This window comes from Schistosoma haematobium, chromosome 2 (genome assembly GCF_000699445.3).
Source record: "Schistosoma haematobium chromosome 2, whole genome shotgun sequence".
Lineage (NCBI taxonomy): Eukaryota > Metazoa > Platyhelminthes > Trematoda > Strigeidida > Schistosomatidae > Schistosoma > Schistosoma haematobium.
In genome coordinates, this window is record NC_067197.1 from 38,189,664 (window position 1) to 38,312,473 (window position 122,810).

Genomic DNA, 122,810 nt, shown 5'->3' on the forward strand with positions numbered 1-122,810 from the left:
GCCCAGTCCATGGCATACGATTAACTGATGCGCGTTGGTCGTCCTTTACCTTGACGAGGATCGATGGTTTGCTCGATATTCAATGACCCAACTGCCAGATGATTTGGCTAGAGCTTAGTGACATTTCGCTGGCCCTACAACTTCATAATTCAATAGACAACCGCTTAAATTTCTGATCTATTTCGTTAGATAATATGATCCTTTTTCATTGTCATTGATCGGTGATTAATTAACACTTTAATTTGATTGATATTATGGCTTCTCAACAAAAATAAAATGAAATTATTCTTCAATGCTTTCCAATTCTAGATAGTTCAGCACCTTAGTGAAAATTTATAACTATCTACCCTCTAAAACTATATTGATCTAATAGAAAAGGGTTAAAACAAGAGACAGGAAGTGAAATAAAGCGTTCTAATCATATGGATTAATCCCTTATATGATAAAATAGTTTTATTATAACCAAAAAATAAGGTATATACTTCATTAAAAATGACTAGTTATGGTTAACAACCAAAAATGTTCAATTTTCATTTGTGTCTTCATATTACTATCGCTGGAATAAACATTAAAATTCTAAAGTTGTAAAATACTACTAATATTAATAATAATAATTATTATTATTTGTAAGTTATTATGCATTTGTCTGCCACAAAACTTTCGTTTCAATCCCCACCCCACCCACCCCCAAGAAAAAACAGACTGTATTGAACATTGAACACACACTTTAAACGCATAAATCTAATTCATTGTTCTTGTACAATGGGGTTTTTTTGGTAAATAGAAATAGTACCGCAAGAAAAAAAATATGAAAAGTTAATTTAACAATAATAGAAGTAGTACGAATAAATCGAGAGAAACAAAAAACAACTAATTATTTAACCATATACAATTTTATTTTGTCTCAGTTACTGTTCAATTCGAATAGGATCTTATAGAAATACAAATATACTTCATTACTATCATTATTCCCATCATTATTACCGTGATATTGTCATTAGATCTAATTTGTAAAATTCTCATCAAAAGACAAGGTGATAATCATTTGAATAGTAATAAAAACTACTAACAAATCATAGATACCATGGTAATATAATTAATGATAATTATTAATTCGTCAATAAACTATTTTGCTTAGTATTATAAAGTGTGAATCGAATATTGATAATTATATAAAATGTATTCGGTGTATGTATGTATGTATGTGTGTGTATATGTATGTATGTTTGTTTGTGTATATGGGTAGATATTTTTTTTATCTATTTCCCATTTATTAAAATGATCATACTGTTTTATTATTATATACATATATGTCAACACCAACGACAATTTGTTTACAGGTCAAGTTATGTTTCACTGTTATGTATTGATTAACAGACATTCAAAATGGATATTAGCAACTAAATTAAGTTTTAGAAGCACGTTTTCACGGGATATTTTACAATTATTATTATTTCTTTTTTTATAGAAGGGTGATATGGTTGATTGAGTGTTGACCTATTCGGTGGGAAAGATTACAGTGTTGTTCTTTTTTTAAAATAATTAATATGAGATATCATTTCAATCGTTGACAAATAACTACCGTAATGGAGAAAATCAATAAGCAAGTTGTCAAGTAAACAAATTATTTAACCGTACCTAAATAAATAAATGTGTTTATATGAATAAGATGATTTTTTTTCACACTTTCAGTAATTTGACTTTTCTTTCTACCTGCGGTGTGAGTCTATATGTTACCACGATGAATGATAGTAGTGTAAAAACCATTGGTTTTTCGAAAAGAAAAAAATAATAAAACTTTAAATAATGAAAGAACAAAGATCTTAGTTGAATAATATGAATTCACTGACTTCATAGATTCGCCTCAACTGTATATAATCTAGAAATAATAGTGCTAATCATAAAAAATGCGGACTGATTTTACATACATTTTATCAAAGAGGTACTGAATAGAATGTTGTTTGGGATATCGAAGTATAGAATAATAAGAAACAATAGTTGTAAATGAACTATTTAAATGTTTGCATATTCAGAGGTTAAATATATAAGAGGAAACTGAGAAGGGCATGGAAATCAAAGATCTATAATACTTATTTCAAAAAAATATATAGATTAGTTGAATAACTCTCAGAAGTAAAAAATATGGTACTAGAAATTATAATTAAGGGCATCAAAAAAATCTCACGTAACAGTCTAATGAAAACTCGGTCACCAAGACAATTATATCCATTGAATACATGAATTCAGTTTAAATCTTTGTATTTGAAGTTCTTTGATGATTGATTATTTACGAATGAATTTCAAGATATCATATTCAGTATCGGCAAAATAACGAGCAACTATAATGTTCATAAAATAAATATTGTAATTGTCAAAAATGTTTTTAATAGTTTAATTCATGAGTCAACTGAATCTAGACCACTATGGAAAACCTGGAGATAGTAATTCATTGAAGACAATGGTAGACGGTAGCTCAATTTCGTGGATTAGTTGAAGTTAGATATTATAATCATTGGATGCCAACTCAATGGTTTAGAGGTTAAGCGTTCGCATGCGAGACCGATAGGTACTGGGTTGGAATCTAGCGAGGCGGGGTCGTGGGTGCTCATTGCTGAGGAGTCTTACGACAGGACGAAACAGCCATCAAATACTTCCAGGTTTTCCATAGTAGTCTAGCTTCAATTGACTCATGGATTCAACTATTAAAAATACGTTTACTTCTTAAATAATAAAAAGGTGATTTTAAAAATTACAATAAAATATTTTTTTCTACACCTAACTTAGTTACCAAGTTGTAGTAGTCTTTTTAAAAATTTAAAATGACAACAAAACACCACTGAAAATTATATTTTATTATAATATGGAATAAGTAAACAAAATAATGATCAATTATCAAGTTGATTGCAACTTGGTTGTACATTTGGTGACCATAAGAAAAATAGACAAATCCATCGGTTCCATGCATAGATTTTTCTATTCATGTATCTATGTATTAATAGATGGAGAGAGAGATGTGTATGTATGTGTGAGGGGGGGGGAGGGTAGAGAAAAATGAATTAATTTATATTTTTATAACTGATTGTCATTTTCTTAAATTATAGGAATTAAATTGTTTTTTTTTCTTCTTCAATAGTTGTCACGAAATTCACACTTCTCCGTCTATCACTACTATTACTACCACTACTATTACTAATGATAATAATAATTTTTGTTATCGTGATTACTATTTGCCGTTTCCCTCTTCCTCTATTCCTTCTTCTTACGCTTCTTTCATTTTACAACCATAGTAACATACATAATACACATAGATTTACTTATGAACATGTATGTGTCTATTCTGTATTCTCTTCTATAAAATGTAGTAGATGATTTTTAACACAAAAATACAATTACTTTCTTATGATTCCTTGATTGGATTATTGTTTTAAACTATTGATAAAATGTAATTCGTGTCAAAATTAGGTAGTTAATGTTTCTCATAGATTATTATGGTGTATGTTTTTTTAAAGAAAGAAAGAAAAAAAAAGGAAAAAAATCCTTCTCTCTCTCCCTCTCCCTTAGTTGTTCATTTGATGGTTGTAATGGGAAATTATTCACATTTATGATAAATTACAATTTCTTATTTGGTTTCATTTTAATATTGAAATGAATAACAATCAATGATCATTACTATTTGTTATATATTTATGATATACAAACATAAACAGATACATACAAATGACAGTCATCTTATTTCTTCTTCTTTACACTTGTCATTATTATTTATACAGTGTGTAGACATGACAACAATGAATGTTGATAGTGTTGAATGTGATACTTAGATTCTATCAAACATGTTGACTAGAAGACATTTTTCAATGTTTCTTTATGAGGTAAATTCTACAAAGTATTATGTTCAATATAAGATACCTATATGAATTGACTTCAGGAAGAGAGAAGTTGACAATCAAGAACTCGAGAACTTGAGTTTTACATTTAGACTATTTGGTTATTATTCAATGATCTATACTTTTCATGTTTAATTAGTGTTTAAATTTAAATGAGCTTTAAAATGAATAACATTAGCAAATCTACTATTCTACACGCTTCAAGTTGAATTAAAAAGTTAATTCCAATCATATCGTAGTATAACAAGGTGGATATCCCCATTTCTGCTGTTACATAATGATAACTTAATATTACGACATAAATGGATATTGACGGCCTGCTTGAACATCTAGGATGCCTGTTCCTGTCACCTAATTATTTTAACAAGTTATCTAATTTTGTTTGTTTGAATACATCATTATGTCTATGAATTGCATAACCTATTCAGGTGTGTTTCTGAAAAGTGTACAATCTTTCGTTGCACAAGTTACAAAAGGCCCAATCACAGATATTGTGGTTGTTGGGAATATACATCGAAAAGAATGTACATTATTTAGATGTCGATTAACTAGACTGCTAACTTCTAACTGGCGATCATTCAATATTTATCATCAGGATCGACCAAGAAGTAAGAAATGGAAACTCGTTAGAATAATTTGTGCTAAGAATTTCATATTGTACCGAAAATGTATTATTGAATAAAGCTAATAACAATGAAATAAACAAATATAATCTGTTACTATGCTCTTTAAATATTATCATGATAGAGGAAATACTTGAATGTTCTGAATTGAATTTCATACAATGTTGTGAATGAATACTGATTGTAAATCAGATGGAGACAGCATTCCAGTGTTTAATGACTTTTAATGAATTTCGTTGAGGTTAGACATTAACACCATTAGATGCCGGCTCAGTGGTCCACTAGGTTAAGCGTTCGTGCGTGAGACTGAATGCCCTGGATTCGAATCCCGCTAGTAGGATCATGGATGCGTGCTGCTGAGGAGTCCCACAATAGGACGAGATGGCCGTCCAGTGCTTCCAGGTTTTCAATGGTGGTCTAATATCAATCGGTTCATGATCTCAATCAAAAATTTCATATTTATTCATTCATTCACTCAGTGAACGTAATACCTTTTATAAGAATAAGATGATTTATTAGCGGAGTAGTTCTAAAATGTATATATATATATATATATATATATATATATATATATATATATATATATATATATATATATATATATATATATATAATCAAATCATTTATAATTCACCTTTTTTATAAATCAAAATGATGTATTAAACAGTTTGATTTATTTCACTGTTATTCTTCAGAAATTGAAAACACCGTTTCATATACACATACGCATACACACGCACATACATGTAGATATAGTTAGAAACAACTATCAGGACATATTCATGTCATCATCAACATTAATTAGTGACAAGTATGCTAAGAAGAAGAAAACTATTCACACATTCATATAAACGTTAGAGATAAATCAGAATGAGATAGTTAAAAAACAAAAACTGATATTAGAAGCAAAGATGAATAGTGGCAAGCAGTTGAATTCAGGATGCACGTTTCATCCTATTTAGGACTCGTCAGTTGGATGTACCTACATCTCAGAGTTGATGTCCACTCCGGGAATCGAACCCACTACCGTTCATTTCGAACACCATCACGTTATCCACTTAGCTACTGAGTCCTGATAGTCACTTGCTTGCGCAATGGGGTGAAGTATAAGTCTACTTGGTACTGTTTACTTGAATCTCCCAATTAATGTTTAAGACTGCAATTGATCAGTTTTTTATGAGCATATATGCATACCGTGCGTATTGCCTCGATATTCGTTAATTCACAAACATTATAACCAAAGATGGATGGTAACTAGCAATGGAATCCAGGATATACGTTTCATCCTATTTTGAACTCGTCAGTTAAATGTACTTGTATCCCAGAGTTGATGTTTACCCTGGGGACTTGAACCCAATACTGTTCATTTCAAATACCATCACGTTATCGATTTAGCACATTATACACATATTCCAACAAGAGATTGATCAGTTGCAAATGGAAAGATACAAGCAAATAATATCAAGTAAATTAAAGAAAAAAAACATTTTCTACATTTAGACAATCATAAACTAATTAATACTTATCTTGTTAATAATTTTCCCCAAAAATATCTAGCTTCTATATTGTAATGTTTATGCATGTTATATTTCATTGTAAATATCATACATAATCAGCTGTCATTTAAACAACTTTTATAAACACCTTTCAATATTCAATCAATTTAATTCTTTTCTCTATAATTATGATTATTGTGTAAAGATGCTTCGAAAAGGAAAGTTTTTCTCTTTTTCTTTTCTTTTTTCTTTTTTTTGATTCTTCATTTTTAACCTTTTTGTAAAATGTTAATGACAGACAATGACACCTTTTTTTTGTTCTGTCTAACCATAAAACAAATCATTATTGAAATGATTAGGTGTGTAGGATTTTTTCGTTGCTTTTCTTTTTCTTTTATAGAAAGACACCCTTTTACTTAAAGTTATCCTGTTGATATGGGAAAGAATTTCATTTTGAAAATGTTCAATTTATGATAGATTTTCAATTGTTGACACATTACTTTATTGTGTATGTCAAACAAATAATTAATTAGCGTCAGAAGGGATTTTTCTGTGTGTAGATATTATAGTAATTTTTAACAGGTGAGATCATGAGTTAATTGAAATTAGACTACCATAGAAAACCTGAAAACATTCAATGGTCGTTTCGTCCTAGGATGGAATTCATCAACAATGCGCATCCATGATCCTGCCTCGCTAGATTCGAAGCCAGGATCTATCGGTTTCGTGAGCGAACTCTTAACCTCTAGACCATTGAGTGGGCATTACTGAGGAGTCCCAAAATAGGACGAAACAGCTGTCCAGCAGTTTCAGGTTTTCCGTGATTATTTAGTTTTAATGCACTCATGATCTGAACTATTAAAAAGTTAATTGTTCAATTGTGAAAAATGTGAAGAGTACTTTGAACTGTACATTTTCATTAACCAGTTTAGTTATAATATTGTTTTCAAGTATGCATAGATGTTGTTTAAAGCAAATAAATCTGTGTTATGGTAATTCAATTGTATTATACTGAACAAGAATACAAGTGGGGACAATCGGATGTAATTCAACGCAAAATCACAGATTTTCTTAGTAAAATTTGAGAACCATACAATAAATTCTTTATTTGCAAAATACCAGTCAATTGTCTCGAACTTGACTGTTCCTTCTGCAAAATGTCAATCAATTGCCTCAGACTTCGCTGGTTATTCTTTCCCACATTAATCGCTCTCTCTGTTCTCGTTCTATTCTTTTCGATCTTCTTAATCTTCTGCCTCCAGGCATCTCACTATTGATTGACGATATATACTACTTATATTTGTCGACATCAGTAGCATACACCACAATATTAGATAACTAATCTACATTAACTATAAAATAACGAAAAGTTGTTTCTATTCTAATTTAAAGCTGATAGTTACAGGTTGTACCCATTACGCATATATTGTATGTTATAATGAATTCGGTAAAATCGAATAACTGAATTAGGCATTGAGTAATATATAGTCGGTTCTTATGTAATTGTATAAGTGTTGACTGATTTCTCATAGCAAAATCATTTGTTTTCACAAGTTATGACTTTTATCTAGATCTTTCGGAACTTCTTCTTGAAAGTCGTCACAGGTAAATATATATTGACTAGTTCTTGGACATTTCTCCAACTGATGCTAGTCAGAATATAAAGAAAATTGTATTTAAACTATTCGCTACTATATAAATCTTGGATATTTCAATTATCTAAGTAATTACTTTCATTGGATATGTTTACTTAGCACTTAGTTTGATCTGGTCACAAGCTAACCTGGTTAATTTCGGCTAAAGTGTAAATTATCAAAGAGAAGCAAAGTATATATTGTTAATCATGAATACTTTATATACATCCTACTAACATCAAAACTTGTTTTTGAAAACAAGATTCTAATCAATTTCTACCAAGAAAATCTATTGTTTACTCTGATTCCAGTTATTTCAGTAACGTTTTGGTTACTATTCCTGGTCTCTTTATACATCACTGCATTCATTGACCTGTATATATTCTACTTCTAATCATTGAGCAGGCTCAAATTCTTAGAAACTGTTATTAGGTTTATAAATATTTTACTGGTTTTGCTTTTTGTAAATTTAAATTTCTGTTTTTTTTGTCTCGGCGAAACAATTTCCGGTGAGACTATAATTTATGGACGACCTTTGAGTGACGCCGAAGTGACCTTGGGAGTAGACACCTACTGATTAGGATTAAATGGAGATTATAAACCAGTTAGAATTTTTATTTACAGTTGATGGTTAGGGTTAAAAATTAGATTTGGGGTTTTCATCACGAACTAACACCAGCTATCATACCAAAATTCTATTTAACCGGATGTATGGATGAAGTTCGCGCGAAAATTCACGACTCGTTATTTTATACCTGATTGGTTCGTTCATAAATTATAGTCTCGCTCGGTTCTCTGCAAAAAGCATCTTTTTTATTACCACAAAGAATCGATACCTTTATTCAGTCTTCGGTTGTTTTTTTATACTACTGTCAGATCTATTGTAAGTGTATATGAGCATGAGTATAGCTTTTTCTAGATCATTCCTTCTTGATTTATTCCAGTAAATCTTCAAATAAAAATTTGTGTTTTGAATGAATAGGGATTAGAAAGAATGAAAAGGGTCTGTTATATATGGTATATATGAATCGTAACTAGAAATTTCTTAGAGAATGAAAACTGTACAAGTCAGGATTTGTCATTTGGATGTGCTTGAATCGCCGTGTTGATGCTCACTCTGAAATTTGGACCAAGTAGCTGTTGTTTTAAACAACTACCACGTTATCTACTGAGCTACTGAATTTCGGTGTGAATAAAAACACAAAGATGTGTTAGGTTCATCAAAATGACAAGTTCTAAGTAGGACAAAACGAATGTCCTGGCTTTTACTACTATCTACTTATCAAATCTATTAAAAACTTGTGACATAACGATATATCAAGGCAATCCGTTGAAGCTATACATATAGTAATAGAGACTGACCAGTTATAGTTCTGAATATCAACAACGAGATAATTCAAGGCCTTATTGAAAAAATATTTATTTTAACATTGAGTATGTGAACTTGTATCTGACTTTATCAAGAGACATTCATAGCTGTTAAATAACTTTTCTAGAAGCCGTAAACTAACCTCTGAAAGAAATCTAGAAAGAGTTATTTTGATCTTCTTCAATCTGACGAGTTATAAGTATCAAGTACTTATTTTTAAATTTAGTATCTGTCCTAAAAGTTTCTACAGATCCAGCATCAATGTTCTTTTAGTATATGAACCAAGTTGAAAAATCCGTTTATACTCTCACTTTCTAATTTCATTCAATAGATTTCTAATGAAATTCATAAGTAAACTAGAAAAGTCAATATATGAAATGTTTAATGTATCGAATTGAAGAGGTCAGATCATTCTTTAATTAAAGAAATCTTAGATTGAAGTTTTATATTGGTTAATACTTGTCAGTAAGAAGAGACAGTATCTGTAAACTAGATTAATAGACTAAACTGTGAATGTGAATTAAAAAGCTTCTTGACAAGTAGCTGTAATACTACTACTACTACTACTACTACTACTACTACTACTACTACTACTACTAATAATAATAATAATAATAATAATAATAATAATAACAATATTCATAGTAGTATGGGAACCAGGCCATTATTTATCATGTTACTTACTATTGTTTTGATTATGGTAATTGTTAGATTTAAATGTAACAATAATAATAATAATGATAATAATAATAGTCGTATAGTCAGTTATTCATTTCCTAGCAACATAAAGTACCTTTCATATACCTTAACTTTTCCATTGAGGATGGTTTTCTCACGTACTGACCGTAATCATATAATAATAATAATAATAATAATAATAATAATAATAATAATAATAATAATAATAATGGTTTGTACCCGATGATTGATTTACACATACATTTACGCATATTATTCATTGAACATACCCATTTGTTTTTCTTTATATTTTCTGCATAAAGATTAATTATTACTCTGTTATTAATGTGGTATAAAATGTAAACAGATTTTAAGTAAACAAAATGTCAAATATCCATAAAATTGACATCAATATTAGTTCTAATAATTAGTCAACAACAAAGAAGAATTAATGACAGTGATGAAGGAATGATTGAAAATTCCGCTTTGAAAAAAATTTTCAAACCAAACAAAAAAAACACAACACAATTTATTCTGTCTAATAGTTGAATTCATGAGTCAATTAAAGCTAGACCATTATAGAAAACCTGAAAGCACTGGACGGCCTTTACGTCCTAGTACAGGACTCCTCAGCAGTGTTCATTCAAGATCCCGCCTAATGAGATTCGAACCCAGGACCTATCGTTCTTGCACAAGAACGTTTCACGGAAAAGTTAACGATAAAGTATTTCAAACTCATTAAGTTGACAAGAAATTTAGGATTAAAAAAAGGGTGATTATGATTCGAGCTGGAAACAGAAATGTTTTAGTCTGAATTTTTCAGAACCGAATTCAACAAAAGTAAAAGCCTGTGTTCATAAGAAATACGTAAAGTCATTTCGTTACGTGGATAGAGTTTCAAATAATCTATTATTTCACCTTCACCTTTTTCCCTAAATTGCACTTAGGTGATTATTGATATGTCCCTATAGTTTACACTATGGACTGAACATAGTCAGAAAACCGTTAAATACCAGGGTTCGTTGAACAGCAGTTTGAGGATTCTTTGGAGGTCTGTATTTATAACCCCATACAAGACTGATCTCCATACTCTTTGGTTTTGCAGCGAGCAGTCAACCTTCAAACCATTCGGTTGGTACCAAGTGGTTGGTTGAAGTTAGTTGTGTACATTTCTAGATGGTCTTAAAATTAAGCGCCGACTGTGAAACTCAAGGGTTCGGGTATAATTCCTGATGGAGTTGTTGATGAACATTCTTAATGAGCACCATACTAAAACGATGCAACTGTCCAGTGATTCATGGTTTCCAACAATTGTATAATCAAGTTTACTTCATGATACGAATAATGAAATCAATTATCGATTAATATCACTGTTATCATTCTAATTAATTTCATCCTATAATGATTTCGTTAGGCACTTAATATTATTTTTACAGCTTCATTGTAATTCACAGCGTCGTTATTTATCACAATAACAAATGACTGAGGTTGAATCCGGTTACGAACTGATCTTAGCTAGACCACCATTAAAAACCTGGAAGGATTGAACGGCCGTTTCGTCTTAATATGGGACTGTTTAACATTGGGCGCCTACGACATCGCATAGTTTAAGACATAAATTAATATATAGGGTCATAACAAAAGTTGTAAAAAAATGTTTCTCCTCTCTACTGACCCCCTTTATTAAAGATTGTACAGTAGATAACCAATAAACAACTATTAGACGGTGACAATTCCGCCTAGTACTGAACATTTTCTTACTTACCACTTGTTTTTCAACTATACTACTTATTAACATGCAGTAGCTGATCACTAACAACAATTTTGACTCGTAAAGTTTGATGGTTCTCTGGTGTAATGTTCCGTTAACACTAAATATTTCGATTTTTATCCAATGTCTCAAACTATTTTCACTTTTATGCACGTTAGTTATTTAAAATTTGTTCATTCTGAGCAGCTTGCTTATTTTAAAGGGGTGGCGCTTAATTTAGTACGTTAATTGTTGGTATCTATTTGATACAGCCATATTGTTCCCTATTTTATGGCGTGTTGTAATCCAATTCCTATTCATGTATTTCAAAGATTCACTTCCCTGTTGACTGTGGCTTTAATGTAGTTACCGATGTCTGGACACCTCACGACTTTATGTTTGTAAACTTTATTACTCATGTCTTTGTCTCTAATAGTATTGTATCCCAGATTAATAGCGTCTTTTGATTTCGAAAATTCAGATGTACCTCAGTCGTAAGCTTAAAATTCCCTAAAACATTCTTTGGATGGAACTATTTTCCTAAGATAACTTATGAATTAGTGATTTTCGTTCAAACTATATCAAAGCATAAAATCAGAGATAGAGACATGTTGATCAAGTGAATTGATTTCTTTCCTTACAAATAATAAACATGAGTTTTCGAGAAGTTTAAAGAAACTGTGGTTTTTAAGCAAAATTTATTCTTCATCTATTAAACCGAATGAACAGTTTGAAATGAAATCTAAGTATTGAATACGAGGGTCAACTGTTTTGGTTGAACTTCGGCATCAGGCATTTTTGGTTGTACAAAATCAGTTTTGTTATAAATCATTTTTTGAGAACTAATGTTGTAATACCTTTAGAGAATTAAGCTAGTTTATTGTACAAGACCTAGACCCAGAGTTTATTATCGACTACCTCCAGCCATCGAATATAAGAAAATAGTGCACGTTATGTCGCGAGTCACTTAGAATAGTATCGTCATCGTAACTTGATCGATGGAGTTTCATCAGCAGTAAACAACTATAGGAACGTAACATCGGTCGGTACTCGTGGTCATATCGACTGTAAATATTCCTTAGAGAACAACTAAATCCAGTGTGTACTAGATGACAATGATCGACTCAATCAACTAAGTATGTGGTAAAATGGTAACTGATATACTCCATTATCTGAAGCTAATGACTTGTGAGCTGGAAAATATAGACAATTTCATTTTAGCTTGAAAAATATTTAAAGGTATCATTTCCATTCTGAGACATAAACCCCCTCAGACTTGATCTCATATTCAGGCTACTGTGCCAAAATTATAAACAAACTTACAAACGCATAAATATATCTGCACCTCTGAAATCAATAAATTGAACAAATTATCATAAGTTAGTTTGAACAGTAGAAACAGAAAAAAAAACACCAAAATTAAGGGTGAAAAAATAGTCAGGATAAACTTTGTTTGCTACAGCGTAGAACAATGGTAAAAGAATTGAGTGACGCGTAAGGTATAGATAAAAAAAGAATGAAAGGGTTATGAAAGAATGATAACGAATAGCAAATATATCACGATTGTACAATAATAAGAAAAACAAAATCATGCATGAAAGCACATTTATATCATTACATGTTAAAATGATAGAAATATTGGATAATCTTTACAAATATAAAAACATACACACACAAGACGCAATACTACAAGATACAGAGGTCAAATGACCAACCGTTTTTATCATCATTTATCTAATTCGAAAATTCATATAATCCATTGATTGAATACAGATTTATAGACTAAAGTTCAAAGAATACTCAGTAGATAATGATGACTTTAGCGGTACACTATTTAACTGAATGCCTAGATATCGGATGAGATAGAGTCTGCGACAGTGAATATAAAGCAACAAATGAATAGGTCAACTATATGACTGAAGTTCTAATATTCTCTTTTGAATATATATTATCAAATCTGAAAAGGGAATTCACACATGTAATCCAATCTGAATGATTGTAAATAGAAAAATAGGTGTAATGATATTATTGTTAATTAGATTTGATAGGGAACAGTTTATATGACTTAATAATAACAATGAAAATAAGGATATAAATGATAATAAATACAACTATTATCCATTATTATATTCGTAACGACGATAATTGTGATGTAAATGAAGAATTTTGTAAAATTTGTTTAACATATGGTTTAAGATCAGTCCAAAATTGAAGGCACAAATATTGATAAGCTTCAATTAATGTAATAGATTTCAATCGTATAAGAAGAGAAGAAATTATAGAGGCTGTTGGATTTGTATTATCAACTGATTTATCTTGAGTAACAAAGGTATATTGTTTCAATTCTTTTGAACTACCCTCTTCCATATTTGTAATGTCCTCAGTTCTGGCACCGTCAGAAGATTCATTTGATGGTGTTAAACAACTTAATCTCTCTAAATTCAACAATCCAACTGAATGAGTACTAATCATCCATGCTTCAAGAATGCAACATAAGCATTCTATAAAAGTGCATAGTCTAGATAAAATAAATCAACGTAAAACATTGATAATTAAACCATGAGAATACATACTTTCGTTAAATACATTAAACTACTTTTAAATATGACAGTAGTATAAATTAATAAACAACATATTCATATGATCACACTATAATTAGTAACCGACTGACTTACTTTTTAAGTTGTACAATTTTTTCCTCAGTTAAATTTATTTTCTTCTTTTTCAATCTTACCATTATTGCATTTCTGAGTTCATTTAAAATTCCAGATAAACGTTTACAAAGAAAATCAGATGAACAAATATAATCATTATTAGGAATATCATGATGATTAGAACGTTGTGAACACCATGCTGGATGGTTGAAACAACATGATTCATTATTGAAGAAATTTATTTTTGATGTAGATATTAATTGAATAATAAAATTTAAGAATAATATCCATCCGTTAAGTTGAAATGATCGATCATCAATTCCATTCATATAGCTACATATTTTTAAAAAAAATTAGGGGAGATTAAAAATGTACAATGATCATTTGATAATAATCTGATGAAATGATTCACACATTATTGATTCTGAGAGTAATGTAACCAACTGGCCAAGTACATGATCATATATATTCCATTTTGAAAGTTCGTACTAATCAACCTATCTTACTATTGTAATAATAATTCTTTAACATTTTTAATTGTTATTCTATGTGTTTATTGTACATATGTTGAATAGCCACAAATTCCATATTCAATATTATTTAGTTCTCGTTTCAACTGGTTGCTAGCTATTACTATCAAGTTGATACAGCTAAATATTGGTATTTAGTTTAATGTCAATAGTTAGTAAATTATTGTTACATTAACTATTGTAGTAATTAGTACTTCCTCTTGGATTGTACTTAGGCATGCATAAATGCCATATACATCACATGAATTGAGAGTGATAAAATATACTGCAATAATAGTGACGAAAATAGCGTTTTATGGATGAATCTTTTGTTTTTGATTTAAGATTTTTGCGTAACTCAATCGTTTTGGTTCCAACCAATACCGCCCAGTTTCCAATCAGAGACGTTACCAATGAGTTAATAGTCAGAATATGAACGACCAATTATGTAAAAAATACACGTCAACACTAACCAACCAATGGATAGTAATCATTGTGACGTTGTTCAGCACTTACGTCTGAAAAATAAAACACTGGTTACTACTAAGCAACTGATTACGCCTAAATAAATGATAGGGAGTGAAGTAGTTGATTGCTTCGACCATAACACCTAGCTCAAAAGTCTCATAAATCCTAGATGGTTGGTTTTAGCAGGAAATAGATTGGATTAAAGCGTGTTACACATACGAGTATGTTGAAGCACACTGATGGGTCAATTCTTAGCCGCTCTAGAATCTTCTTGAGTAAAATTATAAATATACTAACATTTTCCTTACCATAAATTCACTCTCATTTAACTTAATTTACTTTGAAATATAATTACGTTTCTGTCTAAGCCGTGTTCTGATCTTGGGGACTAGCTGAGTTAGGCAGTTTCCGAAGAATACTAAATAATAAAGACAACTGGATCAGATAACCAAAGATTTAACAGTTGGTGTCTAAAAAAAACTTAGAATGAATTCAGAAAGTTAGGTTCGTTTTGGGCAACTGGCGTCACTTGTGCCAGAGGGGAGTTTACTGCTCAAAAGTCCGCTCTCATCTATTTTATAAGTATGAAGAATGGCGATTAAGAATAGAGTATATTCGTAGGTTACTAGTGTTCGATCATAAATATCTCCGAGCCACTGTTCATATATCTTGGAACTACTAAATGAGCAATCGAGAAGTTAGACACAGAATACTACGTGAAGATGGTTAATCGGTTGATGAGGTAGTAAATCATCATCTGGGATATATGTTAAGTATGCCTGACCGCTATGTACTTCGACAGCCAATGTTGACTAGTGTAAGAATTATCTGAAAGAAAGGAAGGTGTGGCCAAACCAAAATGTTGGACCAGTCTGCGAAGTCAGCCAGACTTAGACATATAGGTAGGTGTAGATAAATGGATTGGGATCCGCACGCATATCACAACTAATAGTTTGAGATACTGGATAACATGGCTCAGAATTATCCACAATGGCAAAATTGTGTTCATCCTTTAACTCCGCCTATTTCTAGAATCTTAAATTTTGCTTATAACATATTGTTTCTTTTCTTGTTACATCCAATATTTTCTGTTATTACTGATAGTCTTACTGCTTCTACTATTCCGGGAAATAACTTAATACTTTTATCTTGCTGTGCCATTGGGGATCGGTAACTTGGGGTGATGGATATGTGTCAGGTTCTACATTGCATATGACTGACTAATGATCATGGATTGGTGTAAACGGTATACAAAATTGAGAATTAAGATTTCCGTTGTTGATAACTATCAAAATAATCAAAAAGAATATGAACACAGTTTAGAAATAAATCTTTTTCAATGATCTATTTAACGCTAATATTAGCTGAGAGAGGGGATATGTAAGCAATACTAACATTTAGAAAATCACACGATTTGTATAGGTATGATCCTCAATGAAGCTGACTAACACAATCACAAAGTTATAATCATATTTTAGCTGACTGATTTCAAATAGGTTGAAGTGTACTTTCTAGGTTTTAACGCTAACCAATATGTAAAACTTTTTGACAAAAGAAAAGAAAACCCAGAAAAATAAGTAGTTCAATCGTTTCTGAAGTAAGATAAATATCCACTAATGTTACGAGTAACGATGACTAGTGATATTAGTCAACTGCTCAAAATATAAAATAGATGAATATCATGGATAGAACTCTTGACGTATCGATTGGAAGAAGAGTGCTTTTATTGCATATCTGGTAGAACGAATTGAATATCAAGTACTCTATAGTTTTCAATGATTTGCTACTTAACATTAGTTGTTGATAAATAAATTTCTTTTTAAACTGATCACATTCAATTCCAAAAAAGACACATGCATGTAATAAACAAACAATCGATAAACATGTAAACTTACTAAATTCCTATAGAATGTAGCCAATGCATACTATCAGCAATAATCATATTATGTTCTTCATGAATGATTGACAATGTACTATTATTCATCGACCGATATAAGTAATTTAATCGACATAATATGATAAATAGTAGTGGTAAATGTAAACTATTCTGCATACACATAGATATGAATAAATCAGAATGTAGGAAATCTAATTTATTTTGTAAGAAATAAATATGTGAATAAATTTCATATATACCAAAGAAACGATCTTTTGGCGAAATTTCATTAGGAGCTGTATGAATGATTATTACAAAAAAGAAAAGGTGAGAGATAAGACACACTAAAACAAACATCATCATTTAGTGAATAAAACCCAGTTAAATTAGAATAATGATGCAACGAGAAGAAGAATGAAGAAGTAGTGATCAACAATGAAAGCTATCTCTTGGAATGTTATTTCACTGAACTGGAAATATATAAGTCAATATGATAGTTTTATTAGATAAATCATAAGATTCCGACTAATTCATAGACTATTGTCGTATTCACTTACATTTCGAATTATTGTAATCTAAACGTATTTCTTGTATTTTATATTTTTTTGTACTCTACTGTCCTATTTTAGACATAATTCTAATTAGTATCAGAAGCGGTTTTTGTGGATATTATAGTAATTTCAACAGTTGAGATTATGAGTCCATTGAAGCTATACTACCATGGAAAACCTGGAAGTACTAGATGGCCGTTTCGTCCTATTGTGGAACTCCTCAGCACTGCGCATCCACGACCCCGCCTCGCGGGATTCGAACACACGACCTATCAGCCTCGCGCCAGGCGCATAACCGACTAGACCACTGAGCCGGTATCCAACGGTCTTCATGTCTAACTTCAATTAATCCACGAAATTGAGCGACACATCCACCATCCTAATTTTCTGATTCCTTGTGAGTCATGGTCCTGTTAGTTAAATATTTTTGAGCGAGTTGAATCGGATAAATTGGGGTATAGAGTTTCAGTGTAATCGTCTACTCATTCTGCATACCAACCAATCAGGTTGTAAGTCAGTGGTAGAATAGTTTCTTTTCTCTCTGAAATCATGGTAACAAGTCGAACTCATACGTTACAAGTGTCAAGGTTGGAATAGGTGACCTAACTCATAAAGACTATAAACTGGTTGAATGTCATAATTTTTTAAATCAAATATTCTTGATTCATACAAACGGCTTATTCATTGCCTAAAAAACCGGGTGAAAATTTTAAGGGCATTTTCTAGTGTCTTCTATGGTTGACAATATAGTATATAATTTTATCTATATTAGCAATGAAGACTGTAGCGTTGACAAGATGATAATTCATGTTTTCATTAATATTTAAGCTACTGTTAAGTAGTTGACCTAAGAGAACCAATAAACTAGTTGTAATGAGTTGACGGCATGTTTATCATAGACACAGTTAAATAGGTTTAGCAGATATTGGTGTCGGTCTAAGCGCTAGAGCTGAGGCAGCACTGATAGATTGGATCCCCATTAGAAGTCGGTTATATGCTGTTGGATTAGAAAGTTCCATCAAAGTAAGAAGAAATTAGTGTGAGAAACGATGTATTTCCATCATATTCGCCTACGATGGGCAGAGTTTTTCAAGAAGCAGTTCAACTGGTCTGCTGCTCCGGCAACATCGATCAGACTGTCCTACCCTCCATGGCCTGTGACGACTGATCAACCAGACGAGGCGGAATTCAAAGGAACTCTAACTCTTGAGCCGCCAAAAGTCCGTCATAGTTTGTAGATTGTTCAAAACCCGAGGAAGATTGACTCTCGAGGAGCAGACTGGTTTTCATTTTGGTCGAGGATGGACTGATCATATCTTCACCCTCCGCCAAATGTTAGAACACCGTCATACTTATCACAGGCCAACAATAGTGGAGTTCTTGACATCTGGGTCAACTTTTATTAGTTGGACAGGACTTTTCTCTGGGGTTATCTATTGAAGGTGGGTGTGCCTGAGAAGTTTATCAACATCTTGAAAGCTCTATATGGAGACACCCCAGACAGAGTGAGGGCATACAACCACCCCTTCCCATTGTTTCGCCCAAGCAGTTGGGTTAGGCAGGGTTGCCCAATCTCACCATTCCTCCCCGACTTTGCCATCGATGACATTCTGGAAACAGCTCTGATAGATATAGGTAATGGTGGTGTAGACCTGTTCCCTGGAGAAAGACTTCTCGACCTTGAGTGTGTGGATGATATTGTCTTACTATGCAATAATACCCAACTCATGAAATCCGCACTTAATCAGTTGTCAGTCAGCTTTCGTAGTTATGGCATGTGCTTTGTACCTTCGAAGTGTAAAGAACATTTCAAGACTGGCAGGAGGACCACGAACATGTGCTTACCCCTTGCAGTGAGCAGACAGAAGTAGTCGAGAAGTTCATGTATCTAGGTAGGTGCATAAGTGTTGGTGGTGGCGTGAGTGATGTGATCAATGCACGTATAGTAAAAGCTAGAGCGGCTTATACCAAGCTGGGGCATATTTGGAGCCTTCGTGATGTCAGTCTGGCTGTAAAAGGTCGGATCTACAACGCGTCGGTGAGAGCAGTTCTGCTCTATGCTTGTGAAACCTGGCCGCTCCGAGTTGAGGACGTTAGACGACTCTCTGTGTTTGATCGTCGTTGTCTCCGAAGGATTGCTGACATCCAGTGGCAACACCATGTTAGTAATGCAGGGGTTCGGCATCGTGTGTTCGGGCACAGAGACGATAATGATATCGGTGTCACGATCTTGAAACACCGACTTCGGTGGCTTGTACATGTTCTACGAATGTTGTCCCAGAGAATTCCACATCGTACATCATTTGACTGACGCCGGGACTGGTTGGAAAAAGTCGAGGGGTGATCTTTATTTGACATGGTGTCATGGTATGAAAGAAAGCTACAAAGGGCTGGCTTATGTTGTTCCTTCACAACTCCCTGCTTGGGATCTTAGATATGGTGGGACATAGTGACTTGAGACGTTAGAATAGAAACCAATGGCATTCCTCCTGTAACTTTCTTTTACTTTCTTTATAAAAAAATGAACGTAACTTCTTTAATGAAGAGGATTCTTTTTTATTGTAATTTTTCTTTAACTGAGCTGCCTCTCCCATTATTATTATTATTAGTAGTAGTAGTAGTAGTATTAGTATTGTTAGGATAGTCAGAAAAATATACCAATAATTATCGTGTTAAGTCTATGGTGGCCTTGGACCTTAAATGTACATTTCCCATTGGTCGATGTTTATTTCACTTGTTAAATATTGTGTAAATGTTGTTTTCTATTTTATGGTACGATGTGGTTTGTTTGTTTGGTATATAAATAGAGTATATCTGAAATACAATGATTCGCAACTCAGAGGCTGTGACTTGTGTTCTTGACTCAACTGGCTAGGACAGACAGCGAAGCAGGGCCAATCAGGGCGCTAGGTCGTCCTTGCGTGTTTACGTGTCCACTGTGATCGATCGATATAAACGCTGCTTATCATAACCTGCAGTCTCACACGTTACAACAATTATTATTATTATTATTATTATTATTATTATTATTATTATTTTATTCTCATACACTAATTCTTGTTCATTGTTGTTTTCATTTTTCTTATATACACTTTATATTCCCTATCTTTTCACAGCCTTATTGTTATTGTGTAATGCATATATGCTTGGTTCCCCGTCTCTACTAATATTTATATGTTCAAATAAATAAATTAATTAATTAATGAAAAGTAAATTACCATTATCAATAACAGACCAAATTGTTGCATTTAATAATTGTACAAATCGACTAGATGTTTCTTGATCTAATAATGAATTCATTGATAATAAACTATAAATTAATGGTTTTGATAAACATGCATTTATTGAATATGGCATAATAGTAGTAATAATATTTATATTACTATTCATTGATAGAATCATATTATTATTATTATTGATTTGTGTATTAATAGTTAAATTATTTAATAACCAATAAATAATTGCATGAATAAAATAATCTGGTATTTTATAGATAAGATTATGATCTTGTTTATTATTATGGTTTAAAGGATAATGATGATGAGGATGATGAAGTTTGGAATTGTCCAATTTAGATAAAAATTCTACACGTGAACATGAACGATTTATTAATAAAATAATTTCATTACATAATTCAACAATTTGTTTAAATTCTTGTGAAGTGGATTTTTCTAAAGAGAATTATTAAAGAAAATCAAAATAGAAAGAATTTAATCATAAACAGAAAAAAAACATATATGTGTGTTATAATCAGAGAATATTCTAGTAATTTAATAGTTGAATTCGTGAATCAATTGAAGCTAGACCACCGTGGAAAACCTGGAAACACTGGACAGCCGTTTTGTCCTAGGGTGGGACTCCTCAGCAGTGCGCATCCACTATTCCGCCTCGTGAGATACGAACCGAAGACCTATCAGTCTCTCGTGAGAGCGCTTAAGTTAAACATTAACACCGTTGGATGCCGGCTCAGTGGTTTAATGGTACAGAGTTTTATTCTCACGAGGCGGCATGGTATATACGCAGCGCTGAGGAGTCCCATACTAGGACGAAACGGCTGTCCAGTGTTTCCAGGTTTTCAATGGTGGTTTAGTTTAAATCGACTCATGAATTCAACTGTTAAAATACCACAATCTTCACAAGTCCTCATACTATTAGTAATAACAATAATAATAATAATCAATATTTGTGAAAATATCTTAATAAAATTTAGAAAACAATTTATTATTATGCATTTCTGGAATCTGTTTGAACAACTAAAAAAAGATATTGCTAATTATAGTATCGTTTTTAATGTTTCTAAGGCATTAGAAACTATGAATATTCTGTAGTTTTCTTTACATACATGGACTAACTTTGGAAATAAAATGTCTTGAGAATTTCTCTTTTGTGATTTTAGTTATAGTGTCAAATATCAAGTACTATGGTAGTCTAGAAATTGGCTAAGAAGTTAATATTTTAAGCTTTTGCATTATAAATCTACTTAAATACAAATATGTAATTATAAGTGAAAATTTTCAGCACAAACTTATTGATATATTGCAGAATCGATTTTGCTCATCCTTCTTGCATTCTGTTTATTTTACCAACGTCCATCTCACAAGTCATCACACATTCACTGTGTTCACCAAGAGAATATATGTGGTCGGAAAACTCGAGTTCTGTCACACTTTCAAACTGCGTCACACCGTCAATTTCGTCAACCGATTGACATATTGAAGAACTGATCACATCATATGAGAACTGAATAGTTACATTATTTCAGTATGAAAATTATCAGTTAAATAATAATAATCACATATGTAATCTATTGGCTAGTTTAGATATGGATTTAATTTTTCAAAGTTCTAATAACGAGTTGTAACTTATCAAGTTAATCAGGTCAGGAAGGAGTGAAGTCGCATAAGATAACTATTGCACTGTACAGTAAGCTAACTGAAATTGAGTGAACGAGTGATATTTTATTTTTTGCAAGTTCTAAAGGTGCTAAATTTAATCTCCTACAGATTCATAACTGTGTAATCATGTTAAACAAAGATGAACCAGTTATCCAGTGATTTTTAAAGTTGGACAGTGGAATACGGGATGCGCATCTCATTCCATTTCCAACAAATCAGCCGGATGCAACTGTCACACCTCAGTATTGATATTCACACTGAGACTCAAACCTTTCAATTCAACTACTAAGTCTACACCATAAAATGGTTACATCAAGGCAATCCGCGTACGATGCGCATGCACTAACTAAGGTTGGTCGAAATTTAGTCAAGTTTCTTAACGGAATAGTCCAAGTCCTTTCTAATAATAGTAAAAGTAACTAAATATTTTGGCGCATCGTACCACATGTTGATTCACTGCATGGAATCAACAACAATCCATGTTTTGTTAAAGTTTCTTGTTTGCTGTAATCTATCAGAAAAGTATCTTTGCAACCTCGAGGACACTAATAGGTTCCATCGAAGAAGCCTGGTAGTGAAACCTATGATAGTAAACACAAAGTGATGTAGATAACGTCTTGTACAGGAATATCAGTTATTTCTTACTTACAATAAACTTCAATGAATTATTAGGCTTTCTGATCAATTTTATTCCAGGATCTAAAATATTATTTATAAATAATGAATAAAATCAACTTACGCCATCCAATTTGACCTGATACAGATTCTAATTCAGATAACAAATTACATATACGTAACCAGGTTAAGATTTTAACAGTTTGTGAAGAATGTAGTTGGGATTTTGTTAATGAATCATTATCTGTAGAAGTTGGTGATGATAAAATTGTTGTTACCGATGAACTGGTACTAAGATTTAAATTATTAGTTAAATTAAGCATCATTGATGACATTCTATTCCAAACAACTGAGAATATTGATGAGTCAGTTCTTGATGTTGATGATAAAGGTAATGGTGATGACGACGATAGCATCTGAGTTTTGATAAATGAACTCAAAAAATTATCTAACATAAGTAAATCGTCTAATTCATTCGATGGTAAAGGATTATCACATAATATAGAATATCCTAAAAGACTGGTGATTTTACGTAAATAAGCTGAACGTTTCGAACGTAATGAAATATACACATTGGATGATTTATAATCATTTGATGATAAATTGTGAATATTTGGATAAAGTCCAGTTGTTGATGATTTGATTGTAATTGAAGAATTTTGTGTGAAAGTGAATAGATCCGAAGATTTGGAAATCATACCTCCAGCTGCCGCTAACAAACTATCGATTTATATCAATTTTTATGGAAAGAAAATGAGAAAAAAAGTTTAAATGGTGATTTTCTTTCTTGAAAAAAGAAATTTATTGCATTTGTTGCAACGGGAAACTGATAAATAGCTGAATTCAGATTACATAGATCTAGATTACTATTTTAGTAATATCTGCAACAACAAATTACGTATAATTTTAATTCAGACTACCAATTTGAAGCTCATTAAGTTGAGATGAATTACATATTTAGTTCAGGGATAATAAAGCTACGTTACAAACAAGTGAGATAGGTATGTATTCGAATGAATTTCATATGGTTAGAGAAGTCTATGAAACGAAGTAGGTGGTTATGATATTTATGTGTTTAAATTATATTACTTATAAGTAGCTAGTATTTTATTGTAAAATTTCACGTTCGCATTTTATTGGTTGATTGGTTTGTATAATTAAAAAAAAAACTTGTATTGACCATATTTAGTCATGTTTGTGCTAAGTGTTGACCGTTATTTCTAGTTTTATTACGAACAAATCAAACTTTTGGAATAAACTGGTTATTATTACTTATTGTAGGAACAACCATAAACAAATTAGTGTGCGACTATTCTAATCAAATGATGATGTAAAGCGAAAAAGAAAAGGCGAATAAATAAATAAACTTACCCAAATAAACGTCCTTCCATAGTTGTCGGTGGCATAAGTACATAGTAAGCTGGTATATGTTGTTCAGTTAAATACGATAGAATAAATACATAACACGACTCACTAACTATGGATAAATCTAATGAACTTTGAATATTTTCCATGATAATTTTCAGTTGAGTTTTTATCTATTACAAGAATTAACAGAAAATGATTTATATTGAATGAATCAAATGAAATGTTGAGGTTCACTAAACAAAAACTAGAAGGTATATATATATATTTCTCATAAGTACGTTTAGGGATTTTACATAATATTTGTAAATTATGAATAAATGTTTCATGTGGATACGTAAGTTTATTCAACCATTTTAATCGTGTTTATAACGTGATTCCTATTGAACATTACCCATTCACAGCTAAAAGTTGTAATTTACGGTAGTATAAGTTATCTCTGGACATAAACGATTTTGTTGGTTAAATACAGACACAGGATCGGATTGATGGTTTTTCCTTGCTGTGTCGAAATTATCAGTAGGACAATTTTAGATAAATAAAACTCACAACGAGCCAAATAGGTGTGATTGTTGTCCAGTAACTACTACTCATAATATCACTAGTTAATAGTATATTTTATAATAATAATAATAATAATAATAATAATAATAATAATAATAATAATAATAATGTCTTTATTCAATATTATATTTTTGGTACAATATCGAATTCTCAGCAAAAAGTATTTCAATAAGTTTGCTTTTCTTATTTCTTGATCGATCCTGACAATAAATACTGAGTGATCACCATTTAGGTGTTAACAATCCAGGAATAAACAACTGAATAATATCCATTATTTGTAATGCATATTCTCAGCCGCCAAGATGTCTCTAATTGTACTGGTTTGTAACTTGTACAGCGAAAGGTCACAAACTTTTCATAAACGCGTCTGAATGAGTTATGCGATTAATAGACATAATGGTGTGTTAAAACAAACAAAAACAGATAACTTGTTGAAATATCTAGATGGCAAGAACAGATAGCCCAGATATTCAAGAAGACTGCCGGTATGTTTTAAGGTGTTCAAATGAAAGAGTTTTTAAACTCAAATTAGCCATTACTAGATACAAATGTATTGTCTGTCTTTACTAGATTGTCGGTTTACTTTTCCTATTGTTCTATTCGCTTCTACATTCTATCAACTACTATTCTTCATATTTCCCTAAAACACAAGATAACTTCAGGTTAGACGTTAATCTATCAAACGCTGAACGTTACAATTATAAGATTCAAAAATAAATTGAATAATTACATAATAAAGTACCCGTTTATCCGTTTAAGAAAACATTAATCCATTTTTGAATATTCATGAACAGCTTTAGATAATAGGTTATGAACAATACCTTTACAGTGATAAAAGTACACAGGTACAACACGGTGAGATTTGAGAATTTTAACCACTGTTTTCACACAGTAAATAAAGTCCAGTGAGTTTGCCTAAGCTAATCTACATGCACTAGACTGACTTCATAAATTAAAGCTGTTTGTTGTATCACAGCTAACGATATCATGGGTTATTTAAGATTCAGTAGAAGGGTTCACTAGTAATTTCGAGAGGTAATTCCCAGAGCTTTATTAAGAATCGGTAACCAGTGAGGGTTCAACAATGTCGGGTGTAAGGAAGTTACCCATTGAAGACAATGTAAGATGGTTGTATAATATCGGAAATTGATTGACGTTACGCATATAAACCAATGGAATGACATTTTAGTGGTTAAAAGACTAAGCACTCGCTGAGAGACCTGAAGGCACTGGGTTCAACCTCCGATGGGGTTGTGGATGTGTTCTGCTAAGGAGTCCCAATTTAGGATGAAACAGCTATTAAGTACTTCTTGGTTATCAATGGTTATCTAACTAAGGTCAGTTAGTGGTTTAAGCTATAAAATAAGTTTTTATGAAAACATCTAATGAAAAAAGAATAATTTATTTAAATAAATTTATCAACTTGAATATAACACCTACATCTTTGTTAATATCATTTGTCTGTAAGTTAGAAGAAATTAATACAATTAAAAATGTTAATGAATTAACATATGCTTCGTCCATTTTAATCATAGAATTTTCCAAATGTAATGTATTCGATTGGCTAATGAGCCAGGGACGTTGTGCTGGTACATTAATTGATTGATTACTACTTGAGCTATTCTGATCGAACCACCACTGAACATTAGAAAGTAGGTAGACCAGAAAATTTGATGCCAATTCTTTAATTGATTGACGATTGACAAAATTATCACAGTTCAAAAGTAGCTGAGTATAAGTACAAAAGAAGGGGAGGGAGTAGGAGAATAAAGAGAAATTAATGATACGATTTAAAACATATACAGGGAGCTATTTATTAGCCTTTACAAACAGAAGGCATGCGCTTGTATATATGTGATGATTATATGACGATCAATATGCATTGATGTAATATACAGCCGAGTGAAAATTACCGATGAAAACTAAATTGACGACACGAAACTTCCAGGACAAATAGACACAAAACGGAGGAAGTATTTTTTTTCACTTCATATTATAGAATAACAAGGAAAAAAATCACATGACACTCTTGTCAAAAAGTTTAATTAAGAACCTAGTATGGATAACCAAAAGTTTATTGACACAAATACGCAATGGAATGAAATCACTTACAACATTATATATGACACATAATGAGTACAGTCTACATTCTCTTAGTAGCCAACCATAGATTAAATTACTCAGCTATATTACTTCACTAAACATAACACTTAACATAGAAACAGATACAATTAAAGATCATTAGCACAGATGTATCTATTTTCTAAAAAGTACTAAGACCTTAATGTGTGTAGTGCTTAGCAAAGAAACATTCGATGGCACATTGATTAAACATAATTTTCATTAAGAAATGATATCAGCTGATGATCTACTAGAAACCAAGGCAGGATTGAATCGTTATTCTATTCTAATCTAGAGCTATGACGCGCTCACAATGGAACACGAGATCCAATCTAGAACCTTTAGAATCTCACTGCGAGTACTATATCATTAAACTAACGAATCGAAATAAAACGATCGGCACTTTCAACTGTAATTGTAATTCAACTTATTTAGATTCAGTGGCATAAACGTATCCTACTGACCATGAAATATATTTATTTCGAACCAGTGGAATCATCGGTGTCTACACTGTTAAAGAGTTTAAAACCAGGAGTAAACAGCCACTGACAGTTTTTAATGGTTTTACAGCTAATGTTAGTTCGTTATAAGTTACCTTTAAAATATGTGAGGAAACATATAAGACCACTTCATCAAAAAAAATTACCAAATACTGGGAATGAAATGTATGAATACGAAAATTTAATATTTAGATGAAGAAAAATAGTGCATATATACAAATTGTTGGGATCAATTTCGATTTATACCACTTAGAATATTCAACCACCGACTGTCTCATTGCAAAGCTCATTTTGTTATGATGTGTAATTAATGTCCTGCAATTATTATTACCCTATCAATGAGAGATAATCCGAAATTTTGAAATCAAATACTGATCAGATCAAAAAGAAACTATATACGCAAAGTTACCATGATCATTGAATCTAAACAGTCTAAATTTGGCTTCCATATATATGAATTCAATGACAAACACCATTTAGATAGCATTAATTCCTTCTCATCATTATTTTGAATAAAATCACCACTGTCATCATCCTGTTCTTTCTGATTGATGGACAAATAAATTAGAAGAGGTAATGAAATTTTACGTATATCTTGTTTACATAAATTGGTAGTAGTAGACGATGTGGAAGTAACTGGTACCATCTTTAAATTATCGCCGAAATTATTTAATATGCATGTTGTTGAAGTGAACCATATTACAAATAAATTGATTAATTGATTTGACCAAATTGGATTATCATCAGTTGGGCAAACTATATTTAGTTATCAGAAAAAAAAGAAGCAAAACGAAAGGGAAATATCAAGATAAAATACAATTTAAAGTGAACGTATGAATAGGATGGAATGAAACCAGTGTGGATAAACCCATACACGAATTCTATAAGCAAAGATGGATGGTGGTTAACAGTGAAATCTAGGACGCGCGCTTCATCCTATTTGGATTTATCAGCATCCCAGAGTTAGTGTTCACTCCGGGACACATGCCAATAAGAGACTGATCAACTGCAGTCTTAAACATCAACGAGAAGATTCGAACAAACAATACAAAATGAATTTAAATACATAAATGAATTATTTAACAGTTTAATATTAACCAAGCGCTTAAACCAAAGCAAGTGCTCTTTTAAAGAACTTAATTCATCCGAACCCGTTAAATGAGGACAGAATTTACGATACAATGGATCATTCTGCTAATGGTCTCAAAATGGAGTATCATTAGATAACTTCTCAAGGTGGCAGGTAGTCGAAATAGAATATACTCTATATTGATGTGGATAATTTACCAAGTGCTAGCTTCTATAATAGGCTTTGAGTCACATGTTTTGTGTGAGGGCTAAGTACACTTACGACCCGGATGCTCAAACCGAAGTAGATGGGACGGAATAGGAAAATTAGACATATTATTTAGAAACCAATTGGCTTAAACACTAGGTCACTTCGTTCCTTTAGCATATTAAAGCCTAGATACACAATCTACAATTTTACCTGATGAACACTCTGTAAATGTTAATCCAATTTTAGCTTCAAGTATCAAACTTTCCCCTCTCACTTTTATGAAAGTATCCTTGTCTTGTGAAGACGATGGGTACGAATTCTGTGGAAAAGGCTATAAAAGGACGATGGTAGCAAATTATTACAAGAAAACTTCCCAGAGTTTCAGGTGTGACAGGGCGTTAGTGAATGTTTTCTTATTAAATTGATAACAAAGCACATGTCCATACACTAGACCTTCAATCATACATTTGTTTATAAGGGATAGTGAAAATGTTTGGCTGCAAAAATCTAACTGTAACAGCATTTGAGATTGCATCCAGATAGTTGAATGTCTAGTGCTTTAGAAAATGAAGGATAAGGAGAGTAAACTATGATTCCCCACGTCTACTTACCTTTAATAGCAGAATTAAGACATTCAGAGAATCCTTTCAAACAACATTTTGCATACACAATAAAAGATGATGATGGTGATGATAATTGATATGACGTTTGTATTGTTGTAGATGACGATGAAGTTGTACTTGATTCAGTGGGATTATTCACTTTGCCATTGTAATACAATGTTATACATTTTTGTAGAATACAACCAAAAACTTGTATTAACATGTCTATAATGATTGATTGACCTATTGTTTACGAGAGAAAAAGATATAAATTTCAAGATAACAATAAATATTTGGGGTTATTTGGTAAAAATATACTCGCTGTGATTCAAAGTTTTACTCTACGTTTTACCATTTGAGAGAAGATTATTGGTATTTGATCGTAAGAATCGCCAAAGTGTTTCTCACAAATGGTGGTACCATTAAGTGAGTAATGGTACTGTTGGAGATGTCTTGTATTAAGTAAAGGTGAACGACTTCGATGTACGATTTTGGTTGGTTAGTGTAGAACTAGATTGGAAAAAAGTTAAAGGCGTCAGAACCACTATGAAACATCAGTTTGTGAAGTGATCGGCTTTTGGAAGGTGTAAAATGCCATACTGTTCCATCAACTAGGCTGTATACAAAAGAAGTAATTTTTCTTCAGTGTAATTCATTATTCACTTGTAAATTGTACGAAACTATCAGAAAATTAACTTCTTCAGTTTTATTAATTGGCCAAAGAATGTTAGTAAAGAAATGAAGAAATTCATCGTAAAAACATGGTCGTCGACATATTTCATGATTATTAGGAGAAAATCGGTATTTTATTGGTAATTTGAATAAGTATTATTCAATACTGTGGTTGAAAAATATAGGTTATTACTGAGTTATCAGTATCCAATTCATCTGACTATGATAAATTAAGTAATTCACACGAGTTTGCCTACTGGTATACCTTAATGTATATATCAATTGACGGATTTTAAGCTGATAACTTATTTCCAATTGACAGTCATTCTGAAGAATCATTTTATGAAAAATGAACAATCAACTTACCATTTTGTATAGATAAATGATTATGTAATATGCAACATCCGATTTTTTCACACAATTGACAAGCTAGTATCATTAGAAAATGAATAATCATTTGTATAGTTTGAGACGAGTTATTTTGTAACATTGAACAACATTCATCGATTAAAACGTTTTGTGTATCACGTAATGGTGATAAAGATGTCACTGGTGAAGAATTAACAGTCGAGGTCAATCGCCTGTGTACATGATTGAGTAATTGAGTCAACTGTAAATAGAAGCAAAACACGAGCAAAGTGAGCGCAAACGTGTGTAACAGATACAAACAAAATGACGAAAAATAAATAGAGATAATGAATCTTATCCAGTTTCTTGTAAGCTTAAACATGTTATAAATAATTGAGCACAGACAGACCGATGACACCATTACGAGACATTTCGCATCCGATGTGTGACACTCAAAGCTAGGTGTGTGAATCTGTACTTGATAAGAGAGTCTTATTCACAGTCATGGGAATCGCAGCGGTTCCTGTTTCCCAGTGTAAGCCATAGGATTACGGATACAACAAAGGTAACACTTAAATAACAGAGACTCTACCACAGACATAACGCAAACGAACTAATGTAGATGGTACGACATTCAAGTTAGGAATAAACTAACTAAACTATAGAAATATGTATCAAAATAAGTTTGTGTAAAACTTACTTGTTCAATGGACAGACTTGTAGAGCCAGAATTAGTGCTTATATCAGCGATCAGTAAATCTTGAAACAATACCCATATGTCGAGATATTTAGGGTTACTAAGGTCTGCCAAAAGAGAACATGGAAATTAGTTTACAATTAACTAATAAGATAACTTTATTGCAACAAACAATGAGCTAAATAACAGACCGTAATACTGATAATGTTAACGCTATATTTGGTAGCCGACAAACAACTTAGTGTATGATACTATTGATCGAGATTTTAGTATGTAAACAACAACAGACCATCCAAAACAGTTATAAATAGTACATATTCTATAAAATTCCAAATGGTCTTTAGGTACATTAATATCAAACATTGACAAGAAGTGTCAAACTTTAGATTTAGATGAAATGACTAGTTGGCTATGCATACATAAGGTATGATATACCATGCTTAAGTAGTTACTTACCACTCGGAGCGGAAAGATAGGTTTGTGTGGATACAATAAAAATCAATTGTATTTTTCCTGTATTCTGAAAATCGATCAAACCCAGTTAGATATGTCAGTAACATGTGTTGAGTGACATTTTTAACAATTGAAGTGAAAGATTTTTACGTCTGATCCCAACGCTAATAAACATTACGGAGAGCGATAACTAATCGTGTTTTAATTATTTGGTTCATTTATATAGGAGATACCATAGCGAGAGAAGGATACAGATAACTGTTCCTTCATCAGACCCTTAAATTCTTGCAGGAGGGTACAACTCATTGTAACAGAATGATTCTACTTCCAAAAATGTTTGGACTGGACTAAGATCGTTGATTTTGGGTTCACCTGTGATCAGATCTAAGGATCGTAAGTTCAGTCAAGTATATAGTCGAGAATCTTAAGCTAAGATGAAAATATATTTTGCCCTCAGATCCTAGAAAATTCTTCACCTACCTCGATGTGAGATGCTGGCCGAGTAGGAATAGGTTAGAGGAAAGATAGAAGTGGTCGGAAAAAGACGTGGTATTAGTCCATGAAGTCATCGACTGTTAGAGTAAACCAAGCTGGTAATTATAGAATACCTGGTTGGGGTTTGTATGATAATCGCGATCAGAGCTTGGAGATGCTGAGTAACATGGTTCATAATTAGTCCAAATGGAGCAGATGGATTCACTCCTTTTCCACCTCTGTATTGAGTTGTAAAATTACTTAGTATTTTCTATTCCTTCAATGCATTCCTTCTTTTATAGCCATATTGTACAATGTTTGGTCTTTCTTACTACTACTGATATTATTATTTCTACTCAATTGCCATTGAGTTTGTTAATTTTATCTTGCTGTGAAAAGGTGGTATGATAACTTGGACTGACGTATATTTCTGCTGAGATTTATATTGATAAAAGTTGACTGAATACATGGTTACCCTATATCAAATCAAGGTGGAAATAAGTCCAAAATCGGTGGATCTATGAAAGTTTCAGGACTGCGTACTAGTGTCAAAAGTTATTTCAGATTCACTTACTTTGTAACAGTAATCTGAATGCTAGGTCAAACATATCCGGAAAGTGGTTTGTTAACAATGCTTTCAAATGTACAATACAAAGCTGGAGGATAAATGGGATAGATAATAAGAGAATAGTTAGATGGCATTTAAAGATTAATTTAATATCAAAAATTTGTCATGAATTTAAGTCAACCGGGAAACTATTGGAAACAAGGGAGGACTAGGAGCTATTTTATTCCCAAGACTCTGACAGAGATGCTACTTAGGACCTCCAGAATTCGAAGTGAAGGTTTTATATTTAGGCATTGTTTTGAAGTGCAGTAAGTCCTTATTCTAACGTGAATTTTTAGTGAACACAAGATTGTTGAAAATGTAGACTATCCAATTGTCTGAGAGATCTAAGGTTAAAATGCTTATTGTGAGACCTAAAGGTTGTGAAGTGCATACCATATTTGTGGGGTGGTGGTTAGATACTGCTAAGGAACCAGAAACTACAACTAAACAAATGAATAGAACTTCTTGATTGTCAATTATTCATCAGCTGACGTCAGCCTGTGACGAAAACTCTTCCAAATAACTATAGATAAAAGAAAAACAAATGATCATACATATTTATATATTGTTGTATTCTAAGCCTCATAAAATTTCACTTGATCAAACTGCCAATCAAACACCAACTTAAATGACCTTGGCACTATGCCAAACCAATGACGTGTTAACCAGCATGAGCAGCCTAGAGTCAACTCTGAGTCCATATTGGTTCTTCTTGCCTAGCCCCTTCCGTTTGAGTCCAGAACACAATCTCAGATTCTACTTTGTGAATAATGTATTTCAGACATACACAGTTTAAATACAAGCAAATCAGATAGCATCATACCATAAAGTAGAAAATAACAGTTATACAAGATCAGGCCAAAAGTGACTGTCAGTGTGAGAGACTGTAATTAATAAATTGCGAATAGTTTATGAATAGCAAATCATATAATAGTAGCCAATAGATCAAATGAAAACTCATAATAAGATAAATATAAATATATATAATCTAGTTACTTAATAGTTATATTATATATAACAGTCCATAAATAGTTCCCAGAAGTTACCCATAATTTAAGATTCCTCAGGCACAACGCGTATTTAATTTATTCAGAGAAACTAACGAATAGCTGTTTAATTCTACTACTCAGCTAAGTGTAGTAGCTTCCAAGATAATATAAATTCTTGCTAGTGTGGTGGCTAATACACCCAGTTCTCGGATGCCAAGTTCCAGGTTTTAGAAATAGATCTAGATCATTGGGTTTGGGAAACCAGGAAGTATCAAAGTTTCAGGCAAGAAGTGCCCGCAGCAAATACAACCTTAGGGCTTCTCGTGGCGTTCCCAGGGTCATGGAGGCCCAACCTCATGAATTAACTTGAGCGGTTGACTGAGGACGGAATGATCCACCACTAGGTTGTAACCTGGATTACTCGAAGACTATACTTTGAAGCTGTGGAGTCGTGAAACAGGCTGCCGTTTGTGCATGCTTATTTGTATGAAATGTATGAGTTTCGACTAGTGTACTTTGTATGTATAGGTAATGTGCAAGAGGTATGTACCGGGTTAGCCGAACTTGAATGAGTTAAGAACAGACAGTTTGTGGAGGGATGATCATCAAGCCGTGTAAGAGGGCAAAAGAGGATTCTATCTTCTTAATCTAGTCTTCCAGGAAACCGTCAAAACCACCATAGATGAGAATATTGGATCACAAGTAAATGACAAAGATAAAACAAAATGAAGACCATCATATATCGAATACGCTGATGATCTTTATTTGATCACGACAAATATCAAAGGTACCTCCAAACAAACTTAATCCCTGGACTTTGGTCTGGTATCACATGTGGTTACGATGGAGTGCATAGGTCTCTGATTTGTGTATCTAATACACGCATATTTGGAATGCTTGCATCTATGCCTATGTGTGTCATACGGGAAAGCATTAGTGTATATGTGTATGCGTCCTATACATCTATACCCTATGTAAATGTATAGATGTGTCATATGTGTGTATTCGTGTTTTACTTGTACGGTCGGTCATATATACATATAGATACGCAATTATACTACTCCATATGTTTAGTCTCAAAATCAAGTATATAAATATTTTTGATAAATAAATTAGAGTGAGATTGTCTTGTATAAACGATTTTTGAATGTTGTTAGATCTTCGAAAATTCATCAAGTAAATGCAAATACGTTAAGATGTTTTATTGACAAGGAGACAAGACTGATAAAAGTTATTAAATTTCGTACACTCCTAAACATCTAAGTTTGTACAAAGCACCGCATTTATTGCTTTACTGCAAAACTGGTCGATAGAGGTCAGTAAAGACATCAGTGGTCTGAACATGATATACATCATTGTTAAATAAACGATTAATGTTGCAGAAGGTCAACTAGTTTATTGGTAGCAGATTTGATTGAGATACTAAATGTTGCTGGTTTGATGGATTTTTGAGGTGAGAACTAGTCTTCACAAGATTGTTGATACTCCCTGATGTGCACTAACCAACATAAGAACGTAGACATTCAAAATTTCATGACGATCTTACATTAATACAAGACAAAGTTAGTGTGCTGAACAGTCAGAAATCATTAGAAAGCGATTTAAAAAAGTAAAATAAAACCTACATACCTTATGCAAGTCATCATTTTCTTCTGAACAAGTAGAATTTATGTCTGATGGATAAACATTGGTTGTCTCTTCAATACAAGTGAATAAAGCAAGTATTAACTGATTCCATTGTTTTTGGCTAAAATGTTTAATTTCAATTGAAAACCATGCTTTGAAATTAATCTACAAATAAATACATATAAAGCACCTATTTTTCATGAACACAAATTGGATACAAGTAAAGAGACTATGAAAACATTGTACTTGTCAATTAGTTATTATGACCATGAAATTCTTTGGTATGGATATGATTTTTGTGAAATTTTCTACGGAAAACATTGTAACTACTTTTTTTAAGTGGTTTTGCATATCGTTCATAAAGCTGTCGTATGTTGACATAGAACCAATGAATACAGAAGTTTTTTTTTATAAAAATTGGAAACTTTTAATTCCACACCATGAGTGCAGATCTGCTTCACAATCAAAGTGAATCTACTTCCAGAATATTATGAAAAGCATGTAAATGATTAATTAATTTGCTGTCTATGAGAATAACACTAGACATTGAGAGGGGAAGAAGACAGTGCACAAAAAGGCAGACAACACAATGTTAAGTACAAAAGAAGGTAAACGATGAAGTGAAACTAGTTGATCTGTTGAAGACTAATCAATATGAAGAAGTTCTCATATTGCCAAAATGGTTAGTAAAACTCACGTCCTACATGCAGAAATTTGATAAATCTATCCCGAAACTAATCACTATAAACAGAACAGGATTATAATTTTGACTGAGTGGAGTTGGAAATATGAACTACCGAATCACAATTCAGTTGTTTAATAATATAATATTCACCAAGAGACTCAAACGGGCGAGACTCATTTACAGACGAGTTATTATTTTATTTATTTAAACACATAAACATTGGTACAAGGAGGCACTAAATAGATCATTCGATTTGTGTAAGGGCTGGGATACTGTCCGGGTGACCAGACCGAAACAGGTGGTTTTCTTAGGGGACCACACCCGGAGCCTTTGACCTGAAGGTCCGATCCACAAGGCAATGGAGCATCGTGAGAAGATGTAGTCCCATGGTAGCTGATGACCAACGATCGGTTCATACGCCATTTGTTCCCTCAGGATCCTGGAGCCAACCCATGTGCACCATTGGTTCGGAATCACGGTTTTCCAACTCCCCTAGGTGGACTCTCCGTGTCCACCAACCCGGTCAAAGCGCCGGGCATTCGCTTTTCGTCCCCTCAATTTCGTAAACGACAATAATGCCGTAAGAATGCAGTGAGCAGGACTTCCCTGGCAGTGGTTGTATGCACGTGGCCATGTGAGAGCATTTAGAGAGGGAGACCCGACTCTCCCCACTCTCGGCCGTACCAGGGCATTTGGGGGCTATAAACGAATTAATCAGATTTAGAATAATAGGTCTTGGATCTTGGTGCGAAATTCATCCGTCTATTTGGCTGAATAACATTTTTGCATTACAGCTGATGTCAGTTCGTGATAAAAACCCAGAATCTAACTCCTAACTCTAACGTCCATCTGTGAATCATAATCCTGATTTCTCACACTAACTTATAGCCCTTTTTTAACTATCGTAGGTGGAATTCTCAAGGTCAGTGTAGTATTGCTCAAAGGTCATCCATAAATTATGGTTTTACCACTTAAAAGTTATCTTATTAGATCGTGTGTATAATCGTAGGCAGGCACCATTGAAAAGTTTTATTGATTAGTATGTAACTACTGTTTACCATCTCATCTCCAATGTATGATGAAAATTACCATTAAGCAAAGACAAAAGACTTCTCCAATAATAAAACGATCTTTAATAAGAAAAAAAAAACTTACTTTTTCCAAAATACATAAAGCAGTTTGTGCATTACATCGAAATCTTATATCCATTAAACGTTGATAAATAGGCAGTAATGGATGCTGTTGACTTTGATTATTTATATATAATGATGATAATGACGATGGATTTGGTGGTATAAATGTTGATGATAATAAATTTGATAAATGTGGCAATGCAACTAACATATCCAACAATAACTGATGCTGAGTTGATAAATTTGTTAAAAATTCACTTGCTATAAATATTATGAAAAGAATAAATAGTTAAATAAAATAAAAAAGGATAATAATCTAGGTCAATTAAATGTAGCCTAAATAATAAGCGGATGCTAATGATTGACAATGTGGTTTACTTTCTTAAAGGGAACAAAATATATACATATTTATGAATGATTTGTAAACACTCTCGATTCCTGTCTCTACCACTTTTGGTTTTCTGACTATAAGTGTGTCGAAGTATATCGATAACTGACAAAAAGATTCAACCAGTCAGTTAGCTTTTAACAGATTTAATGTCAACAAAAATAAAAATGGGACTGGTTTATATTTCGCTACGATTTTGTTTAACATTAAAATAAAAAGTAATCGAGTTTATGGTAAAGATCTGAGTAGAATAATATACATTCTATTTCGTTAACTCCTCATTAACTGCCTAAAACCTGTAATACTTAAAGAAAAAAACAAAATTACTTAGTAAGCTGTAGTATTTTAATTTTAGTTCTCCTGTATTTAGCATCGCAATTTGTAAAAGTAAGCGTTTGGTTTAGGGTTGAGGTTAAAACAAACGTCACTAATCTTCAGCCAGTTCTTGGTCGATAAGAAAGCAGCTTTTGTAAATGGATAGTTTGTGGGAAAGAAAGCAATAATATTACATAAAGTGTTGACAGATTTTACATGATTAATGAATCAATCAAAGCTCTCTACAAGTCAATCAACCTGTAAATTAAAAAAAAAGTGAGATATAAATTTGCTCATATGGGTATATATTATTCGTCTCCTCAAACCTTTATGCAGACCCAATTTGATTCCAAGTCCCCATATTGTTTTTGTTTAGGTTTAGGTATTCAAACTTAGGATTGCAAGGTTTGGGGTTAGGGTTTTCATCATGAACTGACATTATCTATAGATAAAAATGACCTGTAGCCGCATAGGTGAATGAATTTCGCGCAAAAATGCAAGAGTTGTTGTCGAGTTATTTCGCCCATAAAATATAGTGCCTTCAGGTTAAGGTTCGTTTCAGCATTATAGGATTAGGGAGTGTCGATTTTCCTATTATATATAGTCTACAGAGACAGCATTGAGCATTTGATATGTTTACTACCATTCCTTTATTCTGTGATAGCGAATATTAGTTTCTTGTTACTACTTTAAACGTTTTCAGCAGTATACAAAGGTACTTCTGTTGTTCATTACACGTAATATTTCAATTTCACACAAAAAAACTAAAAGTCGAATTGTCGATTCTGATTGGTTTGTCTTCATACTATATTTTAATAAGTTGTAAACTTTTTGTAAAAAGGCCTGAGTGTATGTATTTATTCCACATAAATCTAAACACAAGGTCGATTACAATATTGCACAGTTGGGAAATAGATGACCACCAATATCACACGTGCAACCCACGAAATAGTCTGAAATAAACCAAGTGAGTAGTATTGTAATGTATAAGAAAGAATCAAGTAACTTCTTACCAAGTTCGCCAACACACTTCGAAAGTACTTGCTTAGTTAATGGACACTGAAGTAAAGGACCAGAAAGATTTTGACAAAGTTGTTGAAAACATTGCAAACCAATATTCTGTACTACATTTAACTGATCATTGATAGAAGTAGCAGTGGTAGTCGTAGGACCGCAAGAAGGATATAATGAAGATGATGAAGAGGATTCGGATGAAACACGTGTAGCGTTTGTATTGAGATTTTTTGATTCAGAGGTAATTAAACGTGATTTATGTACCAAGTAACTGGATTCACGCAAAACAAAATACAAAAAAGGTTATGTAATAATAGTGACGATGAATACCGATACTTATGAAGCTTGGGAAAATCTTAAAGCTGCTTATACCAGCTATTTTACAACTATACAACATTACACAGAGTTTATTGTCAAGACATGTAACTTAACGGTGAACAAGTTAATCAGTCAGTCATAACCAACGTAAACTTTGGTGTAAATGTGTATCGTTCTCATTGATCAGACTACATTCGCATACAGAGAAGTAATTAGCAAGATGAAGAACAAAAGAGTGGAAGTAGTAGCAGAACTAATGATAGTATCAAAGGTTTATCATAAGAAATCCACGTATAAAAAAGTGAAACTGATGATGAACCCTAGGATACAGGTACATTCAGATGATAAGCCATGAATAGGATGAAAAAGACAATAATAGATCACACCCTTAGATGTGACCGATCTACTCTGTTATATATTGAATATTTAGTGAAAATCAACCGAAATCCTTATCACAATTAGGAAAAAAACTTATACTTTATCTGGGAGATTCAGATCACTATTACTCGTACAAAAAGATAAAGAGATCTAACTTAATTAAACAATTCAAATAACTTACTAAATTTACCCACTAAAAATAATAATCAGCTAATAATACTACTAACCTGACTGCATTCTCCAATTGAAGTACAGTACGTGCCCAATTTACTCCAAGATTTGAATGTTTACCACCTTCTGGTGAGATGGACGTTGATAGTGACGAAGAATCATTGTAGTTTAGAACATCACAGGCTGCAGTTCGTGATACATCTAGTGCCAAATTAATTAATCTATCAATATCAGATCTGTTCATTTGATATAACTCATCAATCTCTTTATTTCGTTCATCTGTTTGATATTCACATGAAATATTAGTACCACCGGAGCACGACTGATGACCAGGCATCCAAGAAGGTAGGACTAAAGTAGTAGGTAGAGAAAAAAATGAAGAATTATAGTGCATAGAAGACTCAACTCGGAAATTTGAAAACACCATTCTGAAGAAATGCTATACAGACAGGGGGAAAGTACATACTAAAGAATTCATTTCCAAAGGCTGACACTAACAATAATTGATCACTAAGTAGCAATTATTGTCATACATATCTATTCCTTCGGTGCCGAATGAATTCTACGCAAAAAGTTACAATGAAGCTGCTAATTTAAGTAACTCGATGTCGTGTGTACTATGTTTGGCGATTGTACGTATTAAACAGGAAAACCTGCACGACTTAAGTTTCGTGCTAGTTGACATCCGTTAAATCATACAGGGAATATCAATTCCCTCAAAATTACAGGTAACCATTGTTGAAGAATCCTAACTAGGATGAACCCTGGGCCCATTATTTCCTACCAACTACCTACAACTAGCTAATAACAACGGTTGAACATAATCGAGGCTTATGTGAAATAGCTGAGTAAAAAGTATAGTGATTGAAGGATATGCTACATAAAAGTACTAAAGTGAGAACTAATACCTTTACATCATTGAGTCTTATCTTAAAGATCCACGATTTCAACTTTAGCCAGAAAGATGAACATCATTCAGTGCAATGGAGGACAACATCTGACTTATTCACATCTAAAACTGTTTGCTTCTAATAAATAACTTATTGTAACACAAAGAATTCAGAAAGTTATAATATTTGAAGGTAAAAAACAGGTTTACCAGTCTTATACATTCACAACGTAACATAACAATTAAAAGAGGAGAATCTTACAAAGATAAAATAATAACGAAAGTAGTTGTCTACTGTAAATTCAAGTCAATGATAAAAACTAAAGAATACATGATAAATCTTGTTGAATAGTGGAAATGAACCTAGACTTCACATTATGTACAATATACTCACTAGAAAATTGATCTTTTCTTACATCAAATGATATACCCCCCCCCAAAAAAAAACACACAAAAACAAACTTACTTGATTGGCATTCAACATATTGCAGTAAATTGACACGTACTGGAATATATAATTTTGGGAGAATATTTGTACAAAATTCATTTTGTAACTTTTCAATACATTCAATACGATTACACATTTGTTTAGCATGTTGACGTAGTGAATCTACTGTATCCTAATAAAATTTGAAATTCATTTCAAATAAATAATCATATTATGAATATCGTAAATACAATTGTACTTGTTTTAAAAAGAATTATACAATTTTTGAACAGTTGAATTCACGAGTCAATCTAAGCTAGACCACCATTGAAAACCTGGAAGCACTGGACGGCTGTTTCGTCCTAGTATGGGACCATCCAGAATTATTAGGACTAGAATAAAGTAGACAAGAGATGTAATGCATAATCTTAACCCATATTTAGGGATGAAATAACACTTAATAATCAAAGTGTTATTAGAATTTGATTCGTATAGAGGACATATAATACAGTAAATAAGAAATTGATCTAATCAAGTAAAGGCTATTTGCTCAAATTTCACCATAATTAAGAGTTAGTTTATGCTTCAGTAATTCTCTTAGTATCAGTAGAAGACTTGTTCAGACATAAATAAATCTAATAGTTTAAGTGACAGGAACGAATCATAAATAGCTGATATGTTTATGGATCATTTTAACAAAGTAAGAGGAGAGTGGTGATATGAAACAATACTTCATTAATTTTCACCTACCAAAAAATGTTTACTTATTTCATGGTAAGTAGTACAACAAAACGATTTTATCAACCTATAATAGAAATGAAATTCAGAATTGACTAAAATGCTGTAGATGTATTTATTCTTTACCATCTCTTAGATCTTGAGCAATGATACAATGTGTTCGAGTGATAAATGTTCTTGAAACTAATTGATTAAAGTAAATTTGTAAACGAACAGATGCCGGCTCAGTGATCTCGAGTCCCGTGTACAGGATTGTGAATGTGCACTGCTGAGGAGTTCCATGCTAGGACAAAACGACTATCCGGTGCTTCCAGGTTTTCAATGGTGGTTTAGCTATTAAAATTACTACAAACGCCTCAAATCTTCATTCTGATAAGACAAAGGAAGACAACAGCTTAAAAGAACAGGTATTTTTTTTATCTGTTATGACAGGATGAAAGGTCAAAATTTGATTGATTCATTCATTATGATTTTTACTCAGCATTAATTCCGTTTAATTCAATTTGATGATCACTCAGTATAGTATTAGTTTGGTTTCCCCCTATGACATTTTATTCTGTATTATATATGATATTCTTGTATAAAGTACTTTTCATATACGTGATTTACTATGACTATTAATCAGAAATGGGTGTACAAACCAACATATAAATGGGTGTATTTCTGACTAGACTGGTCGTAGTTGCTCGTGCTTCTGGCTTTTGCGGAATATGCTTCCCCGTTTCAAACTGCAACTTCTCTCTCTAGTTAGCGAGGCTGTGACGTATCAGAATATCTAGCTTATTGGTCTTTAGTCTCAGAGTCTTAGTTCCGTTCGCAGATTAGACTAGGCGAACTCATAATCACTTCAAACATAGCATTATCTAATCAAGTATTACGCTTAGGTATAAGATTTTAAACACAGTAATAAATGTAAACAGAATTTAAATGAAACATAGATGACTGAAAGTAATTTATATATTTCCAACATACTTTATATTCTAGATTTTGTCAAAATTAAATTTTATTTTGATAAAAAGTTTGTTTATCAAAAGAGTTTATAACTTTCCTTCCTTACTTTGTATACACTTACATATTAGATGGACAATAAAAACCAAAACTTGACACCAATACATCAGATTCAAACTTGTATATTGCATTTTGATTCACACTATATGTGGTATTTATGTACTAACTGCTTGAACTAAGTAAATAGAATAGTGTCCGAGTCTAATAATAGACGGTAAAAAGCTGACTGGATTAGATACCTAGTTACTGTTCCCATATAATGACATAAATATTACTGAGATGTTTAATACTAACTTCCAAAAAATTATCAGATGAGGCCATATGTTTCAAAATTAATAGTGATAAGGATGACTTACTTTCATATATTTTGGGAATTGATCAATTGATGACGGTAGGGTCATTAAAGACGATGATGAAAATAAAACTTCGAATGATGATGAACATGATAATTCAATACGACGTTCATGAGATTCACTGTTTTGTAAGCGTAAAACACTTGATTCCGGTGATACTGACAAGATAAATGATGACGATGATAATAATATTTATGAATTATTCAACTTCAAAACTACTTAAAACGATTAATCCATTTGATAAATTTGGACAGTGTAACAAAAAGCCGAAGATTATCAGAAATATGTAATACATTAGCGGAATATATTTCGAACAGTCTGATTACACATTTACTTGTTAAGAACATTTACATATGAAAAATTAAAAAGTACACTAGACAAATGAAAGGTAAGAGGAAACAAAGATAATAAAGAAAATACTGTGAAACTTACCACACTGGATAATAAAGCAATATCAACAGGGTAAGTTTAGGATGAGAACAAACTATGATAATGACCTGAAGACAAGAACAATCAGTTTCATTTCTTATATATATGATTTACTCAAACGATCCATTTTAAGAAAGTCAACTTGAATAAGCTAGTTTCATAATTACTACACAGTTCAAGAAAATGGGTTTTGATAAAGGACCTATTTTATAGGGTTAGTCGTAGTTTTACAAACAATGCTTTTAGTGACGAAATGAAGTTACTGAACAAAACATTGACGGAGAATGGTTATCTTATAAAATTTATAAATCGATGGAAAGGTCATAGTATAGTGAGACTTACTACATCGTTGGAACAGTAAAAACCTGTCTACATCATCCCATCGTTCAGAGATGAATCAAATAGCCTTTTATTGAAAGAAAGGCTCAAATCAGTTATTAGCAAAACGTACTAGGCAGCAAAGGTCATTATCATGAAAAAATCAAGGTCCATGCTTCACCGAAAACATAAACAGCATGTAAACAATTGCGTCACATCAAACTGTTTATCAATTTACATGCAGGTGTCCATACATACACGGGAAAAAGCAATCGTGATTTGCAAATTAGGGTATCTGAATATATACCAAAATGATTGTGAACATAAAAAAGTTAAATGGCACAGTAAGACGAGATGGTAAACACTCATCGTCCTCGATTGCTAAACACTGTTGAAACTGGTCATAAGACTGATATTGACTCCGCTTCTGTATTTTTGTATAAAAGTGTTCAAGAGCGTATACCAAGGTTTATTGAAACCTTAGCCATACGAAAATTCAAAACCACTTTATGTGCTCGAAAACGGTTTCTTCTCAATTTAAACGTACCCCGGTAACATTGTTTTATTATCCAGTGTGGTAAGTTTCACAGTATTTTCTTTATTATCTTTGTTTCCTCTTATTCTTCTTAACAAGTATATGTGTAATCACACTGTTCGAAATATATTCCGCCAATGTGTTAGATAGTTCTGATAATCTTGATCTTTTTGTTGGACTATCTAAATTTATAACTATTATTGAAAGCATGAAAGATAAGTACACATATGAGATGAATAACAATCGGATTAAAGAGAATTTCAATAAAAAAGAAACACTCGAGTGGGATAACCCAAATAATGTCATATTTATGGTGAAAGTTAGAAAATATTTATGTACGAAACTAACCCGTTGATAACACGTTTACATTATCATTCTCACTAGAAACTTTCATATTCCATTCATGCATATACTGATATGTATTCCATAATGACTGACTTGTTTGCATAAATGAAGTTAATGACGTCCAATCGAAATAACACAATAGTATATCAATCTATATGGAATAAATGTGTAAAACAAAGATATAAGACAAGGAGATATGAGATACTGTGTAAAAGAAACTATCATACAAACTAAATAAAAGGAACAAAAGAAATGGAATTAGATTGAATTTAATGCTTCTCTGAGGATAATCTAACCAAGTATATTTTAAGCTTTTTGTAAGCAGATAAGATTAATAGCTAGTGAATTTATTTCTTTGACTATTGCTTAAGCCATGCAAAACGGACAATTATGAAAAACAGAAAAAATTACTAACATTTTACAAGAAGATATTCACAAATAATTCAATTTAATGACTTACGAATGTAATGTGGATAATTTCCACCAAGGAGTTAGCATTTGTCATGACAATTAGGTCATGAACTCTAGTCACGAGTGCTTTATGCCGTCATATTTTGATTCATATGAACAATCACAGCATTGATGTGCTGATATTATTATACTAGTTTGACTTTCTTAAACCATCATGTGTCAACCCATTTCAGAATTAGTCAGCCTAAAGAATTGAGTTAAGGTTTAGAACTTCGTTATTCTTAATTAACTCCTCTAATTTTAGTATTGTACGTTTAACATCAACAGTATATTACTAGTTCAGTGGTTACTTCATGCGTGAACAATAATTTAACGATTATCCATAAGTAACGCATACTTTTTATACGTTGATATTATTACTAGTGGCTTTATTCAATATTATATTAGTGGTACAATATCAAATTCTTAGCACAAAGTATTTCAACAAGTTTCCTTCTCTTATTTCTTGATCGATCGTTGCGATAAATATTGAGTGGTCGCCAGTTAGATGTTAGCAGTTCAGGAATCGACATCTGATTAATTTCTCTGATTGGGCTATTTTGTAACCTGTACAGTGAAATGTTATGCGAATGTAAGGCATAATGATGTGTTAAAACAAACAAGAAAACAGATAACTTGTTGAAATATCCAGATGGAAGGTACAGATAGCCAAGTTATTCAAGCAGGTTGCCTTAGGTCTGGTGATTGTATGACAATATAATTCAACAGACTAGTGCAATCGATTTTGTAAAAAGGGGACAGAAAATATGTGAGGATCAGATGATTAAGACTTTTCATTTTCAGTCTCCTGAATGAAAGAAAATTACACTTGCATTACCATAGATTTCCAGCATTATAAATCGTGTCTGATTATACATTAAGAATGAAATAACGCCTAACAGATAAATGGAATTATCTTCCAACTTCCCGACGGTAGATGCTACCTTGAAATGGTGGTCGGGCTAACATATCGTGATGACTCAACCGAGTTATACTGGCCAGAAAGCATTATTCGTTAAGTCATACCATGCCGACTGGGGCGGTTGGAGAACGGTAAGACTAAAAGAAGCGACTTAAGGTCTGAGGGCAAAGTCGCACTGCTGACGGTAAGGCTGTGACAACAGTAAAGTGTTCTCCTCGGACAACAAGCAACTGCAGTGATGCTGTCTTCTTATAACGAGAGGAAGAGGTTAAAAGAGGTTGATCTTAAAAAGATCACAATTCGACTTACCACATGGGTTTCAGTCTCCGGCGGTAAGGCCTTTTTTGGAATGCGAAGCTAATACGTCAAAAACTTCTCATAAAAAAACCATACGTAACCGATCTCAAACACTTGTCCCTTGGGTACTTCGGTCACGGATCGCTAAGACCACCACCGATTTGTCATCCTTTCAAACCGTACAAGAAGAAATATCCTTCCATGGTACGGGGAGCCAGGAAGTGACAAACAACCTTATTCCTATACCCCTGAAATCATCTTGTTGACAATCGAACCCCTCTTTCACCTCCTAATAATTCTCTCGTCCCCACGATTAACCCTTCTCAATGCTAATGATCTGAGTTCATGAAATGTTACTTCTAGTCCCTTTAAACCACATGTGTGAAGTTCTGATTTTCGAACCTTGTGTCAGATAAGACAGCTGGCTTCATTAACTAGGACTCCAGAATATTCCACCATCGATGTATGTCGAGTCGCCGAGACGCGCATACAGGATCCAAGAACAGTCATTCGTCTAACCTCACCTTGTCAATACAAAGCGCTGACGATTTACCCTTCGTGTATCTGGAGGTTCCATTTCTACTTCCCGTGGCCTCGTGGGCGTAGATATAGAATTAATTTCGAAAGCAGAACAGGCTATGTTAGATTGGATTTTAATAGAGAGTTGCTTGTGCAATGATCGACTAAACGGGACAGTAAGGCCTTGAAAATATAGGGACACAAGCCGTTTTCTTTTAGTTGTCTCTGCCTACGCTCACACTGGTTTAGCTCGGATGATGTTTAAGATGAATTTTATAGAAAGCTATCCAACCCCTTTCAAAAATTTAAACTCTCTGAAGTAGTAATTGTAATGTTTAAGTAAACAGGCTAAATCAAATCGAAAGGCATTTGAGCGGATCATACGGTGTTGCGGCTCAGAAAACAGATAGTGGCAACCGTCTGCTGTCACTATGTTCAGATAGTGTCTATTTCTAGCAAACACCAACTTCAAACATAAGGGAAAACATCGTTTGACGTTGTGACCCCCAAGATCGACTCGTCGATGGACTCAAATAGATAATATTGCCACTGGAGGGGCTCTACAGAAGACTATCGTTCCTTCAGAAACATATTTTTAGACTCGGATCATGATCTAGTCCAAGTATGTATTTGTCTGCATTTTACTGGATGTAGAAAAGCCACATCAAGAAAATCCCTTATAATCCAATTCAATGATGAAAAAGTTAAAAATATATTTTAGAAACAACTAGAGGAGATAGTCTACCATGAAAGTGATATCCACACCAACGTAGCTTGGGACAATATCTAAAAAGCTGTGGAAATAAAAGTAATATTAACTAGTGTAAGACGCGACAATAGGTAGGAGGAATGTGTATTTATTACGAGAAGTTATGAAGTATTTACATAATACATATACACAGCCTCCAATCGTCCATTTGAATCTTCTGGTGTGTTTTGCAATCTGAACTGTCTTCTCGACTGGCCTCTGAGCGTTCTCACAACGCCATGCTTTTGATGCACTGAAACTTTTCCAACTTCGACGACACGTTCCGCTACACACTACTCACAAACATAGTTGTGAATAGCGTTCACTACACTAGTAATGTAAACCGAAATGTTAGAAAAAGTCAGTGGATTTCAGTGAGATCTACAGAGTTGATAGATGCTCATAAATTCATCCCATCCGGCTCTGAACACGATGAAGAGCGGAGGCAGCTTAAACGTAGGCTGATAAAAAGCTCACGTAATAATCATGAGCAACGGTGGGTAGAGAAAGTAGAAGAGATAAAGAAAAAGGCGACAGGGATAGGTAACAGTAGACAACTACTCAGAATTATCAACGAAACAATAATTAGAAATCCGGTTGTCCGTGAAACTAGACTATTATTCACTCTAAGTGCAGGATATTGAATCTATGGGCAGAACACTGTAGGGAACAGTTCAACTGGCCTTCAACCACACATACATCTCAATTACCCATTATCTCCAAGCAACGTGAGGTTGACAAGGCTATAAGTAATCTAGAGCGAGGGAGGGTAGCTGAGTCTGATGAACTAAACCCTGAGATATTTAGGGATAATGGTCCAGGTTTAGCAGTTAAATTGACTGAGATCCTAGCTAAAATTTAGATACTAGACGTAATCCCATCTGACTGGTCTCAATCGCTTATCGTCCCAGTTCATAAGAAAGAACGAAAATCCTCTTGTGACAATCATAGAGGAACCAGTTTAATTAAAATAAGATCTGAAATATTAACCTCGAAAATTCTTCTACGTTTAACTAGGGCTCGGGAAGAGCAAACCCAAGGAAGCCAAGGTGGTTCCACACCTGGACGTGGATGCACAGATCAAATATTCACCCTTAGGCAGGTTCTGGAACATAGACAAACTATTCGACGTCTGAAAATAGTTGTATTATTTAACCTTGTTGTTCGTGAAGCTCTATGGCAGTGTCTGTCATTGAAAGTAGTACCGAAGTACATTATCTTGTGCAGGCTCTCTACTCAAACACTACTGGTCGAGTCAGAGCTTATGGCGAACTGTCGTGGGCATTGGTTAATTCAAGTGGTGTTTATCAGGGTTGTCCACTTTCGCCATTTTTATCTAACTTCATCATAGACATGCTTCCAGAAATAACACTTTCATCGTCTGACTTTTCAAGGACTGATCTACCAGGAGATTCAATTTCTGAAATTTAGTACCCTGATAGTATAGTGCTGTTTGAAGACGCCGACAAAATGAAGTCTTCTGAGTATACTGCTTTCAGGACATCAGTAATATTGGTTCACATTATTCCGTTCATTGAACAATGGTCAATAAAATTCTCAAACATTCATTGCCCGAGTTTGATATATCACTTATGGACTATTGAAAACAATCTTATACAAGAAACAAAGAAATAAAACTGTTAGACAGGCTAATCTAGGAATTATCATGAATAACGATATCCTTTAAGGAAATAATATCATTACACTAGATAAAAACTAGTTTATTAAAATACAGAAAAACTGATAAGATGACAAAAAACAAAGTTATCTACAGTGAGAGTCACTCACCACAGACCGTTGATAGCCTGGATCCAATAAATGTGAGAGCTTCGAATTGGATTTAATATCATTTACATTTAGAAATGGACTACGTGATAATAATACATCGGACTGGCATAAAAAATCAATAAGACAGTTGAAATCACTGAAATTACGAAAAAAGAAGTAAATATTTAACAAGGACAGTTTTAAAAAAGATTGATTGATCGCTGAGTTGGTAAGCGACATAATATCGCCTTGTCCATTAGTGCTTATTAGATCCTATCGATCACGTGGCTACTAATTTCATTACTTGAACGTAAGGTTGAAAATTATGTCATGTGGTTAGTGGTAAGCAAAATAAACCATGGGTCTAAGCTTTACAGTGACTGACACATCAATTAGCAAGGTGTACAAGTCTTAAATAGGGCTAATGTTCCATATGGGATTTAAAATCTCAACACTCAGTATCACAATTAAAGACCTTATTCCTGAGTTATGTAGGTAGAGACTGACCTGTATGATTGAACTATCCACACAACAATTGGTGACGTCATAGCAATAAACTTTATGTTCAGTAGTTTCCTAGGGGTGATCGAGTTCTGTCAACTGAATTGTAAAGTGTTTGTCAAACTAAGTAATTTGAGAATGTGTAGGATAAGATCGAATACCATTGGGATCATTATTTACCTCAAGATTGCAGATTCACTATGGTGACGAGTGTCAAATATGATCAAATGTTTAGTCAGGTTTGACTGAATACTGGTTTTAAATATTATTAGTTAAAAAGCTTCTTGTCAAATAATTTATAATGCAGTTAACCGATTTATGATAAATAATGTGTTGCTGGTAGTACATAGACACATACAGAAAGGAAACCCGCAGATACATCTGTATTCCAAAGTATAACGTATGACAATATGACGGATATATATTCTTTGTCAAATTATGTAATCGATGAACTAATTCTCTGAAGTACTAAACAGCTATTGATAGACAAGTTGAACAAGTTGCAGTGTTTCAGCTTAACTCTTTTTGATTAACTATTGAAGTATTTTCATCTATTCGTAATGGACTAAGACAATGAATGACAAACTAGTGTAGTGGAATTGTACTATTATACTTTTAAAAAGGATTCTTGGTAAAATTGAAAATATGATGGAAAACCTCCTAGAGCGAAAACGATTTTCTTAAGATCTATTGGTTTCTATATTCATCTCTATGGTTGTGAACGATTCTGACGAATGCCATTTGAAATCGGCAAACACCGATTGCGGTTATCACGCAAACCTCAACCACGTAGTTTCGATCTACCCACACAGCTCAAAGCAAAAACCAGTGACTTCATGAACTGATATCACGCCTTAGTTTTATAGTTCCTAGCTTTGCCCCAACTAACTCATTTGCCAACTGACGTTCATCCGTGGAGGTGGGTAGTGTTTAGGGATACGTGTATTTTGAAAAAGAAGACTAACAATGACATGTAAAATATGCATTTAGTCTTATATGAAGTGGTTCGTTTAAAAGCCAATCTGTTAACAAATTTAATCTTAAATAATTAAAAACACGAAAATATCAACCCTTACAGATACTTAGAAGTCAGTTTCTGTATATATTATTAGTTCAGACATACGGAGTTCATACGTTAATCTATGTATGTAGCAACCATCTGTCAATGATACAGAACTAATTCAGTTTGAAAAAAAGTTGACCAACTGTAAATAAAAAAACTTACTGTGTAAATGAAGGTTTATTTGAATGACAGTGACTATTTACTGATGAAATCAATCTAATTTTTTGTATAATCAATTGAAATAATGATTGTTGATAATCTTGTTTGTTTAGTGATGATGAGGGCGATGATGATAATGAAGATGGTGAAGATGACGATAATGGTAGATATGATGAATGTCCAGTGTGTATGAATAATGAGGCTGGTAAACAGCGTAACAGCAAGAAACCAGGTGTAAATGAACTGAAATTAGAATGTTAACATATTTGATACACATATTAAAGAGAAAGATTAAAATCAGTGAGACAGGGTTAAACAGATAAATAATCAAACGATATGAATGTTTAGAATAACAATTATTGTACAGAACAGGATTCCAGTTAAAACGTTAGAAACTGGTTTACAAAAATTGCTTATAAGCTTTCTTAAAATGAAGGGTTTATTACAGGAATCATGTAACACAGGTTAAAGAGATTTAAGGTTACTGACAGCAATATGATTCGATTTGCTGCTGTCAATACACAACAAATAACCATGGAGCAAAGATAATATTTCACGAATTGAAAAATAAGTTAGAGATTGATAACTACATAGTTTGTTGAATTGCATCACAGAAAATCATGATGCAACAGCATGTCATGTACATGTTTGTTTGAGGTGGGTGAACATCTATAAAATGAACTGCTTAAAGAAAATGTTCACTATAGTGTACGTATCTAGATAAACTGCCCAATGATTTTCAATTAACTACCTATTTATTGGGGGAGGATGGACCTGTGTTCTATATACATGATATTTAATGAAATCCTAAGTTTTGGTTGTGTGTTTTTGTGAATATGCTTTTTTTTAAAACATTATTATGAACGAAAGCAGATATTATTCAAGTAAACTGTTTTTCGAAACCAATATCCTCTTTTCAACTACAAAATGGAAGTATAACTTGAGACAATTGTTAGAAGCGTTACTGTTATTATAACCTGGTACAGATAGAAAAATGAATTCATTTCGAGAATGAAATTTAAATCTACACTCTTCGGATAAGATGACTTGAAAGAAAGATTCAGCTATTACAATGAGGGATATTTATCTATACATCAACGTAGTAACTATACACGACAATACACATCATCACACATACCATTAAAGAAAATATTTATTTGTTTATTATGCATGGTGGAAATTTCCATTTCGACATTTGGTAAGAAGAAAACGATGAGAGTTAAGAAATTTCTTTCATCATGGTTCTGCACATAAATATACTAGTGTAGAGCCTTGATGAGAAACGAATTGAGAAGAAATTTCTTCGCTCTAATAGTTCTTTCTCCCAAATGTTTATTATGTGACGGGGTTCCATTAGAAAGAATTTATGGACAGATTTTTATATTCATCAAAACTATCTATTATCGATCGTTGATGTCTGTCGACATAAGTAGCATACACCAAAAAAGATCAGAACCAACAGTCATCGACACTAATTTTCTGACTTTCCTACTGAATTCTATAATAAGTTTTACACTGACATGTGACAGTTGATTGTTAATGATACCTAATTAATTTTTTTTATCCATTTTATTGACATCCAAACTACTATCGAGTGTAGACAGTCATAGATGCAAACATTGGTTAATAATATTAAACGAAGACAATATAATTGTCTGATACTGTGTGGTATCCAATGAATCACCAGTTGATATCGATTCATAATGAAAATTGTCTTCGGAAAATAAGTATATATCGACATATAATTTTTGTGATTGGAAGTAATCGGTAGATGTGCCCTGTTGCTAAATCTCAACTAGCATAAAACACAGGCTAAACAAGATTTCCTGCCGACAACCTCCAACCACTTAACATCAAAACATAATGTATGATATATTGAGTTACTTAGATAAGTGGTCACATTGCAGTAACCTGATCAATAGAATTCGATCAGCACATAAAGGAGTAGAAAATCCTTATAGTGATCACTATTCTGTAATTAGTCACTAGAGTATACATTGGAAACAAGAGATAGATACATAAATAAATACATTAAATAATTATGACGAAGTCAGCTGATTAATTATTTGATCACACAACAAGTATAATTTACAACAAAATAATATTGATTACAGATATACAATAGATGATAATTCTTATGGATATGTGTATACACACCAAAATGGAACTATTAGAAATACACATTCAATTAATTACATAAACAATCTTTATTTATGATTCGAGAGAGGAAAAAAGGAAGACATTTTATTATACTACTGAATGTTTCATTTTAGGAAAGTCAAATATGACGAAATGCACATAAAAAATTACAATACACTTCTTATTAATCATGTGCCGGTATATCTTTTAGCAAACTTTAAGATTCACAAGAACAGAATCGATGGGTTGGTAAAATGCGAATATATTTGTTTAAGCATCCCATTTCTAAACAAATAATAATCATCACAAAAAATGGTTTTCCTTATTTGAATGAAGAATATTAAAAATAGGAAAATATTGGTTTAAGAGGCGTATGGAGAAGAATTTTCATAGTTTACATCATAAACTAATCCTGGTTAGACAAACATTAAGGACCAGAAAGTAATGAACAACTGTTGGCAGGTGGTTCTGCAATATCACAAAGTGATTAGAGATAGAAAAGCAAATTATTGGATGCCAATTCAACGGTCTAAAATTTAGGCATTCGCCACGAGACCTGGAGTTCTCGAGTTCGACCCTTCAATACGAGATCAGAGATGTGCACTGCTGAGAAGTTGCTTACTAGGACGAAACAACTGTTCAAAGCTATCTGGTTTTTGATGGTTGCCTAATTAGAGTAAGTTCATTATCTAAATTTCAAAACACAGAAACAAATATACAAGATGGGTACACTAATAGCTTTGAATTGCAAGCTGTTATTTCCCTACTCAAGTAATTGCATTCGGTGAATTGTTATAACATTATCAATAATTCGATTTAGAATTTTTATATTGCTGAAAATCTGCTGTACGGTAATTTACGAATGCTTATTATTAATAACCTAGTTTACTGTGATTTATTAGAGAACTACATACACAGATGATTGGTTTTTTCGGAGGTGGGGAGGAAGAGGATATTTATAGAGTACGTGAAATCTACCATTAACTGTACAAAGTACTTTGCAGAACAATAAAGAGGGAATACAGGCTACTATCTTGCAGATCGTGATCGAACACTTAGAGTTGACAACCAATGATTCTTTCGTTTAACCTCTGTAAGATTACTGTCAAACAACATACAATTAACTCGTGTTCATAACTAGAGGCTTTATGGATTAATATTTTAGGGTTTGAACAGCTTTAATAAAGATTTGCAATCGCTATAGCTTACATTATGAGTCAGAGTAAGCCATTGTAACTGTTGAGGCATGTGGACTAGATGTTTTAATATTTCCGCAGTTTATGCAGATTCAAAATTTATTATATATCATTCACCATGATTTATTAAAGATGCTCCGCGTTCTATTCAGAATCTTCAATACGAACGTCAAAACAGTTCTACTGTACAGGGCTGAAACTTGGAGACCTACTCCAACCATCATCAAAAAAGTACAAGTAATTATTGAAAATTGTCTACACATAGTACTGAATGTCCGTTGGCCGGATACCATCAGTAACAGCCTACTGTGGGATAGAACAAACCAGCTTCCAGCTAGAAAGGAAATTAGGAAAAGACACTGGGTGTGGACAGAACATACATTGCAGAAATCATCGAACTAGATCACGACGCAAGCCCTAACCCGGGGTTCTGAATGCATAGGAAAAAGTGGAAAACCGAATAACATATTGCGTCGGGAATTGGAGACAGACATTAAAAGAATGAATAGCAATTGGAAACAACTGGAAAGAGCTTGATGGAAGACCTATGCTTCTAAACGAGGGATAACGGGCGTAAGTCAATTTATCAAATTCTATCACTTGCAATATATTGACAAAGATTAATTGAGGTACCAATAAACAACAGGGAGCGCTAAGTAGTTATTTCGTTCAAGTTTAGGAAATTTCGTTAGTATGCAGCCATGACTCGGTTAAGAATCAAACCAAGGAACGTTAGGTCTCACAATGAGCTACCAAGCTTTAGATCAACGAGCTAGAGGTCAATGGTTTGCATTTGCAATTTTAATCCATTTGGGACTGGAACATGGTTGTGTTCCAACCTGACTTGACCGTGGAAGGCATGTTCGAAGAGTCACACTATAAGACGAAAAAGCTGCTACATGTTTCCTGATTTCTAACTGTATCCCAACTGTTATTAATCTGAGATAACAGATATCTAAAACAATTCTTACAAAGTTAAAGATTAGTTTTAAAAAATATCTATGGAAAAGTTTCACTCACTTATTACTACACCTTGACTTAATACTACCCAAATTATAACCAATAGAATTAGTTTGGTCATGTCTAGTCGTTAAGTGTTGGTCAGCATCAACAACAGATGACGGACTAATAAGATTGAACAATTGGCAGAGTATATTATGAATTAATAGTGGACATATTGGATGATTCACGGGACATAAATGTATTAAATATACACCTTGTATAAGGCTGAATTGACTGAATATCCATGCAATAGTTGTATCAGTTAATGCAGAAATTTGATTAGAGAATAACTCATCTTTATGTGGATTGTTATCATTATTATTTTTATGGAACTCCAGATTGGATGAGATTAATTGGACAAGACCACTTTCAAACTATAATTAAAAAACAGCCGGTTTAAACAAAGTTTAGGGAAAAAACTAGTATTTTATGTAATTTACATAAGTCATAAACATAACTTTTCATTTACTGAGTGTACAGATTGAGTTTATAGAAATAGGGAGTACAGTTATCAAAGTCAACATCTACAAGACAAATTAGTATCAATTTTCGAGCTTCATTATATTTATTCTTAGAAAGACAGGATAAATTATTTTACTATTGGGGACTAGTAAAACAGTGTTTCAACGGTTAAGGCTTCCAATTTTCGACCAACAAGTAGTAGGTTCGAATCTCGCTCCATTTATTACGACTTAAGCAACGGTATAGTATTCGAAACCTTTACAATTAGTATGTGGTCCAAAGCTAAGTATAGGAATCTGAACTTAGTAAACGAGATAATAGTGATAATACTTATAACAATTTGAATAATAATTATGATTATGAGAGAAGAATAACTGTAGTAATCAGAACAGATTAGGAGCTTTAATTAAATGGACACAATTTTAAGAATCAGTAACATTTCTTTAGATCACCTCCGAACTAATAGATAATAAGTATTCATAGTTTAAATCGTGAACTGATCTTAGCTAAACCAAAACTGCAAACCTGGAAGTACCGGATGTCCATTTAGTCCTAGTATAAGACACCTCAGAGACACGCATCAACAACCCAGCACCTGGGAATCGAACACATGCAGTTCGGTTTTGCTTGCGGATGTTTGACTTTTTTATATCCGAACGAAGAATAAATGAATAGTAGCTACCAGGAATTATTTATAGACTACTATTACGATATATTCCTGTTGTATAATTATTAAGTAATCAGGATATATGTATTTGCATTCCTTTCTTCATAAGCTTTCGTTTGACCTAATTATTATTAGTACACGAATTACCATTATTTACAGTTTCCCTTACTCACAACGTTTTTTGGGTTAATCTTGTATAACCGTTGTTTTCCGTTTTATAATGTGATGCGATCTGATCTGCTTGTTTGTTTGAAAAATGATATTTATACAGTGGATACTGATTATTGTGTTCTGGAATGAACGGGCTGTGATAGGAGAGAAGCTACTCCATTGATTTACAGTGGAATTAAGGCTACTAGTGCTGGTTAGCATGTCATTGGTTAGTTAGGGAACATGGTCATAGAAATCGATATTCTGATGGGTGGTTTGTCACGTGATACTTGACAATGCCATAAGTGATAACAAGCTTCTGAACCGCTGAGTTGGCATCCATTGGTGTACACGTCTAACTTCAACCGATAAACGATATCGCGCGATCATGCTCATTGCCTGTGGCGCATCACTATTTCAAACGTGTCACTCTTGAGCCCCACTAGAACGGCGAGGGTTGTATCCTGAAGCTAGTCACTAGAAATCAAATGGTTATTATTCGTATAGAGACGATGGATGTCCTTTTCTAATAAATAACACGGAAAGAGACGAAGAAACATGATTTCTTTGAGTGATGAAGCTACAATAATTTAAATGGTGGTACTATATTGAACCAAAGGCTTTGGTAACTCGGAGAAGTTTTACGAATATTTTTTGAGGCTTTCTAATAAAGCATTATTTTCTGACGATAAGACTAGGCGAAATGAACGAATATATGAATAGCTTATGAAACAGTACAGTGTCATGAAGAGTATCTGTATGGGTCTATCACGACTCCCTAGACAGGATTCTAAAGATCGTGCAACTTGATGACTGATAATGTTATCATACACCTTAGGATAAAAGGTTGTGAGAATTATGGTATGACTTTTCTACGGACAATGGAATGAACTACGCCAACAATAAGGTTTGAAATTTTCTATGGAAGTATAACCCATTTTAAGATTATAGCATATTATTGGCGAGGTCTCAGGCAGGTATATATCAAAGTTGAAGGTAAATCTATTTGATAAATACCAACAGTCATAAAGCCGTCGGATAAAAATACTCCATCGCATGGAAACTGATCTGTTAGGCCACAATTAAAAACCTGGAAGCATTGGACGCCGTGACCAGTGGAGATAATTAGTATTAAGTATGAGACAGTTACCCACCGAACATAATGGAAAACAATAGCGCAATATTGTGGATTGATTGAAGTTAGACATCAACACCGTTAGATGCCGACTCAGTGGTCTAGATTTTAAGTGTTCGCATACAAGACTGAAGGTCCTCATTTCGGTTCTCGCGTGCAGAATCATGGATGAGCACCGCTAAGGAGTCCCATACTAGGAGGGTAACGACCGTCCAGTGCTCAGATGTTTTTAGTGGTCTAACTTAAATCAGTTTATAGCTTCAATAAAATTCAATAATCTCTATAACCCCCTAATGATACTACGTCTGTTTTGAACTTTGAATAACACTTTGGTTGATTCAAGGAACTAGTGTATGCTACCCAGCTGGTTAAATCAGACCAATTAGAATATAATTTAGACCTGTGAGTGAACAATTTAGGGTTAAATATTTATGTTATATCCCGACGGAATTATGAATAGTAACTTTTGAAAGCTATTTATGGACCAATACGATCCATTTATTTTTACTGTGTAATTGTTAAGTAGATAAACTATGCATATTCGTGTTCCTCTTATTAAAAGCTTTATTTTGACCCATAGACTATTATTATGCGATTTACCATCCTTGAGTTATGCTCAGTCTATTAATTATAGTTTCCCACATTCATAGCCTTTTTTGGTTAGATCTTGTACAAATGTTATTTTCTATTTTATGGTACGATATGGTCTGTTTGGTTTTTGTATAAATCCAGTATGTTTGAGATACATGACTCATATCGCAGAGGCTGAGATTGATGTTGTGGACTCAACAGTCAGGGCTAGGCAGAAATAATGACTCTGGACTGCTTGTACGGGTTTAAGCATCATTGGTCCGGCTGATAAGTCACTGTTCTCTAATTGGCGGTATCATTACGTTATATAATAATAAGGCACAAGGCCACAAGTTATAACAATTTATAGTAATTTAAAAAGATCAACACACTAGAAATTTACAACTTACAAGAATTTTTTGTAAAATCTGTTTAACTGGAGTTGATAGACAACTAGTAGTAATTTCTTTTCTAGATGATTGAAAATTATTAGTTAATAGTTGATTACCAGCAGAGATTAATTCATCTTGATAAAGAGAAATAAATGGAGTTATATATTTCCAATAATTTAAATATTGATAGTTTGCTTCATTTTCAATAGTATCAGATTTCATTGTCTCATCATTATGAACTATAGATTGTAACCATGCAAGTAACCAATAAGGTGGAGTTAATTGACAATTATTAGTTGAATGCTTTAAATATGTTTGAATTATCTGAAAATTTATTTTATTAAATATACATTCATATTGTAGAATATTTTTAAATTTATTCTGTTCTGAATAACAATTAACATTGACTGTATTATCTTTTCGATAGGATGATGATGATGATGAACTGACTAAATTTGATTTTACTGAAGTTATAATAAATGACGTTCGAGACCATGCCCATGAACAGGCTGTTTCTAAAGATGTAGCAACTATATTGTGCAATGATTCAGTAGATTTATTTTGTGTATGAAGTTCTTGAATTTCCTTTTTGTATAAAGACAAAAAACAGATTATACTGAATCGACTCGTAGATCTTAAAAATTAACATTTTTAAAGTTAACATCAAAATGAGTTATGGAATTTAAAAAGAGGTTATTGATAACAGAATAAAAAATTCGAATACTGGTTAATATGGCTAGAAAGTGACGTGAAGATCCCAGGTTAAATGTTGTGTCTGTACAGCTGGAGTTACAAACTTGAGCGAAACAGCTTTTCAGTAGTCCGTAGAATTCAATGGTTCGCTGATCAATGTCTTTTTTTTACAAAAGCCATCTCTAAATTAAACAAATCTTAATAAACTGTCTAACTAAATAATAATCATGCCGTATAAGCAGAGATGGATGGTGGCTAGCAGTGGAATCTAGGATGCGCGTCTCGTCCTATTTGGAACCCGTCAGCTGGATTTATCTGCATCCCGGAGTTGATGTTCACAAAGGAACTCGAATCTCATACAGCCCTAAACATTATTGAGAAGATTCAAACAACCAATACAAAAATGAATCAAAACTTCACCCCACTGTATAAGTTAGTGGTTATTTGGACTCAGTAGCTAAGTGCATAATGCGATGGCGTTTGAAGTAAACGGTACTGGGTTCCAGTCCCGGAATGAACATCAACTCTAGGATGCAGGTACATCCAGCTGACGGGTTCCAAATAGGACGAAACGCACATTCTAGATTCCACTGCTAGCCACCATCCATCTCTGCTTGCAATTTAAGGCAATATCCAGGCAATCCGCACAGGATGCATATATACCAATAAGAGACTGATCAATTACGATCCTAAACATAAAAAAACCAAAAAAAAGTAATCATGCCTTTATTGGTTCTAGCGAGAACTCGTAATTGGTGGAATTAAACAGTAACAGTTAATCAGAATGTCTAACGTTTATATAATTCGGTTATCTAAAGTAAATAATTTTCTGAGTACATGATTTACAAACCCCTAAATGAATGAACAAAACGAACGTACGTACGTTATTGAAGTCATGTTAGTCAGACTATCAGGCATTGTAAATGTCGGTGGTTTTCAATTACGGTTAGCAATATTTAATTTGACAATATTGTGATGTGTACCTTTTATGCAAACAGACATAATTAATATGTAGCGGGAATTAAGTGTTTACCAGCAGAATAATAAAATAAAGAGAGGAAGAAGCGAAACGAAGAGCAATCAATATAACACCAGGATCGGAAGAATGATAAATAATGTAAAGGACGATTGAAGGAAGACATACAAATGATGTGTTTCATGCATGATTTTCATACTTTACCAAAGGACTGTGTGACTTTGCATAAAACCGTAAATTGGTTTTCCCATCTCAATATACAAACGACGAAATTGATCTATATATATCAAGCATAGAGCAGTAGCCAAGTAAAGATTTGAGAACTGAATTAAAAGTAATACTTACTTAGTGTGTGGTCTAAAGACAGAACTCAGTTACCTTGGAATAAGGTATGAATCTGTGATTCAACAGCAGAAAATCAAATACTTTAAGTAAATAAGTACAAAAGCAAAAATGTAAATCAGTCATAAAGAACAAGCTTGTGTACTGAACAACGACATCTGTCTACTATTATTAGACTATACAAATCAAAAGGGAATGCAGTCGGATTAGAACTTGCAACCCAACTATTAAACATCTATTTAACTAAAATTAACTAATATAACAATACTACCAACAAAATATGATATAAACATATATGAATAAGTGAAGTAATTACTTTAAATTTAAACTGGAAATTCTCATAAACCGATGTATTAATCATTCTCGATTTTAATTTGTAATTATCTACACCAGAAGGATTCAATTGTTCATTCGGTAAGAAACATTTCAATCTATCCCAATATTCCAATTGAATCAATAAATCAAGTAAGAGAATAACTGATAACTGATTAAAACAATCTATTGAATCTAATAACATATTAATAATAATAATAATGATATTATTTAATGAATATGAATAAGGAATAGAATTAGTCAATTCTATAAACATCCCAATTAAGAGATAAGGGAAAAATAATGTTAAATCGATTGCCATAGTTTTTGAGGATGATGATGTTAATGAAAATGACGAAATTGAATTTTGTGGAAATTGATAAAGTCTATTTAGAAACTGTTGTAATTGTTGTTGTCGTCGTTGCTCGTCGCTTTCCGATGATAACAATAATGATGCTGTTGCCGATAAACAATCAAATAAATCATGAAATAATTCTTTTAATTCTGGCCATGATAAATTTGTAAATATTGGTTGGTTATTTTCATTAGAGTATAATGATGGAATACATTTACAAATAATAAAAAATGTACGTAATGTCAACTTGAAATGTTTATAAGAGAATATTGATCTTAACAATTTATTCAACATTGGTGATTGTGGTTGCCAAAAATTACAATCTTTTGTAGTTGACGAAGTGAGCATCACGCAATTATCATCCTTGTTAATTGTTGAATATATAGTTTGTAATGATAACATTACAAACGAAATGATTGGATTCAGTAATGATGTTGTTGATGATCTTTTCTGATCATATTTATTTTTTTGAATCAAGGCATCTAATTTGAACCAGATTTGATCAATGTACTCTTTAAGTTTGGACGAATCTGTACCGATTAAGTAGTTCTGATCATATTTTGAACCGGGAATAATTAAGCGTAGTAATAATTCTGCAGCCCAATCGATTATATCTTTTATAGTGGATAAACTCTGATCAGGATTTGATAAGAATGATGATGAAACGGGGATATTTTCTACACTATGAGTACGGCGTGTTAAATCTGATGCAACATGTGTTAGTCTATTCAAACCGCTTGATTTAATTCGCAATCGTTGTTGACTAATGTGCAAAGACGAAAGAAATTGATCAGTCAAGGTGGCGGTTAATACATTCACAGAAGATTTCGCAGATTTATACACATTCGACACCTGAATTTGTAACAAAAAACAAGAAAGAAAGGCTAATAATAACTAAGTAATTCGGAGCTTTTATCTACACACGTACATTTTGAAAATACTCTAGAATTAAGGTTACGGTTTACAGTGATTCTAAGTATAAATTCATTTATAATGAGCAACTTTTTAGACTTGATCTAGGTCACTTTGGTAGGATAGACCAACTATCAAGCCAAATAAAGTGAAAGCTGTTAACAAGGCAAACTTCATGTAACCTCTACAAAAATTATTAGACAACAGTCACTTTGTATTAAATCCAAATATGATAGTAAGAAAAAATAATCAAAAAGTAGTACTGATGTCAGGACAATTCTACTGTATGGGGCGGAAACTTGGAGAACTACGAAAGCCATCATCCAGAAGATACAAGCGTTTATAAACAGTTGTCTACGCAAAATATTTCGGATCCGATGGCCAGACACTATCAGCAACAACCTGCTGTGGGAGAGAACAAACTAGATCACAGTGGGAGAAGAAATCAGGTAGAAGCGTTGGAGGTGGATAATAGGACACACATCGAGGAAAGCACCGAACTGCGTCACAAGACAAGCCCTCACATGGAATCCTCAAGGCCGAAGGAAAAGAGGAAGACCAAAGAACACATTACGCCGGGAAATGGAAATAGACATGAGAAAAATGAACAACAATTGGATAGAACTAGGAAGGAAGGCCCAGGACAGAGTGGGTTGGAAAATGATGGTCGGCGGCCTATGCTCCATTGGGTGTAACAGGCGTAATTAAGTACTGATAGATAGGTAATAGAATATAAACAGTTAATTAATTTATTCATTTCACTAACCAATTTCCGGTTAATTAATTTAGATAAATGAAACTGTGATAGATCAGACATGTGTTTATCTACAATTTCACATAATCCCAAAGCCATATCCAAATGCAATTTGAGTGGAATAAATGGTTCTTGTGACTGCTATAGGAGACAAGAAATAAGCAAAAAAAGATCAGGTACAATAACATATTATCAGAAATAATGGTTTTCTTTTTTTTAAAATAAAGAAAACCTAATAATTCATAATCTCATGTAGTATGTGATCAAGATAAACCTGACCAGTGGAGTTTATCCATGTCGGGTGTGAGACAGTTACTCACCGAACATAATGGAAAACAATAGCGCAATATTGTGGATTGATTGAAGTTAGACATCAACACCGTTAGATGCCGACTCAGTGGTCTAGATTTTAAGTGTTCGCATACAAGACCGAAGGTCCTCATTTCGGTTCTCGCGTGCAGAGTCACGGATGAGCACTGCTGAGGAGTCCAATACTAGGAGGGCAACGACCATCCGGTGCTCACATGTTCTTAATGGTCTAACTTAAATCGGTTTATGGCTTCAATGAAACTCAATAATCTCCGCAAACCTATACTGATGATATCCTTCAATTAAGTAATTTGTTTTATAAGTGATGGATAGTTTAAGGATACTCAGGAAATGAATTTATTAAAATGAATTCATAGAACACCGTTGCCGTGGATATTTGCTAAATGGTTGACACTCAAGTATTATCTACATTCCCTACCCAGCATAGAAAGTCAGATAACAGACTGTATCTTTCAGGTTTCTGTTCTCAAATTGGCCAAAAAAAGCAGTTTTAGTGTTGAAGATCATCTTATACATTTCGTTAAATATATAATGATGTCTTACTACTTTACTTTTTGACTGGATACTGACCATACACTAAGTGGTAACCAATACCGTGTTTGCTTAGTTCTTAATGGTGATTGAATGCTATCTATCCCTTGGAATCTCGCCAATAGTTAAAGTGACTTGGTATTGTAAGTACTAGTTTTGATGTCGAATAGTATAAAATGGTCAGGAGAAAGCCCCGTTTGACCTAGGTTTCTTGCTAGTCGGGACTGATTGGGATGACGAGTCTTCAATCTTGGTGGAACTGATTCTTCAGGCGGAATTCGAAATCACGTTACCAAGTGCCACAGTTCAAATGAAATTTAGTAATTAAATAAAAATTCGTATATTTGGCTTTGGGATAAAAAATATTGTGTAAGAGATTATTTTACCATCATGCTTCTCAAATAAGCGTAGGTTAGCACCTATAACTCAAGGATTGACAATCGAGTGCTTTAAACACCAAATCAACACCTTCGCAGTTAAGTATAATGAGCAAATAGAATTGTAGGGTGCTTTTAAATCATGAATTATGTATTAATGTTAAGAGTTTAAATCAACTGTGAGCTAATCAGTCTATATGGTGCAGCAGAATAAAGACAAGATAAAAATCATTACTAAGGAAAACTGGTGAAGATTGTTGAACTTCACAGCTGACATCAGGAATCAATTTTAGTTATTTAAGGATTAAATCGATGAAACTCCTCCATAGTAATAATAATCATGTGAGTACCGGTGACTGATTTTGAGAGGAGATTCCTAAAGTTCTAGTGACAAGCCGTGATTAATGGAGTTCAACCTTGTACGGTGAGAGGCAGTTACTCAGTGAAGGAAATGGAAGATAGTTTCACAATATCGCGAACCCATTGAAGTTAGATATGCAAGTCATTATGTGCAGGCTCAGTGATCTAAAGGTTAGGCGCTCATTACGAGGCCTGACGGTCCTGGATGAGATCCCCGATAAAGTTGTGTATGAACACTGCTGACAATTATCACATTAGAATGATTCAGCTGTTTAGTATTTCCTGGTTTTCAATGGTTATCTAACTAAGATCAGTCCGTGATGAAAACTATGAAGTTGGTTTAATTCAGTTCATATAGTTGTTTTCCCTCTTCACATATAGTAATGAACTCAGTAGAGCGGGATACCGTATCCAAAGTAACTGGAAATTCAAAATTAGCATCAACTTTGCTGTAGTTTATCTTTTGAACAATAACAACAAGAAAAAATTCAGCAGTGAGATACTTACAATTAAAAATATACCCTGCAAGAAGGTGATTTTACATCGTTTTTCAGGAGAACTACAAACTATCCGGGCTCCTTACAACTTAAATAGCACAGCACATTTCTATCAACTAACCACACAAATACCTAGAACCCCGGTGGACCAGTATGGTATTTCATAAACCGAAGGAAACTTACAAGATCCTTGAATGCATCCCAGCTGAAACGTGATAAAAACAAACGACATAATTTGTGTAGAAAACAATTCGCTTCATAATGACTAAGTGAATTGATTAAAAATTCTACTTCTTTGTTATTTGGTTGCATAATATGAAATGGTGCTTCAATGACTAATTGAAGTAAAATCTGAAAAATGGTGAAAAGCATGGGTAAAAGCGATATGATAAAAAAGACCCAATATTTCGATTAATGAACAAATATACTGTTTGGGGAAGCTAACTAAACCAATGTTACAGTTAATCTAACAAGACAATAATACCTGATTATTTGAGACAAAATAAATGAAGTTAAATAAAAACTATCACGCAAGACGGTTGGTAATAGAACTGTTTATAAAATAAAGATATTATTATTGGGAATCAGTTCTCCTTAAAGGAGAAAAGTAATGACTGGAAAACTAGTGTTACAAGACTATACAAACGATACAATAAGCAAATCATCATCATCATATATCCATATACTGTAGCTTTAGCAATGCTAAAGTGTTAAAAGAAAGTTAGAGGCGGCCAAACCAAAACGTGGTATCAGTGCTTGAAGTCACTAACTTCTAGTCTGAGCCATGTTGGTAGATGCAGACTACTTGGTTGGGGTCCGCGTGACTGTCGTAACCAATGGTTGGAGACTCTTGGTGACATGGCTCAGAATCGATCACAATGGCATCGGTGTATACACTCTCTGTCTTCCCTTAAACTAAGAGATTAAAATTGCTTCATATCTTTCTTTCTGCGAACTAATTCTTTCTTCCTGTACTATATCCTTATTGCAATCTTTCTTTTATATATTACCACCATTGAATTAACTACTTTTATGAATCCGGTGTCCATCTTGTCGTGTTAATGAGGTATGGCAACTTGGACCGATGCATGTATATGCCTGGTCCTACGTTGTAACTGACTGACTGATACTGTAGATGGTTTAAATCAATGAAGATTCATAGAAAGGTATGCTAACTTTTTCTCGTTAGGAAAATACCGTCTCCCATGTTTACACTAGTTAATCTACAGGCTTTATTACACATGCAATGTACTTCAAAGATGTTCATGATTAAATACCTGCAAACAACTTATGTCTTTCATTTTCAGCGATCATAATTTACAGGTGGAGGATAGTACAGAGTACATAACAAAGCACTATATAAACATTTTGATAGCTATTCAGATGCCTTGCTAGTATCTTACACTACTTGCAATGGAAGTAGTAGGATATGTGAAATAGTCGAGTAAATCTGTCTTCATAAAATAATTATAAAAGTATCATCTAATATTTGCATATAGAAAAATAAAATAAACTGTTTGTAGATTTCTTCCAAGAGTATTCGAATAACCAAGCATCTCGCAAGTGTTCTCACATAAGCTGTTCAAAAATATTTCTGTCTGAGAAGTTAGAAGTGTGAGTTAGGTGAATAGTTACATTTTGGATAGAATCAAACATAAACAGTGTCAGTAGGTATACTTCAACTGATAAGATGCAAAACTGACCATAACAATATTGTGGCTATTCATCAATTAAATCTTGGATATGTTAATCTAAAAATTGATTGTTTGTCTGCTCATATTAATTTACTTTATTCCAAAATTATTCTCGTTCAGGTCGTATTTTTCCTTTGTTCCTCGGTGCCATTTCTTAACTATGATGCTTCGTATTCTACTGTCGATTTATCGAGGTGACCTCAGGCAGTATAACAGGTTTAAAGGCTATTACATCCTAAATTGAAAACCCATCACCTCTGTGTTGATAAAGACTAGGAAAAAAGTCAAGAAACAACTGCCCGCGTTCACAATGTTTACAACAGTTAGTACATCAACTATTCTCAATAATTATTTGTATCCATTTTTCGAAAACAAAAACATTTTCAAGAAGACAAGTAGTTTTACTACAAAATTTAATGGATAATGATACACATTATTTCATTCTGTTATTAAAATACAGGAAAAAAAACTTACATCTTCCACTCGCACGTACTGATCACTAAAGCATAAATTCAATTGACTTATTCTATCATGTAGTTTTAATGTTAATAATGGATTCGTTGTTAAATCTAATGCACTTTCAATAATAAGATCATAAAGTAAATGTAAGCATATTTGTGGATGTTTATTCGACATTTCAATTAATTGCTTACATCCATATTTTGGTGATATAGGCAATAATGAGAGAACAGTAATGGAAGAATCCGAAGTATCAGAAGATGATGCAGAATGTTTAATGTTAATCTTATTGTCTTTTCGATTAATCAAATCATTCGGTCTATGATAGACAGATAACTAAAATAAATAAAATTTCACAATATTATGCTTTAAACTGAAAAAAAACTAACATACTGAAAAGTATTATTACTTTCTTTTAAAACTAATTTGATAATAACTCACTAAGTACAGGTTTCTAAAGTCAACTTCATGTTATGTGGTGTGTGTGCGGGAGTGGAGAGTAGGCTCAATCGCACGTTCGCCTTAGGATCATCAAGTTACTGGTTCAAAACACACTACACTTAATTCATTTTAGGCGAAGTATGGTATCAAAAATGTTAACGACCATAGTTTGACTGGAAACCAAGTAGATTAATCTAAACGAGTTGAATTTGTGATGGATATTAATACAAACCAGATGCTTAAAATAAAGCAGAAGAAGTTAGGTGGAAACCTGCTACACACTTTTTTATGCAATTTATTTATTTACTTGAACACATAGATATTGGTACAAGGGGGTAACAAATACATATGCGCCACACAAGGCACTTGACTTGTGCGTGGGCTGTGATACTCTTCGGGTGCCCAGACCGAAGCAGGTGGTTTTCTTAAGAAGCCATACCCGGAGCCTTCAACCTAAAGGTCTAATCCACGAGGCAGTGGAGCAACGTCAGGAGATGCAGTCCCATAGTCGCCGGTGACCAACGATTGGTTCATACGCTATTTTTTCTGACAGGACCCTGGAGCCCATGTGCACCACTGGTTTGGAGTCAGGGTTTTTCAACTCCCCTGGGTGGATCCTCCATATTCATGCAAACGACCCAACCAAAAAATTCACATTTTGACGCCATTAGCAAACATCACTGGTACATCGAATGTGGGAGTAAGAGCCGTACTGCAGCAGTTAGTAAATGGCACATGGGAACCACTTTTATTTTTTTCCAAGAGATTGATTCCTACTCAGGCGGGGCATAGTACGTTCGGAAGAGAATCGCTAGTTATTTACTTGACGGTAAAGCATTTTCGATATACGGTAGAAGGTACAAAACAGATCATAAACCTCTTATGAAAGTATTAAGTAACAAACAAGATAACTATTGTCTGAGAGAAATTCGACAGAATTTATTCTCCAATTTACGCCTAGTATACTATGTATTAAAGGCAATTATAACGAAGTAGCAGGTGTGCTATCTAGAACAACAATAAACACGCTCATTTCAGTTGAAATTTATATCACAATCTAGCGGCGTTGCAAAAGGCGGATGTTGAACTAAACAGGATAAGATTCGATAACAATACTTTGTTGGTATTCGAAGAAATTCAGTTCGGTATTGTAAAAATAATGTGACATGTCAACAGGCCGACCGCAACCGTTCATTCAGAAACCATTACAACAAGAGGTATTCAAAATTATGCATAATATATCGCATCCTGAAATAAAAACCAAGGTCAAACTAATCGGCGAATGCATCGTATGACTAAACATGAATAGGGATGTGCGTAATTGGACGAAGGCATGCATGAAATGTCAAAGTCCACAGTCGTACTAGATCTACAGTGTGTTCTTCCCCTCACCTCGACACTAGGTTTAAACATAAACACATCGATATCGTAAGACCACTTACAATTTCGGATAGCTACAACTATACTTTCCCATGCATTGATGGAATGTAGCGGTGCCGATAAAGGACACCTCAGCCGAGTCTATATCCAAAGCCCTATTTAGGAGTGCCAGCGATTATTACAACTGCTAGAAGAGCACATTCTGAAAGTCGCTTATTCCTGAAGCTTCTCAGAATCAAACGTATTCGCACGATATCCTATATTTTGATGGCGAATGGTATGGTTGAACCCCTGCATAGGCAGTTAAAAGTGCCTTATAAGACTTTCCTTATAAACAATGACTGGGCCAATAAGCTTCGTCTTGTCGTGTTGGGTTTAAAAACAACAAATAAACAGGATATTGGATGTTGTTCAGCAGAGTTGGTATATGGAACTACTCTTCGTTTACCCGGAGGATTTTTCGCTTCAGGTAAATGTTCCGACTGATGTAGCCAAACTATGTACAACGCCTAAAGAAGCATATGAACGATTTAAAAATAAAGATTCCTAGACCACAACGACGACGAGTATTCGTATCGCAGCAATTGCATAATAGCACTCATGTGTTTATCAGAAGAGATAATATACAACCCTCTTTGCAGCCGACTTATGATGGTCTGTTTAAAGTGATGGATACGACAGGTAAAACAATTATCGTAGAATAAAAGACCGTCGCATACTATATATATATATATATATATATATATATATATATATATATATATATATATATATATATATATATAATGAACGACTTGAAAATTATCTAATATTTTGCTTACCCCAAATATAATACGCATAATACACTTGATTAGTGAAACTTCATCTTCAGGTAATTCATATCTATACGATGTATTCACTGGTTCCGTTGTAGGCATATTATTATTATATATCATTCTTGGACGACATTCCAAAGAGGCTAATTTACCCAATACATTAATCACTACTGAAAGACCAAGCTCGTTAAATCCCATTAATAATAAAACACGATGTAATTTATTCAATATCAAATTAGGTAAAACATTTTCCAAATCGTCAGTATTATCCATGATATATTCTTTCATCAAAGTATAAACCGAATCTTCATTAATTTTATTATGAGTATTACTTTTGTCATTATTTTGTAAAATTGACTTTAAAAGAATATAAAATAATTCCTTTTTGGTTTTAACCATGGTCAAGCCCAATGGTAGTGTGCACGCTAAATTACGCCAACATGTAAGTTGACCAGCTTTTTGATAAGCGTCAGGAAGACCACTACCAGACAATAGAAGACAATTCACTGCACGAATACACAATGAATCATATTGTGATAAGATTAATGCAAATTGTTGAGAATTTTGTACATGGTGATATTGTTGTTGATATACAATAGTTTGTATACGAAATCCAATTGATATAAGTAATAACCTTTAAAATTCAAGATAAAAATAATAAAAGAATTATTATTAATAGTAGGATGTATGTGAGAATTGATTCATAGTTAGGTTTGAAGGATAATATTCAGGAAACACAACTTAACAAGCCTCTTAAAAAAGCCAGTGTTGAACCAAACAACACAGTATAAGGTTAATAATGATATTGGAAAGAAGTTTTTTAAGGCTAAAAACACTGATGAAATAAGTAGATTAATTGAGATAAACATTACGTCTAATATAAATTGATCCAATTCTTGAAGAAACAACACTGCCCTAAATAAGAATACTGACAAAAGCTCTGTTGAACGTGGTTGATAAGATCGATATATGATAAGCTTGAACTACCAATAGCTATTATTTCTACATTATAACTGTGGAGTATAATAAAACAGAATTGACAATAAGAATCTATTATTGTAATTGATTGGATTCGTTGGAAAAATTAGGGTCAGATAAAATACTTTCAGTAAAAAAGGCCAACACGACAAATTAGCTAATATTTACCAAAAATAAACTTTCAAGTGAATTTCACGTGCATAAATAATATACCTGCTTTTTACAAATGAGCATGTTTTGGTGAAAAAATTTTTCTATGCTTGCTACCAAGATACGTAACCTGATAGAAGTTAATATTCACTCCGTTAATAATAATATGGTGTTAGGTCTGCTCATATTGAGTATTGACGTTAGTGAATGAAGTATAAACATGTTTGCTAAACAAACCATACCTTAAATTAGAATGAGTGTTTAGCAAAGTTAACGAAAATTCAGGTAAGAAATTTTTTATTGAGTATATCATTGATCTAAGCTGTGTAATTGTATTTATAATTAACTGACAAAAATAAAATAGTCTATTGAAAAATGTGAAAACGAATACATCATATCATGTGTCAAAGAAAGTTGGTTAACGATCAAGAATTTAAAGGATAACGGGTTGAAATCAAATGTGTGAAAGATAATTGTCCCTTAGCAATCAAGTTACTGCTTATGAAAATAGTTATGACAATAGTTTAGCAATAACTAACCTGATAAGACGTGCTAGTCGTTTAGCCAACGAGCGCCATGAACCTAAATGCGTTTGTGGACCTGGTGGTAGAACGTAGTCTGAATAGATTTTTTCACATGCTTCAACTAGGCTAAGCACACGGTCAGCAAATGCAATTGAAGTCATGAATCCAGATTCATTAACTGAAAAATGCTGAATATTTTCACATTTTGGTATGTAATCGTAAGCTAAGAGTTGTAAAACACGTTCAATTCTTAATTGACCAAGCAAACAGTTTAAATCCTTCGGATTTAAATATGTACATGATTCTAGATTAGGATTATAATCAGACAAAAGAATACAAATATCATATTGTGTACTGATGGGACTTTTATTCTTCTTGTTAACTTCAATGCCCTTGGGTTCTTCTTCTATATCGCTTTCACCAGCTGAATCAACCGTTGTCCAAATTGTATCATTTTGACTGATTGATGAATCTGTCTGTTGCTTACATGATCCGATGTTTACAGGCGTAACAAAACGTGCGCGTTCTCTAGATGTTAAGAGAGATAAAAGAAGCAAAAGTACAGATGTTCAAATGTATTGAATGAGATCTGGCGGAAAAAAATTGAATATTTAGGAGTTCTATGAGTATTACACTACTTTAATATGATCGAAATAGAGATACCATGAAACACAACAGTAACTTTGATTGCATTCCCTCAGATTTGAGCCATGAAGTTCATGTGAGCTAGTTTTACTAATTCTCTGTCTAAAATAAAGTAGGTGGACGTGGGTTCAAGTTCAAGAACCAACAGCCGAGTGTTTAGTCACTAGATCACTGATGGAGTAAAATTGAACTAACTGAATTTATTATTTACTTGAACACATAAACATTGGTACAAATGGGGTACCAAATACACATGCACAATAACAATTAGGCCAGGAGTAGTTATCATTTATCTGTATGAGAGCTGTGATACTCTCCGGGTGCCCAGACCGAAGCAGGTGGTTTTCTTAAGAAGCCATATCCGCAGCCTTCAACCTAAAGGTCTAATCCACGATGCAGTGGAGCAACGTCAGGAGATGCAGTCCCATAGTCGGCGGTGAACAACGAATGGTTCATACGCTATTTGTTCCGTCAGGACCCTGGAGCCCATGTGCACCATTGGTTTGGGGTGAGGGTTTTCCAACTTCCCTAGGGGAACCCTACGTGTCCACTAACACGGTTAAAGCGCCAGACATTCGCTCTTCGTCCTCTCAATTTCATAGACAACACCTCCACTATGAAAAGGCAGTGAGTAGGACTTCCCCGGAAGTGGCTGTATACACGTGGCCATGTGAGAGCATTTCGAGAGGGGAAGCAGACCCTCCCCACCCTCAGCCGCACCAAGGCATTTGGGGCAACGCGACGCTTTATTTATGTCACGTATAAATTGACTAATTCTCGAAATAAGTACACCAAGCAAAACCTAAATGGTAATTAATGATTAAATAGATATTTTGCTAAGATTCTATCCCAAAGTTGAGGACTAGAGTGCAAACAATGTGTTGGGACAGAAAAAACCGATATTGTTCATAGATCAATGCTCAACACTGATATCGGAATAGTTTGACCGGTGGATTTAAACAGAATGGTCTAGGCTTATCGTTTATCTAACAAGATGTAAAGATTTTGGTTTCAATTTCAGTCAGAAGTGAGTAGGTAGTGTTGTTCAGTAATCACAAACTAATGTCGGATCTTTAATACTATTTTGTTTTACTATGGTCGTATAACCAATAACAATTTCGAATGTTGATTATATTAAGTAAATGGGACAATTACAACACCGCCTACTAAAATTTAAGTCGTGGAATATTACCTTGACAACGGCACAGTTAACAGTTTCTAGTCGTACGTAAACATAATACAAGTAGGATATACCAATTCATAGTCGGGGAGAACGAGAAGTTTAGTGAATAAATCCTTTCAATGAGTGAACATGCTTAGCGTGAGGCCAGTAAACTAATGAAACAAAAATCCAGGGTATTTCCAAAATATTCTCAGTGCTCTAAGCGCTCATCAATAAGATACGATCTGATAAACCGACGTTTCAGATTTTCCAAACTATTTCAAGAGTCAGCAAATAATGTACGATATGGAGGTCGTACCACATGTCCAAGTCGCCGAAGCCAGTGCTTCTAGGTCGTGCCACCTAGTACGTTACTATTATTATTATTATTATTATTATTATTATTATTATTATTATTATTATTATTATTGTAAGCAAACACACGATGCCGAAACTTGATATGGTATATGACAATATTCAATTTGTGTAGGTCACTGGGTATCTCAACTTACCGGACAGGACGTAAACAAATTGCAAATAATGTCAGTATAAGTTCAACTTCTGGTTGATTTAAAAATTCTACAAGATTTTTTGTTCTTTCCCAAGCAATAATTGGATCTGGAGGTTGTAGTAAACATGCGAATAACTTGATTAACTGTGATGGTAAACGTAATAATTGCATTAAAATAAATATGTGATCTTCCGATCTACAAGCACGAACAGTTACACCAGCCTATGAAAAAAATTGTGTGAAAAATAACACATTTTATCGAAACAAATTAAGTTATAATCAATTATTTAGAGGTGCTGGGTTTATGTCGATTTGATATATAGTGTTAATTATACTGTATCTATAATGAGTTAAGATTTTCATGGGTAGTTTTCACTAAAAATTGAAATCAGTTGAAGAATTAAAGTGTAATTCAGAAAATTGTGTTCACTAGTAATTGACTTCAAAATGAATTGATCGAGACTATATAGTCGATAGTTACAATCTGTGAAGTAAACCAATCTGATGGTTCTTTAGTGTTTTTTAGGTTTGAAAAGCAGCATTTGATTCGGTAGACCGCGAGATTCTGTGGCAGTGTCTGTCATTAAAAGGCGTACCCTAGAAGTACATAAACCTTGTGAAGGCTTTTTACTCGAACACTACCAATCGAGTCAGAGCTTATGGCGAACTGTCATCTGCTTTTGCAACCTCAAGTGGTGTCCGTCAAGGCTGTCCACTTTCTCCATTTTTGTTTAATTTCATCATAGACCTATTGATGGAAATAACATTTTCGTCGACTGAATTCTCGGGCATTGATCTCCTACCAGGAGGTCAACTTATCGACTTAGAATACGCGGATGATATAGTCCTGTTTGGTGAAGACGCTGATAAAATGCAGAGTCTTCTGGTAGCACTGAGCAACAATGCCAGAATGTTCGGAATGCGCTTCCTCTCCCTCTAAATCCAAGCTGCTGCTTCAGGACTGGTCTGCGTCAACACCTAAACTAAGGATAGGGAGTGAAGTAGTCGAACGAGTTGACAACTTCACTTATCTTGGAAGTCTGACCAGCCCTAATGGGTTGGTGTCTGACGAAATCTCAGCACGGATTCGAAAAGCTCGCTTGGCTTTTGCCAACTTGCGTCACCTATGGCGAAGGCGAGATATCCGTCTATCAATTAAAGGACGAGTATACTGCACCGCAGTCCGTTCTGTTTTACTTTACGGCAGCGAAACATGGCGATTAAAAGTAGAAGACACTCGTAAGCTATTAGTATTTGACCACAGATGCCTCAGAAATATTGCTCGCATCTGCTGGGATCACCGGTTAAGTAATAGTGAGGTTAGACTCAGGGTATTAGGGAACGATGGTAAATCAGTTGATGAGGTTGTGAATCTTCATCGACTGAGATGGTCGGGCCACGTGTTACGTATGACCGAACACCGATTACCACGACGTGCAATGCTAACCGGTGTTCGGGATGGTTGGAAGAAAGTAAGGGGCGGCCAAACCAAAACGTGGTATCAGTGCTTGAAGTCACTAACTTCTAGTCTGAGCCATGTTGGTAGATGCAGACTACTTGGTTGGGGTCCGCGTGACTGTCGTAACCAATGGTTGGAGACTCTTGGTGACATGGCTCAGAATCGATCACAATGGCATCGGTGTATACACTCTCTGTCTTCCCTTAAACTAAGAGATTAAAATTGCTTCATGTCTTTCTTTCTACGAACTAATTCTTTCTTCCTGTACTATATCCTTATTGCAATCTTTCTTTTATATATTACCACCATTGAATTAACTACTTTTATGAATCCGGTGTCCATCTTGTCGTGTTAATGAGGTATGGCAACTTGGACCGATGCATATATGTGCCTGGTCCTACGTTGTAGCTGACTGACTGACTTTAGGTTTGATGAGTCTTTTTTTTAATTGCATAAATCCTCTACAAAATTACTTCAGCGAGTCATTTTTCATCAGTCGTTTCCTGATTTGTTTTGGACCAGACAGTAACTTTTAGCTTCACTTACGAAACCCATATACTACAATTCACCTTTTTCTCAAAAAGATATTTTGCAAAGAAAATTGGTGAGGCTATAGTTTATGGACGAACCAATCAGGTATTAAATAACAGGTCTCGGATTTTGGCGTGAAACTCAATCATCCATTTGACTAAATAGGGTTTTGGCATTATAGCTGATATCAGTTCGTGATGAAAACCCCAAATCTAATTCCTAACATTAATCATCAACTGTAAATCATAATTCTTATTCCTCACGCAGGTCTATAACCCTCATTTGGTCCTAAGTATTAGGTGAACACTCTCAAGGTCAGTTTAGTGTCGCTTAAATGTCGTCCATAAATTATGGTCTCACCAGAAAATTTATTTGGTAAGAACGAAAGAAGATTACTTTAAGCGGGTAACACACGCGTATGAACATATCTACAAGAACAATATCACAAAGCCCCAAATGTAAATTCAAACCAAAAGTCAGTTACATAAACTTGTACTTGGTAAATAAATAACATTATAAGGTTTGGTAAAACAGTATTCAAATCTTAGTAACTGAAAGTAAGCTATCACGAAATAATGTTTGACTTAGAAAGAACTTTTTAAAACTAAAACCTGTTAAACAAGAAATAATTTTAAATAAAGCCAATCAGACATTATTAGTTAACTTACAGTTAAAATTAACCAATTTGATAAATGTTTGAGAAATGTTGGATCATGAGTACGACCAGCATATTGATTTGACCAAAAGTGACGCAAACAAGCAAAGAGAATAGAGCAGGTTGATCGCATTTCATTTAGTTGAACTAGATGTGCAGAGTCAACTTTTGAACCGATCACTGAAATGTTCATAGAATAATTGAGTTTTACTTTATATGGGATTATCCATTTTTACTAAAGTTTACAATGAAATATGCACTCTATCTTATCGCAGATGAATAAAAAGCAAAGAAGTGACCTTAAATGTATGTCACTGCGGTAGGTCAGTAAAAAATCTAGAAACTGAGAAATAATGGTGGTGAGTAGTTGTTAACTAAGTACATTATTAAATGTTTCGAGGCCGACATTACACGACGTCGAGTGAACAAAATTTAGTCGATCTTACAAGTAACTAGCTGCTATTGTGAAACATGGATACATAACCGAAATCTCGAGGCAAAGTATTAAGAATTACCGATCACTGAATTTTAATTACACTGTATTTTGTGACTGTTTCAGTGTACACAAGTGAACCTAAACTGATTTCATATCTGGGCTAAATCACAAATTTAACGAAACTAACCAAAACAAACCAAAGAATCAAAAATCACCGCCTGAATGGTATTGAAATTTGAATAGCGTGGGTTTGATTTTGTTTACCATCATGTATAGAAAGTGGTATGGAGTTGTGAACTAAAACAAAACGCATCTATTGCACTTTCTTGTTTTCCATCATCTTTCAATACACCCTATCTATACTTCGTTGGAACAGATAATTTCAAGGAAATTCCAGATTACGAACGCTAGTAATAAATAGACAAATCATAATGATGGATTGGAAATCTATTAAAAAAGCATCAGAAATCCAAGTTTATACACGCTGGCATAACTGTACCATAAAATTAAAAATGACAATTTCTCAAATTCAGCATAGTAATTGCAGACTAAATCTTAATGTCCAATGTACATATATTATGCAGTGAATGTTTATAATGAATAAAAGAGATTACTTAATACAATTTCGGACGGTCTAACAAAAGTAATATTTTAGAATGGATTTATATAAAAATAGTTAATTTTTCTTGACCAGAATAATTTCAAAATTATACATTGAATTAGTTTATAATATGTTTAATCGATCCTTAGTCTTTTGATAGTTTTTGCAAAATAGTATAACCAGAAGCGGCAAAGCTGAATAACATAGGAAGTAAACAACCCGTGTCATTGATAAATGTTAGATCTATTCAGTTTGAATCAGTTGCATGTTTTTTTACCACAGTTGTCAGTTACCGGTAGGTTAAGTTAATGCAACTTATTTATCGGGTAAATATATATGTACTGTCTTTCAAACAGCACGTTATGGGTGAACTATTAATACTATACAGTTTCTCAAGCCAAAATAGTTGGAATGGGTTTCAAACTTGCGACAGTGGTAATAAGTTAGTACTAGTTCGCATCATTTAACAGTATGGATTGTATGGATCTGTTCTGTCAATTTGATGAGAAATTTTGGATTTGGTAAATATTTTATTATCATAGTGCATCATTGAATATTTCAAAACATATGATTTCTGAGATATAACATGTGTAAAACAATATCAGTCTTACTTAAACTCACATATTCCCGGTTGTGATGAAGTCAAATTCTCATAAATTGAACACTGTGTTAAAATATTTGCTAAATATTCTTCAATACGATTTCTGTGAATAGAATAAAATCAATATCCTGAGTACTATAATAAACTGAATAAGTTCAAATTAAAAAATATCAAATTTACTGAACTCAGAATCTTTTTCTATCGTTTATTTATTTATTTATTTTAACACATAGATATTGGTACAAGAAGGCACCAAATACATATGCGCCACACAAATCTTATTTGATATGTGTGAGGGCTGTGATACTGCCCGGGTGCCCAAACCGAAGCAGGTGGTTTTCTTAGGGGGCCACTCCTCGAGCCTTTGACCTAAAGGTCTGACCCACAAGGCAGTGGAGCATCGTAAGCAGATGCAGTCCCATGGTAGCCGGTGACCAACGATTGGTTCATACGCCATTTGTTCCCGCAGGATACTGGAGCCCACGTGCACCATCAGTTTGGGATCCGGTTAAAGCGCCGGACATTCGCTTTTCGTCCTCTCATTTTTGTAAATAACACCCCCGCCACGAGAAGACAGTGAGTAGGACTTCCCTGACAGAGGCTATATACGCGTGGCCATGTGAGAGCATTTCGAGAAGGAGAGCGGACTTTCCCCACTCTCGGCCGTACCAGGGCATTACTATAAATCGATTCATGTTATTAAATTTTACATTAGCATAGTGAAAGAGGAAATTAACAAGATGAGAGATAGGGAGGAATAATATTAACTTCAGTGGAAAGTTAAACATAAGACATAAAGTTCAGAAGTAATGAATATTAACAAAGGATAAAAAGTAGTGTGGAATCACATTAAGTTCACGGTTTGAAAAGTGGATACAACTAACTGAAAACGATTTCGAATCATAGCACACCAAATGGGCAAAATGCTACGATATTACCCTTTTTACATTTTCCGGTGATATATAACACAACATTGATTAAAAAAGTCAACTTACACTTAAGCAAAGTATTAGATTAATTGGAAGATATAGAAGATTAAAAGGTGAAATACTCAACAATATAGTACATTATTAATTGCATGTGCATTTTATGGAAGACCACGTGGCAAAGTAATTTATTCGGCTATGAACTTCTTAACATAAGTTAAATATACTATTTTTTAAATTTCCGGTTCACTTTTACACCAGACAATTAACTAGAATACTCCACACTTTTGTAATAATAGTTGTGGGAAATCAGGATATAGCTGTATAATCGGGTTTGTATTTGTAACCGATTGCCAATAAGGCCTAATTGAAAAAAACACTAATACATAGGGAGCCTAATGTAAGGTTAACTAGTTCCAACCATTCTAAACTAGTTACACTGAAACTATGGTCGAAGGAATTTAGACAGCACTGAGGACTATGAAATATGACGGTGTTTGGTGTAGAAAAATTGACTGGTATCAAATAATTGATTATGTGCCTGTAACACAAAAGTGGTGTACTCTTTTGCAACAAATGAATATATGATGGGAGAAACATTACTGAAATGCGGTAATTAATCCATTTAAATATGTGGTTAGTCAGAAAGTCATAAGAAACGTAAAACCTGGGGCATGAGCATTAGTCCAAGTTGCTACATCACATCAGGATGTTAAGATTGAATTATAAAGATGAACACCAAAACGGAAACAGTGCTAGTATTAATGGAAAGTATGCTATCTATAAGATTTGAATCATCATTGTCATATGGGCCAAACTTAGTAAAAACACTTTATCCTCAAGATGGTATTTTATGACGTGTTTTAATTTGTAGTTTATTTGACCTTTGACAAATGAATCTTGTTAAATATGATGGCACGAAATAACATAGTATTGTTTGTTACCATAGTGTTGGAGACCCTTTAATTGAATGAATTAGAAGCGAGAAATATACAGTACACTAATAAAATTAAACCTTTTAGAAATATCAGCTAAAAAAGGATTGGTCTGCTGTCACCTTATTGGTCAACACCTGTGTCAATATATCCCACAAAGACGCTCACCTGCATTGAACTAGTTTATACGCAACAAGGGGAATTTCCTCGAAAATAATCCAATGCGACACTTCACTTGTCTCTTTTAATTCACTGAGTACAGACTGAATCAATGTGGCTTTTTCATACTCGTATTTCAGACAAACTGTCCTCTTGTCTTGACATTTACTCTGTAAACAGAGAAACATTCGACTGATTATATACGAAGTCAAAAATATATACAAAATCATTTCACTTGAATTATAATGCCAGAACATCGGCAGGAGTGCTAAACAGACTAGATCCTAAACATCATGCACGAATAGTTGATCGACCGGCTTACATATAAGCTAGAACAGTAATTAAAGTTGTCAAGATAAATAACATTAACCCCTTCAGCAGAAAGAAATGGGTCGAAGCTTGACACTTTCATAGTCCTTCATACATGCTCCACACGGAAACTTTCAGCTGGAAAATACATCCACAAATAGTTTTCAAATTCTGACAGAAAGTTGAGTATAATCTTTACCAGCAAAGAGTTTTGAGTTACTTGTTGTCAACTTATTCATAGAGGACACTGATTGAGTTCGCATGCAATACTTACTGTTAATGGTTAGTGGAAGATACAGCAGGAATGAATGAATTATTTGGTTCTTCCAACTATTTCTTCTTACTCACATCCACAGCATTATATGTGCAGAGCAAAGATGCCGGTTTGAAAAAGGTTGAAAAATGACGTGAGAGGAGGATAAGACTCAGATGTACCTTCTGGGAGGTTGACACCGATGGCTTAGTATAGACATATATTAGAAGACTTATTAGTGTAATAATTTCCTATTCGTACAACAAATGTAGATTCCAGAGGAGATTACCACTCTCTATCAATGGCTTGGTGTCTTGAACCGACAACAAGATTTTTATGCAATCTTACAGGCGAATAAAGGTTAAGCAGCTCAGCAGTGAAATTTGACAGTGCTGGTACCAAACAAACAAACACTAGTTCCAAGCAATTGCACATAGACTTCAAAGACCTTTCCAAAGTGTCAAGCAAAACGGTTAGCTTTTTTTGATGATTACACTGAGATATCTAAAAATATTGAAATAAATTAAGTTTAACCGTGTTATTTAAATCATGACAACTCGACAAATTCTGTTGAACACTAACGTCTACACTGTGGGTGTGGTCCGTCACTTTCCAGGCTGACACTTCCATTTCAGACGATTCTTTAAGCACCTTGCTTAGACGTTTAAGTGCCTGTAACCATTTTCCCCAATTATCGGCATATTTACAAAGAAGTAGGTAAAATGGATCATCGGGAATATTGAATCCACTTGAGTCCGGGGCTGTCAGGAGTTCAAAATCGGAGTCCTAAAGAGTTAATACAATTTGACGAATACTGTACTTTGAGAAAATTATTTTCTGTTTCATTTAACAGATCAAGTGAACGATTTATATACAAGTTTCTCAAATGTTCTGAGCTAAGTGGAGGGGGGAAACTATCAAATACCAAACCTCCTTCGACAGATGAACTCATGGGCAAGTCTGGTGCAGATGCTTCGACTTTGTTTTGTTGAGTATCTTCAACAAACGATTCAGCTTCATGATCAGCTGATTGATTTTCTTTTACGTCGGTCGCAAAATGTTCATCCAGGGAAGGGTATAAACAGTTTGAGCCCTTAGGAGCCAGAAACTCGCCAGAAGAGAAAATTGATTGAACTGCGTTATCCTCATTTCTTGATAAAATATTGGGCTCAGAAACTGACGGCTGAGAACTGGTAAAGACCTCATCTTCAACTGGAAGAGGATCGTCAGGTACAATAACTGATTCTAATCGAGAAATAATTTCATCAGTCTAAAAGTAAAACATGAAATTACATCAAACCTTCAACTTGGGCTTTCTAACTCTGACAGCTTCCATTTAGTCCATCAAGTAGCGCACACATTAAGCATTCCCCGGTATGGGTGATTTTTAAACCAATAATCAATATCTGTGTTAAGTGCTTGTATAAACCAGTTGACTTCTTTTTCTTCTCAATTTATTGTTCGATACAGTTTAAGGTATTTGATTGTGTCCAATGAGTGGTATTGTGACCACTGAATTGCACTAATTCTAGTCAGTGTGGTGGTGATCTGTGGATTAGTATATCTTGTAGTTTGAGTTAGTGCGTTTGTCCTACAACAGTAGGGATTGTAGATACCAAAAGCTATTACACTATCAGACAAGAGGTTGTTTGCGTGCAACGTGAAATTAATAACGTGGTGATCCAAACGTTTAGAGAAAACGTTAGTTTCAAGAATAACAAATAAATTGTTTTATTGAAGATGTGTAAGGAGATGGAATTGAATGAATAATGGGAGAACAAAGATGAAAGTGAGAGAGACAGAGAGTAGTTTGTGATGTGTGTTAATCATAAACATAGTAATTGATGAGGCATGCATCAGACACAGATGGTTCAATGGAAGGATGGTAATCCATAGGTGAATGTCAAGTCTACTCACAAAGCTATAAACTGTTAATGTTGTGACCATTTAGGCTGAGACAGCATTCCGAATGGAGGCCACTTTCAATAAGAAAAGCAGAAAGAGTGCCTGAGATTTTGTTGTTTGATGTGCACTTTCCAAGGGTGGTCTTCAAGAGTGTGGTGATGACGTCCTGCTGATGTTCACGTTGTGGCGGCTTGACAGAAGTTAACCTAGGATTATTCCTTGTGAAACTCTTGATGTTTTTACCTTAGAACTCAGGCGCATTCTATTTATCTTGTTACCAAACATCCTGTTCTCTAGGTAGTTTTGGAGCCAGGATAAACTTTGGTAATTGTTATGTGGAATACATGAGACACGATGTCGAAAACTTTTGTGAAATGGAGGGATATTACATCGTGAAGGATGCTGTTCTTATCCATGTATTCGCTTTTATTCATTGACAAGTGCTTTCATTACCTTCGGCAGTATTAAGAGAAATGCAACATGTCCGTAACAAACTGGGCTTTTTATCTTCTTTCAAGGTTCTCGTGTCAGTTGGTGTGAATCTACCGGGCATCCGAACAGGTCACACTGATATGTTAATGGATTTTGCACACTCGTTCAGGATTACGGGTCGGACCTCGTTACCGCCTGTGAATTTGATGGGTGGAGGGATTTTGGTCTCTTTAATAATTACCCGGTAGTTAGCTAGCTGTCTACTAGACACTCAACTGGCACCAGAGCCCGCATGCTCCTGGTTTTATGGTCTATGAGATTAGCAATAAAGATTCATCTCATCACTAAGATAGCGCGATTGTTGTTGGCTGCCTCTCTGAAAGTGCGAAGTCACTCTGCAGTTATTGTATTTTGCTTCCTGAGATTGAGAGATGGAGTTTTGGAATATTTAGCCAATAGAATTTGGTCAAATCCCATGTATGGTACGTTTAGCATCACCTGAACTATCACATTTTCATGAGCATCAGGACCTGTGGGGGACGTTTTATTTCTCCAGTAATGTATATCTTGCCGTTCATGTTAAAGCAACACCAGCATGATTCAACCAACTCAGACAATTCATTAGTGTGTGATGTTGTGGTTTTGAAGCGACCGTTAATGAATGCCTCCACATATTTTTTATCTCTTCTAGCTCAGAGCTTGATCTTCCTCCTACCGAGGCACTTAATGATTTTTCTCATCACCTGATTCAACTCTACGGCAACATGGAGTTTCCAGTTTTCAAGTAGATTTTAGTTTAAAGTGCGCTGACCAAGTCCTATTCGAGTCGGGCGCTGTAGGTTCATCACCACTTAGAACATCCCATCTGTGTTCTATAACGCGGGTCACTGACCAAAGTCAGTCGACACAATGCAATGATTCCGTCAGCTTTTTTGCTATTGACTCACAGATTTAGATAGGCTTTTACATCATCTGATGTGACTGGAGAGGTTGTTATTCGAGCTGTGCCACGCTTAAAGAGCATCATTTAAATCCCCTGGTAACAGAAGTTCATTGACATTAGACGTTGAGACTTATTTGTAGTGAAGTATCAAACCAACATAGCGTTTAGTGTGGTTGGAGAATAGTAAAGGGTTATCGGTTCCTAATCTTTTAAATCCCTATCTCAACATATCATTATTAAGATTTACATTCAAAATGTATAACTGAGGGGGGGAGTAAAAAGTGGTGAATGCGTGAGCAGAAAATCGAAATGGCACAGCTGAGTCATGCAGATGTGGTCACTTTGCGAATCTCATTCCTTTTCACGATAAATACATTATTCTATTACCAGTCCAAGCGTGTTCTTCAGAAATGCCTAACATATTGCTGACTAGTACAACAGTAATGGTCAGTATAGACAACGATTTGACTTCCATATCATGATAAATCTGCGATGCTGGAATCAGATTTTCCATTCTTGTGACCAACATAGTGTACCAGCACCAAACTAGACCTTAAATCCTTAAACCCTCCGATACCATGTGGTACATAAGTCATATTCAAATACATAGTGACTTTCCCATGTGTGACACCGGTTCCGAAACGGATTGCCATTTTGTGGAATATATTATTAAGGAAGTATCTGTACCATGCAAGGAGGAAAATTATACAACTTTGAGGTTGTCAACAAAAAGAAAATGCCCACTTTTTCATGGTTATCGAGGTATCAACAAGGTAAGGTTTAAAACGTAGTTTATCCTGTATATAACCTTAGACGACTTCACCAGTAGAAAGACGTGATGTGGGAACATATGGTTTTGCTTCACTTTTAAGAAAGAGATCAAACCAGCACAAGAGTAGACTTGTAGTGGCATTGGGCCCTAATACGAGACAATGTAGGAAATAGACATTCAACATTTAACACGGGGAATGCTTGATTTCGAATTCTAAATACAGTACATTCGTTTGTGGTTATCTACTACTTCTTGATCCGATTACGTTATTTCTGGGATTCTTAGTTCATATTATAATTCGAATACTCATAATTATCATATCATATTAAATATATTGTTCTGTGTCTAGCCTAAGTTTATTCTCTATCATGTATTGGTAATTTTTACAATGTAGTGAGTTGGTGTAGATGACGATGTGAATTCCACGCAAGATCTTATAGATTAGGCAGTTATATCGTGACAAATCTACATTTATAGGATTAGGTCTAATATTAGAGCGGTGCTTTTATCAAAGCAGACCATAATTTCACAGACTTTCTATATCATAAAATTGTAAACTTGGCAATCAGCGAATTATGAGATAGCGGAGAAGATTCGTAGCCCATTTTCTGACGAAGTTTGTGCGGATGATGTCGTTCAGGAGAACGGTGAATGCTCCACGACCAATTCATCCAGCTCAGAGAACAAAACTCCATCAAGATCAACTAATAACCATGTTCAATGCTATTCATAAGACAAAGTATAACGCGAAGATGATAAGCCACTTATCTTAGTATTTTAGTGTTTGGTCTCGGACTTAGAGTAACCGATAGTCCCTATGATGTCAGTAAAATTTATTCTGTAACGTGTAGTGAGTCATAAGTTATTCTCAATGGTGGAGCATACCTATTGCTACGTTTTGACCGCAAAGTCACAAGAGAAGGGTATTAGATACAACTAGTTTGCGTCTTGTTTCCCCCAGTAAAAATCTCCAGCACGGGCAGCTTGGGAAGCACTTTACTACCACGTCTTTTGCTTGCTAGTCTTACAAGGTGTAGAGACGTGCATGGGTTGAAGTACAATACTGGTTACTTAGTTGGAGATTCATTTTTGATGTTTGAGTTGAGCGATCCATGTTGTACACATCACTCTGGTGTTCATATCAGACTCGAAGAGTGCGCGTTGTTCTATAGTATATTACGGTAATGTGCCTTGGAGTATTTGGAGAAACGATTTTCGTGAGAGTATGTTTTCACGTGATATTTGTAATAATTGATGCTTCTTTCATACATAAGTAAGAGCCAACATAATCCACAAGCGGAAATAAGGAGTAGCTTTATTCATTGCAAATAATATCCCATTTACACTTATTGATAGCACTCCATGATAAATACTTACTTACTTACGTCTTTTACTCCTCGTGAGGGTTCATGGGCCTCTCATCAGTATTCTCCACCCAACCCTGCCTGGGAAAACCTTTCTAGCTCTTTCCAGTTGTTATTCATCCTTTTCATATCTGCTTCTAGTTCCCGACGTAATGTGTTTGTTGGCCTAACACTTTTCCGCTTTCCTTCAGGATTCCAAGTCAGTACAGGGCTCGTGATGCAGTTTGATGATTTGCGTAATATATGTTCTATCCATTTGTATCAATTTCTTCTGAATTTCTTTTTCAGCTGGAAGCTGGTTTGTTCTCTCTCACAGAAGGCTGTTGCTGATGGTATCCGACCAATGGATGTTGAATATCTTGCGTAGACAACTAGTTATATATACCTTTACCTTCTTGACGATAGTTGTGGTAGTTCACCAAGTTTCAGCTTCGTACACTAGAACTGTCTTGATGTTCGTATTGAAGATTCTCACTTTGATATTGATTGACAGTTGTTTTGAGTTCCATATGTTCTTCAAATGCAGGGATGCGGCCCTTGCCTCGTCGATTCCCCCATTTACTTCTTTATCAAATCCACACCGTTCATCGACGATGCTTCCCAGGTATGTGAAGGATTCTACATTCTCCAGAGTTTCGACATCAAGAGTGATTGGGTTGCTGTTCTTCGTTTTGAATTTGAGGACCTTGGTTTTCCCCTTGTGTATGTGGAGGGCTACTGATGCAGAGACTGCTGCTACACTGGTTGTCTTTATCTGCATTTGTTCATGTGTATGCGATAGGAGGGCTGGGTCATCTGCGAAGTCCAATTCGTCTGATTGATTTTGAGCTACCCATTGTATTCCGTGTTTTCCCTCACATGTCGAGGTCTTCATAATCCAGTCGACCACCAGAAGAAAGAGGAAGACTGAGAGAGTAGACAGCCTTGTCTGTCTTCGGTCCTTACTTGGAATGCGTCTGTTAGCTGTCCTCCATGCGCGTCCTTGCACTGTAGTCCGTCGTATGAGTTCCGGATAATATTGACAATCTTCTCAGGAACTCCGTAGTATCGAATAAGTTTCTATAACGTTCTCCTGTCTACACTGTCAAATGCCTTTTCATAATCAATGAAGTTGCTGTACAGTGACGAGTTCCACTCAACTGATTGTTCGACGATGATCCGTAGTGTTGCAATTTGGTCTGTGCACGACCGATCCTTACGGAATCCAGCTTTTTGATCTCGAAGTTGGGCGTCTACTGCATCCTTAATCCGGTTCAGCAACACTCTGTTGAAGACTTTCCCTGGTATTGACAGTAGTGTAATGCCTCTGTAGTTTTCACATTTGCTCAGATCTCCTTTCTCTGGAATCTTGACGAGGTGTCCTTCTTTCCAGTCCATCGGCACTTGTTCCTCCTCCCAAATCTTTCTGAATAGAAGGTGAAGCATGTTTGAAGTTACTTCGATGACCGACTTCAGTGCTTCAGCTGGTATACTGTCAGGTTCTGCTGCTTTCCCGCTCTTGATTTGTCTGACGGCCATTCTAATTTCTTCCGTAGTTGGTGGATTGACATCTATAGGAAGATCTATGTGTGCTGCTTCGATGTCCGGTGGATTCGTCGGAGCCAGCCTATTCGGGAGTTCCTCGAAGTATTCTACACATCTTTTCCTCTGTTGTTGAATTTCAGTGGTTGGCCTGCCTTTTTTGTCTTCGACCGGTCTTTCTGGTTTTTTATATTTCCCTACTAGTATCTTGATTGTATCGTAAAACTGTTTCACATTTTCTTCTCTTGCAGCTTTTTCCGCCGCCGTTGCTCGATCTTCCATGTATTTCCGCTTGGCGGTTCTAATGCTCTTCTTCACTTGCTTGTTTGTTTCTATGTATTCAGCTTGTGCTTGGACTTTCTATGTTCGTGTTCGGCCGTTGTTAATTGCGGCCTTCTTGTTCTTCCTTTCTTTGGTCCTGTCCAGTGTTTCTATAGAAATCTATTCCTTATGATGATAATTCTTGAGGCCCAGAAACTCTTGACACGTTGAAGTTAGTGCTTCTTTGATACCTTACAAGTTGTCCTCCATACTAGTTTCTTCTTCCTTCAGTAGATCCTGTAAGGCTTGCAACCTGTTGTTGAGAGCTATCTTGAATTCATTGAGTTTGTCAGTATCTCGAAGGAAGGCTGTATTGAACCTTTGTAGTGCTGTTTGTCCACTTGCCCAGTTCTTTTTCAGCTTCAGTTTTAAATTGGTCACAACTAGGTGGTGATCTGAAGCTACGTCAGCACCTCTCCTGGTTCTCACATCTTCGATTGTCCTTCGGAATTTTTTGTTGATGCAAATATGATCGATTTGGTTCTCTGTGGTGTGGTTCGGTGAGATCCGTGCAGCTTTGTGTATACTTTTGTGTGGAAATACTGTGCCGCCTATAACCAATTTGTTGAATGTACATAGATTTGCAAATCTCTCACCATTTTTGTTTCTCTCTCCCAGTACATGTCGTCCCATAATATCTTCATATCCGATGTTGTCTATTCCGACTTTGGCGTTAAGATCTCCCATTAGAATAGTGAGGTCCTTTCTTGGGTACTACTCTATGATTGATTGCAGCCTCTCATAGAATTGATCTTTAATGTCGTCGTTGCTATCATTGATGGGTGCATAACATTTAATAGCATTCGTTGTGATTTCCTCCTTCTTTGTTTTGAATGATGCTTTGAGGATTCTGGATCCGTGAGATTTCCACCCTACAAGTGAATTTCGTGCTACTTTGGACAGCAGTAGAGCAACTCCCTGAGTGTGTGGAACATTTTCCTCTTCGCGGCCGGAGTACAGTAGCATCTCTCCAGTATTAAGCCTTTGTTGTCCAGCTTGGATCCAATGGGTTTCGCTGATTTCCAGTACCGCCAAGTTGTATCTCCTCATTTCCGTTGCTATTTGACTGATCCTCCCGGTATTCCACATCGTTCGGACGTTCCATTTACCCATAAAACTTGCTCTGGTTGTTAGAAGGGGCAACGGCCTCGTGGCTTCCGTAGGAGCTCGGCTTTCACTATGAGGCGTCATAATTCTTCTAAATGAAGACCTTCTAACTCCCAGGACAGAGTTTAAATGGTTTGAATTATTTTTTTCTAGTTAGCGTCTTTTTAGCGAGTTAGTTTTCTACAGGATGTGATCGCAAACCCCATGCCCAACCTTCTTCTTTTGCCCGGGCCTGGCAGTAACTCTGGAAGAGCTACAGGCGGAGTTAGCACCGCTTGCAGCGAAATGAATAGTAGTATTGGAAACTGACGAGAATCGTTTAGTCTTGCCACATTCAAAGAATTTAGAATTACGAAAATACACATGAATTAAACGTGTGTAACTTGCTATAGGACCAACTTCTGCCCATCATCAAGACCTGCATCGCAACTCGTCAATGAATTATTATCTGAATAACCTTTATTACGCATTGCAATGGGACGGCGTAGTAAAGTAGTAGAACTTTTGATGTCCTGATGAATAATTTCACGAAGTTTTCCTTTGTTACTGCATTCGAAATCTGTATACTTAACGTAGTCTAGCAGCAGTTCATTGAGATTTGCATATGGAAACGAAAAAGGCTTTTCTATTGAAGCCATTGTTTTTAATAAGCTGTAGGCTTCTTTTCCCATGAATGTGAGGAAACGTGTCACAATGTTAACATCTTCACCACCTTCCTTGGTCATAGCTCAGATTTCGAACCTTTCCAAGTAATCCTCAAAACATCAAAATCTGAATGTATGTCCAACTATTCCATTATAGGCCCCATCGCGAAGCCAATGTGATAATAAGGGGCATTTCAATTATAGTACAAACTAGAAATCTCAGAAATAACTAAAATTAGCCAAAAAGTACTAGATGAGCACGAACGAATGTATTGTATTTGAATTCGAAATCTATCAGTCATCAAGCGAATGGAACCATTAGTTCATACAAACAACACAGAATACTAATTTACACTGCGATCATCCTTTTGAAACATAAAGTTGTTCGATTAAAACGAATATATTTAAGTAAAACTAATTGCATTGAATTTTAGTAAGTTCATAGAAGTAAATCATTTACTAAGAACTAATTTCAAAAAGATAAGCTTCATGTTGTCATATTATCCGGTGGAGATGAAACGTCTCAGTGTTCGACTGAACACTCGTGAAGGTCATGATGGCGTCGTCATAATTAAAATAATAAGTTGAGTCTGATTCTTAGATCGGTGTAACTTGTATGACATGACTTAGATTAGAAGCCAACATCTAGTATCAAACTAAATAATACTGATGTTGAATAACTGAACACAATATGTACATTCATTTACTCAAGAGGCTGATTATTTATGTAATTGAAATTATATCGAGGATTCATATCTGTACTACGACCTAATCTCCAGTTATGTCAACAAAATATTTGGTAAAGTGAATTATACTGTAGAATAGATATGGCTTCGAAAATACTAAATTCCGGAAGTGTCAACAATAATTTATTATTAATGTCGCACTACTGTATTACAAGTTTGCCTTTTTTCGAATACATCAACTCCTAATTTGTCCTGTTATTGTCACCACAAAACGAATTAGATTATGCAGATTCTTGATTTAGACTTGTTATCAGGAAGTATTATTACGCCGATCTACTCGTCACTTCAGAGTCACAATTTGTTGACATTTTCTTTATGAATAGTTTTAAGATAACAAGATGTCAATATTATTATTCGTATAGTAGATGAAAATTATGATATTGAGGCTGTGCACGAATAATAAACTCACTAGTAGATTGCAGTAAAGAAGTTCTAGAGAAATCTGGTTACCCTTGGAATGTTTTCCAGTTTTATGAGCATACCGTTTAGTCATACATGTGTATCGATACAATAAGCTAAGTCTGTTACTCCATATGAAGTCTTCCTATCGCGCGAAAATTCAGTTAACGAGAGTTTGACCCATGCTACATCTTTACATTCACAAGTAGCACACGTCCATATGATTGATAAATTTCATTTAAATCATGAACCTACTAATAATAAACCAACATTGAAAACCTGGAAGCACAGGACTGCCGTTTTGTCCTAGCTTGTGACGATCCGCACTCAAGATTGAGAGGAGTCTCATGCCAGAACGAAACAGCCGACCAGTGCCTTTATTGGTGGTCAAAAAATTCATCCTAGGTATTCAATTATCATTGATCAAGAGTTAATTAGGTTGTACATGTTTCACACAAATTAAAATACACGGGAAAACAGTATTTTGACTGATATTATGAACCGATTGACGTTAGACCACCATTGAAAACCTGGAAGCACTGCGGGACTCCTCAGCAGTGCGCGTTCACGATCCCGCTAGCAATCTGATCCAAGGTTTTTGAAGGAATGGTCCTTATGTGTAAGCGAAACGTTGAATTTACTTCAAATTCATTGCCTGAGATTTTACAAATACATTTCTCCTCCTTAATGTCTCACATCAACTCGACACCCAATTACTGCGAAACTATTTGGTCAAATTTAGACGAAAGTTCCTATACCAGGCATCAGTTTAAAACCGTTCATTCTTTGTAAGTGGGCATCCTGCTGATCAATAAACTGTGTATTTTTAGTCATTCTGTGTACCAGTGCGGAGCGAACATAACCTGCAACGAAGGAACTGATTGAAGAACAATAACAGAAATGTATAATATAACACTTTTTATTGATTTATGATTAATTGTTCGGGTTAGATATTATTTAAGTTACTTAGGTCTATCAGAAACATCAAAGGTGTGCAACGTTTACAGATAAGGGGTTTTATTACGTGAGCTCAGTAATAGTGATTATATCCAAACCAAAGAGAAGTGAAAATGGGAAAGAATTTGTAGGTTAGTTCATACAGTTGCGCTCCTGTTCAGTCGAAATTAGAAACAAGCCTTTAGATAATGAACGGTATTATATACAGTTATAAATTCAAATGTATAATATTGAAAAAGCGAATGTTGCTACCCAGTTATTTGAACAATAAATGCTCAACAAATTCAAGCAATCAGATTCAAATTACACCAAGTAGATAAGTGATAATGGAACAAAGGTAGTTCCGAGTTTCAACAAATAAACGTTTTCATTGATGTAGGTATATTAATTTTTTCTGTCTGGATTGATTACGCACAAATTGTTCTGAATTAAATGATTATGTCTCCAAAAATTTCAAAAACCCCTATACTAAGAATCACTGATTTCAAAACTGAGTGTTTCTAGTTCTTGAACAGTGCATCAATCAATAATAAACAAATGCTTTTTCCATCTCTGTTGCTTTCGTTGCCCACCACTGTTTATGATCGTTCCTTAGACTTTTGGTTAACCTAGATCTGATTTGTTTTCGACTTTCATCGTGTTCAGAGCCTGATGGGATAAGTTTAGGTGAATTCATCAGTGCAATAGACTTAGAAGAAATCCACTGGTTTTTCGTGACCCATTGGTTCAAATCACTAATAGACGTTGCTGCTGTTTCCACAGCTGTTCGTATATCTTTCCAAGCAACATCTGGGTCAGACTCGTTTTCAGAAATACCCAAGTGTGACTTCAGTTTTTCCTAGTATCTACTTTTGGCTTTCTTGTCACTCAGTTCGATTCTAATGTGTTTTCTCTGAGTACAGTGAGGCGCAAGCAAATTCGTGCTCGTATTAGAGCATGACCGGAGTCTAAATAGGTATTCCAGAATGAGCGACAGTCTTCTATTGAGCTTCTCCAACGATGACATTATGGTCTAATTGAGTCTATCGTTGGTGCAGGGGATCGCCATGTTGGGTGATGTTCCTCATAATGCCTAAAATTAGTGCTTGCTAAAAATAAACGATTGTCCGAGCACAGTTGCAACAGGCAATCACCGTTATCTGTTCGCTGAGTCGGAATACTAAAATACCCACCTAAGCGTCTTTCTGTTTGGTTTAAGCTACCTACTTGGACATTAAAGTCATCTGCGACCAGTGCTGTCTGAGTGCTAAGCTTTTTGAACAAGTTAAGAAAGCTTTCTGTAAATCATCTTTTACTTCATCCAAGTTGCAGTCAGTGGGAGTGTAAGCAAGAACGATGAAAAGGTAACGTGTGTCCCTAACCTTCCGAGATCTTAGGGAGCCGTTTAGTCGAACAGTAAATATGCGACTTAACGGGGATCCATTCTATTAGTGATTGTTTTGCTCTCATACTTACTGCTATGCTTACACCTGCCAGTCCACGAGAACTGGCTATCAAGCAGCCATATACACGGAGTGTGTATCTCGTCGGTTCTCCATTTTGGCGAGGTGAAGTCAAGTGAACGACCAAACTAGGATCCTGCATGTTTGTTTCGAAGATACAGAATACATCAATGGTACGAGATTCTAGGGTCTTATCCAAGGATGCGTACTGGCCGATTTGACATAGCGTATGTACGTTGAAGGCAACAATGTGTAATTTGGAGCGAGGTTTCAGAAGACATGGGACAGTGTTTTGCGCACTAGGATCGTTGGCCATGGTGACACTTGAGGAGGAAGCCAAAAAAGGAAATTTAGAGTTGAAAGTCAATGTAGATGGAATAATGGGAATTGCAGAGGGAGATTGATTATGAATACAGTGATCTTGAGTGCTGTTAGAGGTATGAAGGTAATTATCACTTCTCGGTTTCCCACACCATAGAAGGGTTCTTCTGGAGGTACCTGAAAAGAAAACTGGATTAGAGGTGATCTTAATGACCTGAGAGCGTTCACTGATGATTAGTAGGTTTAAGAAAGAATTGTTAGATGCAAGAAAAGTTGTTAACATCCTTACCGAAGTTACATATTTGGTGATAAATAGAATATGTTTTAGTCTGTCTGGTCTTATAGGCTGTAGCTTAAACAAGCCGCAACGCTGGAGAGACAAGGAATTCCTAAAAGACAAAAAATCATCAATCTATAAGGTAAACTTATATGTTAAAATTGATAAAGCCGCCAATCAATACCCCGACTATAATATTTTTCACCGCACATGTCATTCCATCTACAGTCTAGTATTTGACACGAAATTACAGAGCATCTCACTAAAATCTGAGAACCATATAGTAAATAGTTAATTTGCAAAATATCAATCCATCATCCCAAACTTGACTGTTCCTTTGCAAATATCGTTCCACTGTCTCAGATTTCATTGTTCATGCATTTTCATACCATTGCGTTCTGTTTCCGTTGTTTCCTCATCGATCTTCTACTGAAATACATTTTATGCTTGATCACCGTTATATACTACTTATGTGGACATAAGTAGCCCACACCACAAGTATACAGTGTGTACATAATGATAAACGATAAAATAGTTTTGCAACTTACCATTTCTTTAGTCTTTCGATATATCATAAATCGTAGGTCAGTTCAGTTACTTAGAGATGACTTCCTGAAGTATCAATGATTTGTTCCCGGAGTGTCTACAAGTCAGGAGTTAAACAGCTGGTACCAGTGGTATTGGATTTATCGTCTTACTGTATCATGACAATTATAGTTGCAAATTTATACTACAAAACGGAAATCATGTGGTCTTAATAATTTAGCACTTGTCACGAGAACTAAGGGGCTGTGGGTACGGACTACTATGGATTTCCATACTGTGACAAAGCAGCTATCTGATGTTCCTCGAGACTAATATCTGAGAAATTAAGACATTCACGAAACTTTACCATACTTTATTCACAACAATGTACATATCAAGCAATCTTTGATTCAATAATTAATCTGATTTGTAATAACGATTCTTTCCTCTCGAACGGAAAGTAAAGACTACAAACACCTACGAAGACAACCCGTCGCAAACGAAGCATGTATTCATTATTTCAGAATAATCTGAAAAATGCACTTCCACTTGGATCAAATGTTGAAGTTGACGAGGACAATGAAATCTTGATAATTGAACTATCCAGTTCACATAAATTAACATAAACATACAAAGTAAGCATCTTCAGTAGATGAGTATCAGACAATAGTGCAAGGAAACTGATCATTTTTTAACTGGGCCACTACTAAAAGCATTACACTTTCTTACTAATATAATTTTAATTTCCTTCAATATATACTATTTATAAGAAGGCTGCCACCCATTGTGAAAAATAGCTTAACACATATTGTCTTCCAGTTATGTAACAACACCTGAAATGATAGATTCAGCTATATGGTATTAACAGAATGAGAAACTAGTTAAATAGGAAAGAGTGTATCAGTTGTTTATGCCGTCTTTAGTAATAATAGTAGTAATAATAACATGTTCAAAGTATGATTACGTAAAATGGTATGATGAAAGCTAGAGAGAGAGAGAGAATATTATAGACAAAGAAAAACAGAATACAAATGGAAACGAACGCACAGAAACACCTAAGAAAAGATAGCTATACAAAGAATGATCAAATAGTACAATACATAAATATACTACCAAAAAATAAGATTTGAGAGGAAAGTATAATTACAACATAACATTTAAATACAGGACCGAATGGTAATGAGAAGTCAGTGCTGTAGTTATAGAACACTGTTACAAACTCAAAATGAATAGAAGTGTTTAGTTAAAAGAAAAGAAATGCAAGGGAAGCAGAAATTCCAGTATCAACATGTGTACATATACGAGTATACCTTTGAGGAGCGACTAGTATTATCAAATATCATAACTGTCAATACATCAGACTAGCGTAGGCACAATGTGAGGAGAAAATCAATAAAAAAATGAATCAAATGAGAAAGACATTTGTCAATAGATGTGTGATATACAACATACCAATGAAGAACGGTGTGAATAAATCAATCTCTTACTTATGTATATTATTATTAATGGGGTAATGAGAAGTCTATTTTAGGTATGTGAATTAGTAAATTGCTGTTGTAAAGCAGCTATATAACTTTGGGCTTGTAAAGAAGCTACTGCCAACTGTTGCTCTTGTTGTTGGCGTAAGACAAGTGCAGCAGCGTTTGCAACACTATTATTCCTTTGTTGTTGGAGCAAGACGGCATTTTGAATCAGGGCTAATGCTTGATTTTGCTGATGTTTTTGTAAGGCTGCCAGAGTTAAGAAACGTTGTCGTTGTTGATATTGCTGAAGAACAGAAGTTGCATTTAAATTGTCAATAGCTGAATTCAGTGTCAACTCTGGCAGAGTACTACTAGTTATCGATTGTTGTGCAGATGAACGAAGATTTGAAAGCCATTCAGCTGTTAAAGATGATAAAATAGGATTTGATAGAGACTGACTAGCTAAAACACCAAATGGATAGTTTCCTATGATGTTTTGTGTCGGTACTGTGACCGTGATGCCTGAACTCAAATTATGATTATGCTGCTGTGGATGTTGAATATGACGCATTTGACTGATTCCAAGTAATTGTTCAGTGAACAGTGGATTAACAGAATTTTGTTGCAAGACGTTCAGTGTAGCTAAATTTGCCTGAGATGGATCGAAACATGAACTAGTAGCGTCTGATAAACTAAAATTTGTAGCATTTACACCAATCTGCTTGGACGGAGATATAACGGACGGAACAACCTCAGTAGTTAGTGATGCTAACGATGTACGCAAGGCGCCAGTTGTAAGGGTTTCAGTGGTAAGTTTAGCAACTACTTCGCTATCATTTTGCAACTGACTTGGTTTTATTCGACTGGAAGATATATCAGGAAATACGCTAGTAGACGAAGTTGAGAAATTTTCAGCTTCATTCTTACTCAAATTATTTAAGTTTTGCTTGTGAGTGAATTGATTATTTTCAAAATCACTTGGTCCTTCACGAATTCGATCAATTGGTGAAGTATACAGTGCATCAGTACACAAAATATTCAGTTCACAATTATTCGATGATACAAATGACTGTGTAGGACATGCACTGATAGTTGTATTGACTGAACAGTTAACGGACTGTCCCTTCAATGTAGATGGCTCTTTTGGCTTACAAACTGAACTAAGTAAATCATCAGATAATTTTGATCGTTTTGCTGGCAGGTCAGAGTTTGGTAAATAATCGGGGTTGAACGTAACACGACAGGCGGCTGTTAAAAAATATAACATAAATTATCTCTACAGGGGATTTAAAATATAACAAATAATGTGATAAAAGTAGCTGTAAACCGATGAAAAAACTCTTGATGCAAATTTCTCTCAAAACCTTTTAGATATTTAACTGTTTGTCATTAAAAAGAAAGTTCTTTTTACAGTATATCATTCACTGATTCAAACATTTCAATGAAAAATCACCATTTCGACATCTAGTAAAACAAAAAGAGCGAAGCAGGTTCCTTCAGAATAATTCATCATGGCTCTACATTCATGTGCTTCTTGACAAATTTCGTTGGATATACATTCCTACTAAGCAGATTATGAACATTACTCAATTAGTCTTCCATGATGACATCAGAGCAAAGCATTCTGAAACTATGAGACAGATTTTTTTACTGTTTTTTTCATACATAACTGATACAGCACTATGGAAATGAGTAAATTATAAGCTTGTGGACTTTCTATGTATTGTTTAACAATAAATAAATTGGAAGGCAACTAACAGACTCATTGAAGCTTACTCAGTAGGAATGCATATCCGACAGAATTTATCAAAAACACATGAACGAAATGAAAATATGACACAAGGTAACAACCGTTCCCAAGAGGTTACTGTTCTTGAAATCCCTAAGTGACGCGACCGAGGAAAAGGTTGTGCAGAAAACATTTACGGCAGCCAAACTGAATGCGTTTTTTACAATCGTCTAATAATGGAAACCATCAATTCGCTATTAACTCAACTGCTCCCGCGGAACCACTTGTACGGTGTGTACAATTCCACAAGTCCATCATAGCATAGCAAAACACCATCCATCTTGGTTGAGCAAAGGACAAGTGAGAATGACTAAGTGCTCTATCTTCGCTCACTTAGTGGACAAAGATATCAAATTGATCTAAATAAAGTCTTTACGGTTAGCAACCATATTTCATCAAATTTATCGTAAGGTTTACAAGTTCGTCTTGTGGACATTGCTGAAGCTATCGGAACCCATCTTCACAAAATTATTCTTTGCATTCCTAAGAAGTTTGTACAATCACCTTCTCTACCTTGAGCATTGATATGAGAATGAGTTTTAGCTGAACTTTGATGAAACTCATTCTTTCAACAAAAAAAATTCCTGATTCCTTTCACTTTTGTGGTTTTACATATTTTCAGCCTGTTTGTTGAGTCTTACAGGGTTACTATAATATTGGCCCTTTATCAAGATATTTCGTTAATTCTTTGTAAATATTATGTAATCTAGTAACTGTTTAACTGAATTTCTCAAATGGTTACTGAATATTATAATACTCTTTTTTTCAATTACTCAATATTATTATATAAGCACAGTGAAATTACAAAATTACACCGTTGCACAACTACCCAATCAGTATAATTTCGTTGCTGTAAATTTAATTGTCGAGATTTAACTGTCCTTTTAGCGCCTACTTTATGCAGTAGACACGCCAATGATCTTTAACGTTTCGCTGACTCCAATTATCAAACTCACAATTTTTATTTTCAGTATGAACTAAATAGACGAAAACCACAAAGATTTTGAAAGATTATAGTGGCTCAACAATCAAATTTATCGACTTTAAAACTTCATATCGAGTACTGGCTGCTTTTATACCGAACATTATTTTCTTGCGATGTGATTAGGTAGAAAACATGACAAGTTAACAAGGCTATAACATGATGCAATGAAATGAATGATATTTATTGTTGATGAGTAATTATCGCTTTATCAAGACTCCCTGTATAGATTTAAAACGTCATGGAAGTCAATAACAGAAGTCAGGAACAACATTGCTACAACTTTTTGTTGTACACTCCATAGACAGTCTTTTCTAACTGGATGAAGTGTAGTTACCTTCTCATAATAATTTAATATATTATGTTCTTGTTTTAAAAATAATTATTCTAAATGCTTAAACATTTTGCAATCGATTACAAATCACGTGATGTCACAATAATGGAACAACGTGTGAGTGACATTTGATCATAAGCATATAAACCTGAGTAGAGTGGAAGAACCAGCAGGTTAGCGGGTTTTAAATTACGATTACAAAAAGTATAATAAAACGACTAACTACAATACACAATCTGATGCAGTACCAATGGTCGGAGTAAGTTATGGCATCAGGAAATTATTCACTTCGGTAGGTCCATACTACTTGATTAGTATCTACCCGGTAATCATGATCAATGGGTAGAGACCTTGGATGGAGTGGGGTATTATTTCTAACATTAAAGCTGTATTCATTCCTTATCTTTTCTTAGGTTCTGAGATTCAATACTTTCTTCGCCTTCTAATACTTACTCCTTTTTCGAACAATATGCTTCAATCTTATTACCACCAATACTTTTTTCATCAATCATCTGATCGATTTCATTTTGTCATGCTAATCTGGTGTGGCAACTTTGACTGATGTACAATTATGCTAGGTATCACATTGATTGTGAATGACTTTCACTATTATGCTGCTTTTTTTCTAAAAAAAATTTCGACCAATATAGAAGAATAGACCATTTTCTGAAAGATTACTCGAGTCGTATTCTGTTAGCTAACATGTGACATGTTGAGAATGAAAAGAAAAACAACGCTAAGTGACATCAACCGTAAATTACTGGGGGAATTTCCAATAAATCTCAGATCAGTTAAGAATGAAACCAATCGTTAACATCAGTCGATTACTATCTATAACAAGTTATAAAAAGTCCTTACTCTGACTACCGAACATTTAATTGATGTTCTTAGTCGGGAAATAGGAGCAGACATGTAAAACATGGATAGCAACTGCAAAGGATTGCCCAGGACAAGGTTGGATGGTGAATGCTGGTGAGCGGCCTATGCTCCTTCATGAGGAGTAACAGGCGTAAGTAAGTGTTACATAACATTCACTCATATTTATGATTATTAAAATTTTTAACAGAATATTTTGTACTTTATTACAATCAATTTTCGAACTGTCAGACCCAATCAAACACTACTTTTAACAGACGCACGGCTTACAGAAAAATTGCAAATATTTTTCAACATCCGAATATTAATGTAATTTCCACTTTCCATTTCAATGACCACTTCATCTGTTCTTAACAAACATGCGTTTTGTTAAACGAATAATCAAACTTACGAAAATACTTAATATACAACTCAATTATATCTATACCTTCAATCACTAAATGGATAATATTTAGCAATACCACAAACTAGCCAGGTGCTCAAGTATCGTACGAGTTACGTTCAAATTTAATTGATCAATTGTATATTATGACTAATGACCAATTTATGTTAAATGTATGGTATTTTGGTAGTGGTTAACAACAGAATTCAATATCCATGACATTATCTTATCAGAGTCTATCAATCTGATACCGTTTTATATTTGCACCCGTCAGTATTAATCAGGATTAAACCAAACACTTGTTAATAACTAGACTGGTAATTTATGGTCTTCATCTCTGATATAACGAATAATACAGCTGATGTGAAATTTGTGTTTGTTACCATTTGAATTAACTTGAACTGAATCTCTAATAATGCTTCTACTTTGGTAGGATTTATATTTCACAAGACTTTATATGATTGTGCTTTAATGATAGAAACTTAAAAAAGAATTCATATTTGAGTCTCTATATAATAATTATCAATTAATGAATTTATTAAACTGAAAAGTGTCATTTAAACGAGAAGCCAATGTATATCAATTAACATAATAAAAGTGGACTGAAACTAAATAAAAATCACTTTTTCAATCAAGTACGTGAATTTCAATATTCCTTTTTTTTCTCCGACAAAAAAGAATGTGTTAATATAACGAGGTTTATTAATTGTTAAGTGTATTGAAATCATTAAAACACAAAAACTAACAATCTAACAAATAAAGATACACATAATACAATAAACTTACAAACTTCCTCTGATGATTTAACGGCTTGTGAAACACTATCACTATTTACACTACTTGATACAGTTGTTAGAAATTGGGAAACGTTATCATTCACTGATTCATCTTTTAAAACAGAACCCTGTAATCTATGGACAAAGTTTAATGTATCCTCAAGCGAAGGACCATCGATTGTTGGTGCGAAAATGAAATGAGCAGCGATTAATTCTTTTATACTGGAATTAATTTCACATTCTGAATTTCTTGTTGATAAATATGTGTATACTTCATCGACGTTATGTAGACGAGTACCATCAGACCTATTATGATGCATAAAATACCGTTTTTAAAAATGTAAACGATAGAGAAAGTGGATAAAAAACACACTGGACAAGTTTTAATCTTTGTCAATATATTATCATGTACACTAATTATATTTCATCTTTAATTCTATAGAACTGAAAAGAGTGAATGTAGTTTACACATTTAACCACAATATTCAAGAACAAATAACTAGGTGTTATTGTGGAAAATTAAATAACTGTACAATATCTTCATAATGAGTATCAATTTTCATATATAATGAAACGAAGTTCTGGTGAGTTATAACAGTGATAAACTCTTATCCATCCTCATAGTGACATCGATTTGATAACAAAACATGGTTTGAGTTTAAATTAGGAAATTTCGTAATTTACAGTAGTTCATAGTTCACATAATTTCTTCATTTATAAATATGGCGGTTAAACGATTGTAATTTACATGAATAACTACTTGGATCAGGCATGTGGTTAGCGTCCCCATCCCGTAGAAAACTAACTCACTAATAAAAAAAACGCTAACCAGAAAAAAATATTCAAACCTTTCAAACTCTACCCCGGGAGTCAGAAGGTCTTCATTTAGAAGAACTATGACGCCTCATGATGAAAGCCGAGTTCCTTCGGAAGTTACGAGGCCGATGCCCCTTCTGACAACCAGAGCGACCATTTATTTAGGTACATGGAATGTTTGTACAATGTGGGACACCGGGAGAGCCTTCCAAATTGCTGCAGAAATGAGGAGATACAACCTAGAGGTGCTTGGGATCAGTGAAACACACTGAACGAAAGTTGGACAACAACGACTAACTTCAGGAAAGCTTCTGTTATACTCCGGCCATGAAGAAGTAAATGCCCCACATACACAAGGAGTTGCATTGATGCTGTCCAAACAAGCACAAAAGGCACTTATAGGATGGGAATCTCATGGGCCAAGGATCATCAAAGCCTCCTTCAAAACAGAGAAAGAGGGCATTTCAATGAGCATCATTCAATGCTATGCGCCTACCAACGATTACAATGAAGACGCTAAAGATCAATTCTACGATAGGCTGCAGCCAGTCGTCCAGAAGTGCCCAACAAAGGACCTGACCATTCTGATGGGAGATTTCAATGCCAAGGTTAGAACGGACAACACTGGATATGAAGACATCATGGGACGACACGGACTGGGAGAAAGGAATGAAAATGGTGAGAGATTTGCAAACCTATGTGCCTTCAATAAACTGGTCATAGGCGGCACCATATTCCCACATAAACGCATACACAAAACCACATGGACTTCACCGGATCACTCTACACAAAACCAAATCGACCATATTTGCATCAACAAAACGTTTAGGAGGACTATAGAGGACGTGAGAACTAAGAGAGGAGCTGATATAGCATCAGATCATCACTTGCTGGTCGCCAAGATGAAATTGAAGCTCAAGATGCACTGGACAATGGGGCGGGCAATATCACAAAAGTTCAATACGAATTCAAGATAGACCTCAGCAACAAGTTCCAGGCCTTTCATGATCTACTCAATGGAGAAGGAACTACTGTGGAGAGCAACTGGAAGGGGATCAAAGAGGCAATCACGTCAACATGTCATGAGGTTCTGGGTCACAAGAAGCACCATCAAAAGGAATGGATCACTGTTGATACACTGGACAAGATTCAAGAAAGGAGGAACAAGAAGGCAGCAATCAATACCAGTCGAACAAGAGCAGAAAAAGCCAAGGCACAAGCTGAATACACAGAAGTAAACAAACAAGTGAAGAGGAGCATCAGAACCAACAAATATGTGGAAGATTTAATAACGACGGCGGAGAAGGCTGTAAGAGAAGGAAACATGAGACAACTGTATAACATAACAAAGAAACTCTCTGGAAATCGCCGCAAACCAGAACGACCAGTGAAAAGCAAGGAAGGCGAGGTAATCACCAACATTGAAGAGCAACAAAACAGGTGGGTAGAACACTTCAAAGAACTCTTGAATCGACCAGCTCCACTGAACCCACCCAACATCGAAGCAGCACCCATGGACCTCCCAATCAATGTTGGCCCACCAACAATTGAAGAAATCAGCATGGCCATCAGACAAATCAAGAGTGGAAAAGCAGTAGGACCAGACAACATTCCAGCAGAGGCACTAAAATCAGACGTAGCGGCAACTGCAAGGATACTCCACATTCTCTTCAATAAGACTTGGGATGAGAAAAAGTACCAACAGACTGGGAAGGACTTCTGATCAAAATACCGAAGAAAGGCGATCTCAGCAAGTGTGATAACTACAGGGGCATCACTCTTCTCTCAATACCGGGAAAAGTCTTCAACAGGGTATTGTTAAACAGGATGAAGGACTGCGTAGACGCCCAACTTCGTGACCAACAGGCAGGATTCTGTAAGGATAGATCGTGTACAGACCAAATCGCAACTCTACGGATCATTGTGGAACAATCAATTGAATGGAATTCATCACTCTACATCAACTTCATTGACTACGAAAAGGCATTTGATAGCGTGGACAGAACAACACTATGGAAACTTCTTCGACACTACGGCGTGCCTCAGAAGATAGTCAATATCATACAGAATTCATATGATGGATTACACTGCAAAATCGTGCATGGAGGACAGTTGACAAAGTCGTTCGAAGTGAAGACCGGTGTTAGGCAAGGTTGCTTACTCTCACCCTTTCTCTTTCTCCTGGTGATCGACTGGATCATGAAGACGTCAACATCTGAAGGGAAGCACGGGATACAATGAACATCTAGGATGCAGTTGGACGATCTAGACTTCGCAGATGATCTGGTCCTTCTATCCCAAGCGCAACAACAAATTCAGGAGAAAACGACCAGTGTAGCAGCAGCCTCAGCAACAGTAGGTGTCGATATACACAAAGGGAAAAGCAAGATTCTCCGACACAACACAGCATGCACCAATCCAATCACAATTGACGGAGAAGATTTGGAAAATGTAAAAACCTTTACATATTTGGGCAGCATCATTGATGAACAGGGTGGATCTGATACAAATGTGAGGGCGTGGATCGACAAAGCAAGAGCAGTGTATTTACAATTGAGAAACATCTGGAATTCAAAGCAACTGTCAACCAACACCAAGGTCAGGATTTTCAATACAAAAGACAGTTCTACTATATGGGGCAGAAACCTGGAGAACTACGAAAGCCATCATCCAGAAAATGCAGGTGTTTATTAACAGTTGTCTACGCAAAATACTTCAGATCCGTTGGCCGGACACTATTAGCAACCACCAACTGTGGGATAGAACAAACCAGATCCCAGTGGAGGAAGAAATCAGGAAGAAGCGCTGGAAGTGGATAGGACACACATTGAGGAAAGCACCCAACTGCGTCACAAGACAAGCCCTCACATGGAATCCTCAAGGCCGAAGGAAAAGAGGAAGACCAAAGAACATATTACGCCAGGAAATGGAAATAGACATGAGAAAAATGAACAAGAATTGGAAGGAACTAGAAAAGAAGGCCCAGGACAGAGTGGGTTGGAGAATGCTGGTCGGCGGCCTAAGCTACATTGGGAGTAACAGGCGTAAGTAAGTAATTTGTGGTCGAATACTAGTAGCTTACGAGTGTCTTTTACTCTTAATGGCCATGTTTCGCTGCCGTAAATTAAAACAACGAACTGCCGCGCAGTATACTCGTCCTTTTATTGATAGACGGATATCTCGCCTTCGCCATAGGTGACGTAAGTTGGCAAAAGCCAAACGAGCTTTTCGAATCCGTGCTGAGATTTCGTTAGACACCAACCCATTAGGGCTGATCAGACTTCCAAGATAAGTGAAGTTGTCAACTCGTTCGACTACTTCACTCCCTATCCTTAGTTCAGGTGTTGACGCAGACCAGTCCTGAAGCAGCAGCTTGCATTTAGAGGGAGAGAAGCGCATTCCAAACATTCTGGCATTGTTGCTTAGTGCTACCAAAAGACTACATTTTGTCAGCGTCTTCACCAAACAGGACTATATCATCTGCGTATTCTAAGTCGATAAGTTGACCTCCTGGTAGGAGATCAATGCCCGACAATTCAGTAGACGAGAATGTTATTTCCATCAATAGGTCTATGATGAAATTAAACAAAAATGGAGAAAGTGGACAGCCTTGACGGACACCACTTGAGGTTGCAAAAGCACCTGCGATCATACGAAATAAACTAAGACTGTATGTACAATTGATAAACTAATCATAATTATGTTCTGAATACAACTTTTAGTCAACAAAAACAGAATACTTAAATTTAAAGAAATACTTCCCTGTCAATACAATAAGATGATGACTTAACACAGTTGTATAAAAATATATCGAGTCCTTTTGAACATGAATCAAAAACGTAGTTTTAAAAAATTAATGAAACAGGCTAGGCTCATAAATACAAAAGAATGAAATAGCATTAGAATTTAAATGACCATCTTTGACAAGAAAAGCAGTTAATTCAAGTAACCACACGGTTAAAAAAGATGCCATAAACAGTCATTGTGAGGAAATTCATTATTTGTGCCAATTGCCTCAGAATGTTTGAGTCTACATTTTAAATCTACTTGTAAACTGTAAAAAGACATTTAAACTAGCAATTATTTATCAATCCAAATTCTTTTTGAACTGTTTACCTAAGTCCCTAGAACAGTGCGCTGCAGTCGGGTCAAATATATACGTAACGAAAGAAAATGTTTTAGACAATATAACTACTTTACGTTCAAGATATTTACATAAATCATGTAAATCATCGTTATATAAAGGATGCTGACCTATCCTAGTGCTAGCCAGACATTCACATAAGCAGATAAGGTAAATGTACAAGAAATTTCTCTGAATGGTCATTACGAAAAGTCCAGAAAGTACTGATCTACGAGGTAGTTGTGTATTAAATGACTTATTTTATGGTACCATAACCGCACCAGGATCAGTAAAGTGTAAAGTGACCGATTTATGCCAGATGATTGAAAAGCAAGGAGCACTGGACAACTGCTTTGTCCTAATATAGCAATCCCCAGTAATTTCCAAGTGTAACTTACTCAACGATGAAACATTCAACTTTTAAGCTTAGTGGACACTACGTTATTTTTAGATCATTAGGTTGACATTCCGTGATTTTTATCTTCAAACTCAGCTATTCCTCGACCATATATATAGACAATACACTGAATGCTTCATTAGAGACCCTATACAAAGTTAGCAATCTTTACAACCTTCCATTGTAAAAACTCCCTTTTCTGCTTAATATCATCAAGAAAATTATTTAAAATAAGTTCCAATAACTTTGTTATGTATTTATTCGACAAAATGTTCACGTCACACTATCTCGAAGTTTTAGTTATAATAACGAATTTGACTTGGTATAAAATATGACCATACATTATTAAGATTATTGATATTTCATATTTATGTTAGGTTGGAAAAACTACACGGATTTATTCTGAAAAGGTGTGTAATCTTAAGATACAAACTATGAAGAAGAAAATGATGACAACACTTACGTTAGGTACACTACATTTTGTGTTTTCTTATTCACTAGACGAGTCCACCCTTTATGCGATTCTCCATAAGTAGCTTCTGATGAAATAAGTGATGATCCAGAAGAAGGGATTGATAATAAATTAGATGAAATATAATTTGATCCAGTATCCACCAAAGTAGACAGTGAGTTCGAAGTTGTTGATATTGTGACAGTAGACAAATGGTTTAATGCCCGAGGTCTTTTAGAATGACGTGATCGGTTATAAGAGTTTGTGGCTAAATAAGCTTCAGCAGCTCTGGAAATCGGTTGATGACAAGCCAATGCAGCTGCATGTGCTGCAGCAGCATAAGAAGCCACAATACGATCAGGAGGACTTTCTTCTTTATTTTTTTCATTACTAGAATGAATTCCATTACTTCGTTGAATCAAATCACGACCACTCTGAAGGAAAGTACAGAAAAAAGATATGAAGTAAACAAAACAGCAAACACTAGAAAGACATTATTCACAAACAAATTAAGCGAGCAAAGCACGAAGCGCGAACAGTGCTAACAACCAGTACTGAATCGACGCACTATTTTTTTTAAAAAAAAATTTTAAAAAAACAGTAACACAAAAGCAAAGTCACCACAATGTGCAAATGCAAATGCTACATAAACACATAGATATGTAGAAGTAAATACGGACGAACATGAATGCAACCATAAAAATTACATGACGAAAAGCACTGGCTAAATTACTTTACTATGCTCTCAAATATATATATATATATATATATATATATATATATATATATATGTATATATATACATATATATATATATATGAGAGCTATCACAAAAACCAATGAATAAACGGTGGATGATCATTCATTTACATGAATAGGACTCCACAGTAAAAAAAAGATAATTATGATTCAAAAAACAGAGTTGTGAGTGCTAGGTTGTTTTATTTATGATTACCATTAACCAGTAGAGGCGCAGATGAATCGATTCGAATGTGAATCAGCCGTTGAACTGAAACAAGTGTAAGAAAGCAATAAAAAGAGCACCAACGAAAAAATACATAAAATATAACTCTGTAAACAAGACAGTGATAAAACGAAACGAACGAATTTTGAGTGGATACCCTTTTAAACTATGAATGTATGCTGAAAATTCGATAAAAGTTAAGTATTCTCAATCATCGTAAGCTCTGCATAACAAATATTTTTCTGCATTGAATGGTTTACACCAAGCAAACTATAATCTGGACAAATTGATGAAAGCACATATCAAATTTAAAGCATACATAGTACAGCAAACCACATTCCATCAGACAGTACAGTTACTCAACATTCAAAAACATGAATAAAATAGTGAGATTCACAGAATAGAAAACCAAGGGATATTGTTATAAGGACCTTACATCATTACTCACCAAAAAAGATTACTAGATGCCCAGATAAGCCTAGACCGCAAATCTACGTCGACAAGTGAATTATAACGAATGCATAACATATGACAAAGGGATAGAAATACTAACATAGCTGGGTGATTGAAGGCCATTCTACAATTTTAACCAGAAATTCGATCAGAGTTTTGTTACCTACAATTGCTAACTCAAGAAATCTATCAATGCCACGGTCGGACTTGGTAGTTTCAAATAAATTGAGCAGTGGGTAAAAAGTTAATAATAAGTATTTTTTGTCATATCCCAATTGTATTTCCGACGATTCGTGGCTCAATGTAAGCCACTTCTTCAGACAGTGTAATCTAACATGCTGAACTTGGAGACTAGGTTCCACAAGCATAAAGCAAAACTGATCTTACTGAAGCGTTGTAGACCCAACCTTTTACAGCCAGACTAAAACCACGAAGGCGACAAAGATGGCTTAAATTGACATAAGCCACTCTGGCTCTCACTATACGTGAATTGATTTCATCACTCAAAATCTTCCTGTAATAACCATAGAGGGATTAGTTTGACTAATATAGCATCTAAAATACTAGCCTCAATGATTATCGGACGCCTAACAAAGATCCGTGAACTGCAAACACGAGAAAATCAGGCTTGCTTCAGACGTGGTCTTGGCTGCATCGACCACACCATTCGTCAGGTTTTAGAACACAGGCATGCTTATCAGCGTCCGACAATGTTTTTTTTTACTTATACTGCGCAGCAGTTCGTTCTGTTTCACTTTACGGCTGCAAAACATGGCCATTGAGAGTAGAAGATAATTGTGAGTTACTAGCATTTGATCACAGATGTCTTAGAAATATTGAAGTAACTGCTTCTATGAATTAGGTGTTCATCTTTACGTGCTGTGTGATAACTTAGACCGATGCATATACGTGCCTGGTCCTACGTTGTAGCTGACTGACTGACCAGTACCTACATCCATTGGGGCTGTTTCCAGAACATCATGGAAGGAAAAGTTGAAGAGGGATGGTGAGATTGAGCAACCTTGCCTAACCCCACTAACTGAGTGAAGCAATGGAGAGAGGTGGTTGTATGCCCTTACTCTGCCTCAGGTAATAGTATGTGAGGCATTCAAAATGTTAGTAAACTTCTCGGACACACCCTTTTTCAATAGACGATCCTGGAGAACAGTTGTGTTCAAGGAATCGAAGGCCGCCCTGATGCCAAGACACACTACGATTGTTGGTAAGTGATAAGTATGACAGTGCTCTAAGATTTCGCAGATGGTTGGCGAAGTGAATCCGAACAGCAAAACAAATTACTGTATTGCTTAAGTAACCAACGCACCACCACACTATTTCACCATTATCAGCCGGATAATAGGAGGGAAGCAGGCTGGTGGAGGCTTAAAAACCTGAGCTATTGCGTTTTGAGTGTAGCTCATACCCGAATAGCTGGTGAATAGGTGAGTTCATGTTCTCATTATCATATACTGCAATACGTTGAGTATTTTGACTACGGGTACTGAAATAAATACCACAAACTTATCTGCGCATTCCAGTTGAAAACAGTCTGATAAAACCAATACACTGAAATATAATTACTTTATACAACGGATAAGAATGGTTGAGATCATGAATCGATTGACGTTAGACCACCATTGAAAAGCTGGAAGCACTGGACGGCCGTTTCGTCCTAGTATTTGACTCAGCAGCACCCATCCACTGCCCTACACGCGGGATTCGAACTCAGGACCTTTGGTCGCGCGCGAACGCGACCTCTAGACCACTGAGCCGTCATTTAACAGTGGTGGTCTAACATCAATAGATTCATGGTCCCAATCAAAAACTTAACAATCTCCGCAACCCCATACTGAAGATATAAAATGCTCAGTCAGTCGACTTCTTAAAACAAATTACGTACTCAACCCACCAAACCAAAATTACATGCTACAAAACAAGTAGGGTCCTAACTAACAACAAAGTGCCACACACCAAGACGGGACACCATATATAAATTATTAAGTGAGACAATAAAATTCAGAAAAGTAATGACAAAGCAGGAACTCAAATATCTCAGTGCTAAACATTCACAACATGCACAATAGGTTTACAACATTCACTACGCAGTAGTACGGTACAAATATCTAATACGAATGAAATAACCAATATCATAAGATTAAAAAAACTATTGAGACAACATTCCCGATAGCAGGTTAGATGCAATCAGTGAGTCAGTCATAATCAAACCACGACTAGGGACAAATATGTACCGCTACAAGTTGTCATACTTCGCATTAGCACAGAGACAATAAATTGGTAACTTAAAAAGCAATTGTGGAAATAGTGATATTTGTGGCAATAAAAAACCAAGTACACAGAACATCATTAGAAAAAGGAAGTCGGATAGTAAAGTAGTAAATAATACGGAGAATAGACGCCTACGGATAAATATCGAGCCAATACATCTCCATTAGTGTGACTGATTTTCAGATACATCATCTGAGTTCCCAGACTGTCGGTTACGAGTTATTATCTAGTTACATAACGAAGTTCGCACTATTCCGCATGATTCAGTTCAACAGTTAGTGACACCATAGAATGATAGTATTTAGCTACGTCTAAATCCTTATAGTTTATCCCAAAACTAGTCAGTATAGGGTGTTAGAGTAGGCGATGAATGGGTATGCGCAACACTAGTCTAAGCCACCTCAACAAACTAACGACTACTCCCCATATACAAGTTTGTCTGTTGGCACAGCCAAACACCAAGCGTAGCATTATTCACTCCAGTCTCATTAAATGAGATATATCACAAATACACAAACGACCAGACACTTAGAGCATCCGCACACTTACTTTGACAAACGTTCACGACCACAAAGTAGTGAGAAGCGAACTGAGCATGATGTTTTCTCTGACTGGTTGACTCTAATACGCAGAGCATCTTACCTGAGCTACAGGCGTCACAATCCGGACAAAGTTACGAAACTTATTTGGTTGCGGGCTAATGGAGTCCCAGGGAAAAGTTACATATTTCATGCTTATAATATCAAGGTTGATCAAACAGGTAGTAGTTGCGTCGGCGTTACCTACATAAAGTCTAAATAACACATAACATAAGGCCCCACCAGTAATGATACAGCTTAATTAAAATATGCAAAGGAGAATTGGGTTGAGCTACAAGAATACTTACGGCGCTTGTGTACATAACTGGACCACGAACAATCGTGTGAACAGATGGATCAGATGGACCAGAATCAATAACCGAGTGGGCCGTTTGGGTCACTGAGGCAGGATAACACAAAACTGGGTTTTGGCACCCTGCAGATGCACAAGAAACTGAAGGTACTACGCCAACCCCAAGATTCGGAGGAGGAATAATATTCGCGGTATTTATGATAGGTAAATTGAGTCCCAAACATAGGTTCCTAACAAAAGGAGTGTGTCCTGCGAAAGGGAGACCGGAAGGTAAACCATCAATACCTTGCATAGTCAGTCCTCCGGGATTAAGAGGAGAGGCATTAAGCAAGGTATATGGGATAGATGAGAAGCAAGAGAGACCGTCAACAGTCCCACTGGGGAAACGAATCATTGGCGTACTTCCCGGCTATGCAGTCAAACAGAAATCTCCGCCGCCTCCAAGCCTCGAACAACTGCGCTACATCGTCGTGTTCATAGATGACAGTCCCAGATGTCCGCAGGCTCCTAAACTGTAATCTTTGATGTAAACTAAACTTTTGTGTGTAACACTCATATAATGATTGAATGATAAAAAGTTCAATGGTGATGTACAAAAAAACGCTTAGTGAATATTGAAAATCATGTTGATGTCATCAGCCGAACAGAAGACTGACAGCCTTTATTAGTTTCTTATCATGCTTATCCATATGTCTAGTACCCTCATAATTAATTCAATAGTGAGTGAAAACTTCCCTCGCTTGGTAACCAACAAACATAAGGAGTGCAAATTTGCAAGCTAATTGAAAATGACTTTTAGCGGCATCAGAAACCGTCTCATAACCCATAATTTATGTTGCTTATCAGACCCGGAAGAGCAGTCCACCTTCCATAAGACTGGTTGTTCCAGCAATACATGATTTCAGGTATCAGTCAACATCGACTTTGAGAATAAAACATATCTTAATCGTCTCACTCGGCGGAAGTTCACTGGTTCACTGGTCTGCCCAATGTTATAATGTCATCAGTGCTCAACCTTTCGTTCTATCATGCACGAGAACTGTCTAGAAGTTATTCATGACCAAAACATGCAACCCACTCTATTTGCACAGACCATGTTCCGCAACCAAAAAGCTAATGTCTTTGACCTAAGCTGATAACAACCTGTAGCGGTAAATAAATCCCCAAAATAAATAGCACTAAGTTTTCGACATTGGATGCTGACCATATGTTTTAGTGGACTCATCTAGCTGAAGGCGCTCGGTCAGGCATCCTCACCAGATCACGTGTGGTAACGCCGTGCTCAACATCAACCGCAATCGCTAGCCAGATTAGATCAGAGAATTCCGATATATTGGTCATCGCCAAATATACTCTTCCGATCTCCTCGACTCTGTCTTTTGATTTCTCTTGGTGGGAACGAAATATATTAGAAGGTGTTACTGGTAGAAGCGTTGTCAAACACTGAATACCTGTGACATCATCATTGGTGAGACCGACGTGATCTGGTACACCTAATTGTAACTGTGAGTCTGTTCCTTTTTGGGATTTTTTATACATCATTGCCTTATTTTTTATTTTTTTTTTTTAACATTGTGATTTTTTTTCGTGTTTTTTCTTGGATATATATATATTTTCCCCTCGTTCATTATCGTACTTCATACTTCATCATGACTGAACAGACACCTAAAGTACTCAAGCTTAAGACTTTGTCCCCACCTTCGTTTCAACTGATGCCTTTCTGGCCCGACAACATCGAAGCCTGGTTTTGCTACGCAGAAGCCGACTTCTCCGAGCACGGCGTGATCGACACACGTGCACAATTCCTCGCAGTAGTCAAGGCACTACCGCGCGAATTCAACAGGTACGTAACACCTAGTATGTTTACTAGTGATGTTTCCGATCCTTACGAAATCTTAAAACGCTCGATTCTTAAACGAGGAGATCTAACCGATCGACAAAGGTTAGATCAACTCTTCAATAACATCGACCTGCAACACGGTTCTGCGACAGACATGTTGCAACGGATGAGAGAGGTTATAGGCCTAAGAACTTTCGACGAAGGTCTATTCAAACAACTCTTCTTGTCAAAACTTCCCCAACAGGTGCAAGCAGTTCTGGTCTCGTTCCAGAACAACGGCTTAGACGAGCTAGCTGCATCTGCCGACCGCATTTTAGAAATTACGAAACCTTCTACTACCGAGGTATTTTCAGTCAAAGAAAGGCCTCACACGACTCAGAATGATATAACCGACTTATGTCACACACTCACGCGTTATCTTAGTCTTCGTACCGACCGTAAGAGATCGCGCACACCACGTAGAAGCATTTCTCGTAAGCGATCTGTCTCTAGACCACGAGAGACAGATAACCCCGACTGGTGCTGGTATCATAACCAGTATGGAAAGCTTTCCAGAAATTGCAGAAAACCCTGCAATTTTCCCAACACGAAACCGACTGATTCGAAAAACAATTCGGGAAACTTCCAAGCCGGCACGCGTTAACGGCAACCGTAGCCGGCGAACAAAGCCGTCTGTTATTCGTCACAGATGTGACAACGAGAGTTCGCTACCTCGTCGACACTGGCGCAGAAGTTAGCGTTCTCCCAGCAAATCCTAACGACCGACTACACGAATCGACCCTAAACTTACAGGCGGCAAACGGAAAACCGATCGCTACATATGGCAAAAGGTACGTTTACCTTAACGTGGGTTTACGCAAACCCATCCACTGGATTTTCGTTGTTGCAGATGTTTCTATGCCAATCATTGGTATGGACCTTCTACAACACCACAATCTGATCATCGATACGCGCAAACGGAGGCTAGTAGACGGGAACACTAATTTGTCCGTTTGCGTAACTTCTTTTACTGGTTGTAGAGTATCCCCAGTCACAGTTAAACATATGATAGACCCACTCTATCAACCACTACTCGATAAGTACCCTGGGATACAACAAACGCAACCGAGATTACCGTGTGTAACCAGCAATGTTACACATCACATCACGACTACAGGACCACCTGTATTCTCTAAAGCACGACGACTAGCTCCTGAAAAGCTAAGGTTAGCGAAAAACGAATTCGATCACATGATGGACTTAGGAATCATACGACCGTCAAGTAGCCCATATGCATCTCCGTTGCACATGGTCCCTAAAAAGGACAGCAACGATTGGCGTCCAACTGGTGACTATCGGCGATTGAACGCGAAAACCATTCCCGATCGTTACCCGTTGCCTCACATTCACGATTTGACAGCTACCTTGAAGGTACAACTGTCTTTTCGAAAATCGACTTGGTTAAAGCGTATAACCAAATACCTATGGCTACTGACGACATACCGAAAACAGCTATCATAACTCCTTTCGGACTCTATGAATTTTTGCGAATGCCTTTCGGTCTAAGGAATGCTGCTCAAACATTCCAAAGATTCATAGACGACGTTTCTCGAGGTCTCAACTTCGTACACGCGTATGTTGATGACTGTCTAATCGCAAGTCCGGACAGAGAAACACATCTCAAGCATCTGGATCTTGTTTTCGAACGACTTCAAAAACATGGCATTACTGTAAACGTTCAGAAATGCCAATTCGGAACCGACTCGTTAGACTTTCTGGGACACACTATCGATGCTCAAGGCATTCGACCTCTTAGGACCAAAGTGGCGGCCATTCTGGATTACCCAGAACCGACCACCGTCAAGCAATTACGCACGTTCAACGGCCTGGTAAGTTTCTATAGACGTTTCATACCCAAATGCGCATTACTTATGAAACCTCTGACCGACCAACTTCGTGGAAATGCGAAATCCATTAATTTGGACGACACCGCACGAAAAGCATTCTCCACAGTTAAGGAACTGATTGCTAAAGCAACAATGCTCGCACATCAGGACACCCGAGCACCCATTAGCATCGCAGTAGACGCATCCGACTCAGCAATCGGAGGAGTCTTACAACAATGGGTTAACAACTCCTGGCAACCCTTGGCATTTTTCTCTAGAAGGTTGCTAGACACCGAATCGAGGTACAGCACATTCGGTAGGGAACTCCTAGCTATGTATTGTGCTGTACGGCATTTCCAACACTACATCGAAGGTCGTGAATTCACTCTTTTCACGGACCATAAACCGCTCACTTTCTCGTTAAGCTCTCCTTCTGACAAGTACTCTCCCCGTGAGTCTCGACAACTGGACTACATTTCGCAGTTTACTTCAGATATTCAACACATCTCTGGAGCAAACAATGTAGTTGCAGACGCTTTATCTCGTATAACTTCCTTGAACAGTTTCCAAGGAATCGACCTTCTTAAACTCGCCGAGCTTCAAAAAGAAGACAGTGATCTTCAGCACGAGTTATCGTCTACAACACTTAAACTACGCATCAAACAGATGGGAACAGGTAAAGAAACCTTACTTTGTGACACATCTACAGGTAGGGATCGCCCAATCGTGCCGAAACATTATCGACGCAATGTCTTCAACACATTGCACAAACTTTCGCATCCAGGCGTTCGTGCAACCATCAAGCTTATAGCAGAAAGGTTTTGCTGGCCTGGAATGAATAAAGACGTGAGGGAGTGGGCACGCTCCTGTGTAAGCTGCCAAAAATCTAAGGTTATCAGACACAATAAATGTCCCTTAGGCTCGTTTAAAACTCCCGATGCCCGTTTCGACCATGTTCATCTGGATTTGGTAGGACCTTTACCAGATTCAAATGGATACTCTTATCTCTTAACCTGCGTTGACCGTTTCACTCGATGGCCAGAAGCAGTACCTATTAAGGACATCACTGCTGAAACAGTGGCCCGCACCTTCGTCGAACGATGGGTAGCAAACTTCGGTTGCCCTTCAACCATCACTACAGACCGCGGACGTCAGTTTGAATCTGATCTTTTCCGTCGTCTGACCACACTTTTAGGAATCACTCGCTTCCGAACGACCGCCTACCATCCACAAGCAAACGGGTTGGTAGAACGTTTTCACCGACAACTGAAAGCTTCGCTATCAGCTGCAAACGTTTCACAGTGGACCGACGCTCTTCCACTCGTCTTACTAGGTATCCGCAATGCAGTGAAAGCTGACATTGGATATACTGCGGCTCAACTCGTTTATGGAACGACACTTCGACTTCCAGGAGAATTCGTGGATCCTTCATCCTCTTCAATGAACATGGATCTAACCTCCTACACGAACAGGCTTACAAACGCAATGCGTTCAGTTAAACCTGCTTTCACTCGACCTCAATCAACTGATGTTTTCGTTCAACCTGGCTTACGATATAGTACACACGTTTTCATTCGTCGAGACTCGCATCGACGACCATTCGAATCAGCATACGAAGGACCTTTCAAAGTTCTTCAACGTGAATCTAAGTACTATATAGTCGATAAGAACGGAACCAACGATAGCATCAGCATCGATCGCTTAAAAGCAGCGTATTTAGAAGGAAATCCTATCTACGTAGATTTTCCTTCGGTACAATCGAACGACATGACTCCGACACTTATAATACCTCATCCGACAACCAACACACGCGATGATACTTCGACAGTATCCGAAAATAAACTTAAAACGACGCGTTCTGGAAGAAGGGTGAGATTTCCAGAACATTTAAACGACTATTGCACGTAAGGCACTTCTCGACATTTTATATTATTTTTTTTAAAAAAAACAATTTTAATATGCTTATATATTTTTATTTCTATTTTAAAAAAACAAAACAAAAAAACAATTTTTTTAACGCTATTACGTGTTCATGAGTTTATTTTCCATTTTTTTTCCGCTGACATTGTGTTTTTACGCAAATACGAGTGTATTTTCGACATGCACTTACATTTTCTTTTTCTTTTCCAGGACGGCTGGAAAAGAACGATGACGTTTATGAGGATCCGAAATTTTCATTGTACATTTTCTTTTTTTACTATGTTGTACCTCCGTCCCATATAGTAAGGAAAGACGACCAGACGCTGCTAAATTTAGCAAGCTATCAGAAGAGTGTTTACCAACGACAAACTCGTTGGGTTTAAACTTCTGGCTGGCTACGTCTTAGGGTCGTCACTGCCCCACTAGGGGGGGAGTGATCTGTAGCGGTAAATAAATCCCCAAAATAAATAGCACTAAGTTTTCGACATTGGATGCTGACCATATGTTTTAGTGGACTCATCTAGCTGAAGGCGCTCGGTCAGGCATCCTCACCAGATCACGTGTGGTAACGCCGTGCTCAACATAAACCGCAATCGCTAGCCAGATTAGATCAGAGAATTCCGATATATTGGTCATCGCCAAATATACTCTTCCGATCTCCTCGACTCTGTCTTTTGATTTCTCTTGGTGGGAACGAAATATATTAGAAGGTGTTACTGGTAGAAGCGTTGTCAAACACTGAATACCTGTGACATCATCAAACCAACTGAGCTTTATCAATCCACTCCAAGATTTCATCTGATATCTACTCAATGAGGCTGATAAGTCGTGCAAAATATGTGAAGATGTTGGTAACATGAAGTACTTAACTTCCCATTATCAGTCTTTGAGTTGATCCCTGACTTTAAACAGGAGCGGAAGAAAGAATTCGGATTCATAGAGAGAGAATTGTGCTCCTTAGATGTTTTCACAGATCCTCAGATCTAAGGACGGCACTTTATTGGAGTCTTCCAAAAACAGAACCATGTCATGAAGTGGATGTCACGGTAGAATATAAATTTTTGAAATGTAAGATAAGAATCTCTGTGATAAAGTCAGATTAAAATTAGTCAATTGAGCAATCTAGCGGGACACCTGTACGATTTAAGGTTGTGACTGTTGGCATCGGGCCCATTTATGTTGCTAAAAAATCAATTTTTGGTTTCGTGTAGATGTTATCACATGGCAACATACAAAAAGTCAACTGTGACAAATACTATGGGCCCGAAAAAATCAGATGGAACACACAGTACTGCAACTTATACCTTGATGTGCATGGTGTCGAACTGATCATTCGATTGATTCAGTAAAATTCCATGAATCCAGATAAATACATGTCTGAGCTTAAAACTGTAGAAGCTTTACAGCTTGAGCTTATATTAAGTTACAGGAATATCGTCTTTGTTGTTTGGCTGCGGAACTGGAAAATTGTAAATAAGTTAGGCAGTGGTTAGAAGGAAGGATATTAAGGGATAGTTCATAGCTTAAATTGAATAAGATATTAGATGAAAAAACCAAATAAAGAATTAGATCAGGATAACTTTCAAATCCTTGTTTACATTAGTTGCTAGATAATGTGTGCTTACGTCGATCAAGTGCCACATCTGCTAGTGGTTGGTGTTTTAACAAGTTTACGCGTGAGAGGTAATCAACAGACTAATGGAGAAATCGGCTAGCACAAGTGAAATTCAATCAAATACGTTAAAGCCAACATGAAAAATAATAACAGGCCGCGTTTTTTTAGTCGGTCTCACCGATGTTGGATTATGGTCTAGTTCGTTATTAGTACTACTATAATAGTAGACTTAATCGCAAAATTGTAGATACGTGTGATTCTCAGGTATCGAACCCTCTGGTACTAATGGTTTCTTTTATTGTTTAACGTGCTACTTTGAGTTAGAGAAACTTCTAACTGTATAGCACGGGCTGTACCGTTTGAGGTATTTTGTATTTTTGATGTAATTTGTTCTGTTTTCTAAATCAGAGTTTGTGTTTTGATTTAATATAATACGAGTATCTCAAAAACGCGTTGTGAGCTATACAGAGGGACGTGGTTTGGTCTAATCGAATAAATTTTGGGTTTGTCAGTCCGTTATTCCAATCGAATACTGGTTGTTCGGTCGCTAAAAAAAAGTATAAAAATTTTTTTTAAACAGGGAAAGTTTAATAATCATTTGATTGTTATTGGCTTAAGATTCATCAAAAGATAGGAAAATTATGATTGAGAAAGGATGGCTCAGCATGATAAGACATAATGTTTAAATAGAGATGAAATGTAATCGGAATGATCGTGGAAATAAAAACAAACCAGTTGGGGGTAGAAGATTTAAGAGGAAGATCGAAGGTGAAGCACATGACTGTAAAGGAACAAGAGTATGAAAAAGAGAGAACAATTTTAATACATTAAGATCATGGTAGAAGAAGAGGTCTCTTTTGCACACGCAATTCGCATTTTTCCAGATGTATGGCTACCGCTTCTGCAATGCAAAAAAGATGCAGTCTAATTGTCTTCGGAAGACTTCTGCCTACCTTGTAGATGACCTTGAACGCAGAGTGTCTTGATTGAGTGACCTGTGTTCACAAGATGCCCGATTATAAAACTTTTTATTGAGCCGTTGCTTCCTCTTTTTAGTCACGGCTCCAAGCTAGCAATCCTAGCTCTTTTTAAGATTAACTTGGCCTTCACGATGCGCAAAATAACACCACGTAACTTTTATGTACTAATTCAAGACCACTGATCTCCTCTTTTAAAAAATTCTTCTAAGAAAGGATACTTCAGTTACACTTTGCCCGTAAACTAACTTAAACAGCACATAACTTAACTCAGCTTATCAATTTGTTAGTATCAGGAAAGTAGGGTAAGTAGGTAAATATACATTACACTGGCGAACTTATTAAAACAAGATGACTACTTGCATGCTCACGCCTGTTACCCTCATGGAAGAGCGTAGGCCATCTACCAACATTCTCCATTCAACCCTACACGGGCGACCCCCTTCCGTCCTTTCCAGCCATTATCCGTCCTTCTCAAGTTTGCTTCCGATTCCCGACGTAGTGTCTTCTTCGATCTTCCTTTTTTCCGTCTCCTTTCAGGATTCCAAGTTAATACAGCTCTCGTGATGCAGTTTGATGATTTTCGTAATGTTTGTCCAATCCAGTTCCAACTTCTCTTCCCAATTTCCTGTTCACTTGGAACTTGGTTTGCTCTCTTGCACAATAGGTTGTTGCTGATGGTATGTTGCGTATACAACTATTTATAGATACTTGTACCTTCTCGATGATGGTTGTGGTAGTTCTCCAAGTTTCAGCTTCGTACAGTAGAACTGTTTTGACTTTGATATTGGTTGACAGTTGTTTTGAGTTCCATATGTTCCTCAGTTGTAGGAATGATGTCCTTGCTTTGTCAATTCTCGCATTGACGTCTTCATCTGATCCTCCTTGTTCATCGATGATGCTTCCCAGGTACGTGAAGAATTCCACATCTTCCACAGTTTCACCGTTAAGTGTGATTAGGTTAATGTTTTTCATGTTGCATTTGAAGACCTTGGTTTTTCCCTCGTGTATGCTGAGACCTACTGATGGAGAGGCTGCTGCCACATTAGTTGTCTTTATCCGCATTCGTTTGTGTGCATGGGATAGAAGGGCCGGGTCATCTGTGAAGTCCAAATCATCAAATCGCATGCAAGCTGTCTATTGTATTCTGTGCTTTCCACCAGATGTTGAGGTCTTCATAATACAGTCGGCGACCAGAAGAGAGAGAAAGAGCGAAAGTAATCAGCCTTGTTTAGCTCTGGTCCTCGCTTGGAATGTATCTGCCAGCTGTTCACCATGCACCAATGCTGAGCCGCCCTTCCGAGAAATTCAACGGAGCCTCCAGAGCCCCAAAAGGAGCCGAAGAGTCCTAGCCAATCAAAGCATGATGGAGCATTCTAGAATTCCAACGTGGTGTGCTACTATTGACCAGTAGCATCATATGTCGCTAACGGATTGGCCGAAATATGATGCTGATTTAACAAACGTTAACATCTATATATACCCATGTTTTCTGTACAAAACGAAACATGGGGTAAAGTGTTTCTCTCATACTTTGCATCTTCTTTCTGGTGTTCAGGTCGCTGTATAGTTCTAGAGTGCGGGTTATCAGAATAGCTTAGGAACGAATATAGCGTCCAATCGACAAAACTTAACAACCACTTTGTAATGTGGTCCTTCGTATGAATTCCAGATAAAGAGGATTTTCACAAGTACAACATAGTGTCGAAGAAGCTTCCATAATTTACTCCTATCCACACTGTTGATCGCTTCCGCATAGTCAAGGAAGTTTCTGGATAGTGATGTGTTCCACTCAACTGAGTATCCAACGATTGTTCGTAGTCTGTGCATGACCGACTCTTACGAAATCCAGCCTGTTGATATCGAAGTTGGGCGCCTGGTCAGTCTTTCATCCAGTTCAGCAACACTCTGTGGAAAGCCTTTGCTGATGCTAATAGTAATGTGGTTGTTCTATAGTTCTCACATCTACCAGATCTTCATTCTTCTGTATTTTGATGAGATGTCTTTCATTCCAATCTGTCGACACTTATTATTCCTTCGAAATCTTCCTAAATAGGAAGTGGAGAATGCTTGCATTTTACTTTTATGTCTGACTTAAGGTTTTCAGCTCGTATATTGTCAGGTTCCGCTGCTTTCCCAATCTTGACTTATTTGATGGCGATTCAGATTTCTTCACTGGCGATCTTATCAAAATAAACTGATTAATGGTGTATTATATTTTACGGAATATATCTGAACCTTTGGTCATCTTCTATAATTCTATTGTATTCAGTCTTCTTTGCTAGACATAGATAAATGTCATATGAAACAGAATTCAAATTACCACACACTATTGGCCTCACCACTCGATGATATTATTAACATTATTACTACTCTTTAGTCGTACACAAGTTTCAGTAATTGTTGTGTAATATTCACCACACAAACAGGCTCACTAGAATTCGACAGGATACTGAGTTGAGTTAAAATAAAAAAGGAAAGAAAGAAGGAAAGAAATCTGAAATATGTAAATAATTTAATAAGTGCGTAAAAACAGAATAAGTACAAACGGCATTAATAATAGTTTCGAATGATGTCATAAAACCCTTAGTCTGATAGAATAATCATCATATGTCAGTTCGCATGGGTCATATACATGTGGTGGAGATAAAACGAATCTCAAAAAATAATTTATCTAAGTGTGTCCTAATATATTATGCCTTAATTATAACCTTTGAATGTTTAAGAATATTCTTAAAACCCATGTAGAAGAGAAAAGGAGATGGAAAAGAAAGGGACAGATGGAGTTGTAGAATTATGGTCTACTATGATATTAGTACTGCTCTAGTAATAGACCTAATCCTATAATTGTAGATTTGTCATGATATAACTGCCTATAAGGTTTTACATGGAGGTCACATGATCGTCCACATCAACTCACTACATTGTAAGAATTACCAATACATGATAGAGAACAAACTTAGGCTGGAGACAGAACAATATA

At 35.1% G+C, this 122,810-nt stretch overlaps 2 protein-coding genes across 6 annotated transcripts; one reads left to right on the forward strand and one right to left on the reverse strand.

Annotated features, from left to right (window-relative positions):
* Positions 1–9,813: 9,813 nt before the first annotated feature.
* Positions 9,814–112,167, reverse strand: MS3_00006904 (uncharacterized protein). Of its 5 annotated transcripts, XM_051215140.1 has the most exons (37): positions 82,252–82,336; positions 81,772–82,221; positions 81,534–81,737; positions 80,399–80,559; positions 78,390–78,472; positions 76,745–76,911; positions 74,088–74,308; positions 71,784–72,296; positions 70,123–70,750; positions 67,496–67,816; positions 65,511–65,678; positions 63,245–63,373; positions 61,216–62,418; positions 58,907–59,473; positions 55,531–55,886; positions 51,179–51,418; positions 49,474–49,609; positions 44,753–44,900; positions 43,126–43,280; positions 41,063–41,216; positions 39,764–40,058; positions 38,840–39,111; positions 37,146–37,384; positions 35,309–35,470; positions 32,655–32,736; positions 31,157–31,260; positions 30,475–30,718; positions 29,446–29,679; positions 27,965–28,311; positions 26,375–26,662; positions 24,377–24,543; positions 23,130–23,725; positions 20,714–21,166; positions 16,964–17,240; positions 14,113–14,424; positions 12,761–13,955; positions 9,814–10,000 (listed from the first exon to the last, which is right to left on the reverse strand). In XM_051215140.1, the coding sequence occupies exons 1-36, from the start codon at positions 82,285–82,287 to the stop codon at positions 13,562–13,564; spliced, it is 10,506 nt and encodes a 3,501-aa protein (XP_051068324.1). In that variant the 5' UTR covers positions 82,288–82,336; the 3' UTR covers positions 9,814–10,000; positions 12,761–13,561. The 5 variants fall into 5 exon arrangements, with proteins under 5 accessions (XP_051068324.1, XP_051068325.1, XP_051068326.1 ...); XM_051215141.1 differs by lacking the exons at positions 9,814–10,000; positions 12,761–13,955; positions 14,113–14,424; ... (26 more) ...; positions 71,784–72,296; positions 74,088–74,308 and having other exon boundaries at positions 75,783–76,911; positions 78,380–78,472; positions 80,399–81,737; XM_051215143.1 differs by lacking the exons at positions 9,814–10,000; positions 12,761–13,955; positions 14,113–14,424; ... (32 more) ...; positions 81,772–82,221; positions 82,252–82,336 and adding exons at positions 94,984–97,338; positions 101,240–101,535; positions 107,029–107,450; positions 111,606–112,167.
* Positions 112,168–113,166: 999 nt separating this feature from the next.
* Positions 113,167–114,201, forward strand: MS3_00006905 (uncharacterized protein). Its single transcript, XM_051215145.1, has one exon. It carries the CDS (start codon positions 113,260–113,262, stop codon positions 114,091–114,093), a length of 834 nt encoding a protein of 277 aa, XP_051068329.1. The 5' UTR covers positions 113,167–113,259; the 3' UTR covers positions 114,094–114,201.
* Positions 114,202–122,810: the final 8,609 nt, after the last annotated feature.

What these genes read in the sequence shown, in the direction of transcription:
- MS3_00006905 (XM_051215145.1), top strand. Translation starts at nt 113,260, where the DNA reads ATGACTGAACAGACACCTAAAGTACTCAAGCTTAAGACTTTGTCCCCA.
- MS3_00006904 (XM_051215140.1), bottom strand. Translation starts at nt 82,287, where the DNA reads ATGGAAGCTGTCAGAGTTAGAAAGCCCAAGTTGAAG. An exon ending in TTATGCGTATTATATTTGGG is followed by an intron (nt 67,817 to 70,122) that starts GTAAGCAAAATA and finishes TATTTATTTTAG; the next exon opens with TTATCTGTCTATCATAGACC. An exon ending in TGTAAACGTGTTATCAACGG is followed by an intron (nt 43,281 to 44,752) that starts GTTAGTTTCGTA and finishes TTATCTTGTCAG; the next exon opens with TATCACCGGAATCAAGTGTT.